The sequence below is a fragment of the Canis lupus genome, chromosome 3 (assembly GCF_011100685.1).
Source record: "Canis lupus familiaris isolate Mischka breed German Shepherd chromosome 3, alternate assembly UU_Cfam_GSD_1.0, whole genome shotgun sequence".
NCBI classification, from domain to species: Eukaryota; Metazoa; Chordata; class Mammalia; order Carnivora; family Canidae; genus Canis; species Canis lupus.
This window is the reverse complement of record NC_049224.1, coordinates 69209161-69353339: the sequence shown is the minus strand read 5'-3', so window position 1 is coordinate 69353339 and position 144179 is coordinate 69209161. Positions and strand designations below refer to the sequence as shown.

The 144179-nt window shown below is 38.9% G+C and overlaps 1 long non-coding RNA gene across 3 annotated transcripts; it reads right to left on the bottom strand.

The window, feature by feature from the left end:
- Positions 1-60938: 60938 nt before the first annotated feature.
- On the bottom strand, positions 60939-124359 carry LOC102151487. 3 transcript variants are annotated; one of them, XR_005357242.1, is made up of 7 exons: positions 124250-124330; positions 81655-82020; positions 73850-74067; positions 68860-68913; positions 62821-63047; positions 62357-62508; positions 60939-61850 (listed from the first exon to the last, which is right to left on the bottom strand). It is a non-coding gene; the product is annotated as an uncharacterized LOC102151487 (long non-coding RNA). The 3 variants fall into 3 exon arrangements; XR_005357243.1 differs by lacking the exon at positions 81655-82020 and having other exon boundaries at positions 60944-61850; positions 62357-62446; positions 124250-124359; XR_005357241.1 differs by lacking the exon at positions 81655-82020 and having other exon boundaries at positions 60946-61850; positions 124250-124359.
- Positions 124360-144179: the final 19820 nt, after the last annotated feature.

The window sequence follows — 144179 nt, the reverse complement described above, 5'->3', positions numbered from 1 at the left end:
GAGGCATATTTATACCATCTATTTTTTAATCTTTTAAAACATTTGATCCCAGGAATTTCCTTCTAACTACAACTTCATCCCACAAACTTTGACGTATTTTATTTATATTTTCATTCAGCTCAAAATACCTTCTAATTTTCAATGCAATTTCTTCACAGATCTATTGCTAATTTAGAAATGTTTTTGTTTACTTTTAAAATTCAGAAGAAATTTTAGTTATTTTTCTTCATTTCAAACAATTCTATATGATCAGGATAGACTTTGTATAATTTTAGTTCCATGGGAATTGTATTTTTTACTTGCCAGGTGTAGTGTTCTATATATGTCAAACTGGTCAGGATTTTTAAACAGCTTAACAATAACCCACAACCCTTGGACCAACTGGTCAGGATTTTTAAATTATATTTTTAATCTTCAATGTCCCTACCAAGTTTTTTCTCTGATTTTAACAATGCCTTGTTCTGCCAGTAACTAAGAAGGAATATTACAAAATTTCCACCATAACTGAACATTTGTCTTTTTAACTTTGTCATTACTTGCTCTATACCTTTTGGGGCTATATTATTAGAAGAGAAAAATTAATTAAATGCTTCATATAATTATAATGTATTGATACTTTTTAAATAATGAAATATCCCTCTTTCTTTCTTAAAACTTTCCCAATAAGTGTTATTTTGATATCTTAAAATAACATTTAAATTTTTTGATAGCTAAAATGAAAAAAATTATATTCTGATATTGATGATTGTCAGCCTTTCTTTGGTGTTATCATGGCATGTCTCTTTACATTAATTTAACTCCAAGTTCTCTGTATCCTTATTTTTATAGTCTCTTTTAAACTACATAGAGTTTTGTGGTTTGTTTGTTTTTAATTTTTTGATACAATATGACAGTTTCTGCTTTTCGAGTATTTCATCCATTTGTATATAATATAATCTTTGTTTTTTATTGATTTTTTTAAAGTTCTTATTTGAATTCCAGTTAAGTAACATACAGTGTAATATTAGTTTCAGGTACACAATATAATGATTCAACCCTTCTATACAACACCTGGAGCTCATCACAAGTGCACTCCCTTAATCCCCATCACCTATTTCACCCATCCTCCCACCCACCTCCTGTCTGGTAATCATCAGTTTGTTCTCCATAGTTAAGAATCTATTTCTTGGTTTGCCTCTCTCTTTTTTTTCCCTCTTTGCTCATTTGTTTTATTTCTTAAATTTCACATATGAATGAAATCATTTGGGATTTGCCTTTCTCTGTGACTTATTTTACTTAGCATGATATTCTCTAGTTCCATCTATGTTATTGCAAATGGCAAGACTTCATTTTATTTATTTATTTGTTAATTTACATTTACCACTAATTTTTTTATTTGATTAACTGACATATAATGTATTACTTGTTTCAGAGGTAGAGGCCAGTGATTCATATATATAGTTTTATATAATACCCAGTGCTCACTACATCTCATGCCCTCCTTAAGGTTCATCACCCAGTTACCCCATCTTCCTACACCCCTCCTCTCCAGTGACCCTCAGTTTGTTTCCTATGATTAATAGTTGTTTATGGTTTGTCTTCCTCTCTGATGTTGTGTTGTTTTATTTTTTCCTCTCTTATCCTATGATCCTCTGTTTTGTTTCTTAAATTCCACATATGAGTGGGATCATATGATAATTGTCTTTCTCTGATTGACTTATTTCATTTAGTATCATATCCTCTAGCTCCATCCACGTCATTGTAAATGGCAAGACCTTTCTTTCTTTCTTTTTTTTTTGAGGGAGGGAGGGCGGGGAGGGAGGTATGAGTTTTTGGAGGGAGGAGGGGGGCGGAGGAGGGAGAAGGGGAGGAGATGGGGGAGGGGGAGGTAGGGAGGTGCTGGTGCGGAGGGGGGAGAGGGAGGCTTGGGGCGTAGTTCGGAAGGAGCGAAGGGGATTCCTCCATTCCTTCGGACTTCCTTCCTTCCTTCTTCCTTCCTTCCTTCCTTTTCTTTCTTTCTTTCTTTCTTTCTTTCTTTCTTTCTTTCTTTCTTTCTTTCTTTCTTTCTTTCTTTTTTCTTTTTTTTGTCTGAGTAGTAGTCCATTGTGTGTGTATATATATATTTCTCTCTCTCTCTCTCTCTCTCTCTCTCTATATATATATATATATATATATATATATATATATAGTGAGAACACACATCTTCTTTACCCATTCATCTGTTGATGGACATCTGGGATCTTTCCATATTTTGACTATTGTGGGCATTGCTGCTACAAACATTGGGGTGCAGGTGTCCCTTTGAATCACTTTTGTGTCTTTGGGGTAAATACTCAGTAGTGCAGTTGCTGGGTATAGGTAGCACTATTTGCAACTGTTTGAGGAACCTCCATACTCCATACTGTGTTCCAGAGTGATTGAATCAGCTTGCATTCCTGCCAACATCATAAGAGGGTTCCCCTTTGGCTGCATCCTGGCCAACATCTGTCATTTCCTGATTTGTTGATTTTAGCCATTCTGATTGGTCTGATGTGGTATCTCATTGTGGTTTTGACTTGTATTTCCCTAATGTTGAGTGATGTGGACCATTTTTTCATGTGCCTGTTGGCTATTTGTATGTCTTCTTTGGAGAAATGTCTGTCCATGTCTTCTCATTTCTTAGCTGGATTATATGTTCTTTGGGTGTTGAGTTTGATAAACTCTTTGTAAATTTTAGATACCAGCCCTTTATCTAATGTGTCCTTTGTAAATACCTTCTTCCATTTTGCAGGTTGCCTTTTGGTTTTGTCAACTGTTTCCTTTGCTGTGCAAGAGCTTTTATCTTGATGAAGTCCCAATAGTTCATTTTGCCTTTGTTTCCCTTGCCTTTGGAGACACGTTTAGCATGAAGTTGCTGTGGCCAAAGTCAAGGAGGTTGCTGTCTGTGTTCTCCTCTAGGATTTTGATGGATTCCTGTCTCACATTTATGTCCTTCATCTATTTTGAGTCTATTTTTATATATAGTGTGAGGAAATGGTCTAGTTTCATTCTTCTGCATATGGTTGTCCAATTTTCCCAATAGCACTTGTTGAAGAGACTGTCTTTTTTACATTGGATATCATCTCCTGCTTTGTCAAAGATTAGTTGATCATGAATTGACCCATTTCTGAGTTCTTTATTCTGTTTCATTGATCTGTATATTTGTTTTTGTGCCGGTACCATACCGTCTTGATGATTATAGCTTTGTAATAGAGCTTGAAGTCTGGAATTGTGACTTCAAGTTTTGGTTTTCTTTTTTAACAATCCTTTGCCTATTTAGATTTTTTTTTCCTGGTTCCATACAAATTTTAGCATTATTTGTTCCAATTATTTGAAATAAGTTGATGGTATTTTTATAGGGACTGCACTGAATGTATAGATTGCTCTAGGTAGCATAGACATTTTAACAATATTTTTTCTTCCAATCCATGAGCATAGAACATTTTTACATTTCTTTGTGTCTTCCTCAATTTCTTTCATGAGTGTTCTATAGTTTTCTGAGTACAGATCTTTTGCCTCTTTGGTTAGGTCTATTCCTAGGTATCTTCTGGTTTGGGGTCTTTTTATGGCTGAGTAATATTCCATTATCTATATGTATGTGTGTGTATATATATATATATATATATATATATATATATGCCACATCCTCTTCATCCATTCACCAATCGATGGACATTTGGGCTGTTTCCATAATATGGCTATTGTAGATAATGCTGCTATGAACATCAGGATGCATACAACCTTTTGAATTATTGCATTTTTGGTAGGTACCTCATAGTGCAATTGCTGGATCATGGGGTAGTTCTATTTTTAACTTTTTGAGGAAACTCCATACTGTTTTCCAGAATGGTTGCATCAGTTTGTTTTCCTACCAACAGTACAAGAGGGTTCCCCTTTCTCCACATCCTGCCAATACCTGTTGTTTCCTGTTGGTTTTAGCCATTCTGACAGGTGTGAGATATTATCTCATTGTAGTTTTGATTTCAATTTCCTTGATGATAAGTGATATTGAGCTTCTTTTCATGTGTCTGTTGGCCATCTGTATGTCTTCTTTGGAGAAATGTCTGTTCATGTCTTCTGCCCATTTTTAAATTGGATTATTCATTTTCTAGGTGTTGAGTTTTATAAATTCTTTATATATTTTGGATACTAAGTCTTTATCAGGTATGTCATTTGAAGATATCTTCTCCCATTCAGTAGGTTGCTTTTTAGTTTTGTTGATTTTTTTCTTCACTGCGCAGAAGCTTTATACTTTAGTTTGGTTTTACTGATATTTTAGAGACAATAATAGATTGAGAATAATTGAGAAGATAGTATATAGAGTTCCTATACACAGGACATTCAGTTCCCCTATTATTACATCTTACATTAGTATGGTAATTTGCTATAATTAATAAATCAGTTTTGATACATTATTGTAAACTAAAATTTGTACTCAGGTTTCTTTAGCTTTTATCTACTGTGTTTTTCTATCCCAGTAGCTCATCCAGGATCCCATATTACATTTGCTTATTATGTCTTCTTAGCCTCCTCTTGGAGGTGAGGATTCAGTGTTTGTGAAATCTGGCCCCCTGTCCTAGGGTGTGACCATTTGGATTTCCAACTAAATGGCATTTTTTTTTTTAACTTGAAATATGTTCTAAGATGCTCCTCTCATAGCTCCACGAGGAGGCTGTAAGCTCTCCTCTGCTTATTAGCTGGTCAGCTATTCTTGAGAAACTGAATAATCCACTGAAGTGAAAAGTAATGTCAAATATTGTAGTCACCTGTGTGGGCTCTGGGCCAAGAATTTGTTGCTTTAATAGTGCTCTAATGTTTTCAAATACATTTTCTTTTTTAAGAAATATTTTTTCCAGCATCTACATTTTTGTTTTTTGTAGTGGGATTGTCCATCTGCACAAAACTAGTTCACCTGACCATAATGGGTAGAGGCATTTAGAAAGCTTCCTCTCTACTGCACACCAGCTTTCCCAAACATTATACCGATTTCATTCTTGCCAAATGTTTAACAGTAATTATTTCCCCAAACTATAATAACAATATCTTTAAATAGCAATTTTGAAGTTTAAAAAAAGAGAAAAGATCAGGATTCATTCATTTGTTCATTAAACAATTATTTATGAATTCTTACTGGACAGCAGGCATTCCATCTCTTTCCTCTTACTTTCAAGAGGTCTTTAGACTCTAGGGTAATTGTTTTCAATCCTTCTCTCTGACAGACTATAGGTTGTATGAAGGAGGTACTTTCTCAGGGGGATAAGAAAAGAAAAAAAAATCATGTTAGTTCTTTTCTATAAGAATGAGTGCCTACCTACCTCATATTCACAAAGATAAAGTTACCCTGGGGTCCTTCCTGAATGGACATAATTTACTGGAATTGACATTCTGTTTATTAAAAACAGAAATTTTACTGGTAACCTTTAAATGAAACTTTCTCTTACAAACACCAAAAACAACTTATGCAAGTATATTAGAGGAGGAGACTATTTGAAATTTCCTATATGGTTTGAATTTCTCCATTATGTATACATAAGTTGGTGATGCATATGATTTTGTAGGTGAGTCATAACAGACATCAATGTAATCACTTTTATTAAGCAAAGGTATATCAGGACACAGAATACATTACATTTACAGAATACATTACATTACAATATCTTAATATCCTCTTCTCCATCTTCAATCAATCAATCATTTATCAAGCATCATTTAGAGTAAGATAAGGCAATTTGAAGTTATTGATGAATTACTTTTATGTTCTACAGAATGTTCTTAGAAATTCCAACAATAGCAACAACAGGACATAATTAAAAACAATATTAGCAGCCGTTGTCTATTTCTCAAACATCATATGCTTGGCTCACCACAGGCACTTCACAATCATGGTCTCAATCCTCATATCAGCCATCTGAATTAAATGTCCCCAATTTCCATGGTTCCTACTGATCAGGCAACTGTTGATCACTTAGACAAACTCTGCCTATCAACTGAAGCACCAATAGCCTTCAAAGGATGATTGATATGGATGCAAATATCAAGTTATAGCAAATTTAATTAAACAATAAATAAAAGTATATGTTCATTACATGGTAAAATTTATGAGGCATTCTAGAATTAGAAACTTAGTTTTAATTAGGCAGAGCTAAATAAATGACTTGTTCCCAAAGATAGAGGGGGTTTGTTTTCTCCACATGCCATACTCAAGAAATTAAATCTTTTTTCCCTATTGTAAGTGGTTCTTTGTATATAGGCAAACCATGTTTGGCACTTAAGTATACCAATTGGCATATGATTATATCTACAATTTCTAGTCCATAGCTGGGGATACTTCCTTAAGATTCCTTTAATTATCATCCACTAAGAATGAAGTAAGAGTATAAACAGAAATACAGTGATTTTTTTATAAACCCTTCTTCACAAAATCAAAGCATTTCTTTAAAATGCTTTTTTAGTAAGAATATTATACAATCTGTGAATAGAGAAAAATTGAATCCCTTCTACAGATGAGAAAACTAAGGGTCAGTCCAGTTAGGTGAATTGCCAATTTACTAATTTTGAAGGCTTAAGATAATCTTATGTAAATTTTATGTAAAATAGTATTTGTTCTGGTTTATTTGATGTGTCATATGTGAACTTATGGGGAAGACCATTAAGGAAATGGAAGAAGAGCTCTACTTCATGTGACTTTCTTGGAATTGTCCCTTAGGGAATTCAAGCTTTTATTTCAAAGCTATTTAATAGCCCCCACTGACAAAAAGCACTTGAAATATGCCATCTTTTGGCCAATTTGAATTCCAGGCCATTATCACTTGGTGGTCATTTCTTTGAAAAGAGTTCAAAAGTGTGTTGTCAGTGTTTGATTCAATAGTTAAATTTCCTTTGACTATATAGCTTCTAAAAAATACAGAGATGCTTACAGAGACTGTTTATCATATTAGAATTAACCAAATAGGATTCGTAATAGCAACAATAACAATTATTTTTCGAATTGATTTTATTTGAATTACTTGTGTCCACATACATGAATGCAACAAATTTTACTTCCCCAAAGTATAGCTCTTCTCAGCTACCCACTACACCCTTCATCGAGTGCTAGGATGACCCATGTCCCTACATGTCCTATCCTGTTGGTGCCCCTCCCTGAACTCTTCAATGGCTGTCTTTACACCAGACAAGATTTAAACCCCTTGTCATAGTTTATCTCCTGCCTTCTCTCTCCAACTTCATATTCTGCTACTTTTTCTCTCAAAACCGTAATATAAAAAAGATGGGTAACCAGCGAATTCCAGAATATGCCTTGCTTTCTCATCTTTCTCATTACTGCTATTGTCTGTATAATGTTCCTTCCCAGCACTCCAGCATTCTCTTATTGGTCTGTTTCTGAAACTACATTAAAACACAAGTAACTATCAAATGTAATGGTCTGAACCTCCAGGTCCCCTTAGACGTTAAGTTCCCATTTATTCATTTTCTCAATAAGCATTAAGTAGTCACTGGGTGTCAGATACTGTATTCAGATCTAGAGAACCCTGGGGTTCTAGGGTTAAAATTATTAGAGACACAGTTCCTGCTCTAAAGGAACTCTCAGTCTGATGAGGAGAAGAATACTCAACATTGTATGATATACACATTCTGTGATATGTGTCCTTTAGATAATAATCTTCTGTTTCAAATTCATTAGTTCTTCACATTAAATTTTCTCTGTTCACTTACTGGTGGTGTTTCTCTCTTATGACTGGACCCTAACCATTACCACAGAGGAGCTCAGGGGCTTTAGAAGCACATATAGCATTTTTAACATAATACCTAGTGGAGAATTGGGTTACACAAAAGCTTCTTATTGGATAAGCCCTCCAACCAGTAGAATCCATAGTGCTTGGAATTGATTAATTGCTCATTGAATGAATGAATACATGCTTTTTAATATAATTTTTCTCCTACAAAATTTCCTTAAAGTAGATTGAAAATCAATCATCATTATTAATGTTTAAGTATGCAGAAGTCAAATTAGTCAGATCAGTTTTCCTATTGTCACTTAATAATCAGATGGCAATTTACCATTTGATCCAGCAATCCACTTCTCAGTACTATTCAAAGGAATTGAAATATGGTCTGAAAGAGGTATCTGCACCCTCATGCTCATTGAAGCATGATTCATAATAGCTGAGAGATGGCAACAATGCAAATGTCTACTGATAGATGAATAGATAAAGAAAATGTGATATATGTACATAATGAAATATTATTCAGCCTTAAAAATGCTGCCATTTGCAACAACACAGATGAAAGACAGACTTGGAGGACATTATGGTAATTGGAAGAAGCTACACATAGAGAGACAAATACTGCATGGTTTCACTTATACATGGAATCTAGTCTAATAAATGTAAAAATTATCATACTTGTTATAGAAGCAGAGAGTAGAATGGTGGTTTCCAGGGACTGCGGGGAGGGGAAAATGAGATGTTGGTCACATGATGCAAAGTTTTAGTTATGCAAGATAAATAAGTTCTGTCAATGTACTATACAACATGAGGCCTATGATTAGCAATACTGTATTGTATACTTAAGGGGTGTCTGAGTGGCTCAGTCAGTGGAGTAACTGACTCTTGATCTCAGTTCCAGTCTTGATCTCATGGTTTTAAGTTTGAGCCCCATGTTGGACCCTGTTTTGAGCTCTGCACCAGGCATGGAGCCTACTTAAAAAAAAAAAAAAAAAAAAAAAAAGATGGATCTTTTGTACAGTGCCCTTACTACAAAAGGAGAAACAAAACAAAACAACAACAAAAACAAAAACAAAGGGTATGCGAGAAAATCTTTGGAGGTGATAGATAGTTTATAGCACACATATCTCCAAACACATTAAGTTCTATCCATTAACTCTCTACAACTTTTTGTATGTAAAAAACCCATGGTTTCTCTTCTGAAACACAAAACACATATCTTCCAAGGATGGTACATAGCTAACACAATTTCAAGTGGAAGTGAATTTTCCTTTTGTCTTTAAAGAAGTATGGGAAAATATTTTGGCTCTTTTGAAAATCTAGTCCAAGACCTTCCTTCCGCTTGAAAACAATGAAGATATACCCAAGGACAAAGTGCCAAACCTGGTTTCTTCATCCTCTAATGCAAATTTAGTTTGTGCCTTGTGTGGGAGCAGGTCCTGTCCCATACAGGCTGCATTTACCTGGCTCCCAAGTGGCTTCCAGGTTGGTTCACCCAATGGGAGGTGCTAGTGGAGACATTCCTGGCAAGGGAGAAGACCTCCAACTCTTTCTATCTGCCTTTGGAAGCATCCCTCCGAGCAATTGCCTCTTCTCCATGACTCCAGATTCTGCTAGACAGTCTCACCAAGGTCCCAGTGTCTGCCAGGGAAACTTGTATTTCTGGTGACACTGTCTTCTTCATTTGGCTTTGCCACTCCAGGGCTCAATGGTGCCTGCTGTTGCTAACTCCAGGTTAATTCACCATCAATTTATTTCTTACCTATGCAATCTAAATTCTCTCCATAAAAAGAGCTGATGATTTCTTTCCTCCTGGTGGGACTTTGACTGATTCAACCAGGTTAGGGTTACCAAACACCCTTTAAAATTGGGTTAAATATTCAAATGTATTCTTAGGTTGGCAGGTGACAAATGAGTGAAGCTGGCCAAGTGTAGAAAAATATATTCCTAATATAAAAAGGACAATAGCACAAGTGTAATGATAAATGGCACCTGTTGTTTGGCATCTGGGTTGGAAGATGACAGGGAGAGGAAGAAAAGGTAGAGCTGCTGTGCTCTTGGGCAATTCAGACCTCTCTACTCAAAATGGGCTTACTATCCCCTGCATCCACAACTTGGGCCATTGTTAGGAATTACAGAATCTGAGATCCCATCCTATATCTACTGAAGGATAATCTGCATTTAGACAGGATGCCCAGGTGACTAACGTGCACCTAATATTTTGAGGAACTACTGGCCCACAGGATCTCTTGCTAAAGATATTCCTCAGCTTCAGCTGATTGTTGCTAAATAAAAATGTCTTCTCCATGTTATTTTTATAAGGATGTGCAAACTGGCTAGAATTCATCTCTAAGTCTCTTAGGACCAGCAGGGTTGGTTGGCTACATACACTTAGAGAAACAAAGGCTGTGGCTTGGAAAGCATGACCACAAAGCACATCTGCATCTCTTATCTTCTTGAAATTTAACTGTCTTACTTGGCTTTCTCCTTTCATATCTGGGAGAACACAGAGAAACTGGCGCCTACAATAGAAAGAGTGGCTGACAGGCAGATAGCTAGTAAGAGAACAAGTGAGGACTTCATCAAACTCCAAATGTCCCCTTTCTCTTGCTATAGATTTGCTTCTAAAGTTAATGGGTCAGAGCCCTGGTGACCTGGGATCTATCCAAGGTATTAAAATCCCCAGCTTTTCCCTACTGCAACTCCTGCAAACAGAGCAATGGTTAAATGCAGAGACTTCCTCACCATTCACAAAGTAGACATTTAATTACCAGAAGCTTCTGTGTTCCCACAGCAGGATGCATAAAAGGAAGTAAAGCATAATTGTGGCAGTGCGTCTGGTTCGGAAATTAAAACTCAGCAAGGAAGGGCGTGTGGGGAGCCAGATGGTGTGGAGCAGAAGGTGGCCTGCAATGAGCCATTTCCCACTCAGGCAGGTCTTATTGGGAGCTGATTTGTTTGAGGCTGGGCTGCCCCTGGGCCAGACCCCTGGCTCTCTGTTTGGGGATTGTCTGTGCCTATTTAAACAAACACTCCCTATCTGGCAGCTGTCTGCCAAAGAGGCTAAGACATTTTGTCAGTGGCTAGGGAGCAAAATCACCAAATCTTCAACAACTCTTGGAAATCTAATGGACAGAGAAATGCTGGGAAGCAATAACTAGGTTTCTTATCTACCTTAATGTGACATGTTTAAGATCCCACTTGGGGCCTGGAACAATGTTCAGAGTAAAGGACATACCCCACTTCAGTTTCTGTGTTTGTGGATTTGGACTCCTGAAGTGTCTGAACTTACTTGTTTTATACCAGATTCCTTTCCTTAACCCCATGAAAACTCACGAGGGTAGAGAGGAGGATATTGTGGCACATGAAAAAAGTGTCCACCTCACTGAGCCATTTCTAACTGCAACTTCACTCCAAGAACATTTTCCATGCTTCCTTGGCACAATAATTTTATGTATGATTCAGAGATGTTTCCGCTCCAAGGTTGACCTCATCTCCCGATTCCTTTTCTACCAATTCTCATTTATTCATATATTAATTATTTCTTTCAACAAGTATTTAATGAGCACCAATTATAAACCAGGCACTATTCTAAATGCTGGGAATAGATTCATGAGTAAAATGGATAATAAACATATACATACATCAGACAATTTTGGAAAACAGGGAATTTTGGGCATATACACACAAACACACGCACATCTCTCAGGATCCTGAGGTAGAGTGACATAGGTAGGAGTCACTACTTTAGTTAGCATGGTCTAGTGGAGCCCCTCTGGGAAGGGACATTTGAGTTGAGGTCTGAATGATGAGAAGGCCAGCCATAAAGACACAAAGGTGGAAAGGGTGGGAAGTGTTCCTAGAAGAGGGATGGTCAGCGATAAGTATACAGAGGTGGGAATGACCTTGTGTGTTCAGGAACAAAGGAGGTGTGCTGGTATATGGGGGAGAATCGACAAGAGATGAGATTGGAAAGGGTGTCAGGGATTGTCTCTTGTAGGACACTGAAAATCAAAGTAAGCCTCTTAGTCTAATTCCAGTGAAAATGCTTTCACAGATCTTAATTCCTAATCTTTTGTGCTTTTCAAAGACCACTCTGGCTATAGAGTGGAGGATGGACAGGAATGGGGTCAGGAAGAAGAGTTAGGAACTTGTACAGATTTCCTTATGTGGAATGATGGTGCCCTGAAGAGGATGAAAGCAGAAAGAACAAAAAAGCAGTAACAGATATTTTTGGAGGAAGCCCCAGTCCGGACAACCACACCTTGCCTATGCCAAACTTATTGAGTTTGTTCAAATTCCAGCAGGTGTGGAGTAGTAACATGAGTCCTTCCTATGCATAGCGTAGACTCTAATGATTGCAAAATGGCAAAGAGGAATATTTGGCACATTATGGACACTTACAATTTATGGCTGAATAAGTGCTTTGAAAATCTGAATTTATTTATAAGGCATTGTAGATCTAAAGAAGAGCAGAAGACCCAAAGAGTAGACTGGAGGTCGTACATCTGAAGTCCATGATCATCACGCTGGAGAAGAGCCTTCCAATGGAACAAGTGAGCTGATGTCAAATATTTGAAAGATTACCCTATGAGAAAAGAGGCAACCTGTTGACACTTCAGTGAAAAAACAGGACTTTATTAGTTTTCTGGGGCTGCTAACAGTAACACAACTAGTGTGGTGCTAGTTCTTGAGACTAGAAGTCTGAGATCAAGATGTTGGCAAGTTCATTCCTTCCAAGCACTGTAAGGCAGAGCTGTTCCACACTTTTCTTCTATCTTCTGGTGGTTTGTTGGCAATCTTTGGTGTTCTTGGCTTATAGAAACCACATACTGACCTTCATCTTCAGGTGACTATTTGTGGTATTGGTCTCCAGAATTTCCTTTTTTTTTAAAGGACATCAGCCATATTGGATTATGGCCCACCCTAATGACTTCATCTTAATGACTACAGTTGCAAAAGCTATTTCCAGAGAAGCTCACATTTTGAATACTGGGGCTTAGGCATTCAACATATCTTTTCTAAGGGGGACACAATTCAACCCATAACAAGGACTCATTGGTAGGAGTTGATAGGAGGCAGATTTTGTTTCAATATAAGGATCAATTTTTCAATGGTCAGAATCTTATAGCCACAGTGAAGGTCTGCTTTTTTCAATCTTGAGTTCCTTGTGTCTGGAGATTAAAAAAAAAAAAAAAAAAAAAAAAAAAAAAAAAAACCTGAGGGTTATCTGGCCAATGATGTAAGAGGTATCTACACTTCATGAAATGATCAATTAAAATGACATCTACAGGGTACCTGGGTAGCTCAGTGGTTGAGCATCTGCCTTTGGCTCAGGTCATGATCCCAGGGTCCTGGGATTGAGTCCTGCATTGGATTCCCCACAGAGAGCCTGCTTCTCCCCCTGCCTATGTCTCTGCCTCTCTTTCTCTTCTCTCACGAATAAATAAATAAAATCTTAAAAAAAAAGAAAAAACTTTAAAAAAATGACATCTATAATCTTCATAAGGTAGTTGTCCATAATTCTATAATGTTTATCTTATTAATAATAACTGGCATTTACTGATGCCTCACAGTGGACCAGGCTCTAGATTGAAGCATCATTTTTTTTTTTTAATCACAAAAATCTCATGAGGTTACAACATGGATGAACCTTGAAAACATTATACTAAGTGAAAGAAACCAGGCACAAAAGTCCGTATATTATATGATCCTATTTATATAAAATGTCAGGAATAGGCAAATCCATAGAGACTGAGGTAGATTAGTGGTTGCGAGAGGCTGGGGAGAGAGGGACAGAAAATGATTGCTAACAGGTACAGAGAAACTTTTGGGATTATAAAAATGTTCTGGAATGAAATAGTGATGATTGTACAATTTTATGACTATATGTAAAATCACTGAATTGTGAACTTTTAAAAGGCAAATATTATGTCTCAACAAAAAGAGAAAATCTTATGAGGTGAGCTTATTCTTTCCATTTTACAGAAAAAAGATTGGACTTGGAGAAGTCAGATTTTCACCATGCTCCAAGGGCAAATGACAGAGCTAGGATTCATATTTATCTTTATTCTTTTCTATTTACAAAAACAAGTTTCCTATGGACTGCCTGGCTGGCCTCTGATCACTCGATATGAAACAACTCCTGGTGATAAATGTCTCTCTCCTTGAGGACATTCTATAATCCAGCCTGTCCAGTTATTTAATCCATCCCCAGGCTGAAAATATGGGTATGACATTTTTCTTTTCTTCATGGTCAGAAGCAGGCAGAGATAATTTTCTTTCATCAAGTTTTCTGATTATCTATCAAAGAAGGAGGAAAAACTTGTGGTAAGAGATAGCTAGATATTAATTAAGACACAATTTCCTAAAAAACAGTGTCTGTGAATGTGCGTGGGTTAAAGCTGGATTAGCATTTGGGTTTTGTATTAGTTTCTTGTTTCTGCCTAACAGATTTCCACAGATTAGGAGTTTTGAACAAGGATTTGTTATCCCAAGATTGCCTGGGGCCAGGAGTCTGGGTCTGGAGAGCAGAATCCTCATCTCAGAGCCTCAGGCTCCATCAGGCTGAAATTAGGGTGTTGCCACTGTTGTGAATTTACCAAGTCTCTAGTTTTTCTTCTAAGGGCCAGGGCTGGCTCTCAACTGCTGGAAGCCAACCTCTGGTCCTGGTTATATGGCCCTTTCTCCTATACATGGCAGCTTTCTTCTTCATGACCAGTGGAAGATGCTCACCTCGTCAGTCTGTCAGGGAATCTTACATACTATGTAATATTATCAAGGGAATGATAATATTCCTCATAACATAGCCAAATCAACCCATGTAACTTACAACATCATAATCACAGTAATGGTTAAGTAGTTGGAAGAAAGGCAGGCAGGGGCAAAGGCCCAGTCCTAAGATGAAACTATCCCCATCCTATTAATTTATACCACCCTGAAAGGAGCCCTCCACCCTTTCCCATGTAAACAACTACCTGAGAAGTAGATAAGCAAGTGGACAAAACCTGATTGGGTGATGGGTATGTGGAGGTTTAATCAGATTAAAACACCCACCAACAATCTCATAACAACCCTCAGACGTAGAAACTCCCTCTTCGGGAGCTTTGTACTATCTCACTCAATAAACTTTGCTTTGCTGCCCAACACTCTTCATCTTCATTCTTTGAAGTGGCATGACCAAGAACCAGGGCTATGAAAGGAAAAGAAATCCTGACACAACAGTCCTATACAGTCTCCAGGGGATGAGATTATACAGGGCATATGCACCAGGGGCTGAGAGTTTGGGGGGGGGCCTTCTTAGGATTCTACTGACCACAGGCATTAAGTGGTGTTGATTGCAATTAGGTGAGCTTGATTTGATTCCACTGCTTTTAGAGTATACTATTTGGAACATTGGACAGAAAGACCTATGTGAAATGCCCATGGCGGGCAGGAGAAAGTGGTGTTTGTGACCTCTCCAGTGTCTGTCATGTTTTGCACTATGAATTCAAGAGCACTTCAATGTAACATCTGGACCTGACACCTTCATCTGAAGCTACCAAAAAGACTCAGTGAAGTGCCACTTGAGGAATAGATACCCCAAAATTATCACCTAATTTTTTAAAAAGATTTTATTTATTTATTCATGAGAGAGAGAGACAGGCAGAGGGACAAGCAGGCTCCATGCAGGGAGCCTGACGTGGGACTTGATCCCGAGACTCCAGGGTGACACCCTGGGCCGAAGGCAGGCACTAAACCGCTGAGCCATTCAGGGATCCCCACACCTAATTTTTTGAGTATTCTGATTGTACTTGTTTCTGTTGTGCCCAAGATTGCTAATCCAAGAAACCACCAAGGAGCCGACACCGATGCAAGCACACGAGGGTTTATTAACAAGCTCGAGCTTGGGTCCAAGTATACCCGACACAGCGGAGCAGTGACTTGGACCCCCAACTGGGTTACAGCTGGGTTTTTTATAGGCTGGTCTAGGGGATTTCCAGAAGGGATGGAAGAATTCTAAGAGGATTTTTCTACCCTGGGCGTGGGCTCTGTTGTCTTTCTGATATGGGATTACCTGCCGAGGACATTGAGTACATTCTGCAGTTTTTCCCATAAAGTTCAGCTCTTATTCACAGGGGCCTAAGATGGCTGTACTTGTGCTAATGCTAAACTTTAGATGGGATGGCCTTAATTTTTCTCTGCCTCCACAGTTTCCTAGGGTCACCATAACAAGCCAGCACAGACTAGGTGGCTTAAACAAGAGAAATGTATTTTCTCACAGTCCTGGTGGCTAGAAGTCACAGATCCAGGTGTGGGCAAGGTTTATTTCCTCTGAGGCCTCTCTCCTTGGTGCGCATATGCATCTTCCCTCTGTGTCTTCACATGCTTGTTCTTCTGACTGTGTCTGTCCTGACCTCCTCTTCTTGTAAGGACACTAGCCAGATTAGATCAGGGCCCACCCAGATGACATCATGGTAACTCAACTTTAAAGACCTCATCTTTAAATACAGTGATGCTTTGAGTTAAGACTTCAGGTGAATTTTGGAGAAGACACAATTCCACCCATAACACCAACCAAGCATGAGACACAGAGAAAATATGTTATATTATCTTCCTACTACCAGGGAGAAAGATAGAAATGGCTCAAATTCAAATAAATAAGGAGCCACAGAGGCATTTAAGCACAGGACTATAGAGTCACCTCTTTTGGGCCCTTTCAGGTGCCCTACACTCTCTGGTAGGTTAAACTTTACCCCTGAGATATTAAAAGCAAAGCTATTAAGTTGGGAAGCTGCCTACAAACACAGTGAAGAATACCTCAGAAAGCTTTATAAAATCTGTAGCTCTTTTTGGGACATGAAATTATCCTCGCTTTCCATGCTGCATGAATGCTATTCAAAGAATTTTCGTTTTACTTCATTCTCTTGTTTTATGATGAATTTGTGCGTGAAAAGACTCATTAAGGACATCATTATTCTACATTTATCAGTAATGAACTGTCTGTGGCACCTATTAGTGGCAAAATGGTCCGAGTCCCTTGCTGGATCTGTCTACATTCTTCTTCATTATTTACTGCTCAACTTCCATCCATTTCAAATGGCTTCGGCTGGATGCAATTTTCCCCCCAATTGTTCTTTTATTTGAGAGACAAATATTAATAGAATTCATAATCCTTGAGGAGTCCAATCTGAATGTTCCAATGTTAAAATGACTTTTTAATTTTTCATACTGAGAAGGGACAGGGAGGCTCACCTGAAGAACCTACCATCTAGCTGACCTTTTGCATTCTTCATTGTGTTTAATTGGCACAAGAACTCAGAGATGATATCATCACCCAATTTCACCAAAGGGAGTTGGAAAAACAGAGGCAGACTGCCTTGTTTGGTCACCTAACTCCTAGTTACTCCCACCATACAAGCGTTTGAGGCTACAGACCCTCAAGAATCCCACTGCCAAAGATTTTGTAGCAGAATAAGTTTTCTCTGACTTCCACATTCATGCTGATTCCAATGCATCCAGACACAGGCTCAAACCTGGAACTTATTAAAATGTGTGAGCCCCTCTGCTGACTGTGAGCCCCACAACACCTTTACTTGATCTAGTTCATTTCTGCTTGTGTTTTATGATGCAAATGACTCCTTCTGGTATAGTCTGTCACCTTTTATGCAAGACAAGAGATTCTTTTAAAACAATCTTTCTCACTTCTTTAGCTCCTTTACAGAGTTTTTCTCTTATCTGCCTCCCCAGTGATTAACATTCTTTTTGAGGACACTGGGAGACATCTTATCAGAGTCCCCACCTCATGCCTGAAAAGTAATAAGATTTTTACTTCCAAAGTCTTTAGCATCTCTTGCTGTAACCAGTTGAGAGACATGCTAAGTTCCAAATTTCTGTTATTCACTCAGTGATTAACAAACCTACTCTTAAATATGATTTTAAAATGTTGACAAACAGTTCATTATGTGTGTCTGTGACGCCTAACTTTCCAAGGTGAGAGTTTCCATGGTGACCTGATGCCACCATGATATTACCTGAGGGCCTGACTCCTACTGGGTTTTTATCCTCTTGAAATGTTCTGTTACATATGAATTTCCTTTTTCTGATCAGAAGACACAGAAATCTAATTCAAAGTGGCTTAAACAAAGGAGTCCTTCAAGTATCATGTCATTTTTCTTAAAAATTTATTTTAAATACTCTGTAGCACCTAATTATTTCTATGCACAATAGGGTCACAATACATATTTTTGATTGACCTATTACATGATATTGATGTTTTAATATTTATTTCTACAAATTGTGGTTTGATGATCTCCATAAAATTCTGCTGAGCATTTCTAGTCCTCCAGTCACTCAAGGGCCTTTGTAGCACAAATACAAAACTTATAAAATGGCATGTGGAGGAAGGTGAGTTCCAGACCCAGAACTGCTGAGCAAAACTCTGTTGCATTCTGACTGTGTGATTTTTAGGAATGTTGCATCTTTTAAGGCATGGGAATAGGAAAAATCTTCTTAAAGTAAGTGAAGTCAATTAATCAAATAAAGTAGTAACCTAAGGATTTAAGAATTGGATGTTACCTGCTTTCTCTGATTTCCCAAGCCATGTAATGTCTTTTGTTTTATATTCTATGGTTTTCTACTCTATTTCCTTTTCTTAACATATATCACAATTTAATAATTTGTAAATATGGAGGCCGAGAAAAATCAAGGCCATTCCACCTCAAGTTTAGCATTAGCACAAGTACAGCCATCTTAGGCCCCTGTGAATAAGAGCTGAACTTTATAGGAAAAACTGCAGAATGTCTTCAATGTCCTCGCAGGGAATCCCATATCAGAAAGACAACAGAGCCCACACCCGTGGTAGAAAGTCCCATATTAAAATGAGAACAGAGCTCAATGCCCTTGAAAGCCCCATATCAAAATGTAAACAGAACTTGAGAAATTCCTCCACCCCTTCTGAAAATCCCCTAGACCAGCCTATAAAAAACCCAGCTGTAACCCACTTCGGGGTCCAAGTCCCTGCTCTGCTGTGTCGGGTATACTTGGACCCAAGCTCGAGCTTGCTAATAAACCCTCGTGCGCTTGCATCGGTGTCGGCTCCTTGGTGGTTTCTCGGATTTGCAATCTTGGGCACAACAGTAAATACATATATTTCTTGTAAAATTATATTTTAAAAAGGCAGGGACTCTGTAAGTGCTGAAAGGATTGATGGATGAATGTACGGTAGATGGATAGATCGGAAGATGAATGAATGGATTGATAAATGAGTGGATCAATGAATATGTGGATGGACAGATGGATGGAAGGGTGAATGGATGGATGACAACAGCAAAGTACTGAAGGTGAGAACTTGGATCATCAAAAAGTTCTCTATATTTTATAGTTTTATGGATAGGAATTATTTTAAAATGTACAGTTACATTTATGACAATATATGGTCAGAAAAAAATCAGGTATCTCAATAAACACAACATGATATGCATTTAAGTTCTTTAATTAGTTTCCAGAATATAGTCATGGCAAATATAATATTTTGATATATAATTTAAGCACACATATAAACATATCTATAAAAGAAAACATCATATATGAATACACTTTATTTATCATACTAATAATATAGAAAATAGTTATGTGCCCCAAACCCAGGTTGAGTGACATTTCTAAGTATTCTCTGTTCCCCTTCTTAATTGCATCTTCCTCCATGTTTGCAAGAAGTAATCACTTTCCAGGATGTGTTCATCAATCTTTGCTTTTCATTGCAATTTTCCTAAACATGTAAACATCTCTAAAAACTATATTATTTAATTTACCTGTTTCCATACTTTGTTAAAGTGTACATTTCAAAAACTTAAAAAACATGGCCTTCTTTATGTAGTGAGCTCATGTTAATAACACATTTAACTCAGGGATGGAAAGTCATGTGCTGGTAAAAGTGATTCAAAGGAGGGTAAGAGAGACCAGAGTTTAAAGCTAATGAATTAAAACATGGTGAAATATGATTGCTAAGTTAGATAAAAATTCTAATGTCTTACAGTTCAATAAGTTCATAAACTTTGGGACTATCTTTTCTATTGGATATAAATTATTTGCAATTTATCAACCTTCAAAAATTAGCTTCTACCTTCCAGAGCTGGGACACTGATCAGTAGTAAATAGTAAGTTAAAAAGAAGTCGTATTATGTTTTGGTGGGGTTGGTAGATAAGGCTCTAGAACAATGTTGAAAGGGCTTATATTTGTCTTGTTTCCAAGTTTTTGATATTTTCATCTTAGCTTTATATATATAGAATCATAATATACATATTCTAATGCTATATGTACTCTTCTTATGTTTCTGAGTTAGTTCATGTTGATATAGATAGCTATAGCTCATACATTTTAAGTGGATGAAAACCCACAATTTATTTACTTTACATAAATATATATATTTTAAGTGAAACTACTTCTTCCAGTATTCTATGTTCTCTGCACATACCATACTTACAAAAATTGTTGTGTAGTGTGGTAATGAAATCTTTGTCAACTCTTGGTTAATAGCTCCGTCTCAGAAGCCAGCCTGGTTGGGTGTAAATCCTGGCTCCGCACCTATTAAAATCTTTCACTGCCTTTCTTTCCTCTTCCATAGAATAGAATAATACTAGTATCAACCTTGTAATGATATTGTGACTTTAAATGGTAGAACCCAAGCTTAGCTTATAACAAGCATTCACCAAATATTAGTGGTTATTGCTATTATTATTTTGCAGTTCAAATAGCTAAAGTTCATAAATATCAATCAATAATATGCCTGTCTGTAAGCCTATGGTTTAGATGAAGAATTTCTACTGTTCTAACAAATGTGAAGGAAGAATCTATGTCTTGGCTTGGAGTTCATTAGATATGAAATCACAGGGAAAGGGATTTAGAGAGGTGGAGGCTGACTAGCAAATTATATTTTGAGGACACATAAGAAATATGTGAGATGTATCCATATTCAATTCATTCAAGTATCTTTGTTCTGATTCTGTGTCTTCCAATCTATACCCTAATTATCATTTTACTTTGTCTATAAGTCGGCCCAAAGGTGATAATGGCTAGCTATATGGATTTAAGCATCTTGCTCCTTGTGATTCTTGCTTCTCATGATAGCCCATTTTCTTACCTCTCTGCTTTTATGTACAGCACTCATGAATTTGGTTAATGTGAGTCACCCACTGAAAGGAAAATTTTTATTCAAGATGCTAACATAAATCATATTTTTTGAATCTCCAGGGCTCAGAACTCGACTCTGAAACATGGCAATGTGAAGACCACTGGAACCCACTCTTCAAAGTGTGTTCTTAGACCAACAGCATCAACATAACTTGGGAGCTTATTAGAGTTGTAGAATTGTAGGCATCGCTCCAAACGGACTGAATCAAAATCTGTATTTTATTATGATCCTTAGGTGATTCATATACACATGAGCCTGGGAAAAGCACTCTACCAGAACATAAAGATGGCCTGCCATGTCCCAAACACAACCAAATATTTGTCTGGCTGAGCTTCTATAGTGGGATATAAAGAATAAAAAAAGATGTGCAGAGTAGAAGAATAGGATGTTGAGGTAGAAGAGTAGAATATTATATATACTGCTCTGTAGGGGAAATAGTTGTAAGTAGCAGTGGGTGGCTGATAAAGGAAATGTCACTGAATGTGAGGAAATAAAGAATCCTGGGTTAGGGTTTTTTTGTTTTTTGTTTTTTTCCTTTAAAGATTTATTTATTTATTTATTGATTGATTGATTGATTGATGATAGACAGAGAGAGAGAGAGAGAGGCAGAGGCACAGGCAGAGGGAGAAGCAGGCTCTATGCAGGGAGCCCGATGCGGGACTCAATCCCGGGACTCCAGGATCATGCCCTGGGCCAAAGGCAGGCGCCAAATCACTGAGCCACCCAGGGATCCCCCTGGGTTAGGGTTTGAATGAATTATTTGCTCAGACATTGATGGCCTTTAGGAAGTGTATAAGACTTGGGAAGAGCGCTGCTGTGTGAGACAAGATCAGTATTTCATGGAAGGGGCCAGGGTTTGGGTGATAAGAGTAGTAAAGAGCAAAGGGTTTTGTATATGCTTATTAGACTGTTTTTTCATTAGAAGGTGACAATCTCACTCATTCCTGTATCTTTTAGAGTGATAGAATAGCTTGTGCCCAAAGAGCTCTCAATTAATCCTAGTTGCATGGATGAATCATATTAATGGCATCTCTTGAGGAATATCTATGTTTTTTGTATTTTACCTATATTAACTAACCTAATCCTCACTATAATCCATCAAAGTTCCTTTCTTTGTCCTTTTCCTTCTCTTCCTCCTCTTCTTTAACATCATCATCATCTCAATTGGATGAATAAGAAACTAACATTATCATTACCATGTCATCATCATTCTCATTAGACAAATTGGGGAACTATTAATATACGAAGAGTAAATTGTCCAAAGCCACATAATAAGTAAGCCTCAGAGATGGGTTTCAAATTCAGATGGTCTGGCCTTGTGTTTCACTCTCAACAGAAAGAATGAACCAAATGATAGAATGTTTGCATAAACATAACAAATCCAGAGCAAGGACACGTCTTATTCTTTGGTGAAAAGCTGCAAGCATACAGTCATAGTTTTTCTTCATTGTAGTGTGCACCTGTATGCTGAACAAGCTTCTTCATGTCAAAGAAGCTTTGAAAACCTCCACGAAATCATTTGACTTTTCTCATGGAAGTAAATTCATTTGGTGGAAAGAAGTTCATAAACTGAAGATGAAACTGAGAATATTAGATGACACTTCCATCAAAATTAAGTATATATATATATATATATATATATATATTCCTTTTATAATGAATATGGAGAAAAGATCAGCTTTCCTCTTTTGTTACATTCTTCCCATTTCACAGATCCACAGAGAAACCTGGCATTCCTTCAAATGTGCATGATCCAGAAATTATGAAGATATTTTGAATCTATGTACATAAAAAAGAGAGAGAGAGGGAATTAATGGAGGAAGAAGGGAAATATGGGAGAAATATTTTATAGTATTATAACGTATCAATACCTACTTCTTTGAGTATAAAGTGACCTTTACAACTAATAACCTTCAGATCTCATTCATTGCACATCCTGTAGTGTCCCACATCTGCAATCACTCTACCCTGGCAGTTATGGCAGCGGATGGCATCATTTGTTTCCCATGACCATGTATGCTCTACATACATGAGTAGAGTACTTTGTCCTTTGTCCTCAGGACTTAAAATCCTCCATCTACTCTGATCTTCTTCAAGCTGTTTTGTGTATTATTTGTTTCTTTCTTTGCCCTCAACCCATATTTTTCTCATAATGAGTCAGAATACAGAGAAATATTGGACCTGGAATTGAATATCTCTCTTGGCCATAACTGTTCCTCTCTTTGATTTCAGTACTCTTAAATGGACACTAAAGCTTCTGTGAGATCTTTGATAGAGCCCAGACATAATGCTCTTTGGGGTTTTCACTTTTGGTTTCAGGTGTGTGTGTCTGTGTGTGTATATGTGTGTGTGTGAGAGAGAGACAGAGACAGCTAGAGACAGAGATAGAGAGTACCTCTCCTTCCTCTTAATTTCCTATGATGCTATATAAAGGTTATACACAACCGATGAGTTATTGGAAACTAATCTGAAACTAATGATGCAAAATACATTGGCTAATTTATATAAAGAAAAAGAAAAAATCAAATGAAATAAGATACATTTTTTAAAAAGAAGTGAAAATAAAGGGTCTAGGTGAGGGCAGCAATGAAACATCTCCCCTAAGGGACTGAACTTCCTTTATACTCTGTGTGGTCCCTCCAGCTGTAGATCTCTCCTTCATCTTGGACTTAGCTCTGACAACTTCCCTGGACGGTAAGACAGTGTTACTTTTCAAGAGCAAAATTTCCCCCTCAACTTCAGTGAAGTTTGATATATTGTTAATGCAGCACCAATGGGAAGTATTCTGCTCTGCTCTGCAGCTCTCAGCTCTGGGGAATGTTCCCATTTCCTCTCTTACCCACTCTTGCCTAGGTGACTTCATCTGTGTCCATAGCTTTAAATAACACCAATAAGCCAATGACTCCCCAGTTTATATGTTTTGTCTTCAAAACTCCCTTGAGCTGGAGAATTTTTTAAATGGCTTATTTGAGTGTTCCTCTTGTATATCTAAAGGAATTTCAAATTCAACAACATCAAAAAAGAAGTCCTTCTAGTTTGCATCCCCAGATCTGTCCCTTGCTAATCTCTGAGTATATAACACTACCCTACCTGATGGCTCAAGGGGGACATGTGAAGTTGTTCTTGATTACATTTCTCTCCAGCCTCTCAGCCACTGAGAGGTGGCAGGTGGCAGGTGTTCTTCCCTCCATGACTCACCCTGAATATACTTGTGTTTCTCCATCTCCACTGACCTAGACTACCGCACACCTCCACTATCTCTTGCTTGGAGTAATAAAATAGCTTCAATTTTTTCCCCCTACAATTTGTAGCTACAGTGGTGTTTTAAAACTATCAACCAGATTATATCAACCCTTTCCTACTCCAATTAAAGATCCTCCAAATTCTAATATAAAATCCAATATAAAATTTATATTTATAAAATGTGCTTATAAATATACATTTATATAAATAAATCTATTAATACATTTATTGATTTGTTAAATAGACTTTATCTTTCTACTATAAGATCCTCCCATGGTTTCCCTTTGCACCCAGAGTGAAATATGAACTATATAACATGGCCCTCGAAATGTAACCAAATCTAGCTCATGACTTTCTTTCTTCTTTCTTGTCCTCTCTCCTCCTCTCTCCCTTCTCTTTTTTCTTTTAAAGATTTATTTATTTATTCACAAGAGACACAGACTGAAAGAGAGAGAGAGGCAGAGACACAGGCAGAGGGAGAAGCAGGCTCCCCTCAGGGAGCCGGATGTGGGACTGGATCCCAAATCCCGGAATTATGACCTGAGCCGAAGGAGGCGACAAAAAGGGAGAAACTAAGGCCTTCTTTATTTCTTCTTTATTTATTTCGGTTCTGTTCTTGCTTGTTTGATTAGGGTTTCTGGGGTGTAGGAGGAGGAAGGAGGGAGAGGAGGAGGAGGAGGAGGCGGAGGAGGAGGAGGAGGATGAGGAGGGAGGGAGGGAGGGAGGAAGGGCGGAGGGAGGGAGGAGGGGGGAGGCGGGAGGTCTTGCTTTCGAGTCTCGTTCATTCTTTCTTTATTCTTTCGTCTTCTTTCTTTCCCGTCGGTGGCCTCCCCATTACTTTTTCTAAAAACCCATCTCAAACTCCCCTTGATTACCACCCAGCAGTTATCTCCTTTCATTAACTCTGTGTGCCCAATTCAGCTCATGTCCTAGGCTTTGGATTTGCTATTCCCTTTCCCTAGTACACCCTTCACCTGGCAGATTACATACTGGCTTCTTCTATTCATTCATCTCTCAGTGCTCATGGTGATGCCTGTTCTGAGAAGCTCATGGGAAGCAGTTTTTCTCTTCTAGCCACTTCTTATCATATTGCTCTTCTTTTTTTTAATAATAAATTTATTTTTTATTGGTGTTCAATTTGCCAACATACAGAATAACACCCTCATATTGCTCTTCTTAAATTTTCTTCACAGTACTTGACATTGTCAGAATACTTTAATTTTAGCTTGCTTTGTGTCTCTCTTCTTTTCACTGAAATATCACCGCATAAGTCCAGGTATTTTGTTATCTCTATATTTTAGTCTACTTCCAATATCTTAAACAGAGCTTGATGCAAGTAAGATGCTCACAAAACATTTATTGAGAATGACTTACTGACTGAATGAACCCTTACTTTAGTTTAATTTTTATGCTTATAGATGGGGACTTTGCTGCTATTGGGAGGATGCATTTTCTTCTTCAAGGAATGGATGCTGTATTTTGTCAAATGCTTTCTCTGCATCCAATGAGAGGATCATATGGTTCTTGGTTTTTCTCTTGCTGATATGATGCAGCCACTCTGGAAAACTGTGTGGAGGTTCCTCAAACAGTTAAAAATATACCTGCCCTACGACCCAGCAATTGCACTGTTGGGGATTTACCCCAAAGAGACAAATGCAATGAAACGCCGGGACACCTGCACCCCGATGTTTATAGCAGCAATGGCCACGATAGCCAAACTGTGGAAGGAGCCTCGGTGTCCAACGAAAGATGAATGGATAAAGAAGATGTGGTTTATGTATACAATGGAATATTACTCAGCTATTAGAAATGACAAATACCCACCATTTGCTTCAACGTGGATGGAACTGGAGGGTATTATGCTGAGTGAAGTAAGCCAGTCGGAGAAGGACAAACATTATATGTTCTCATTCATTTGGGGAATATAAATAATAATGAAAGGGAATATAAGGGAAGGGGGAAGAAATGTGAGGGAAATATCAGAAAGGGAGACAGAACATAAAGACTCCTAACTCTGGGAAACGAACTAGGGGTGGTAGAAGGGGAGGAGGGCGGGGGTGGGGGTGAATGGGTGACGGGCACTGGGGGTTATTCTGTATGTTAGTAAATTGAACACCAATAAAAAATAAATTAAAAAAAAAACCACAAAAAAAAATTTTATTAATCTCAGTACTCCCTTATACAATGAGAATTTATGACTGGCTCATCTGTAAACTATTTTACAAGATTCCTGGCATGAGAAATAAATCCTATTTGTTCAAGTTTCAAAGAGTCTATTATATATGGACTCAGGTGTTCATGGCTATGTTATCACAGAGAATGGCTTAGAGAACTCACATGACCTTTTAAATAAGGTATAAGTGTAAATATGATGAAAACACTAGCTTTCTGGTTTCATTGCTATGGATAGTGGTCTCATGCATCTAACTTGATCTTGCCTCCACACTGCCTTTACTTGGACTAATTTTTCATTATTTAGCTTTTATATCTTGGTACTACTTCCTAGCTCATTCCATGGGCTTGGATTTTCTGGCAAAGGTGTGTTAGCTTTCAGCTTCTACACATGGGCAATATTTCTATTTACTCTATCACACCATGTGCTTCCATCAGAAGACTTAATGGTTAAGACATTTGGTTTTGACCATCATCTCTACCACTTAAAAGCTGTATGACTTTGGGCAAATTACATATCCACTTTCAGCAATGGCTCCATTATCTATGAGAATAGTGGCAGTGCTTACTTGATACCTGTGAAGGTGACATGAGTGCTGGACATATGCAATAAGGTGGTAACCAGTATTATCAGTGTTAACTACTCAGGCTACCTTGTCCTTAGGCCACTTGCTCTCTTTCTTCTCAACAAAAGCAGCATCTAATCAGGATTAAGAAGTGTCATTGCTATTAAAAGCCATGATCGAATACCTAACATGATTCTTGGTCCATAAGGTACTTGAAATACCTGTTGGTTAAATGAATAGAAGCACAAATGTCTGCCTCTGGGTGGACTTCCTTAATGTAACTGTATTTTGTTTCTTAGGAACACAAACGGTTAAAATAAAATATTATCATTGCTTTTGAGATCACTGAAGGTATTTTTCTCAAAATGAATTTTACTCTTACTTCATGCAACAAAAAACATCAAAATATTGCAAAATTGAAAATGAAGTTCAATAAGTGGACATCTTCCTAGTATTAAGCCTTTGAGCCACAAAAATTGTGAGAATAATAGGAGTAGATAGATCTAGAGTTGTGCCTGGGATACATCAGAATATCTCTGTGAGCTTGAGCTATCTGTGTCAGTTTCTACCCTTATTTCCTCAGGATTAATGTGGGGGAAAACAACCCCCGATCATGGAGAGTTGTTAGAATATGTGTAAATCCAGCCCCTTTTACAACACATTGGATACATGACTTCCTGGTCTCTGGGCTTCACTTTCCTCATCTGCAAACCAGATAACATCAATAACAATGGGATCTGACAAGTAACTCAAGATGTGCTGCCATCTTATTGCGGTACTTGGTAAGTGGTAAAACTTCACTAAACATGAGTTCTTTTTCCTCCTTTTCTCATCCCTTTTCCTTTTGCCTTCCCTCTCTTCTTTTCTTCATCTTTTGCATATGCGATATACACTGATAGAATTTTTATACTAATAACCGCAATGACTATCTTTGGAAGTATTTATATGCACGTACAGGAGCTTTGCAAAGATGGTGTTTCCTTTATCTCAGTAAAGAATAAATTCACCTTTGTCTTATTGACAGGTTATGATGGAGATATTTGGATAGCCAGTTTTTGACAGTTCCCATGAAGACTCCAAGTGGATGTTTACTCTGGATATCTGAATCTTATGTCCAACAAAGAAGGCTTGCTCTCATATATTAAATTCCCATGACCTATTTGATTAGAAGAAATATTTCAAATGACAATAATTTTTTTTTAAAGTTGTGAAAATCATTATTACACTAAAGAAAAGTGCTCTAGGGATTGTTCCACTTGAGTCTGGTATGTTTCTCCTTTATTATCTCTATACTTTGGAGGAGATCCCAACTTCACAGATCCCCTGTCCCTTTCTCTATATAATGGAGGTGTTTAACCAGAAATCTTTTAAGGTGTCTTCCATCTTTAACAATTCTCTGCCTCTGAAATGTCTTTGCATTGATGCCGTCTGTCAAGATGACCTCTTACAACATAAACTTCTGTTCCTAAAATGCTAATTGTCCTCACAGCATCTAACAGAATGCTGGGCACATAGCAGTCACTCAATAACCAGCTGTTGGTAGTTTGTACAATTGAAGCTGGATTCAATTCAATGTCTGGAGTTTTTTTATTATAACTGTCTGATTCTGTAATGTGCCAAGATAATTTTATATCAGAGGCAAAGCTGATTCATGGAGGGTGAGGGAATTCACATTTATTGAATGCCTGCCAATGGCCGGCCCAGTGCCGAAGGTTTTGTATGCAGGAGAAATCATCATACTCTATCCAAACAGTTTGAAAACAGAGGCTAAGGCAGTTTGAGGAAATTTCCAGGTTACTAGTCTATGCAAGACAGGGATTGAAATCAAGTGGGTCTGGTGTCCCAGCCCGTGCTCAGCAAGCTACATTGGGCATCAGGATTAACTAAAGCTTCACCAAATGTTTTACCAAATAGAAATCTTTGCGTCTCAAAGCCAGATATTAGGATTTACAGATTATGGATGGGACTGCCTTGAATGATTTCAATCCAGATAACTGCTGAATTAAAGATCCTACGGCCTTCATCTTAGTAGTAGTGAGATGTTCATAGTTCATCTTTATAAAACTGTAAAATAGGTTTAATTATCCTCATTTTACAGAAAAGGGAACTGAGATCTACAGGACCTAGAGACACTGCTAGTTCATGAAGTTGTCTCTTTAAATTCAGATTCTTAAATTCACTATTTTTAAGTTTTACTTTCTAAAAACTTTTATCAGTTATGCATGCATTTAGTACAAAAAGTAAAGTCATTCCACAGTGTTGTTCTGGAAAAGACTATTCCTGACCACTCTCCAAATTAATTTCTTCTCACCATGGACAACCATTTCTAGTGCCATTTATCTCCATGTTTATAGAACAAATTAAATGTTCATTTATTTCCTCTACAGTTTTAAGATTTAAGTAATGAGGCCTGGAAAATGAGAATTTTTCTTTCTTTCACATTTCCTTCCTTTGTATCTACCACCAACTCATGTTCCAGTTTTCCTCCTACCTGTTACAAATACATCATAATTTTGCTTACAACATTCTTTAGAATTTAAACTTACCATGTAAGTCTATTGATGGCTGAGCCATTTAGTAAGATATCAATATTTTTATTCTCTTTGTGCAATATTTTATTTTATTATATAGGCAATCATTGCTAACCTATTCCCCACATTTCTCTCCACTGTAAAATACCATTTATACATTCCCCTAAATGGCTAAAATTTTAAAAATAGACAATACTAATATTGGTGAGATTGTGAAGTCACTTGAATTTTCTTGCATTTTTTTTTTCTTACTGGAGTTCAATTTGCCAACATAGAGAGTAACACCCAGTGCTCATCCCATCAAGTGCCCTCCTCAGGGCCCGTCACCCAGTCACCCCCACCCACCGCCACCTCCCTTTCTACCACTCCTTGTTCGTTTCCCAGAATTAGGAGTCTCTCATGTTCTGTCTCCGTCTCTGATATTTCACACTCATTTTTTCTCCTTTCCCCTTTATTCCCTTTCACTATTTTTTATATTCCCCAAATGAATGAGACCATATGATATTTGTCCTTCTCCGATTGACTTATTTCACTCAGCATAATACCCTCCAGTTCCATCCACGTTGAAGCAAATGGTGGGTATTTGTCGTTTCTAATGTCTGAGTAATATTCCATTGCATACATAGACCACAGCTTCTTTATCCATTCATCGTTTGATGGACACCGAGGCTCCTTCCACAGTTTGGCTATTGTGGACATTGCTGCTATAAACATCGGGGTGCAGGTATCCCGGCGTTTCACTGCATCTGTATCTTTGGGGTAAATCCCCAGCAGTGCAATTGCTGGGTCGTAGGGCAGATCTATTTTTCACTATTTGAGGAACCTGCACACAGTTTTCCAGAGTGGCTGCACCAGTTCACATTCCCACCAATAGTGCAAGAGAGTTCCCTTTTCTGCACATCCTCTCCAACATTTGTTGTTTCCTGCCTTGTTAATTTTCCCCATTCTCACTGGTGTGAGGTGGTATCTCATTGTGGTTTTGATTTGTATTTCCCTGATGGCCAGTGATGCGGAGCATTTTCTCATGTGCATGTTGGCCATGTCTATGTCTTCCTCTGTGAGATTTCTGTTCATGTCTTTTGCCCATTTCATGATTGGATTGTTTGTTTCTTTGCTGTTGAGTTTAATAAGTTTTTTATAGATCTTGGAAACTAGCCCTTTATCTGATACGTCATTGGCAAATATCTTCTCCCATTCTGTAGGTTGTCTTTTAGTTTTGTTGACTGTTTCTTTTGCTGTGAAGAAGCTTTTTATCTTGATGAAGTCCCAATAGTTCATTTTTGCTTTTGTTTCTCTTGCCTTCATGGATGTATCTTGCAGGAAGTTACTGTGGCCGAGTTCAAAAAGGGTGTTGCCTGTGTTCTCCTCTAGTATTTTGATGGAATCTTGTCTCACATTTAGATCTTTCATCCATTTTGAGTTTATCTTTGTGTATGGTGTAAGATAATGCTCCAGTTTCATTCTTTTGCATGTGGATGTCCAATTTTCCCAGCACCATTTACTGAAGAGACTGTCCTTTTTCCAGTGGATAGTCTTTCCTCCTTTGTCGAATATTAGTTGACCATAAAGTTGAGGGTCCACTTCTGGATTCTCTATCTGTTCCATTGATCTATGTGTCTGTTTTTGTGCCAGTACCACACTGTCTTGATGACCACAGCTTTGTAGTACAACCTGAAATCTGGCATTGTGATGCTCCCAGCTATGGTTTTCTTTTTTTAATATTCCCCTGGCTATTTGAGGTCTTTTCTGATTAAAAAAGTCATTAAGATGATTTGTTCCAACTCTCTGAAGAAAGTCCATGGTATTTTGAGAGGGATTGCATTAAATGTGTAAATTACCCTGGGTAGCATTGATATTTTCACAATATTAATTCTGCCAATCCATGAGCATGGAATATTTTTCCATCTCTTTGTGTCTTCCTCAATTTCTTTCAGAAGTGTTCTGTAGTTTTTAGGGTATAGATCCTTTACCTCTTTGGTTAGGTTTATTCCTAGTATCTTGTGCTTTTGGGTACAGTTGTAAATGGGATTGACTCCTTAATTCCTCTTTCTTCAGTCTCATCGTGAGTGTATAGAAATGCCACTGATTTCTGGGCATTTATTTTGTATCCTGCCACACTGCCAAACTGCTGTATGAATTTTCTTGCATTGTTAACGGGAACGTAAAATATAAGCACTTTTAGAAAAATGGTTTGGCAATGTTTTCTAATGTTAAATAAATATGTACCCTGTGATCCAGTAAATTCACTCCTAGATATTCACCCAAGAGTAATGGCTACATACGTGCATAGAAAGATTCATATATAAATGTTCATAGCAACTTTATTCTTAACAGCTCCAAACTGGAAAAACTCAAATGTCCATTATTAGATGGAAGAAGAAGAAGAAGAAGAAGAAGAAGAAGAAGAAGAAGAAGAAGAAGAAGAAGAAGAAGAGAAGAAGAAGAAGAAGAAGAAGAAGAAGAAGAAGAAGAAGAAGAAGAAGAAGAAGAAGAAGAAGAAGGAGGAGGAGGAGGAGGGGGAGAAAGAGGAGGAGAAAAAAAAGAAAAAAGATGGTATATTCTTACAATGGAATACTACTCAACCATAAAAAGGGATAGTTGATCTGTATAGTAACATAGGTTGATACATTAAAAAAAAAATTACATCGAGTAAAATAAGTCAGCCCTAGAGTAAGTAGTAATGTGTCTGTCCACATGAAGCCATAGAAATCGAAACTGTGTTTGCTGAACAAATGGCTGGGAAGGAGCAGAAAGCACATATCCAGGGCAATAGAATCAATCTGTGGTGTGGTGAGAGGTAATGATGATCTGGGAACCAACTTACTGAACTTAACAATTAAAATCTGTGTACTTTATTGTATGTCAGTTATAATTCAATTAAAATTATTAATAAATAAATGTGGGAGGGGTATGAGCCCTCACTGAGGCCACTTCCACCAGAAAGCAGAGCACATGGCCGGGGCCTGTGGTGTGAGATGAGAGCTAGTATAAAGATCATGTCCAGTTACATCGCTGTCCTTTTTTATGGGATGGGAGTTTTGACTCCTCATCAGGGTATGATTAGGATTAAATGACACAACACTGGTGAAAGTTTCCTCCTGTGTTTCAAATGTATTTTCATTCTTTGATTTATTTCACCTTCTTTCTTCTCTTCTATCCTGAATCTCAAGCTCACTATCTTAAGTGAATTAGTTTGAACAATTTGGAAAACACATTCAGCATTTCAGCCCTTCATTTGGCTGCCTTAAAGTCACCAGCACCTGTTTCCTGGGCCCTATCCTGTATTTTAAAATTCTTGAGTCAAAGACACTTCTGCAATGAAAGAAACCCTTACCCCACTCTACTCTAACTCTCCAGGAGCATCCAAGGAGAAGAACCAAGCATGAGAGACAGAGCATAGACCAGCACTAAGTGTCAGGGGCTGGCTGCTTCTGTGTCATGGGGCTCTCCTTGTCAGCACTGCTGACCCACCAGAGCAGAGCCAGCTGTCCCTGGCTGAGTTGCTCTGTCTCCTGAGAATGTCACATGAGGACCGGGAGCTAGTGGAGCTGAGTCATATTAATGACACCAGCCTCCTGGGAGAAAAGACCATCCAGCACTGTACTGAGGTCTAAAAAACCCTTCCCAAATCTTGGACCTAAAATTTGTCCCCTGATTCCTGCTAGTACCACCCCCCGACCCCCCGACATAAGAGTTCTGTAGCTTGCAACCTGAAAACCAGAACTATTGCAACAACCAAAGTCTCTTCTTCATTTCTCAGAATCTTTGTTCCTTCTAAATCTTACATATTCAAAATCCTCTTTCCTCCAGTCTGTTCCCACCCACTGTCTAATACCAGAGAAAGGAGGCAGAGAACACCTTTCAGACCTTCCTAGCCTGATGCAAAGTCTCTCAACCTTGTGATTCTCTGGAGGTTCTCCCCATCCCCACATTATACATTCACCTTCCCCCATCTTCCCGAGGCTATTGAATTAGAATGAAAACATGGGAGACTCTGGAGCCAAAACCCTATAAATATTTGAAGAATAGCTCTCTTTTCATGTCCTGTTTGAAGAATATTTTTCTTTTTATGTTCTTTCCTTCCTTCTAATTAGTTTATTTTTTGTAGAGTGCTGGAAAGCAAAGTCATTCTGTTAACATATATTAAAATGTGTTCCTGACGTTTGAAGAACTATTTTCAATAACATCTGTAATTTTCTGTCATTCTGGCTAGTGTGGTGGAAAAATATAAATAAGGAAAATTCAAGTTAATGTCTTTTGGAGTTTTTTTTTATAGACTTTTGATATAAATAAATTTAGATTCAATAAATATTTATTAGGCACTTTTGTGTGCAGACTATTGTGTTATGCTAATACTGGCATGACAATAATAATAACTGCTATCATTTAAATGTACTAGGCAGCATACTAATTCTATTATTTTATTTAATTCTTATTATAATGCCAAAGTAGGTATTATTATAATATCTATTTTTTAAATGGGAATTAGGTTTAGAGAAAAGAATTAGAGTAATTTAAGACTATATAGTACTTAGTAGAAACAGGGTTTTGAATCCAGTTTTTTCCAATTTTGTTGTAATTTAATTGACATAAAACATTGAGCTTAAGGTGTACAGTGCATTGATTTGGATTTTATATACATATATTACAATGTAATTACTGCCATAGAGGTAGCTAATAACTCCGTCATGTCACATAATTATCATTTCTTTTTTTTGTGGTAAGAACATTTAAGATCTATTCTCTGCTACTTTCGAGTATATAATATAGCGTTATTAATTATTCAGTACTGTGTATTAGATCCTCAGAATGTATTCATCTTCTAACTGGAAGCATGCATCCTTTGACCAGCATCTCCCCATTTCCCCCACTCCCCAGTTCCCTTGTAACCACCAGCTACTGTCCCTTTTTATGAGTTTAGCTTTTTTAGATTTCACATATAAATGATATCATACACTATTTGTCTTTCTTTGTTTGGCTTCTTTCATTTAGCATAATGCCCTCAAGATATATCCATGTGATCTATCTATCTGTCTCCCATCTTCTTTAGCCATTCATTCATTGACAGACAAGTTGTTTTCATTTCTTGGCTATTGTTATTAATAATCCTGTAGTAAACATATAAACATAGAAATGCAGATATCTCTTAGTATTCTGTTTTCATTTTCTTTAAGTATATACCTAGAAGTGGGTTTGCAGCATCATATGGTAATGCTATTTTTAATATCTTGAGGAACCTCTATACTGTTTTCCAGAGTGGCTGCATTATTTTACATCACTGCCAGCAGTGCAAAAGAGTTATCTTTTCTCTGTATCCTCCCCAACACTTTTTATCTTTTGATGGTAGTCATTCTAATAGATGTGAAGTGATATCTCATTGTGGCTTTGATTTGCATTTTCCTGATGATTAGTTCTGTACAGCACCTTTTAATGTACCCATTGGCCATTTTTTAAAGTAGCTCTCTACCCCCAACATGGTGTCTGAACTCATGACTCTGAGATGAAGAGTTGCATGATTTACTGACTGAGTCAACCAAGTGCCCCTACCTATTGGCCATTTGTAAAATAATCTCATTCACAAGAACACCAAAACCAATAAAATATTTACAAATATACTTAATCAAGGAGATGACATTTCTGTACACTGAAAACCATAAAATATTGATGAAAGGAATTGTAAAAGACACAAACACATGGAAAGATATTCCATGTTCATGGATTGGAAGAATTAATATTGTTAAAATGTTCATACTACACAAAGCCATCCAGTGCAATCCTCAACAAAATCCCAATGCTATTTTTCACAGAAATTAAAAAATCTTAAAATTTGTATGGAATCACAAAACACCCTAATTAACCAAAGCAATTCTGAGAAAGAAGAACAAAGCTGGAAGTGTCACACTTTCTGATTGCAAACTATACTTCAAAAAGTATTTGAAAAAGAGTGGTACTGGCATAAAAATAAAGACATAAATCAGTGGAATGCAGTGGACGACCCAGAAATAAACTCACACATATACAATAAACTAGTATCTGACAAGGGAGCCAAGAATGTGCAGTGGGGAAAGGATGGTTTCTTCAATAACTGGTATTGGCAATACTGGTAGTGGCAATCCAATATTGGATATCCACATATAGAAAAATGTGCTGGAACCCTATCTTATACAAAAATTAACTTGAATGAATTAAAGACTTCAACATAACATATGATAACATAACGTAACAACACATAACATAACAACATAACATAACATAACATAACATAACATAACAACATAACATAACAACTGAAACTGTAAAATTCCTGGAAGAAAACATATGGGAAAAGCTCCTTGACATTGGTTTTGGAAATTATTTTTTTTTGTATGACACCAATAACACAAATCACAAAAGCAAAAATTAATGAGACTATATCAAACTTCAGTTTCTGTGCAGCAAAAGGAACAATCAACAAAATGAAAAGTCAACTTGTAGAATGAGACAAAATATTTGTAAACCATAAATCTGATAAGAGGTTAATATCCAAAATATATAAAGAGCTCATATGACTCAATAATGATAAAACCAACCTGAATAAAAAATAGGCAGAGAACTAAATAGAAAATTTGCCTGAAATTCCAGTTTTAATTGACTCCAATGTTATGTTTTTGGCTCCTATGGTGGAGGCTATCAGTGCCCGTCCCACATCCCCTCACCCTGATGGATTTCTAACACCCACACCTGATTTCTCTTCTCACAGGCTTAAGTTCATTCTGCCCATGATGTGACCAACTAGAAATAGTGGGGAATCCATGCCTACTCCCCCAGCAATCTTCAAACAAGGATTACAAAAGTTTGTGTAGAAATACCCCAGCTCAGTAGTCCTTCAGGTGGGCTAACTCTGAGGATCATGTTCTGCATGTTCTAGAATTCTCTGATAGTGAACCCAAACTAAGATGATTGCTGTGCTACCCTCTATTGGAAGTCCAGTGTTCACTTTTAGAAAGGCCATGTTAAGTCCACAGAGAGAAGTAAGTGATTCTGTTTGGGGGAACTCTGAGGAGAACACAGTCATGTTTGCATGTGTATAACACAGTAGATGACTTTTTCACAGGCAAAACGCAATCTGCTTATGAACTGAGAGCTAAAATCCCAGCATTGAGGATACAGGGACAGAAAATGAAAGAGCAGTAGAAAGGTCAGGGATATATCCCATGAGGAGGAGGGATTTGAAGTATATTGTGAAGAAGAGAAAGAAGACATTACAGAATGAGGAGACCTTCTGGGCACAAGCAGAGAACAGAACAGAGATGCACATGATTATCATAGCTACTCACTATGAATGCATTTGCTAGAATACATTCGGTTCTTAGCTCTCAAATGCATCAAGCTTGTTGAATATACCTCTTATGTGTTTTCCTCAGAACTCTGAAAATGTCACATAAACCATGAGTCACAAGCCAGCAATATGGTGCATAGCATGTGAACTGTGACCTCCGATAAATTTTTTTTTATTTTAGTAACCTCTAAGGTAAATATTTATTATTCCATCCATCAGTGAGGAAAAGCAAAGATTGTAGAAACAGAGCCAGAGGTTACACAACCAGTCTGAGAAGCAAACTGGGTATGACATTGAACCACAGTGAAGAAAAGCTGTTATTTTGGGTTACAGGCCAAGTGTTGGGGTGAGCCATCTACAGTGTAAACTGTAATCCATTATATCCTCCCAACATTACATTACCATGGCATTATCATTGCCATTTTGCAGATGAGGAAACCAAAGCCCATGATGGGGAAGCTTCCAGAGTTGAGGTATGGTGCATGAGAACTTGTTCAGTTTAACTTCCTTGACTATTTCATTTTTATGGATCATGTGATTATGTGCATAATTTTGAAGCAAATTATTTCACCTCTTCTTCCGGGGTGAAGGTTCCTTCTCCTTGAACAAGTACTTTCTCCAGACTAACCCCATCCCAGGAAACCTGTGGACACTTCGCTGTATAGATTCTACCAAGGCAGGGCCTTTGGGGCAGGGCCTCTATCTAAAGTAGGAGTCTATTAGTCAAAGACCATTTATCCTGTTGTCACTTACATTGACTCCCCTGTTATCTCTCTGAGCATTTTGTTCTGCAGTCATAAAACTCCAGGTTCTGTCTAATGCAGGCAGGCAGTAGGCCAGGGAGAGACTCTGACTCTTACTGTCTGTGGGAGGCTCTGAACTCTACCAGCACTCTGTAAAGGCAAATATCTACAACATGCCTTGACACGATCAATCTACAAGGGACTATTAGTAGGTTGAATAATGCCCCCCACCAACATGTCCATGTTCTAATCCCTAGGATTTGTGATTACCTTATACAGTGAAAGGGGCTTTGTAAATGTAATCATGTTAAGGATTTTGAGATGGAAAGATTATCCAGGTTGACTCAATGTTGTCACAAGGTCCTTAGAAAGGGGATCAGGAGGGCCAAAGTCAGGAAAAAAGAGATATAATAGCAGCAAAATGATAGGATTTGAAAATGGAAGAAGACAAGCAAAGAGGTGAAAGTGGCTTCTAGAAGCTGGATTAGTCAATGTAACAGATTTTTCCTTTACAGCTCCAAAACGAGTACAGCCCTGCGGTCCCATTTTGGACTTGAACATAACAAGTGGGTGTTGGTGTCATCCACCTAGAGCATGGTAATCTGGATAGCAGCAATAGGAAATGCATGCACTAGTGACAAATGTCATCTGCCTGCAGTGTTAAGTCAGTTATATGTATTAGTACTGGGGCCAAAAGCAGAGTGCTAAGTGCCATGAATCAGGGCTTTAAGGGGGCATGTCTTGAATTTGAATCCTGGCAGGGCCATTCACTAGCATCACGGTCTCAGGCATATTAATTACATTCTATGCAACCTAGATTACCCATTTGTATCTCAGGGTTCTTAACAGATTTCACCTAGTGTGATTGTGATTGCATAATAGAGAATATTAAAGGTTCTGAAGGCACAGCGTTTGCCTTGATTATGTGTTTGCTTTATTCTCATTTCACCTTCTTTTCCTCTGTCATTCAGCAAGAAGTATGTTTTTCTGGATGATTCTCTCTAGGCACCAGAATTTTTGCTACATTCTCAATAGTATGACCCTTTTCTCAGCTATGCCTGAGGAAATTCTTAGTATAGGATTTCATTTCATAAAGGTGAAAAAAGTTGAGAAAAATCATACCTAGATGATGAATTCAACAAGTTTGTAATTTCTGCTGCAATTATGATGTAGCTAATGTATGCAACCACCCACTTCTCCTTTCTCAGGCCTCAAAGCTCTGCTTCTGTGTCATCCCGACCACACAGTCATCTTGGGAATACTGGCTACCTCATTCCTCATATCTTCACAGACCTGATGATTGTAGGATTCTCTACATGTTGCAGGTGCCCAAAATTCAGGCCTCGTAGCCTTTGTGTGGTGGTATTTGTATGTGGCTTGTGAAAATCCATACATGTGGAACTTGCAGAAGGGGCCTCATTTCCCCTGCACTGTCTTTCTTCTGTGATTACTTCCTTGATCGCTTTCTTTCTTCTGTGAGAGGAAATACTTTGCCTCCTCATTTATGGGAGAAGAAAATGGTACTTTTTGGGATAAGTCCTATCTTCAAAACTTTGTTTAGTTCTCAAAAGTACTTTTCCTGTTCCACTTTCCTGTTTCTGCCTGCAGAGGTGCTCTTCAAATCCTACCCTGGAGCTGAGTTACTTTGGTTTCTGCCTGGGGCTCCCCTAATAAACTTATTCAGGTTCCTTAGATATGGATCTCAAAATAGGTTGCTTTCTCATACCCTCAAGAAGATTCAACCCCTAATATTTAGCTTCAATGTGTCTGACAAATATGCATTGATATTTCCCAAATGTGGAGGAGTCCTGAGCTAAATAGAGGGCAGGTGTAGGGGCAGTAGCCATGGTTACCTCCTTCCAGGAAATCCCTCCCTTCACATTTGCAGGGCCCAGAGAGGGAGAATAAATGCAAGTTCACATATCTTATATTAAGTTTAAATGTTTAAAAGTTATAAATAAGAAAATACACTATTTAAATACACTATTTAAATATATCACATTTTCTGCTTATTTCTTGCATACTAGTACCACAAACTAGAATATGGACTCTTGTCATTACTGCAACACTTCTCTTATTATGCAATAATTTAATGCATTCATGCCATCTGAAAGAGAGGATGTGGTAAACTAATTAATCTGTCTTTTCTTACTACTTCCTCCGCTCAAATTCTCTTTGGATTCTAAAGCAGCATCCATGTTCAAAGTCAGCAGATGGTATAACCTACAAACCTTCAAGTCATTAGGATGCAGTCATCTCTTCTTCAAGGACATAGAGCACGAAATATGGGAAGCATTCCCTGGGGCCTGAGTAGTGTGAATCACAAGAGAGGATGTTTATCGTTAAGGCTTGTACTATATTAGCATGAAGTATCTGATTGCAAGTAAAAGAGGTATCCCTGCTTCCTTGAATATGGTATTTGTGTGTGTATGTGTGTGTGTGTATGTGTGTATTATTTAAGGGACCCACTAAAGCTTAGAGATTCAGGTGACACTACTCCCAAACCACTACCAAGGTTTGGGGACCATACCATACCAAGTTTTTATAATTCAGTTAAACAAATAATAACTAGAAGTATGGGGTCATAATGAAGTAACACAAAGCATCACATAACTTGGTTAACAAGCATAATAGCTTTTTTAAGAGTGTGGAGTTTCAGGCATGGGTCACTTAGGAAAGACCAAATTTTGTATATGGAAAAACAATTGGATTGAATTAGAGAAACAGAGCATAAAAATGACTGTGTATAAAATTCCAGTGAAAACATCATGCCATGTTTTCATGTGTTTGTGGTTCCATGAGATGAGCATCCACAGCAGGATTGCAACATTGCTGGCCATTACAGGGTTATTATTGCATGATTGTGAGGCCCTCAGCCACAGATGGGGAAGAGGAACCTGGTATGTAAATGGCATGATGCAGGGGCCCAAGAAAGAGATGATACTAGATGGATCAAGTCCAAAAAGTTGTGAACAAATCTAACATAGTATCAGGTTAGCACAGAGAGGTTAAGAAAGAATGAATTAAAAAAAACAAGCCACAGGTGAGCGAGCCTCCAATGCTCAGCACTGAGATCATAGGACCCTGGTACAGGGCAGAAACCTTCAGAAATCAACCACAAACAAGGTGAAAAAATGCAAAGTGGCTCAAAATGAAAGTAGGTATGAAAGCTGTTCTTGTATAAAAGAATTTCACTCTTACCCTTTGAGCAGATAGAGATTAATTCAAAGATAAAACTAACAAAGTTCATTGTAGCTGCTGGATTGTAGCTACCCTCCTGAGTTCCTATTACTGTGAACGGGACAAGAAGGAGAAAGACCCAGAGATGAAAGGATTTATTTTAATGCTGATTAAACTGAAATGGAAGAAAATGACACATATCTGTGGGCAGGCAGGCTTCCTGATATTCTTTCTCTTTGTTAGATGGATTGGTCCACCATGGAGCAGGCAGGGCCGGATGCTCCAGCCCTGCCTGCGGGGCACTGCCTGTGTGAGCACCTGACATGGAGGAGCATTCAGTTGGTCTCGATGGACTCCCCCACCCAGCCAAAGGGACTGGGCCACACATACCAGTTCTCCCATGGCTGCTGAAACAATCTGAGGGGCTTAAAACAACAGAAGTCTATTCTCACAATTTTGTAGGTCATAAATCCAAAATTAAGGTATAATGGATATCTCTAGGGGAGGGTCCTTCCAGCCTCAGGTGGCTGCTAATATTCTTTGACTTGTGGTCACATCACTCCAATCTCTGCTTCTGTCTTCACATGGGGCTTCCCACCACCTCTACTCTAGGTCTCCATCAAATATCTCTGTGTTTTTCTCTTAAATGACACCTGTTCTTGGTTTTGGGGACACACAACCCAGGATGATCTCATCTCAACAGTCTTGACTTGATTACACCGGTAAAAGCTCTTTTGCTAAATAAGATTACATCCATAGGTTTCTGGGATTAGGATTTGGATGTATCTTTTTGAAGTGCCCATGATACCACACATATCAATTTCTTCTTCCAAACTCCCACCAAGGAAGGCCCATCCTCTTCCTCTGAAAATAGTGGGGAGAGGGAGACAATGTGAAGGAGGCCATGTTTTAATCACAAATATGAATTCACTGCAAAGCCAACATCAGGAGCAGGGATAAGCTCCTTCCTGTCCTCACCGCAGCTTAATCATAAACTGTTTGCAGATGTTAACTCATTTAATCCTCCCAACCACCTAAGTGGAAAGGACTTTCATTATCCCATTTCAGAGATGCGGAGACTGAGGTGCAAGATCTTAAACAACTTGCTTGAGTTCAGGTACAAGCAAAGAGTTCAGTAGGGTTAAATGCAGATAGGCTGGTTGCAGAGCTCACTCTGAGCCCCTATGTCAGTGTTTTCTGAAATGTGAAGTGGGTTTCAGAAAAGCCAGGAAGATGGCTCAGTGTTTTGTGGGCCAATAGTCTAAGCTTAATTTTGCTCACAAAGATTTTATCTGTTCCTAGTGGGAACATTGGATGGGCCAGGGGCCCATCTCTCCAGCAACACCAGCTTACTGGGGAGAATTTAAGCCAACCTCCCTCGGAGGGATATGGTTCCTCATCCAGCCCTCAGATCACTCAAGACCATGCAGCAGCTTCCCTACCAATACTTGAGGCAGGGTCCAGGGCGACTTCCACTCCAAAGCACATTGCCAACATACTGATGAAGGACCTGAGCTCACTCCAGCTTACATAAAAAAGAGGTTGTGAAGAGGAATGCAAACCAGGACCTATTCAGAATTTAAAGGCCAAAGAACCTTCAGGAGCCAAGGCTGTGCAAAGGAACTTCATCGTTTCTTTCACCTTCTCAGGCTGACCCCCCATTTCACATCTGCTCCAATTTCCTTTTACTGCCAGCTGGCTGTTTGCATCCTTGATTCATTTCTGATTTCATAGACTACTCATCACTCTGGCTCACTAGAGACTCTGTGTGTTCTCTCACTCTGCTATGGCTGTGAGCAGCTGCTTCTGTTGCTGATGTTACTTTTGCTCAGATTTTCTGTTTGAACTGCAGAGAGTGGAAAGATTTGATTGGCTCAGCCTGAATTTTCACTTAAATGTAGGGCGACAGGGCACCGTCTGGGCCATTGGTTGGCTGGCTGGTCAGTTAGCCATATCTCTTGGCATTGCCCACTTCTGTGGGTCCTGTGGATGGGCAATTTCCTTTCAAAGGAGTTGTTGACCTGGAAGGCACTGCGATCAATATGCTTTTATATAGTATATGCAGGAAAAAAGATAGTTTTTCTTAAGAAATAGCATTTACAATGGTAGGTGCTTATAGTTAAATCCTTGGTCAGTCATCCAACATGTGGGTCTTTTGGCCAAAAGGAATGGAAAGGATAGCTTGTCATCAGTGGACCGTGTATTTCAAAACACAAGAACAGAATTGGATAAGTCAAGGAAAGAACCTAGTGGTCTTTCCTTTAGTTGATAGCATTAAGGGAAAGGCCAGGTTTTTGACATTGATACATCCCTTTTAACAACTAAACATTTATTTTCATATGTATATGAAATTCAGTTTTTACTCTGATAAATGATTTTGAAGTGTTGTGTTGGAGGAACCCCTAAAGAAAATCTACCTTGACCTTATATTAACTTGGTGAATCTCTCCACTGATTACCAAGTTATGGTTTCAGAAATTTCAGATAGAGTTAGTTTAATTGGGGACACCACACATGAAAATGAATTGCACAGCTGGGAACCTCAAAACTGCCTGGGCTAATTAACAGGAAGTAACTTTGAACTTTTGCTCTGTTGGGCTTCTTGGTAGTCACTAAATGATTGGATCAAGTCCAGGAGCAGCTAGAAGAACCCAAGAGTATGAGGACATATTTCCCAGGTGAGCATGTGCTCTGGAAAATGGGAGGGCAGAGGCTATTGCTATTCCAGGAAAGAAAGATTTTGATTTTTTTTCAATTATAGCTAATGTGTAAGGCCCTCTCATGATGGGTGGGCCCACTCAGTTCATCAAAGACAACGTGGATTATATATTTTTGACTTCAGCTAAAGTCAGTTAAGAATTTGAGAAAAGATGAACCATATTCTGAAGGCATGAAGTTTTTGGTTTTTATCTCATCCTCTTTTCTATCTATTGACTCCCTTTTTATTCTAGAGCTGAATTCTGAGTATGCCACTTACTAGCTGTCAATTAACATCTATAGCCTTCATATTTTGTTATCTATAAAATGGGTCCATTCATACTTACTTTTCTATTTTTTAATGGCTGTTGTATGTTCAAATGACTTTCTAAGTGTCTCAATATGCTATTTTTCTAGGTGCTCCATTTATCCACTGCTGTGTAACAAAATGTTCCAAAATTCAGTGGTTTAAAACAACAATTTATTATGATACTCCATGCTTCTGTAGACCACTGAGATCAGCTGAGTTATTTTGCTTGAATTCTCTTATGGGATCACAAACATTTGGCAAGTGGGGCTGGAGGTTGACATTTGGTCTGAAACACCTGACAGCTGGTCAGTTTCTCTCCTGTCACATGCCTTCTCCATGTGCCTACCTCAGGCTTCCTCACAGCATGGAAGTCTCATCATAGTCAGACTTCCAACATGGCAGCCAGATTCCAGAGTGAGTGTTTTAAGAGATGCAGGAAGATGTTGCAAATCTTCTTAAGTCATAGCCTCAGAAATCCCTAAATATCACTTCGGCTGTGGTACTTTGATTAAGTAAGTCATATTGTCCCATCCAGAATAGAGAGGATGGAAATTTTACTCTACCTTTACATCAGCTGCAGCTAATATGTATGTGTGCCTATTATTATCCCATCACTATCGTGGGGTTCTGGTGATATAATGCTAAAAAGACAGACTCTACTGTCCCTGGAACTCATGATAGATTAGTGGTGGAGAAAAAGACACTAACAATCAAATAAATGTGCTATTTCAAAGCATGATATACATAATTGATCAAAACATATATAGGCCTGGCAGATCTTACTTGGAATGATGATAGGTCACAAAAGTTCTCTTGGAGAGAGGGTCTTCAAGAATGAGAACAAGTTGGTCAGGAGAGGAGTAAGGGGAAAACCTTCCATGCAGGGGAAGCAGACTGAAACAAATCAACCTTTGCTCGGGTATTACTGTATGAACAAGGATTTTCCCCAACAACCATCTTAAAATATAATTAATATTACCTCTTCTTGGTTTCTCTACTCCCTTTTTTTGAATAATTTTTCACTCTGGTGCTTAAAATATCTAACATGCTATGTAATTTATTTATTTATGGGCTTATTAATTATCTGTCTCACCTATTAAATTGTAAGTTCCACAAAAGTAGAGATATTTTTTCTATTTCATTTCATTGCATCTAGAACAGTACCTAGCACATGAAAAACCATCAAAATATTTATTATGTGAATGTGAAATTTGTCTCCAATTTCTTTAATCATATTTTTATTGTATTTCATAGACTACAAACTACTTTCATACCAATATTCTGTTTGCTGTGCATCAAGAATACTGGACAGATGTTGAAACCTAAAGTTTATTCCCTGTCTTGTTTCTAACTTCCTGTTTGACTTCAGACAAATTGCTCAGAAGTCTTGTCTATCTCATTCCTGAAACAGAGGTGGTGACTTCTGTAGCCTCCTCTTATTCTAAGTATCCATAATTCTTTGATTTTTGTACAGTAAAATCAATACAGAAGGATCAAGAACTTAAATCAATTGACCTAATTCACAAAAGAGATGGCTGTGGTGGGAGAAGGAAGGAGAAAAAGAAGATTCTTGGAGGAAGCAGGGCTTACAGGGTATGTTTCATAGGGGAGGCCATATTTGCTTCTTTAAAGGAGAAAGAAGAAAAACATTTTTCCTCTGGGAGGTAAGTACAAGAGAGTAACACAAAAGATTCATCAAACACCTTTTAAGACTAACCAGTATATGGTCTGATCTAGGCTCATCTGGCTCAGCTAAATCTGAGTAGAGGATTTCTAGTATGGTGTTGCAAAAGGAAAGAATTAGGACATTTAGCCTGGCAGGTAGGAAGAACCATCCCAGTAGTTCACTTCTGTTTCCATATTTAAGGCAGTTAAATTGGATGGCATGCCATGAGCAGCATGGTGGAGGATCCACATCCATGGGTAATATAGGAATGAAGCATTTTACCTCTGCAGGTGTGCTCTGCAGGCAGGCATGGTAGTAGGACTAAGGCACAAAGAGCGTTTCTTGCACACATGAAAATTTCATACTCAGATGGTGAAGAGCATAAGGAGCCATTACACAGTTAGCTGCAAATCAAGAGACAGTAGTGAGTCATCTCCAAGGAATCCAAGGTTATTGTTACTTAGACCTAAACTGATGGCTAGGAATGAATTTTTCTTGTTCCAAGGCATAAACATGCACATGTATTCTGATGGCCAGGAAAGAACATAAACATTTGCAAGACTTTCTTTGGGATTGAGGCATCGAAGCCTTTTCTTAACATGTGACCATGTGATCTGGTTTCCCTTAGAAGTACACTGTGAGACAAGGACTCAAGTGCAAATTGTTATTTGGGGTTGATCCCTGGGAAGTAAGGCAGAAAGAATTCCAATGTGCCATCAAGGAGTGTATTACTAAATAAATGACCACTAGGGCAACTGGAGCTTAATCCCTCTGGAAAATTCTGGGAGTCAGAACAGAATGCATGTCTGAGAGTTGTCTTAGGAGGTGCTGTGTTCATACACCAATTCCCTTAAGTCATTTTGCTGAGTTTTGCTCCCAGAGGAAGACTGGTACATACATTTCTGGCACTTTAAGACCACTACATGCATGGGTAGAGTGGGTTCTGGAAGCCGAAGGGAGCTTCAGGTAAATGAATGGATATGCTGACAGTTGGAAGTGGTATAGAATTGACTGGAGTGGTAAGGATCAAGGGTATATGGGCAGCGCACTAGTCTCTGCTCCATCTGGCTTGGGGATCAAATGTCCTAAACCAGCACCAGTAACCAATAGCTTCTTTGGAATTAACTAACAAAATTTTAAAACAGATATTTTTACCTCTCAGGAATATGAGAAAATAATAGGTAGAATAGGTGAATATTGCTAAGGGGAAGAAAGTACTGTGGGGATATTTCCATGATCCCAGGGTAGAACAACAATTGGAATGCTCTGAAGGGAAGAGAGATGGGCTAACTCACTTTATGCTTCATGCCTCTAATAATAAATGTTGTAGATAAATGTTAACTCTCTGTGTTGCAAGGTTTAAGACTATTTAATATAGCTCACAAAAAGGGGATTCTTATGGAAACCCAAGGACAGAAGTGGTGGTAGGAAGGGCCTTTGAACCTAGAACCATAACATGGCTCTCTAGATCAGAGACTCATTATAGAGACCCCAGTAGTAGGATGTCTGGAGCCTTGCTCAGGTGCTCAGCAATGAATACAACTAGGTAAACCATTCCCTCTTCTATCTGATTATATCCATCTCTTCTAACTCCAATTTACAGTCTTGGTCCAGAGGGTAAGTATTAGAAGTGGTACAAATTCTCTAGAATCTCAGTGAGTCCCAAGAAAATCAATACAAATGAAACAATGCCAACATGTATCATTGTTAAATGGCTAAAAGCCAAGATAGAGAGAAATTCCTAAAATTAGCCATAGAAGGAAAAATGATACATCAAAGACAGAGAAACATCAATAATAATAATAATTTCCAAATTTTGGACAGAATGCAGAGCAATTGCAACTCTGACCCCGCTGCCAGGGGGAGTGTAAAATGGCACACTTTGGAAAACTATATAGCAATTTCCTATAATGCTTAATATACACCAACTTTGTAAACGTCAGTTTCTCCCCTATTCACTCCAAAAAATGAAAACATATAAGAGAGTCTATAAGAGAGATATGTATAAGAATATTGATTACAACTTTATTCATAACAACAAAACAAAAACAAAAGCCAAAGCAAACAAACTGGAAACAACCCAAATGTCCATCAACAGAAGAACGGACAAACCTAACATATGAATGCATACAAGGTGGATAAATGACAAGAAGGGCTAACACAAAAGAGTTACACTATATGGCTCATTTTACATGAAGTTTAAGAATAGGTAAACATTATCTGCAGTGATAAAAATCAAGAAAGTGATTGCTCTGGAGCTGGGCCAGGGATGTCCTGCTGAGTGGCTAGTGGGTTTGAATGGAAAGAGTCATGACTTTCTGGGACAGTGGAAATGTTGGAATATACAATTGTTGTGTATCTGGATTGTGATCATAGTTTATAGGAGTATATGCATTATCAAAATGCCTTAAATTTATGTTTATGTTAAATTTATGTTTAGAAAATTTCATTCCCTTTCCCCATCTGTGGAGAACCAATAGGTCATGATTATGGCTAACGTTCCAGAATGATTTATACAAGCTTCTCAATTAAATAAAGCAGAGGTGAATTTTCAACCAGAACACCTGACATATGCTATCTGGTAACCAGAACTATACAAAATGCCTCTCAGAAGATATTAGGGGTGTTTGGCTGGCCCACTTGGTAGAGCATGTGACTCTTGGGCTTGGGGTCATGAGTTTGAGCCCCATGTCGGGTGTAGAGTTTACTTAAAAAATTAAAAACAGGATAGATACTGGGAAAAGAAACAAAAGAACAAATTCCCAGTCATGTAGTGCAACAGTCACTGGAGTTTTGCCTTCCTGTTGCTTTTCCTATAAAAATCCACAATAAGAGGCACCTGGGAGGAGAAGGCAGAGACGATCAAAAGTTGAAATGCAGTATTCCTCATTACTTTTTCTATCTTGAGAGGCCTTAGTAAAAATGCAGAGACCCTTAGCTCAGCGGGGGGCTGAGTGGGAGAGGGAGTGGAATTATAAGGAAACAGCCTGAAGTCTTCACTTGTCATGAGCAAAAGTCTTTTGCTAGTTCTGGACTTGCTATTTAAGTGGGGGCAGATATGTATTCCTATATCCTCATCACTGCTGAACATGGGCCCCATATGCTCCAGGGGAGGCCATGGACAGCTCTGAAATGCTATCTTTTATATACTTGGTGCCTGTTGGGAGGCTGCATCTTTACTGGATTCCAGTTTTGCTGTGCTTCAGTTGCTCATTTTCCCAAGCCAACTCTTCTGCAGTCTTTTTGGTCTTGGTTTTGTCTGATAACATTGTCAGGAGCTCTTACCTTATCCTCTGTTTAGATCTCAGATCGCCTCCATGGGGCAAAGACTTGGATTTGAGTTTTATCTCTGGCTCCCATTCTATTTTCTCAGACATTTCTTCCACTGTGAAATGATGGATCATATTAAGGATCAATGGGTATGAGAATAGGCAAAGCTTTGGGAAGAAATGGATCCAAAATCTGGTTCCATTGCTGGATTGGAAAAGTTATTTAATCAATTGTTCAGCTCTCTTCATAACTGTCCATGAATGTTACCAACACCTGCTCCCTCAGTTGTCCAATAGGCATCCTAATGCTTACAGCATGAGGTTGTTGTACAATTTAATTATATTTAAATCTATATGTGGATATAAATAGCATATTGGCTGAAATGATGGTACTTGGCATATTGTTGTTTCATCCACCTTAGCACATATGTGCCTCCTGTTTTTCTTTTTTTCTGCAGAAAAATCCATTGGTGATATGCTGAATAACTGGAATGATTTACTTGATTTCAAGAATGCCTCCTCACCCCTCCAAATCACAAGTTCATGTATTCACTGATACATTGGAGCCCTTAATTAATTCATACCTCACATTCCCAGGCAGGCTACTGTATGGAAGTCAACAACAAAAAGCATCTTTCATTATGGAGACTGCTTAGGTACCCTCGTTCTCATTATTGCAATGTACAAGTGTTTCGTTTTAAAACTCTCAGGTTGCTTTCATAGGGTCACATATGAATTGAGTAATCGTATGTCTCTATGGAACAAATAAATCAGGACATTTCTGAGAGTAAAAGAGCATAATGTTTGAGGCGAAACAGCAATCCGAGATTGACCAGGACACCTGAGACTTAGGATCAGTCTGCAGATGGGCTGAGATCTATTTAGTTCAAGTATCAATTCTCCTTATCAGATGATGAAACTGAGGGTCAGGAAGGTGACATGTCTTCCTCAAGATCATCTGATTAGTAAGTGCAGAGTCAGAAGGTAAATGCAGATGTTCTGAAGCTGAAACCTGTGATTTCTCTAGGAGAATAAAATTTATTTTAAAAAGGGTTATGGGAATTCTGCGTTCTTTGTTTTGTTGGAATTTTGCTGTATTAAATATTGCATTGGCTAGAACTCAAACACTTTTTCATATATAGCTTTTTGGCTTAAGCTTCATGTAATTAGACTGAAGAAGCACCATAACTATCTTTGCCCACTGGGGTACTATTAAGAGCTGTACAGCATTATAGATATGCAAATTTCCACAGCTAGAAGTAATCTTTGCTACTGAGTTGAAGTAAAATTTCTTAGTCTGATACTTAAGGCCTGTTATTATTAGATCAGAACTCCTTGACTCCTCTCTCCAGGCTTTTAAAGAGAAGAGAACACCCAGAGGGATAGTGTGTGTGTGTGTGTGTGTGTGTGTGTGCGCGCGCGCATGCGTGCACGGGGAGGGGAGAGGCATTTCTGGCCTCTCTCTTTCCACTTTCTTCCTCACACCACTTGGAGAGAGTCACAGCCTGCCTTCCAGAAGCAGGTGTGTGTTCCTGAGCAGACTGCCTATCCTGACACTCTTATGGGCCCTACAGGCATGATAGTGAAGCCACATCCAGCCTCAAAAGCTTCATCCAGGCATTAAGGTGAAGAAATCTTTACTTTGGCCTTCATTGCAACATTCACCAGAGACCACTGAATTCATTTCAAGTTGCAGAGAACTTGCAAAAATGTATAGAATGGATACTTATTCCCCTCTTGCTACCTTTCTATGTACATTGGCTTTGTAAGTTAGAAACTTTGAGAGAAGGAATGATAAAGGGATTGATATCTTGAAGCTCAGATAGCTCCTCTAAGATATCCATCACTGTATTTTGTCATCCAGACCATAAAATAACTTGCCATTCTTAAGCACAATGTGGATTTTATGTTCCCATAACTTTGCTGCTCCCATTCCCAAAATGGCTACAGATGTCACTAAGGCAAATTGATTAGTTTCCTAGCTATGCCAAAACACAATACCACAAACTGGGTGTCTTAAAAAACAGAAATTGAAACTTATTCTTTCACAGGCTGGAGACCTCAAGACTGAGATCAAAATGGTGGCAGGGCTGTGTTCCCTCTGAAGGCTCTAAGGAGAATCCCCCTTTGCCTCTTGTTAGCTTCTGGTGGTTGCCAAGAGTCCATGGTTTTGGTTTTCCTTGGCTTATAGATGTATCATTCCAATATTTGCCTTCATTGACATGTGGCATTTCCCCCATGTGTCTCTATGTCTTCACACGAGCTTCTTAGAAGGCACCAGTCATTGGATTTTTAGTGTCCACAGTAATCTAGTAGGACCGTATCTTAACTTGATTTCATCTTGCATGGACCCTATTTCCAAGTTAGGTTATTCACAAGTACTGCGAGTTAGGACTTGAACATGTATTCTTGAGGGACACGATTCAACTCAATACAGCTGGTATCTCTATTTTATGTGAGATCAAATCCCCTCCCTCCTTTCCAAGAATACCACTGCAACTATTCTCCCCTTAATCCTACATCATCTATTCTCTCTCCTCTCACAGGATCTTCTTTACCAGAATTCAATGTGTTCTTATTTTTTACAGATTTTAATAAACAAACCAACACACAAATCTCTCTTGACATCTGCATTGATCAGGATTCTCCAGGGAAACAGAACCAATAGGATGTATATATCTCTATCTATCTATCTATCTATCTATCTATCTATCTATCTATCTACCATCTATATATCTCTATCATCTGTCTATCTATAGAGAGAGGAAGCATGGGATTTATTATAAGGAGCTGGCTCACATGATTATGGAGGCTGACAATTTCAAGATTTGCAGAATGTGTTGGCAAGCTGGAGACCCAGGAGAACCAACACTACAGATTCCATTCCAAAGACCAGCAGGTTCCAGGCCCAGGAAAAGACAAGGTTTCAGTTCAGGTTCCAAGGAAGGAGAAAGCCAATATCCAGCTCAAAGGCTTGCAGACAGGAAGAATTCTCTTACTCAGGGGATGATCAAGACTACACATACTGAATCCTGTGGTCAAATCTTTGTTGACTAGGAGATAAATTCCATTAAAACAAGGATGCTTATCTGTTTTGTTTGTTGTTCTATTTTCATCTCAGGACAGTGATTAGCATGCAGTAGGTCTTCAATTAGTATTTGTTGAATTAATAAATAACTCTTTCTTGATTCATCACTAGCATTTGACCCATTTGATTTGTCTCCTCTTGGCTTCCAAGTCTGTCTTGGCTTTCTGCCCAAACTGCTGGTACTCTTTCTCAATCTTCTTTGTTGATTCCTATCCATTTCCTGGCTTCTTAGTTTAGAGTGACCAAGGGCTCAGTCCTTGGTCTCTTCATCTTCTATCTCTCATTCCTAAGGAGATCTCATGCACTGCAGTGGTTTTAAATCCTATCCATATGTTGATGACTCCAAATTTGGTGACATCACTTCTTTCTTGAATTCAAGATCTCTTCACTTAGTATTTAATTGATCTCAAATTAAATGTACCTAAAAATGAGCTATCTTTTCCCAAAGATTCTTCTATTAATGTCCCACTGTGGGTCCATCAGCAAATCCTATCTACTCTAACTTCAGAATGTATCCAAGATCTGAACACTTCTCACCACTTCCATTGTTTACAACCTGACTCATCCTTCTTTTCTAGATTTTTAGTCAACTATTACATTTTCAGTGAGGCGTCTCTGCCACTGTATTTACAATCTCAATGTTTTACTCCCTGAAAACCAAGTGATGAAAATTCCTATCCCTTGCCTTACCATATTTTTCCCTATTCCACCCACCACTAACTAGTATATTATATGCATATTACATATAATATACACATGTCTCTCTGTGTGTGATCTGTGGTTTGAATGTTTGTGTGCTTTCAAGATTAATATACTGAAATATTAACCTCCCAGGTGGTGGCATTAGGATGTGGGGCCTTTGTGAGGTGATTGGGTCATGAGAGCAGAGCCCTCGTGATGGATATTGGTGTCCATATAAAAGACGCACAAGAGGACTAGCTCATCTCTTATGCTATATGAAGCTGAGGCTATAAGGCCTCCTTTAGGAAGCAGGCTCTCATGAGACACCAGATCTGCCAGTGTCTTGATCCTGTACTTTTCAGCCTCTAGAACTGTTACAGATAAATGTCTGTTCTTTATAATTTACCTAGTCTATGGTGTTTTGTTGTAGCAGCTCAAATGGACTAAGACAATGCATAAACTTGTTTATCTATATTTCTACCATTAGAACATAAGTTTCATTGGGGTTACATTTTTTCATTAATGACTATATCTGTTGGATGTAGAATACTGGAATATAGTAATCGCTCAATCAATATATCTTGAATAAATACAATAACTAAATAATAAAGTTCTTCCATATCCTTTAAGGTCACGCTTATATGATTACCTTTTTCCTAAAGACTTTCCAAGTTTCTTCAACTAGAATTAACCACTCCTTCCTCTGGCCTTCCAATAAACCTTGCTTTAAATTTTATTGAATGCCTTCCATGCATTAAACACACGTATGTTCTTTCATTTATAACTTATTCCAACCAGTAGTCCAATGCTTATGAACTTTCAATAAATTTTTTGCAAAGAATAAATACATTCTCACTAAAGCCTTGTAATATAAAAATAATCATTCCTAATGTAATGAAGAAAGTTTCAATATCATTAAGCATCTTGTAGAAGAGGCTTATAGCTAGTAAATGAGACTTAGAATGAAAATCAAGGTCTTTGACCCTAATTCTAGTGCCTTCTTCAATTCTGCACACTCCTTCAACCATATGGGTCATAGTGCCTCACCTAGATGTACATGAAAAAATTCTCTGCATGGACTGTTATACCACTGTGCTTTATTCTACAGGAGAAATATTGAGCTATATTATGACTTGGGAACAAAAGGATATGAATTTTGTGTTGCTAAATCAGAACCTTATATTGCTTACCAGTTTGGCATGGTAATCTTTTATACTTATGAGAAGACATAAAATTAGAAGCAGCGAGTGTGGTAAAGAAGGAAGATGGGTACTGCCAGATATCAAAGCACCAAGAAATGGAAATAAAACAAAACAAACAACAACAACAGCAGAAATAAAAATAATGAGGAGTAAAAGAAAGATCAACATTAAGGCAATAATAATATAAAGGGTGTTCAAGAAAAGAAACGAAGTCTTACATATTTATCGAATGTCAGAGGGCAGTTTTGCACTACAATACCACATAATAACTGGCTTAAAATATTCTGGCTAATGGGGCAGAGGTAAGTATAATACAATTTTTCAAAACAATCCCATCCTATTATCCTTTGACAGGTAACATGCTCTTCTATTGCTAACTCTCAGTTTGATCTGAACAGAAATCAAGTCTCTAGTTTGTGGCTAAAAATAACATAATTTAACAGCATCTCAAAATCACATTGGAGACACTTCTACATCTGATCTAGGTGGAGTACTAAAGACAGACCTACCTCTTCCCCAGAACAGCCAACAATTTTTAAAAATGACATAATGGTTTTCAAGACACTAAATATCAGGCAAAGTACTCACTGAGAGACAGGGAATGAATGAGGTTAAGTGGTACTAATCTCATTACCTTGCCTCGGCTTACTACAGGGAAGAAAGTTTTCCACTTAGTAATTCATGTTCCCAGTGTGTTCAACACTGGGTCCTGTATATTCATCCATTTTACAAACACACACTGAGCTTCTACTACATAAAGGACACTGCTCTAAATGTTTTTGGGGAAAAATGTGTACAAGCCAGAAAGGTAGTATGGCTGCATATGCTTTTGTGTGTCGGTCCTTGCATAAGAATGACCAGGCAAAGGTTCAAGTATGGGCAGAAATTTCATCAGCCCTCATACTCCAAAATGTGTTCTTGGCTGTGGGGGCTGCATCCATTCAGAGTGACCCCTACTTCTACTGCCAAAAGACTTGTAGTAGGATCTTACAGATATGGTTTCTATTCTTATTTAGCTTGCATGTTAGAGGCAGAGGCATATAATAAACGCATAAAGAGGACAGTTACATGCAAATAATTATAACAGGGCAGTGAGAAAGAAAGTCACTAAGGGCTACCTGATTTATTTGTTTACTAATTTCTTCATCTCATTACTTTTAATTCTTTGTGGTTGTTAAGATAGCACATATGTTACAGAAGTCAAAACGATATAGGAAAAGGCCATCTTTTATCCTCTTTTCCCATGAAAGCTCTTAACTCACCACTTCTCCCTTCTAGTGATAATTAGAGTTACCAATTTCTTATGCAATCTTCTATGGATAGCCCATGCATATAAAACCACACATGTGGATGTTTTAAAACTTTTCTACAATACAATACATGGTCTGCATCCAAATTTTCCCACTTAAAGTCCTATATTGTCAGTCATTTCAAATCAGCATCAGCATAGAGAGAACTTATTCTTATTCTTGTCTTATTCTTCTATTTTTAAAGTTCTTATTTTAATCCCAGTTAGTTAACATACAGTGTTACATTAGTTTCAGGTGTGCCATAACAGCTACCTCATTCTTTTCAATGTCTGCTTAATATCACACTGAAGAAAAGGTTCTGGGGTTGATTCTCTTTTATTTATTTATTTTCAAGATTTGATTGATTGATTGATTGATTATTTATTTAAGGGGGAGAGAGAGAGAGAGAGAGAGAGAGCAGGGGAAGGGACAGAGGGAGAGAAAGAATCTTAAGCTGACTCCCTGCTCAGCTCCAAGCCGACTCAGGACTCGATCTCATGACCCCTGAGATTCTGAGCCAAAATAAATTGTCGAACGCTCAACTGACTGTGCCACTTAGGCACCTCTTGATTTGCTTTTTAGTAATGGAGTTTGAGGTCATATCCAACTTTTTGCTGTTACAAAACAAAGCAGCATAAGATATTGTTGAACATAAGGCCATTTCATACTACATGAATGTTTATCTGTAGAATAGCTTCCTAAAACTGAAATCACTGACTCAAAATTTGTGTGGGGTCTCACTTAATAGGAATTGCCCTCTATTTTTCCTTGGAGTGCTGCCAACGTGAGCTTTTATCAACAATGTATGAAAGTTTGTCTCCACACACAGGTCTCATCAAACTTTTAGATCTTTGCTTCCAAATTAGGTTTAGAAATGATATTCTTTGTTTCAACTAAAGTGTATTTATTGTGGTGGTTTCATACTGTTAGGAGATTTTTGATCTTCCTTTCTTAAAAACTGCCTGTGCATATCCCTTATTCATTTTTCTACTAGGTTCCTGGTAATTTGTTATTTCTTACTGAGTTTTAGGAGATCATCTCCTACTTCAGACATAGCATTACATCTATAACACACTCTGCCGATGTTTTCCCCAATTTATCAATTTCCTCCTGACCTCTGTTTGTAGATTTTTTTTTCCAGGATGAATTGTAAATATATTTTTATGTAATCAGAACTTTATCTTGAGTAAGTCATGAATATAGGACAAGGGAAGATGCCAGGGGTCTATAGTGAAAAGTAGTTCATTAACGGATTAATGATCAGAGATACTGCAAGGATGAATTACTGGATGGGGAATCACAAGGTTGAATGAGCTGATAGATAGAGGTGGACAGAGAGCTGGATGATGTCCTACTCCAGCTGTCAGAGGGGTACTGGTGATGACAAGGTCAGAGCATGACCGTGGGAGTGGTAGCTGCTAGAACTAGATGATTGGAGATGCCCAGGGGGAAGAATGGAGAAAACTAAGTGTTAGGAAAGCTTCCCCTGGGGACACTGAAGGGACAGGTGGATGGGTGGAAAGGTTTGAGGGAATAGTCATGGAGGCATTGTTGAAAGCAACCTAAAGGTATTTAGTAAATGCTCAATTGCAAGGAAAAATTAATAAGAGGCAAGAGAATAGAATTTTATTTCATTTTCCCATTTTAATCCCATTATGGTGTAGTGGCACAGTGCTGTGGATCAAGGACTGGATGGCAAGTCAGAAATTGATCTCTGTGTAAGACCCTTCCTTTCCTTGAGCCTCTGTATTTTCATTTGTAAAATTATCTGCTGGACTAAGTGAATTATGCAGTCACGTCTGGCTCTAATAGCCTACGAGTCTCCAGTGCCCCAGGCAGCATCATCATAGACTGATGGTTTCCCTAGCAGACACATGATGGGGACAGGCCTGGAACCCCAGCACACTCACTGAACTACCACACTGGGTAGACAAGTTCTCCTGGTTGGCACTGGGCCATCTTCTTAAGTAAGGCTGTCTCCAAGGGAGCCTTTGAATTATTGACAGCCAAGTTGGATCAAGGCCCAGAATTGAAAAGAGATCAAAAGCATAGCCTTAAATAAAACCAGCTGGAAACACAGCTACTAAAAAAGAAGAGGGGGAAAAAAAAACGGAATTTTTTTTTTTCTGGTAGGCTGGGACCTTATTTTAACATGTAAAACACAAACACTGGAGGCCGAGAATCAGACCCTTTGCAGAGAGCATTTATGGAAGAGGTTGAGCTAGCATTTTGATTTGCGTAATGAGAACCGGCTGTTTAAACATGTTTAGTCTCATTAACCATAAGTAGGAAGAGAAGTCTTCTCTCTCCTGCTTGACAGGACTGAGGCAAGTTTCTTTTCTTCTTCTTCTTCTTCTTCTTCTTCTTCTTCTTCTTCTTCTTCTTCTTCTTCTTCTTCTTTCTTCTTTTTCTTTTCTTTTCTTTTCTTCTTCTTCGTCTTCTTTTCAAAAAGAACTTGGAAGTGAAAGTGATAAAGCTGCCTCCACATTATCTCATTTAATTTTCATAAGAAACTTTCAAAGATGGGGAAATAAAGCTCAGAGAGGTTGAGTATGTTTCTAAAGTAACCGAGGCTCTGAACATTAAAATAACTTGGTGAAGTAACTGGCCCAGCAGAAACCCCTAACATAACAAATCATGCAGCAAGAATGAGAAAGACACCCTGGAGCCATGTCAGTCCAGCATCTGGGAATGGGTGAGCTCCTTGGGCAAGGTGATGGATCTGGAGGGTAGGACACGCAGCCTCAGAACCAGTATCCTCCAAGCCAGATCATTCCTTGTCGTGGGGACTTTCCTCTGCATTGCAAGATATTTAGAAGCATTTATGACATGGTTGGCATAACTATATCTCAGTAGTGGCAACCAAAAATGTCTCTAAGATATTCCCAGCTGTCCTTGGTAGAGAAGCAAAATCACCTCCAGTTGGAAACCACAGAGCTGGACAGTAGAGATGCTCTCATGCACAGTGTCAAAAGGTTAAAGGGACAGAAACAGGCCATGATGGGGGACCACGTGGCTTTAAGGAGGGAGAAAATTGGCTGCAGGAAGGAGTCTTCATATGCAAGAATCTGTTGCACCAAGTCACTAGGTTCGCTTTGGAAATTGGCTCAGGGTTGATGTGGGCCTTTATCCTCTTGTCTGCTATGATGCATTTGTCTGTCTACCAGGATCTCACAACGTGTGTGGCACTGGTCAGGCCACATACCCTACGATTTTCCACTTCTTCATATGTAAAGTTGGAATAGGAATTTGCACTTTCACAGTGGTTGAAAGCTTTAAAAAATAGATGTATATAAGCATGCTGGCATCTGATAGGCTTATGTGTGTGTGTTTGCTTATTTATTCAATTATAGGATACGTTGTATAGGAATAAGGTCCGTATCATCCTTATAACTTGGTCTCCCCCACATCCTGTGCTTTGTACATATGTTAAGTGTTAAAAAATGTTAATAATAAATGTTTAAAAAAGATAATACCTGATAAAATTGTGAAAATGTTAAAATAAATAAACGCTAAACATTACAAAAGATGTGAAATGATGTTAAGTGTTAAGATAAATGTTAAAATGTTAAAAGAATAAGTGAATGTGAAATAATGTTTAAAAATGTTAAAAAAATAAATGCTGTAAAGTATAAATAAGAGCTTATTTCGTGCCAGCCTTAGAACAGTTAGTTTTCTAATTGATAATTAATATATTTTTAATTTTTTATTTTATTTTTATTTTTTATGAATTTATTTTTTTATTGGTGTTCAATTTGCCAACATATAGAATAACACCCAGTGCTCATCTTGTCAAGTGCCCACCTCAGTGCCCGTCACCCAGTCACCCCTATCCCCCACCCACCTCCCCTTCCACCACCCCTAGATCGTTTCCCAGAGTTAGGTGTCTTTCATGTTCTGTCTCCCTTTTTGATATTTCCCACTCATTTTTAATATATTTTTTAAAATCTTTCTTCTGAAATAGAAAAATGCCAGTATTATGCCAATTAAAAAAAAACAGGTTTTCATGTGTGTGTGTGTGTTTTTTTTTTTTTTTTTTTTTCATTTTTGACGGTTTTGCTGAAATATTGTCCTCTCATCAGGGCAGGCTTCACTTCACGAGGACATAAGGGTAGCTGTGACCATGCACAAATAAGCAGCTGGTGTGTACAGTGGGGTTCTGCAGTGGACAGAAGCAGGCTCTTCACTAAAGTCAGTGGGGTAGGAGAAAGCCAGAGGATGCTGAGGCCCTGATGAGGAGCTGACCTTCACTATCGTCATGGTGCCAGGTGAGGCAAGGGCTTCCCGGGGAAGCACCAAAGCTGTCAGAGCCCAAAGGGACAAGGTGACACATCAAAATTAGGCTAATTCAAGTGGTGCTTACTTATTAATTTAAGGTGGATTCGCGGCATAGGGACCCACAAAGAATAGTGCAAAGACTTAAGCTAGCATCATCAGGGATCCTGTTACCTTCCCGGGTCCAATAAGGCAAGGACACGGAGAGCTCACTGGATTTTGGAAGGCCAGAGAAATCCCGTGTATAGTGTAGGCTGACTCAAGGGGGCCTGGGAGAGGACATGGCTATCCTGAAGGGATGTCACTGGGAAAACAAGTCAGTGGAAGAAATGCTTCCCGTCCATCTCCTGCTGGGCCTCCATATTGGCTGAACTCAATCAGAGGCCAGAGTATACGGGAGGCAGTTGGTATTAACCCACAGGCCAGCCTCCTAGATGGAGAGGGTAGGGTCTGATGGGCAAATGGAAGTATCTACAGAGTCTCCAGGTCTGAAGATGTGCCTAGAAGAGGAGATTTTCCAGTAAGTAATGGAGTGAAATTGGGGTTATTTGGGGTTATTTGGAATTTATCTTATGTGCCAAGCAAGACTTACAGTGCTTGCTTTGCCAAATGCAAAATGTCAGGAGAGGACAGAAACCTGGTCCATTTTATTTCAACTGAGGTCTGTCCTCTAATTTATAAAAATAAATGCACCCATATAATGATGGAACTCCCAAATACTGGCTGATTAGGGCTGTATTTGTGGACAGATTCTGAAAATCCTCAAATAACCCTGGGCCATGTGTTTTTATGTGTGCCTTGACCATTTGCAGAAAGACATTGCCAATTCATTTAAAAGTAATTGTAAGCAAATTCTCAACAGATGCAATTTCCATAGTTACTGTTAATTGAGTCACTGCTAAGCTTTTATGGTGTTCTCAGACACACCAGTGGGATATTTTGCCCTCTTCTCTGCAAAACCTGTCCCTCTGCTGTGGGTGGGAATGCCTGTAAATCTGGATGGCATATAGCTCTGTGGCACACTGCTGTCAGACCTCTATCCTGTGTCCACGGCAGACATGACTAATCATTTCAGCATGCCCATACTACTCTTAAACCCAGGGCTTGCAAGCAAGATGAAAGTAATTTGTAATTTCTGCCTTAAATTGTGCTTAAATGGTAGCATACATTTAGCCTACTCTCTCTGACAGGGAGTGTATGTGCAGATGGTCCGTACTCAAGAAGATAAATTTAAAAACTCATTTATGTACTAAATGAACATTTAGTGAACACCTACTGTGTGTCTGGCTCTGTGGTGAGGGGTGTACAAGTGATGAGCTGTGTACAAGCAATGAAAGGTATACCAGTGATTCACACGCAAGCCAGTCATTTCCACAAGTTTAAGGCTACTTTAACAAAGGTTTGTATAAGGAAGAAGACTCAGTTCTACCTGGAAGCTACAGATGCCAAATATGCTATTTTCACCTCCAAGGATACTATTCTTGAAAATTATTAGCACGATCATACTCTCTTAGAGCTTTATCCTTTGACTTTAGGAAATTGAGTATGACTTAATCACATATAGGGAGGCCAAAAGACATTCCACTTGACCCCAAGAGATGAATTTTCTCTTATTCTAAAATCATAAGTGCTGACAATCTGGAAAGGCTTAAAAAGGATTATTTCTTTTTATTTATTTACACGGTCATTATCATCATTATTATTGCCACATTTAATATTTATTGAATGTCAAGCAACCTTGGGTTAAGTAAAAGAGACAGCTAGTGGTTTGACATATAAAATGAGTCTCCAAAATAGAAGCTATGAGATTCTCCTGTAATGCCTGTACTCATGTGCAAGGCTGAGAAGTGGCTTCAGAGCAAGAACAGACCACAGAATGGGCTTAGCTTCTACTGTGGACAGTGATGCTCTAGTTGGATTTCTTTCTGGGGCCAATTTTCATTTCTTCATAAAGTACTAGTGTCTTGTAAGCCAGTCTCTAACAAAATGGTTATTATACGTTTGCACTTTGTCTAGGAAGTCAGGCTAGTTTTATACAAGATAAAGCAAATATCTATTTCTCAGAGGGAAAGATAACAGTATTGTAATCAGACACAAAAGGTAGAGAATAAAGCAATGACTTTCACTGTGATTTCATTACTTAAGTTTCTAAGAAGTTAAAAAAAAAAAAAGAATGGAAAGAAAACAAGCAAACACAAAGGAAGTTCAGTTCTTCCTCACCAAACTGGTAAATGATATCCAGTATATCCCTACTGGCCATATTTCATCTCAGAGGTTGAGGCAAAACAGAATGAAACAGAGAAAACCATGTGAGGATTTTCAGAAGATATTTTTTAAAAATCAGGTTAATTCGCTTTTACAACGTGCAAAATCGATGTATGCACTCTTCATTAAACACTGAATGGGGTTATACTACATATAGTACCCATCTATTGGTTGCTCTGGAGTATCAATTTTCTCATTTTCCTTTGAAATATCTTGATTTCCATGAGGGGATCCATGTAGTTTGGGAAAAGCTGACTCTCCTCCTGTCTCCAGGAGTCTGGTATTATATTTGGCTGACATTTGATTCAGGGCTGGAGCTGTGACCTAGGCTAGTGTGATTAGTGTTAGTGTTGGAACTCTTGCTTAGGCTTCTGGAACTCAGGAGCCAGTTCTGCCTCTGAGGGTTGTAGGTTGTGAATATGCAACCTGAAATTGCCATAGCCAGTTTGAGTAGGAATCCAGCCTGAAGAGGAAACCATAAGAAAAGTCAGAAATTCAGAATAGCTAAAAGAAATGAAGCTGTAATCTTGATAACCTTATAAACCTCTGAATCAAACTGTGCCTGAAACCCTCCCAATTTTTAGGGTTCTAAGTACTGTAAATTAAAAATTATTTTTATTTCTGAGTCAATTATTTTTATTTCTGCAGTCTTTATTAGTTATAATTAAAGTGGTTCTAACTAATACATGTTTAGACACGGTAACTCAATTTATGCAGACTTTCCAATGTGTCCTGCCCTATGCAAATTAAAAGAACTTACAGGAAATAAATTCTCCTGATCCACTCTCCTGTGTTTCTTCCAAACATAAAAAAAAAAAAAAAAATTCTACTTAATCTTTATGGCTCTGTTAAATCCTCACTACTGTATGAAGCTAGCCCAGTCTTGCTCCTGAGCTTAATAAAATTGATAGTTTTCTGTTTGTATCCACATAGTTATAATTATAGTTACAATGCACATGAAACACTCACCCCATTGTCTTCTGGTTGGTTGGTTCCATGATTGTCTTCTTCACAAGATTATATGTCTCTGAATCTTGAGGGTGTAGGATAGAACCTTGCCTAGTTGTATGTTCCAATAAATATATGCATATTATTTTGTTTATCCCTCCATTCTTTCTAGACTGTAAGACATTGCACCAGAAATTTGGGATTCAAGGATGAATGACCTTGTCTTGACTTTTAAAAAGCCTACTGTCTATGGACACAACATGTTTTTTTGATTATACATTTTTAGTAGTTTCTGTATTATCTGTTTCTGCATATGATAGTAGTTAAAACACAACTGCAATACATAACCTCACTTATTAATTATATAGATGTACCTCAGTGTTAATATATTATTTACATTACAGAATTTAAAGTAAACATAAGATGGACTAGAATTAAGTGTAAATCAAAGACCTACTAATTTATCCTTGCATCTGGTGGATTACCTGTGTGTGCCCTGAATCCTTACTCCCACTTTGAAGACCTCTGCTCATTGTCTCTGAGATTCATGGGAGACAGAGAGGATGGGAGTTCCACATGAGGCTTGTTCAGTATGGAAGAGAAGAAAAGGAAAATGAACACCAATGCTCTGAGCCTGAGGCTCCAAGAATGGTGGGAAGAGCTTGCAATGAGTCATTCAGATGGCTTCCTTCTCAATCTTCATGCTCTGAGGCTGCAAAGAGGGACAAGGTGTGAGTCCCCTCCAGAAATGCATCCTGTTTCTCCTCCTCCCAGGACAATCCCTACAAAGCAGGCTTCTTGTGGGATGAAAGGAAAATAACCTCTGGTGAGAATTAATCTTATTCTTTCCGGGGCTTTCTCCTTGCTCGGTTCCTGGCAATACAGATGGCAAAATGAGTCTGCAGTTCTACACTGTTAAAACAAGGATCTTTTCCAACTTAGCCATTAGCTCTGTATCCATCCCACATGATAAACACAAAGGGCTTGACTTAAATCTTGAGGCCAAGAGATCTTTATTAGCTCCCTAACTCCTAATGTCCCCAACCAGGCAGAACTAAGGGGGTTCAGGATTTCATTTGCTATATGCTCACTGGATGTTTGTAGAAAGGCAGCAAAAATGAATTGAAACATACGATCTCATGTACTTTTCTTCCCTCACAAGAGTTTCATTTTGCAAATAAGACAGTTCAGGCCATGGCAATTTAATAACTTCTCCCATTAACATCCTGAAGAACCAGGATTCAAACCAGAGTTCTCTGGCTTTGGTTGTTTTAATTTTTCCCACCATACTGCCCTGCTCCATCATTACTGATAGTGCAGTTGATGGCCAGAAAAGTATGCAATTCTATTTTACTTCTAAGTGGGTAGCAGCTACATAGAGATCATGCAGCTTTAGAATTTCAAGGTACTATACTGATAGTGTATTCTCGTAGTTGGGTGTTATTCTTTTTTGCTTGTTAGGTGAGTGTTTATTTCACCCACAAGGTGAACTAAGTTACTTCGTGGTGGAGTTGGGATTATAATAAGTCCAGCCTTCATACCCAAATTTCCTTTCTACCACCCCTATGCCTTATCTGATTTTCTTGTCGAAGACAGGGTTAGGTGATTGTAACATGTTAATTTTATAGCATCTCTGCATTTAACCAGTACTTTCTTGTACATTATTTCTTTCAGAATTCCTCAGCACTCTGTGAAGTAACTACTATTTTTCTGCCCAGTGTGCAGGTAAGTCAAAAGATTCTGAGACCACAAATACATTCAGGATTTGATTGGGGAACCCAAACTCTAAAATCACAGGATTCTGCTGTCCCCAACTAAGTACATCTAACAGTAGTGTTCAGCTATATATTTTATGTTGATATTTATTATTCCATGCATTATTTCAGTTTCCTAAGCAGTATCAGTCATGCATGAGGAAGATAGGGACACAGAGTCAACCTGATCTTCCCCATATCAAATTGGGAGTTCCTAATGTGTCTGTCTTTTTATTTAATTGGGAGAGCAAAAGGATCCAAGTTATCTGTTGATGAGACATTTCATTTAATTTCCACATTTAAATGGCCATTTATGTTTAACAGATAGGAGATAAAAGCATGATAAAAAATCATGAAAGTGTTAAAGAAGCATAACAAGTAAAGACAAAGACAAGATAATCAGAAGAGCCATTGGCCTAACTCATAAGGTTGAACCAAGGCATTCGTGTTATAAAACTGATTATCTAAGCAATGACAGACAAGTTTGGAGGGTCTAAACATGTTTTATATATTATATCCTGGCATGCTCCTAAAATCCTATGAAGTAGGTTGATATTATGATAATCATTGCTCTAATTTCACAAAGACAACAGTGAAGCTGATCTGGGATTCCAAAGGGTCTGTTGGACAGTTGAGACTGGACTGGCTAAATAGGTCCAAGTGCTACAGAGCTTTCTGCATAGTTTCTCCCTTTGGTGGTGCGTTAGCTTACTGTAGAAAGAAAGGGGATTACAGAGCTATTCATGCCCTCATCTTCTTTAAAATATTTCTTTGGAAGTTGAAGATTCAAAGGGCAATAGATTTAAATGCCCTTTGGGGTCATATCTTCATCAAAGAATTGGTAAGATAATGGCAATGCCTTTTCTGTTATTTTTTTCCCAATCAAAATGGAAATGGAAATTGCTATTATTAAGTGCTAAGGCCAGGTACAGCCCTAGATATTTAACACAAGGCACTTAATGTGCTCTATAACTGTGGTGTAAAATGAAACCCAGAAACTTCATAGTGCCACACAAGAAAAATAAGGAAGCAGAGAAAAGGCCAGAGGTGTTTTCTTTTTTCTTTGTCTCTTTTTTAAGGGTTTATTTATTTATTTTAGGGAAGGAGAGACATAGGGAAAGGAAAGGGAAACCCAAGCAGACTCCACGCTGAGCATGGAGCCCAACCCCTGGGACTTGATTTCATGATCCTGAGATCACAACTTGAACTAAAACCAAAAATCAGATGCCCTACTGACTGCTCCATCCAGGAGCCCCAGAAAAGTTCAGAGTTTAAGCAAGATTTATATGAACCCAAAAGCTTTGCGGTCCTTCTGCGCAGCACTGCCAATACACAGTCCTCAAATACCTGGGCTACTATTAAATCAAAATGGAGATCTTTTGAAATAATTTAAATGTCCAGAAAGGTGCAATCATCAAAACTCTTATTCAAATATATAACTCCTCCTCTGCACTGAATCTGGACAATGCCAGGCCTGAAAGCCTAGGGTAGTGCATGGACAGTGAGTGTTTTTTTCTGTTTTCTCATCCTACTCTTCCACCTATCCCTATTCCACTCCTTACAGTCTAAATACTTGACCTCTCCACATGAGGCATAGGCATAGAGGGCATTAGGGAAGGAAGGACTAAGGTAACATGGCCACAATGATGGGCAGACATGTGATTGGGAGTTGGTTCCTGTTGCACACATATAGAGGTACTCCCTGTTCATCTCTCAAGGGACCCCCTTTTGAGGACATATTTCAGAGGTATCCATAGCTCCCTTAACACAGATGCTGCTACACCTCTAGCTGGCCACTTCCAACTATCCTGACCCCTAGAATTCCCACAATCCTCTCCACATAGACTCCAGGCTAGATTCCAACTCTAAGGTCACATCTGGTTCCCTGAAAAACACTGCTTGTCCATGTCCTTCCTATGCCTGGATATCTGAAATAGATAGCCCTGGCCACAACTCTCCCAGGTGAAGCTCACAAGTTTCCCATACACACAATCAAACCTGTCATTCCTCCAAAGCTCCTTTCACTTGGTTTGAGGTAGGAGCAAGTAGCTTCCTCTTCCTTGTGGGTTTTGGGAAGAGACCTATAGCCCACAGATATTCCCCTAAAAGGAAGCCTTTTTCACCTATTTTTCTACTCATATCCTTTACTTCTTTGAGATGGGTAATGGACATTCTTATTTGAACAATTTTGTAGCAGATAAGGCCAGCCTTTATTTTTGATCTGGCTCCTATTGCGGTTGTCTTGGAGAATTCTGCTGGTGAAGAGACAGAGGGAGTTCTGCTTATCAGACTCTTACGTTAAAACTTATTCTAGTCTTACTACATGCCAAGCACTGTGCTGATCTCTGCTTATTTCATTTAATCCCACAACAGTCAGGTAGGCATTGTTTTACTGATGAGGACATTTCAACATAATAATCTAAGTTAGTGTGGTACAAGCTTTGGAGCATAAAACAGCTAGAGGAAAGAAGGTAAGAGGAAATGAGTGGATAGATACCCTTAGAAACCAATAAATGGGGCAAGGTGTAGAAAATGGGTATGGACTTCATGTCCAACAGGCTTGGGCTTGACTCTGAGCTTATCTTTGCTAGAATGACCTTGGGCAAATTATTTTACCAATCTGAGTCTTGGTTTCAATTTTATAAAGTAAGGATAATGACATTTATCATAGGACTGATCAGAGAAATAAATGAGATGTTGTAAGTGCTCATAAAATAGGTGAAATGTTAATCTAGGGCTGTGATGGTGAGGAGGAGGAGGGGAAGTTGGAGGGGGAGGAGGAGGAGGATAGTTAATGACAATAGCTAACATTTATTAAATAGTTATTATATGCCAAGGAATGGTCTAAGCACTTTACATGTGCTTATTTAATCTTTACAAGGTATGATGAGACATTATTCCTATCTCCTTCCATGGGAGAATGAATTCAGAATCAGAATTACAGATGAGTAATTTTCCTAATGTTAACACAGCTAGTGAGTGGCAAGCTGGAACACGAGCAGACACAGCCTACAAGTGGTGCCCATGTTGACCATCACTGTCATAGCAATATCTGGCACACCTTAGGGAAGTTCATGATTTTCTTCATAATAAATAGTAATGGTATCACTATAATTATTTTTACACAATTCTTTAGGCAATAGGAAGCCAATCGAAGTACAAGAATTTTGGGTATAGCAATGTCATTGGAGTATAGTTGTGGAATAAATATTTGTTAAGTGAACTCATAATTAAGAGAAGGCCAGCTGAGTTGTCTATTATCTGATTTATTACATAACAATTGAAAATTATTTAGTGAATAGAAATAATTTATGTAATTTATGAAATTTTTAGTTTTTGGTACAAAAGAGGAAAACAATTCCAAATATTCTGTGATTTTGCAGAGATTTAGAGTTTGTTCTTGATCACTGCATTTGGAGTTTGTTTATCTGGAGAATGCCTTGGTTTAAGATCTGTATAGCATAAATGCTTTGGGAAGCAGAAATAGATTTCACTTTATTACTCCTTTCACCAACAGAACCTAATCTGCTTGCAATGATTTAATCAGCAGCAGTGAACTGTTTGCAGAAAACCTCGTACATAAATCAAAAACTTCCGATATGCATTTGCTCGTGACTTCTCTGGTGCCCTCTGACCAGATGGGTGAGCCATCTGCAATTCCCTGTGTGTGTATGCGTGTGTGTGTAACAATAAACTGAATAATCATAACATCAGAACAGGGTTTTTTAAGCCTAGTGATCACTGGCATTTTAGTTGATTCATATACACTCTGGTGTTTGGAAAATGCATTTTCTTTTAAATGCAGTGATCTGAATCTTTTTTTTAGATGACAGTTAAGAGTTCTATATACTTCCTTATTTTTTTTTCCTTTCCTCTATTTTGACCTTCCTTCCCACTTTCTGGCCTATTTCAGCTAAGTTTCTTTGATCTCAAGCAACATACAGTAACTCAGATTAATTTAAGTATAAAAAAAAACCGTAAGAACAGGTATGTGGGTGGATTTGGAGTCACTCTCTACATCAAAAGACAAATCAAAGACAAACTACATCTTTTTCCATCTTCCACCAACAGGCTGATCATCATTTTTCCAATCTCTGTTGACACCCAACCCCAAAGCCATTTCTAAGTACCAATATCAAGTCGTTATGCTTTATACTTTGAACATATACAATGTTATACATCAGTTATATCTTGGTAAAAATGGGGGGAAATTATCCATTGTTGTATAATAACCACTCCAAATCTTAGTTGCTTAAAGCAGTAGATATTTATTAGCTCCCACTTGCAGTTTGGCTGGAGAGGTCATCTGGTCCAGGACAGGTTTAGCTGTTGTGAGTAGACAGAGGTATTGTCTATGCATCTAGGGAGAAACAGGCAGACTCTGTCCCACTTAATCTCTCATCCAAAGGGTGATTACTGGGGTTTGATCAATGCAGGTGGTTGGGGTCCAAGGAAACAAACAGAAGGTGGACAGTCACTTACAACCTAGGCTCAGACCTGGTGGGACACCAGCTTCACCACATCTATTGACCAAAGTAAGTGCCTAAGTCAGCTCAAGTTCAAGGCAGGAAGTGGAGAGAAAGATGCCACCTTCAGCAAAGTCATATTGCAAGAGCCATGTTTGCAAACAATCTACAAAAGACAGGAACCACAACCCTCAAAGGATCTGGGTAACGAAGAATGGACACTTTACTTCTGGCATCACACTGAGGTGAAACAATTCCACTCATTTCTGTCTTTCTGTCATTCCACTGAAGAATCAACACTTACCATCCCTGGATTAGTGGCATCTTCAGAATTCATGTAAATTGGGAAAGGAGAGCCCTAAAGAAAAAAAAAAAAAAAACCCTGAGCTTTCATTGTGACCTAAGAATGAAAAAGGGTACACAGCAGAAAAATAATATCAACAAATGGCTCTCAGGGACCTGAGTCTTTGGGGGAGGTAGAGGTGTACAGCATTGAGCAATAGATGTTATCATGCTATGCTTGTTTAGGTCTTGATACACAAATTCAAAGAACGTCTACTTGGCGAACACTTTGTTGGTGATGACTGGGTGAAAATTTGATAAATAACAATTCTTTACTATAAAGATAAGAAAGTATTAGGAGTAATGTTGGTGAGGAACACTTCCTCCTCACTTCTGACATTTCCATCCTGTGAAAGTAGCTCAATTAGCATAACACGGGGTCCTTATTTTGCTTCTTTAGCTTAAGAGTTGGTAGAATGACCTAGTTGGCTGGGATATTCAAAAGGAATAAGTGGGGGTACTCAGCTCAGCTAGGCCATCTATGTTGCAGGAGTTCTAGGCAGGGGAGGCCTGCCCCAGTCCTGCAATGCCTGAATTTGACAGAGTAGGTCTTGTATAGCCAAAGTTTGATATTCTCAAGTCCACTTGACTAATCCACCTAAGGATGTGTCTTCCATCTTGGCCTCCATCTGTAACAAATATGTTTGGCTTCCATATTTTTTCTTTGCTTCATTTCTGTACATGTTCACAATCTAGCTGGGAAAGGGGGATTTTTTTATGGGCTCCCTTGGAAACCTTAATAGAAAAAACAGTGTAAGCAAATGATCATTAACATGAAACAATTTGGAACATTTTGAAAACTTTGTGGTTCATATATCTGGGCTAGGTAGAGGTGTGAGGTGGGTCCTAAAGAAAGAAAGACATGTGAGAATCAGACAAAAAAAGAGTTGCATGCCTTATAGAAAGAACACTGTGGGCTTTATACAGATGGCATTATGTGACAGCCTTTGTCTGTCATTGATGTTTAATGGAGAGGAAGGAAATGAAAATACCAGCGTTTTGAAAAATCCACTCAGGCACAATGGTTGAGAATGTTCTGCTAGGACTTCAAACACAATGCAATGGAGCCAAATCATATGCATCACCTTATAGATTAAAATATATGTGTTCCACAAGACATGCACACTTATACACACATGACAAATGAAACAAAACAAGCAAGAAAAAGAGAATAGTGAAAAGGAGACAGAGAGTTTTCAAAGAGTACAGATGATTTCACTATCTATTCTTACCAATTAATATATTGGGCTTAGTCTAGCTGCTAAGTTACAGAGACCAAAATATCAGTGTGCTCACAATGCCAAATTCAATATGAAGTCATTGATCTCTGGATCTAAAAGAGCTCAGAGATGATCCAATCCATTTCTCATACAGGTTCAGTGATTTGCCCAAAGTCCCACAGTTCACTTTTCAGTGTCTTTTTCAGCTCTCCAGCCAGCTTTGCTTCCCACATTCAATATTCCACATCTCTGTCTTATAAGCCTGACTTATAGATGTTATCCTCCACTCTATCTCCTTCTTCTTTCCTCTGATTAGATTAGTTACCTTGTTACTTGTTTATTCTGCCCTAAGAGAGTTGCCCTTGCACTTGTATTATAGTAAAGCATATTATCAATCATGTCACTTTTCTGCTCAAAAGTTGTCATTCAACAAGGATGTGAGGGTATTGAGATAGGAGAGTTCCAGAATGTCTTTTGCTCCAGTATTTCATGCTCCCTTTCAATGAGCATCCTTTATGACCTGGCTTGGACTGGGTGCTTGGAGGATCCCTGATGGGGTGTTAGGCTCAAATAAGCACCAGACTTGCTCCAAACTGCTCCCAATTCTTGCCTCTGTTTATGCTGTTCCTTCTGCTGCTGTTGTCATCTCACTCCCAAATCCTAAAGTTTTACTAAACCAGTAATCATTCTTTATAGTTACCCTTTCCATAATTGTCCATTCAGAACAGGAGTTGAAAAACTATGGTCCACACTGGCCTCCTGTGTTTACACTTATTATAGCATAGCCACACCTATTCATTTACACATGGTCTGTGTCTGCTTTCACTCTGCAACAACAGAAATGAGTCGTCATGGTGGACCCTACAGCCCACAGAGCTGAAAATGTTTACAGGAACATCTACAGGAAAAAGTCTGATGACAACTAATTTAGAAGGTTAGCCACATAGTACTTTACATCTCTTGATAATTAATAATTGCTATTAACAATAGTCACCACTGAATGAGGGATTGATTGAGAACTTAGGTAAAGTTTGAGTTCTTCATTTTACACTAGAGCAGTGTTCATGACCCATCTGAGGACTAAGTGTAATTCTTCACATAATAAAGGAGAGCAAACAAAGGCCTAGAGTAGTTTAGGAATTGGACCAAAAGAGTGTATGCAAAGCAACAGAATCAGGATTTGAACTCAGTTTTTTCCTGATGCTAAAATCTGAGATCTGTCCTACTTTACAGCTGGTTTCATGTCTCTTCTGTCTTGGGCTGAAATTTAATTTCCTTTTTGTACAGTACTAAATGGAGAATTTTGCATGTGGTATGCAGTAGCCTGTTCAGTTACTAGGTAAAAGCATCGCAGCATTCACATATGCAGAAGAAAAAGTAGCTGGAGAGCATGTAGCCATCTCTTTGTACTCTGCATGTGGCCAGGGGTAGTTCTTGGTGTTGTCTTCTTGGATTCTAAGATCCTTGAAGGCACAGATGCATGCCTTCATTGAAGCAATCAAGACATAGGTCACATCTGGGCTTGCGGAATGCCTATGACCTAGAATCCTGGAGACTAAGTCTACTAGTCCTGTTTCAGTTGCAAATTAAGAACTGTCTTAGGCAAGTCACATATCTTTCTAAGCTTATTTATTAATACATATATGATGAGAATTTGATTTGTTGACCTCCAAGGTTTTATTACAAAACCTATTCAAATCTAAGATTTTGTGACTATAACTATAATACTACTTTTGTTATATTTATCATAAAACCATAAAGTCTAAGACAGAGTGGGTGACAGGAAGAAAGTAACTTTTACAAGTTGTGCAGGTGCAGGTCTGGGTGTATTTCATGAATTGTCTCACTGAATACCCAGAGTAATCTTGGGAGGAGGGTGCAATAGTTATCATAATAATTTAAAAGGAGTTTCACGGGGATTAAAAAAGTTTCCTTAGATCAAGTATAAAGATCCTCAGCAGGAATTTGAATCTAGGTTAGATTTATGACAAATAATATACTGTTCCCACCACATCAAGACTTGTTACATCATGCCATCCCACACCAAACACTAATGTGCCATTCCATACCACATGCTAACATACCATTTCACACAGGACGCTAACATGCCATTGTACACCATCACACCATTCATTCCACACTGCACATTAACATACCATTTCACACCAAATGCCAACCAAAGGCTGTCCTTCATTCCTTTGCTTTTAGATCAAGTAGATTGATCTGAAAGTATAAGCAAAGTGAAAAATACAGCAAAACCATTAAGTAGTATTGGCAAGAGACTTCATATTTCTGATCTTCTGAATCACAAGCTGCCTGCTACTGAAGTCTGTTGTGTTAAGTGATAAATCTTATCAAGTCTCTTAAACACAATACATTTGTTTTTATCATCAACAGTAGCATCTGAGTGTAGGCTTTCCTAGTTCTAATCTGATAATTATGGTAGGCTGATAGAGCCTCTGCTTATTCCTTTAAAAAACAACTTTAAACTTTTCCAACACTTCTATTTATTTAATATAATATATAATATACAATATATAATAATATATAATATATAATAATATATGAATAAACTATTTATTTCTTTGTTTATTTTTTAAGTTTTTATTTATTTATTCATGAGAGACAGAGAGAGAGAGAGGCAGAAACACAGGCAGAGTGAGAAGCAGGCTTCCTGTAGGGAGCCTGATGTGGGACCTAATCCCTGGACCCTGGGATCACTACCTGAGCCAAAGGCAGATGCTCAGTCGCTGAGCCACCCAGGTGTCCCCAGTCTTTATATTTATTAAAGTTAATCATGTCACTCCCAAATTAGGCAAAAGCTAAATACTTAATATGTAAATGTCATCACTAATTTAGGCAAAAGCTAAATACTTAAGCTTTTGTTTCATGTTCCTGAAGATAATATATTTTTATAACATAAAGTTTTCTGCTGATACATAGAGGGTAGCATGTTCCTCTCAACTTTGGTATAAAAACAGACTGCAAGAAAAAGTAATAATAATAACAGCCATTTTGTAAATATTTCATAATCTCTGTTCTTATGTATCACTATGTTTAATCCTCCTTCAGTAGTCTGTGAAGTAGATGCACTGATTCATATTTTATAGACAAGGAATTAGAAGCTCAGAAATGTTAAGTCTTGCCAACACTAACCAACCTTTGCTGATGTTATTATGACCAGGCACTTTCCAGATAGTTTCCATGTATCAGTTCATTGTATTTCAGTGAGGGGTAGACTCAGACTAGAATCTAGGCTCCCCAAACCAAAGTCCATAATTTTCCTTCCATTTTCCCCATTGTGTTTAGTTTGTGGGTTATTTTGCCTTATAATCAAACACAAAATAGGGGCACATGGGTGGATCAGTTGGTTAAAGTCATGAGATGGAACACCACATTGGGCTCTGCACTCAGCAGGGAGTCTGCTTGAGATTTTCTTTCTCCCTCTCCCCCTACTCCTCTGCTCTCTCTTTCTCAATAAATAAATAAATAAATAAATAAATAAATAAATAAATAAATAAATAAAAATATTTTAAAAATAAAGAATATAGCATGATCAATAATTGCATGGTGTTTATAGTTTATAAATCAATTTTGGTAAAAACTTTTCATGTTTTCTTTTTCCTTGTAGTAACTCCAGGAGACAATTATCATTATACTCAAGATTTGCAGACCCAAACAGACAAACAAAAATGAAGGCTCAGAAAAGTTCCAGCACAATGGTTTACATACTCTCAGTGCTGGTCCCTATCTTTACTTTTCTTCTCGTTGCCATCTTCCTCTGCCCACATAACCAGTAATTCATCTCGACTCCATATTCTCACCAATGTTCAGAAGCTGATTAGGCAAAAGAGAAGACACCAGCCAGACGAAATAGGGTGAACATTTAACCTGTTACTTGTTTCTTGCCTCCACCTTGATGTTATATCAGGCAGCACAGGTTTCCAAGGCTGAAATTAGAGAGATTAGATTTTATGATGATGAAAATTTCTCCCTGGAGAGTTGCATTTCACCTCGTGTGCACTGGAAGCCTGTTTTGACAGTTCCAACTATAAGAAGCATTCCACCACTAACGGTTTGGCCATGACTCACCTCCAATAGTCTCCATCTGCAACATCTGTCCAATTTGTTTTTCTTTTTTAAATCGTGATTTTAATTTTATATTGAGCTTGCTTTAAAGCAAAACCCACATACTGCTGTCCTACCAGGGAACTATTTAAAACAAGCATGGAAGTTGAAATGCAGAAAATATGTCATCCTCCAAAGTTTTGCACAGATTCTGGTCTTGTGCATCATTAACAGTAGAGGAATAGAGCTAAAAGTTGGATTTTATGATTTGAGCAACTGTGAACATTTGGTAGACAATGTGCATGCATTCATAAACCATGGACCTAGCAGGATAATTCATCTCTTCTTTCAATATTTAGATATCTTCACTGAAGTTCCCAGAGGGGCTTTAATGTGTAGTCCCCCATCACATGTGAGAGCTAGTTTTCCAGTATAATATTCTTTTGCCTTATGTCCACCGTGATTTATGCATGGCCTCTACCATGGGGTAATTTCTCTGAGATTTTCTTAATAAAGTTTCCTGAAGCTGGTATGGATTATCTTCTTAAAAATTTAAGAAATACTATCATATTGTGTAGATCATTAAGAACTTTGGCTTTAGGTAAAACTAATCCTAAATAAACTTTTACTTCTAAACTCACTGATTTGAAGACTAACATTTATTGTGAGAGTGCAGTTACTTCCATCCTAAACCTTATTTTAGAGGCCATGTATCTGTAAGTGAGCTAAGTATGGGGACAATATCTTATTCAACTCAGAATCCACAGCACCTAAACTCAACCATACCCCCATGTAGTAATGGACTGACTAATTAGTTAGATTGCTTAAGAGCAGCTTCTGGACCAGCCTCTAACTAGTTAAGTGAACTTAGACCTGTTTCTTAACCTCTCACTCCTCCGTTTATTTATCTGGAAAAAAGGATTAGTGATGGCATTTAATATATGCATTTTGTTGATAGATTAAATAAAACTCATTGAGTTCATTTATGTTACATTTATGTTTCTAAATGAGCATAGCATAGTGTCTGACATATAACAATTGCATTAAAATGATAGTTATGCTATCAGAGAAGGGATTTATTTAAAATATGCTGAATTAATCTTGAATAAAGTTGGGAGATATGAAATCCTACAAGTCTTGAATTTTCTGCTAAAATTAAAATTTCAAAGAAGTCTCTGAGATGTAGTAGAAAGAATAAATGTATTTATGATCAGACATCCTGCCTTTGAGTCCCTGCTCAGTGACTTATTAGTGAGCAAGTTTTCTCATCACTCTGAGGTTTGCATACCTTTGTTAGTAACAACGGATAATATTAATAACTACTGTATGAGTCTGTCCTGAGGGTTGTATCTGTGGCAACATTCTCCAGGGCAAGGGTTTTCAAATTTTTAACCCCTAAAAGTTTTTTTTTTTTCCCAAAGGACTTTTCTTTACAAAGAACCCAAAGAATAAGCAAAGAAAATAAATAACAAAAGAACTGAGTTTATGGACTTGAGCCAGGGGTGAGTGAGAGTTTTATGCTTTGATTGTACTCATCTCCACTCCACATTCATTCCACACCTTTCCAGCCACCTCACAATTAGAAAATTATTTATCTAGGGTGAATAAATCCTATACCAATGAAAAGATTATCATGCCACAAGGAATGAGTGTGCTGCTAAAATTTTTCCTCTGTCTCTCCTTTTGTGGTTACAAATATTTCTGTGATGCATCATATTCTTCCTGGATTTGGGAAGAAGATCCCAGTGACCCTAACCAGGGGGGCTTTGTGGCAGGCCAAGACATTCATAGGGCACCAGAGTGACTAAACATTACACCAGTAATAACTGGGCTGCAGATGCTAATGAAAGAAATGTGGAAAATTAGTTTCTGGGCTCATCCCTGAATTGGGAACATCTCACAAAATTAGGATATGTGTGCTAGAGACCTGGTATCAGGGACTTTGTTTTTTTCTGTTTGTCACTCTATCTGATAGATGTTTTGCTCAATATCAATTCATCAATGGTTAATAAATTTGATAGAGGAGTGAATGATGGAATAAGAAGATTTGACATCGGGGATCCCTGGGTGGCGCAGCGGTTTGGCGCCTGCCTTTGGCCCAGGACGCGATCCTGGAGACCTGGGATCGAATCCCACATCAGGCTCCTGGTGCATGGAGCCTGCTTCTCCCTCTGCCTGTGTCTCTGCCTCTCTCTCTCTCTCTGTGACTATCATAAATAAATAAAAATTAAAAAAAAAAGAAGATTTGACATCGGAATGGTTTCTTTTTGTTGTTGTTGATTTTCTTTTCTTTTTTTTTTAATATTTTTTATTGGAGTTCAATTTGCCAACAGATAGCATAACACCCAGTGCTCATCCCGCCAAGCACTCCCCTCAGTGCCGGTCACCCAGTCACCCCATCCCCTGCCCACCTCCCCTACCGCTACCCCTTGTTCATTTCCTAGAGTTAGGAGTCTGTCACCCTCTCTGATATTTCACACTCATTTTCTCTCTCCCTTTATTCCCTTTCACTATTTTTTATACTCCCCAAATGAATGAGACCATATAATGTTTGTCCTTCTCTGATTGACTTATTTCACTCAGCATAATACCCTCCAGTTCCATCCACATCGAAGCAAATGGTGGGTTTTTGTCATTTCTAATGGCTGAGTAATATTCCATTGTGTGCATATATATATATATCACATCTTCTTTATCCATTCATCTTTCGATGGGCACTGAGGCTCCTTCTATAGTTTGGCTATTGTGGACATTGCTGCTATAAACATCGGGGTGCAGGTGTTCCAGCATTTCACTGAATCTGTATCTTTGGGGTAAATCCCCAACAGTGCAATTGCTGGGTCATAGGGCAGGTATATTTTTAACTGTTTGAGGAACCTCCACACAGTTTTCCAGAGTGGCTGCACCAGTTCACATTCCCACCAACAGTGTAAGAGGGTTCCCTTTTCTCCGCATCCTCTCCAACATTTGTTGTTTCCTGCCTTGTTAATTTTCCCCATTCTCACTGGTGTGAGGTGGTATCTCATTGTGATTTTGATTTGTATTTAACTGATGGCAGGGGGCGCAGAGCATTTTCTCATGTGCTTGTTGGCCATGTCTATGTCTTCCTCTGTGAGATTTCTGTTCATGTCTTTTGCCCATTTCATGATTAGATTGTTTGTTTCTTTGCTGTTGAGTTTAATAAGTTCTTTATGGATCTTGGGTACTAGCCCTTTATCTGATATGTCATTTACAAATATCTTCTCCCATTCTGTAGCTTGTCTTTTAGTTTTGTTGACTGTTTCTTTTGCTGTGCAGAAGCTTTTTATCTGGATGAAGTCCCAATAATTCATTTTTGTTTTTGTTTCCCTTGCCTTCATAGATGTATCTTGCAAGAAGTTGCTGTGGCCAACTTCAGTAAGGGTGTTTCCTGTGTTTTCCTCTAGGATTCTGATGGAATCTTGTCTCACATTTAGATCTTTCATCCATTTTGAGTTTATCTTTGTGTAAGGTGTAAGAGAATGGTCTAGTTTCATTCTTCTGCACGTGGCTGTCCAATTTTCCCAGCACCATTTATTGAAGAGACTGTCCTTTTTCCAGTGGATAGTCTTTCCTGCTTTGTCGAATATTAGTTGACCATAGAGTTGAGGGCACATTTCTGGATTCTCTATTCTGTTCCATCAATCTATGACTCTGTTTTTGTGCCAGCACCACAACTGTCTTGATGACCACAGCTTTGTAGTACCACCTGAAATCTGGCATTGTGATGCCCCCAGCTCTGGTTTTCTTTTTTAATATTCCCCTGGCTATTTGGGGTCTTTTCTGATTCCACAAAAATCTTAAGATGATTTGTTCCAACTCTCTGAAGAAAGTCCATGGTATTTTGAGAGGGATTGCATTAAATGTGTAAATTGCCCTGGGTAACATTGACATTTTCACAATGTTAATTCTTCCGATCCATAAGCAAGGAATGTTTTTCCATCTCTTTGCGTCTTCCGCAATTTCTTTCAGAAGTGTTCTGTAGTTTTTAGGATATAGATCCTTTACCTCTTTGGTTAGGTTTATTCCTAGTATCTTGTGCTTTTGGGTGCAATTGTAAATGGGATTGACTCCTTAATTTCTCTTTCTTCAGTCTCATTGTGAGTGTATAGAAATGCCACTGATTTCTGGGCATTGATTTTGTATCCTGCCACACTGCCGAATTGGATTCTGGGTCACATTTGAAGGTAAGCCACTCTTATGGTTATGTGACAACTCAGCTAAGCTTTTATACTCAGTTACTTAAACATTGATCAGGTGCTGCATTAAAGGCATGGTATAGATGTGGTTAACATCTGCACCTAGCTCCCTTAAAGCCAACAAGACTACTGTTGATAATGGGATGGGCCTCATTCAATCAGTTGGAGGGTTTAAGAGCAAACACTGAGGTTCCTCTGAGTAAGAAGAAATTCACCTCAAGGTTGCAACATCAACTCCTGCCTAAGTTTCCAATTTGTCAGCATGACCTAAAGATTCCAGGCTTGCACAGCCAATCCTGCAAACATATAAGTCAATTACAGTTGTGTCAACCAATTCCTTCAAAGAAATCTCTTTGGATATGTGATGATAGATAGATGATAGATAGATAGATAGATAGATAGATAGATAGATAGATAGATAGATAGATCCTATTGATTCTGATTCTCTGGAGAGTCCTGCCTAGTGCAGCCACTGAGAACAGTTGATGTGTTACCTGAAGGGCTGTGGAGAGTTTAGAATGGGGAGTGGAGGTGGGAGTTATGAGGATCAGGTGTAGCCCAAGACCAATCACAATATCAGGGGCTTGGTCTTGCCATGCTCTTGCTGTGCTCTTCTGGCATCCCTTAGTCAGTGATTGAGTGTAATGGATGTACTAGAGCCTAGTCATTTCTATACAACCCAGGACTTCTCTAAGGGGTAATCTTGACTCCAGATTCTCTATTGAGTTGGCTGAAACTTTTAGATCTGTATCACTCTGAGACTCTTCTTACTCATTCCCCCCTTCACTGTCATAGTGATTGGTCATCCTCAGTCTGAAAGTTTTCCTTGCTCAGTTTTTCTCCCAGTCCTTTTTCCTTTCACAGACCTTATCCCCTAATAAATCACTGTATTCCTAAATCTGTCCCAGCATCTGCCTCCTGGAGCATCCAGGAGACACCTATCCTTCCATCCTTATCATACACTACCCATTTTTGTGTAAGTCAGCTCAAGTTACTGTCTACTATTTGCAAGGCAAAGAGGTTTGACTTGGGTGTATATTATATTTCTGTGCCCTCATTACATTTCTGAGATCCTGTAACATTCATTTGCCCTTCACTCGTCTTAAATCTGACATGACCTATATCCAATCTTGCAGTCAGTGACTGATTGTCTTATATATGCTGTTAATCATTTATGCTTGCTTCTCTTGCTTTTCTAACTAGGCTGTAAGCAGTGTGTGTGTGTGTGTGTGTGTGTGTGTGTGTATCTAAATTGGAGGGATAAGACTAAATAGAGGAGGTAAGGTCATCCTCATGATACCAGAAAACAGTCTGCACACAGATTTGCAGATGGGCAATTCTGGATTTTTTTAAAGAAAAATTTGAGTAATATCTTCCTTTTAAGAGAGGATTCCCAAGACCTGTTATATAGACAAACTTTATAGACTAAATATTGACATTAGCTACCTAAGAGTAATGTATTTTTAAGTGCAAGAGTTCATGCAAACACACCATATTATCAGAGCCTTATATTTTGGTTTTAGCTTTCAGAGGGAGGACTGCCCACATATTAGGTCATTCAGGCCTGATTTGGGTTTAGGAACTAGTTATATGCATTCCATTCCAGGTTTTATCTCTGTAAACAAAGTTCAGAGCATTAGTGATGTTTCTAGAACAATGCCAGTAGGTCACATGGAGTTTCCACTCAGGAATCACTTCGTCAACATAACATATATTGGTCACCTCCTATGCACTAGGCATTTTTCTGGGTATTGGCTATGAACATGTTATCGAATAGACAGCATCCCTTACCTTCGGGAGATGGGGAGCATATTAAGCCAGTTTTAAAATTAAGTGCATGGTTTCCTTTAGTTAACAAAGGTGTTCAGATTTAGAGTTAATAACTGATTCTGTTACTTACTGTGCTGCATTCTTAGAAAGTAAATTAATTTGTTTGAGCTTCCTTATTCATCTTTAAAATGTGGATTGAAATACCTATTTTCAAGAATGTGGTGAACACAAGATGAGGCAACACTACATAAGGTGCATGATAAAATATCTGGAATGTACAAAACATGCTTTTTCCTAAATTCTTATTTTAGCTTCCATCCTTCACCATCTAATTTGCCAATTAGATCTATGTAAATTATATATTGTATAATTATATGTTATATAAATATATATATACAATAGTATAAATATATATAAAATTGCAGATGGGTCAATTATATGTAATTGGAAATACATAATTTTATATGTGTGTGTATACATAGATATATAGATAGATGATAGATGGATAAATTAATATCTGTATGTATATATGTATATAACTGAATTTGAAGGGATTATATATTATATATAATATATATAACTGCAGATGGATTTACATACACACACACACACACATATATATATACACACACATATATACATATACAACTAGCATTTTCTCTAGAAATCCAGTTTGATGTAATTGTCACAAAAAAGAATTTTCTAGCTGAGAAAATACTTCTTCACATCAAAAAGGAAGCATCTAGATTGTAATTACAGATAAATTAAGAGCATATTCTCTCCTAATTCTGTCAATGTGCTATGGTTGGAAAGGTCTGGAAGAAAGGAAGCAAGATTTGACAACATCTAAACAGGATGATGCTGGATGATAATATGATGCTCCTAGAAGAAATAAATACATTGTTTGTCAGTGTCCCAAACTAAATGAACATTCTGTGGTCATCTGCTTTTTTTTTTTTTTTTTGAAGCAAGCTCTGTACCCAACATGGGGCCTGAACTCAACAACCCTGAGATCAAGAGTCATACGTTCTATCCAATTGAACCAGCCAGCCATCCCATCTGTCTTTAATTTGGGCAAAAATCTAAGTGACCAGGAAGATCTCTCTTACAAGCATAATGGTTTGAGTTTCTGGAGAATTAGCATTGCTACTTGCATTTTCTGAGAACTTGAATAAGTGGACTGGCCTCTCTGAACTGCATGCTCTTTAGTAAGACATGGATCAGATGCCTTCCTTGCATGGGTGTTATGAAGATCCAGTGAGCACTAGAATGGGGTGACCTGAGGGCAAAGACAGGTGCCATCCAGTGCACAGCACTCAGAAGATGTTACTTTCCTTTTTCCCTCCTACTTTCTGTTCCTTTATAGTTCCTTCATGGTTTTGTTCTTCACCTGTTGTATAACCCAATCACCAAAGCCCCATCAGCATAGGATAGCTCAATAAAGTTACGTTTCCATTAACTATGCAAATTAGAGTGGCTTACCCTTCTGTTTGCCCAAGCAACAGAAATTCAACCTTTCATTTCTTCAATTTCCCAGCATGCCTCTTAAAATTGTTTTGGAATTGGTTAGGGTTTTGTGTCCTTCCTGAAAGCTGCTGTTAAGAACATGAATTAACTTGTACCATCTAATATTCATATTTTCAGCCATTAGCCCTGTGGACAATTGCTCCTTTTGCCTTTTGGTGCCAGGGCCTCCATCTTGCAGCTGGTTTTGACAACCTGATACTCCGGATGCCTTCCTTTATGCTCCTGTCTCTTCCAGACCGTGACAGGTCCTTGAGTTATGAGGGAAACACCTCTTCTCTCTGGGTCCAGTTTAATCATTCTGCTTAGGTGCCCTAGGTACACCTGTAATAAGATAAAATTTTAGATTTACACAATTTACCTGTTTCCTCCAAAGATATGTACTCTCAATGCCAGAGTTCTGATCTGGACAGGTTTTGGTACCAGAGGCCCATTGGACAGAGAGCCAGCTCTCACAGCTGACCCAACCCCATAGTCTGCCCTCTGCCTCTTCTCACTGATGATGGTGGTAGGGCTCCTCGTAGGGCCTCCTTGTTCTTTCTGTGCCCTGTTTCAGGGACACTCTAGTCTATCACACCTTTTATTACTTTGAACTTCAAAAGGAAGTGGACAGACTTCTGATAATTTTCCTCCTACCAGGCTCCTCCATCTCTGTAAATATGCTGAATGCACGAGATATGTGCTTTGGATTCTTGTATATTCTTCAGAGAGAGGCTCTAAGACCCACATATTAGTGAATACATTAGATGTTGGGTGAGCACAGCTCTCTTTTGCCTGCTCTGGAGTAGCAAAGTTTTCTTGATCTCAATTCTTCTTAACTTTTAAGACTGTTGTTTGAATGAATGGAAGCCACTAAGCAAATATAGGCTGGAATGATTGTGGACAGATGATGGAAGGTATAGGGATGGAAACTCACAGTGTACTTGGAAGGCAGCGACTATTTCATTGTGTGCAGAAAGTAAGGTGATTAGGGGGTTATTAGCAGATAAGGCTGAAAAAGTACTGAATTCTATAGAACCCAGAAAGACTGGGAATGGTGTGTTAGGGAACTGAGAGTTTATCCTGTGGCTAGAGGGGCCACCACTGGAGATTACTTATAGATTAATTTTAATTATCTATAGCACACAGCAATGAAGCCCACTGAGAGCATCACACAGGCATTCTTAGCACATAAGAAGTTGGAGTCAAAGCCTGTTCTACTGATCACCAGTTCTGTTTGCTGATGTCCTATTCTGCTGACCACTGTGACCTCTGTCTACCACTAGATATTCTGCTACATGTTCACAGAGGTGGATCTATGAAGCAGATCCTGTGCAGACATCTATGCCAGCCTCCTTCATAGCCCAGTCCAGCATCTGGACATCCTAGCTATGAGATTCCCCAGCAAGCTCAGACTCACTCACTCATGCCAAGGCTGGTTAGTGTAGATCATTTGTCTAAAGTCTAATTCTTATAAAACTATGATTCCAGAATGCTCATAGAAGTTCTGCTTCTCTCATTGAACCTAGATATGCACGTATATCATCTTGTATTTATAATACACCTTATGTATTATACTGAATTTTACTATTCATAAAAGATCATTTCCACAGCCTTATGGACTGATATGTTTAGCTACATTTCAAAGACAGAAAGCTTAAGACTCAAAAAGGTGAAGGTGAAGTAAGCAAGTGTCTCGGGTAATCGCAGGTAAACACTTGGTCTCAGAACTCCTGACTACTGATTTTTTTCCAAACACAACCCACTGGAGGAAGGAATTGTCGCTATAGCTATATGAGCTACAGCTATAGGTTCTTCCCCATTTTCCACTAGGCCTCTCTTGTTCTCATAGGCCCTGGGGGATTTGATTTAAGTCATTTCATAAGGAAAAAGTTGATCCTGAAAGTTGACCCTCTGATTCAGATCAGGAAAACCACAGCTGAGCACTTCTTGTAAGCTCTAAGGCATGTGTTCATTGTGGTCAACCACAATTATGTTCTCATAGCTTGGTCACTGAGGAAAGGTCAGGGAGATGGTGGTGGGTGGGCATTGACTGTGGGAGTGGGTTTGCATTAACTGTGTCAGACATAGAAGGGCTGGTCTTTGAGTCAGAATTAGGCTATGCAAGCAGCAAATGCTGTGCACACACACACACACACACACACAGACATCAGTAAGAGTTCAATCAGGAAGGCAGAACCTCAATGAGTATTATGAATCAGAGTTTTATAAAAACTAGACTTTAGACAATGATCTACACTGGCCAGACCTGACATGAATGAGCCAGTGAAAGCTTGCAAGGTCATCTTAGAAGTTAGAAAATCTAGTCACTGGATTGAGACTACAGAGGAAGCTACAACAGAAATCTGTGAAAGGTGATGGCTAAGCATGGTCCTTCTCTGAATTTGCAACAAAGCAACACACACTTATACATTCTCAAGGGTACTATGAAGAGCTCATGCTTTTACTATTGGTTTACCTCCTCTGTTTTGAATATTTGACATTAGATTTTTCTGGACTTAAGAGATAATTTTCCCAGAAACAAGAATAATGAAATTATCACAACAGATGTTTCTTATATTTTAATGGTACTCTAATCTTTCTGAAGCACTTTTACAGTCAGTCCTAACCACAGTGGGGGAGGGAAGTGGGGCTGCAGTACTGGCCTGAATGCTTTTCCTCCTTAGAAGAGGATGAACCAAATTGATAAAATGACTTAGCAAAATTGGGGCTTGGAGGTAGATTCTGCTAAAGGTCTGTCAAGTGAGTAGTTGCTTTCCTGTATCTCTCTTTTTCTTTTTAAAAATGAAACCAAACCAAAGCTAACTCCAAACCAAAACAACTGTGTGTGAACGTATATATGCACATATAAACTATATATATCATGGATACATTATTTGAATTATAAAGCAATGCAACTAGTGTTTATCCTGAATAAGGTAAACCTTGAAAAGTGATTTCAATAAATCAATACTAAGATTTTTAAACTTGGTGTTCATCCATATTAGCTTCTGGAAGATTTTGAATCCCTTAAATTATATGCAAGATATTTTGTACTATGTACAAATATTGGTAATATGTGTACTCAAGAAAGACTTCTGCATAATAGCTAGTTTCTGTTGAATTGCTGGACATTGTTCTCTAATACATGCTGGGTATTAACCCATGTGGCCTTCTGAGGTGGGACAGAGTAAGTCTGAGCACATGATGGCTCTCCTTGCTTTAGACAGTACCTAGTGCTGGAGAGGGGACAGTCCTAGGTCCCCAAAGAATTTAGTCCCTCTGTTACATTTGTGTTTAGCTCCCCTGCTCTGGAATGGGGAGAATGTAATGGAAGATAAGCCCCTCCTCCCCACAGGAACTCCAACTGCCAGACCACTCCTGCTCATCAGAGAAAAAGAAACAACTCCTACTTCTCAGCTGTGAATGCTGGTGAGCTAGAAGAGATACAAGCAGCCCGCCTGCCAAGGGCTCTGAACACAGCCTACATCCCTCCAAGAACTTCTGGCTGAAGAAGAAGTCCTAGAAAAACTTGTGAAGGAATGTTGTACAGGTTTTATGTAGACTATTGCAGTGAAATTGGATATTATGTCATTTGCTTGCCTCACATATATTTCTAGATTTCTTTTTCATGTGATATATCATTTAGTCTTTGCACCAACTTGGTGCAGATGGCAGTTTCTGTCCATTTACAGGTGAGCAAAATGAGACTCAGAGAAGGTAGTTACTTTCCCTGGACCCAGTGGAGAGACGAGGAAAGTGTCCCCTTGGTTTAACAATTGTTTGCAGTAAAGGCTCCACCATTTCCGACAGGCAATGATTTGATTCTGATCTCTTGTTCTCATAATCTTTTATAAGGAAACAATCCCAATTAAAGAGCAGGCATTATCATCTGAGATAATAATGACTTTAGGGAAAAGTAGGAAATGACTTTAATATTGTTTATTAAGTAGATTTACTCCATACTCTGCATAAACATTTATAAACCATTTAGTGTAATACAGGAAAATTCTTCATTTATAAGCAAAAACAGCAGCTATAGAATTTTCTCTATTAAACTCACCTATGTCAAAAAATAATTAAACTTTCCTAAGCTAGCAAAAATAATAGGAGGGGTGCCTGGGTGGCTAAGTTGGTTAAGTGTCTGACTCTTGGTTTTGGCTCAGGTCAAGATCTCAGGGTCATGAGATTGAGTGCTGTGTTGGGTTCCATGCTTATTGTGGAGTCCACTTGAGATTCTCTGTCTCTGTCTCTCTTTCTCTGTATGTCTCTCCCCTCCTCAAATAAATAAATAAATAAATAAATCTTTAAATAAAAAAGAAAAAGTAACAACATATTTAAAGCATTTAACAACACATTTAAAGTATTATTCTATTTAAAGATCTATTTATTTACTTGAGAGAAAGAGAGAGAGAGAGCATGAGCAAGGGGTAGGGTTAGTGGTGGAGGGAGAGGGAAAGGAAAAATCACAAAATCTCAAGCAGACCCCCACCCTGCATGGACCCCCAACTTGGGGTTTGATCTCATGACTCTGAGATCACCAGGTGAACTGAATCAAGAGCCAGATGCTTAACCAACTAAGCCATCTAAATGCCTGTATTTAAAGTATTTATATGTTAGTTTTTATTATCTTCCAACACCTTGAAAATATAATGGAAAAAATGGAATGCATGGGGGTTTGATGGCACCAGTACTGGGTATCTAGTATGTGCCAGTGTTATGGGTTCAGTGTGTGTCCCCAAATTCATATACTGAGGCCCTAACCCTCTATGTGGAGGCCTTTAAGAAATAATTGGGTTGAGATGAGGTCTTGAGAGTGAAGTTCCCACAATGGGATTAGTGCTTTCCTTAGAAGAGGAAGACAGGGAGATGTCTGTCTCCATGTGGTGCACACAGGGGACAGCCATGGGAGTACCCAGTGGCAAGACATGTTTGCAAGCCAGTAAGCAGGCCCTTACCAGAAATGGAATCTTCTGGCACTTTGATCTTGGACTGCTCATCTCCCAGAATTGTGAGAAATAAATGCCTGTTGCTTAAGCTTGTCAGGCTTTCGTGTTTTGTTAGAGCAGCCTGAGCAGACCAAGACAGCGAGGTATCCATCTAAGTACTTCATACGCATCAATTGACAAAGATTCTCTCCTTGTCCGGCTTTAGTTGGGCTTCTCTGAGCCTTCTTCTTGATGAGGTCCCGACCCTAGCCCCTGTCCTTGTGAGGCCCGCACAGCCCAGTCTTAGCAAGATTCCTGCTAAGTCAGCTTGGTGAGAATTCCTTCCAATGATTACTATATGATCACCCTTGATGTCTGATAAAATTTCCCATCCCCTACACCTGGTATCTGATCATGTTGGCTTGCCTTCAGCAGGAGCTCTGTTAAGTTGGTGTAGCCAGAATCCTCCTACCTTCTCTATCTCTTTTTTACTAAAAATAGCCTATACACTAACCCCCTCACTCCTCTCAGGGATTATAAACCTCCACTGTCTTTGCTGTGTTCAGAGTTGAGCCCCATCTCGCTCCTCTACTCTAGTAGTCGTGACATCCATTGAAACAGTCCTAAATAAAATCTTCTTTAACATTTCAGCAGTGTCAAAATATTTTTTTCTTTAAAACAATTTATTTAAATATCTAGCAACATTATGGGGTAGGCATTATTATCCCATTTTATAGAAGAGGAAAATAAGAACAGAAACATCACATAATATTTCAACATTTATTTGGCATATAAGTGATAGTGCCAGGATTTGAATCTAGTTAGTCCAGCCAGCACAAGATTTTATGCCATGCTAGTTATTTTAGCTGGGACTTTTCTCTGACCATACTGTTTATTTTCCTGTCAATTCTTTCTTGCAGCTCATTTTTAGCTTGTTGATATTCATAAGCTTGATCTTTGAATATACTGTTTCTCTCCCTGGACCTTGAGCTGGCTCTTTCCCATTACCTGTATATACCTAGCATTAAGTATGATTCCTGACACATTGGAAATCTTCAACAAGTGTTTGCTCATTTTAATAAAAATGCATCTGGTATCTAAAAATGCATATTATCACTGCACTTGGGACGTATTAAATAACCAAAATAGATCTGTTGAATTGTTAAATTTTATTTTTTATTTTTAGCAGTTTCCAGTTTATCAAAAAACTGAGCAAAGGACATAGACAGCTCCCATATAACCCCCTTCTCACCTCCACTAGTCTCATACTGTTTTTGCACAAAAAGGAAATGGGATAGGAATGGGGAAGAGTCAGGAATACATCTCGATTTGCTCCTGACTCACTAATGTGTGGTAGAGAATATCCTAGAACATTTCTGAGGTCAAGACTGCTATAGAGGAGTTTGTTCATTCCTTTGGCTCACATAAGTAGATGTTTAAGAAACATTTGTTGGATGAATGAACTAGGTGTGAAGAGCAACAGGAAGAAGGGAGACAGAGCCAGCTCCCTGGGAAGGAGGAAAGTTCTGTTAGTTGAGCTCACTTTATTACTTCCCTCCCACGTCCTCCTGCTTTTTAGTGAGACTGCGTGGGGTGTTAGTGCAGGGAGAACTTGAGGTCATGTCATTACAAGACAATTTTCTTCATCAATCAGCAAGAAGGAGCCTCAGACTTAGAGCCAACCTTAGTGAACATGTCAAAAGAAACTCTTAACTGTCCATGAAGACTTGTATTTTTGCAAATGCCCTGCTCTCTGGGGATCTAAATAAGTAAGCAAAAGAGCTGACATAAAAAAATAACTTATTAAATCAGGGTGAAATATAGTAGGTGCCAAGTGAAGTATGCAGAAATTGAGGGGACATAGGATTTCAGAGCAGGGAGGTATCCAGCAGGACTGACAGGGAGGAAGATAGGAGGTAATCCAAATCTTGAGATACAGCATCACTTGGTCAGGACTGCAAATTGCCCTTACAATAGCTGCCTACATCTCAAATCCCTCCAGCTAGATGCTCCTTGAACTTCATAGACACCACATACGTGAGTGGTTCTCAACTGTGGTTATGCATTAGGAGCCTTCATGGGGTTTTAGAAGACCAAAGGATTCTCACGTGAGACCAGCAGAAAGAATAGCTGAGATAGGAGGAAAGTAGTGGGGGGGAGTTTGTGAGAACTGGTGTCAGCAGGTGCAGAGAGGTGAAGAATACCAGTGTGTATGGAGGAAAGAACACTTGTAGGGCAGCAGTAGGAGATGAGACTGGAAAGGGAGCTTAGGGTCAAGTTTTATGCAGTCCTTAATGCAGGCAAACATGTTCCCTTCCTCATGTCATACAAAGGACCCCATTTTTTTAAAACACCAGCTAAATCCCAGGCACAGACCTTTCACTTTAGATTGTTTATTCTCTCAAAGTATTCATTTGTCCAAGCAATCAATATATATTTAGTGCCTATTATGTTCCAGAATTAGCTCTGGAGAACCAAACAGACATGCTCCCTCCTTCAATTTTAGAGAGGAAGATAAAACTAAAATCAAATAAGCAAAAATTCATTAACTCATTAATTTAAAAATTGAATAAGCAAATAAGCATATGTTTTCCACTAGTGGGAAGTGCTATGAATGAATAAGTAGTGTGATGATGGAGAGGTTTTCAGTACCTAAAGCAAACTTTATGCTGTTTCTTAATATACTCTTCTTAAGGCCAAAATCCGAGTTCCCATGACCCTCACAGAGCAAAGCACAGCAGTTACTCTAAAAGAGACTACTCCAAGGATTAAAGAGCGTGCACTCTGGGCTCTAGTTTGACCTGACTTGAACTCATCAGCTGAGAGACGATTTGAGAAGACTCTGTTTCCTTATGGAAAAAGTGGAGAGATCTATCTTGTTTCATAAATTCAATTGTCTGAATATAAAGGCAGGATACAGTTCCTGGTACATAGAGGGTGCTTAAAAATAGCTTCCTTTCTTTTATCTCCTCCACATACCCATCTAAAATCAAGTCCCCCCCTCACCCCCCACCACCCCGCAACGTGTGCATACAACTGAGATCAGGTCTAATATCTTTTAGAAGACAGCTGCAAATATTAGGAACATACAGGAAAGCCCACTAATTTCTGTTTGGCTGCTCCAAAAAGTAACTAACTGCATGTGAGATCATTTGCCTAGTTATATATACCACAGTGGCATCCCCAGGCAATTCATTCTGCAAACTAGCAATTGTATGAATGTGTGACATCTGCTGCCCTGGGTCTGGAGAGGCCATCGATCCCACCAGGAGAGTGGCAATGAAGACAGTGACTCACAGCCTCACTCACCTTAAGGGTGATCCCCAAAGATTCATTTATCATGGAGTGTAATGAACAGTGTTCTCTAAAGTTACACAGGCATGCTTCTGAGTGTAGGGCTCCTGGCAGTGAACTGGTGGAGAACTGATAGGATCTCAAGGAAACCCGACCAGTCAGCCTACACTCATGCTGGCCTGTGTGTTTCTGAGAGGTGAGGATTGACTCCTTTGGAAAATGAGGGATGCGCCCATAATGAAATAGGTATGCATTAGGATGCCGCTATCGAAGCATCCTTAAGATTGTGTTTTTCTTCCTACAAAGGAAGTAAAGATAGATGAGAGTGAATGAATTTGACAAGAATGCTACCTTTTCTTTTCTTTTCTTTTTTTTTTAATTTTTATTTATTTATGATAGTCACAGAGAGAGAGAGAGAGAGGCAGAGACACAGGCAGAGGGAGAAGCAGGCTCCATGCACCGGGAGCCCGACGTGGGATTCGATCCCGGGTCTCCAGGATTGCGCCCTGGGCCAAAGGCAGGTGCTAAACCGCTGCGCCACCCAGGGATCCCAGAACGCTACCTTTTCTTAATTAACCACTATTGTTTTATGAATTTTTAGAAATACATTTTTTCAAAAGCCAACTCAGTGACAATATCCATTGTCGATATCCTGATGTGAAACTTGAAACTGTTCTGTAATGCTACAAGATGCCACCATTATGGATGACTGGCTGAAGGGTTCCCAGGATCTCTGTGATAATCTCACCACTGCATGTGATGCAGTGATTATCTCAAGATAAGAAATTTAGTTTTAAAAAAAAGTAACTTAGGAGGACATATTAACCAGATACAATGTGAGGACTTTGGATCTTGATTCAAACACAAACTGTAGAAGGATATATTTGAATCAACGAGGAAAACAGAGACTGGGACATCTGCTATCAGGAATATTGTTTATTTTGTGAGAGCTAATAATGACATAGTGGTAATGTTTTCTTAAAAGCCCTTATCTGGTAGATATGCATATCAAATTATTTATAGATTAAAAAGACATTATATCTGGAATTTGACTTAAAGGACTTAACGAAGAAGTGTAGGGGCAGAGAGATGAAATGAGCTTGATAAAGTGTTGATAATTGAAATAGCTGGGTGATATGGGTACACGGCAATTCATTGTATTTTCCTCTTTGCTTTTGTATATGTTTTAAAGTTCTATGATTTAAAAAGTTAAGAAAAACTAACAAAAAAGCTGTCAGTTCAGGGCCAAATACAGTGCATGGCTAAAGTCAGCTAAAAAGGCTGAGAGCAAGTTTGGCTGGCTGGGCACTCTGGGTGAAGCCAAGAGGTGATTGGCCATCCAGAGTCTACATAGGAGCTGTTTCCAGAATGTGACAAATGGGAGTCAAGTTGAGTGACAGCAAATGGCAGCCATTCTAATGTTGACACCCAAAGATCTTGGGTAGGACAGGTAGGACCCTAATATCTATTAGGGTAGACTCCTCATCCAATTTGGTTATTTCTGATCACAAGGACTAGTACCACGCCTGGTCCAAAGCTAGTACTCAAAAGCTTTCTATTGAATGAATACATGGAAAGGGACCATTTTTAAGTATGCAGAAGGGAATAAAAGCTGGAAAGGAAAGCCATGGATGTCTTTGGGTGGTTCAGAACATTTCCAGCAACAAACTCTAAGTAGGAGAAAACAGGTTATCAGGAAGTGAGTTCCCTCCTTTCCTATCCATAAGGTGGAAGCTATAGCACTCAGCCCACAGTTTTCTTGTGAGCACTAAATGGGTACTAATAGCTTCTCCAGGGATCTTATTAAGTGTCTTTAACCCCATCTCTCTTATTTTTGACCCTGGACAAGTTCTTTACTTTCTCTCTTCACACTTTACTGTCCTCATGTGTAGAAAGTGCCTGCCCCAGAAGGTGCTTTAAGGTTAGGTATTTCATGCCAAGCACTTGACATTGCACTTGACACTTATTAAGTTCTCTGCAAGAATGGATGAAATCATCATCATATCATCATCATCATCATCATAATCATAATCATAATCATCATCAATCATGGTCATGGTCATCATCAATAGTACAATGGCTAACACTAGAGGAGTCCACAAAGACCAATTCCCTTTTATGTCTCACTCAGAGTAATATAGTGAGGTTTCTGTTTCCCAGAATAAAACACTGGGTTTCAGAAGAACTGAGGAAATCCTCATCACATGCTTAGCCCTTCATTAGGTACATAGTATTTTTGAAAGCAAACAAATAATCAAACCCAACCTTGCTAGCAGCGATCGATGCTTCCAATCTCAAATCCAATGCTCTACCCCTTATGGTGTATCCTGGATTTTCTGAAATTATTCCAACTTCAAATGTATTTGTCAGATGTGTTCTTTGCTAAAATCTGGCTAGAGTATTCACAATTTTCAGGATTCCAGTGGCTAAGTCACTTCAGGTTTAAACTGCAGTGGACCTTGGAGGAAAGGAAGGAAATGGATTTGCTTTTTTTTTTCTTTTTTGAAAATAGGTTTTATTCCTGTCTAACCCATCAAAGGGAAAGCGCGTATACATATGCACACATGTGAATAACACACATAAATTCATATGCTCTCACATACACACATATTACACATGTACACATACGGTAGAAGAACAATAGTGGAAGGGCTGGCCCCCTTGTCAATTTGGCAAACAGACTCAGAGGATGAGATGAGAAGAAAGTAGGCAGAAAGCACATGAGCTTGTAGGAAGTCTCTCCTCAACCATTTCATTTCTTGGCTAATAATAGGAATGCTGGCTTACAGGCAATTTTTGCCCCCCTGGGATGGCAAAGACCACTCTCTGTAGTTGTTCTGAAACATACTGGTTATATTGGCTGAAGGGATCTTGTTACACTTTCTGAAAGTACTGGCCCAAATGTCTGCAAACTCAGGGTAGCTAAGAAAGGGGCTCAGATCAGGAGGTGCCAAGAGTCCACATAGATCATACTATATATGGAGTCTGCATCTGGAGGAGGGCAGGGCTGATGGAATTGGTATCGGGAGACTTGGGGGTCTGTCTTTAACTAGCTCTGTGGGTTTGAGCAAATTACTGCCAGCCTCCATTCTAAAAAGAAATTTTCTTATTTAGTAATTCTTGAAAAGAGCTTAGTATATTTCTGGGCACATAGCAAAAAATTCAATAAATGTTGGCTCTTGTGATTGTGTACACAGTACTGTTCTAAGTTATTGAGGGCTCACAGTCTTCAAGGAAAAAGGGTCATTGAATATATAAACAAGAACAAATATGGCCAGAGATATACATACAAGGCACAAAGGAAGCAATGTAAGGAAAGATTTGATCTTTCTTTGGGGAAGTGGGAGAGATGTAAGGGAGGGTTTCTCAGGGGTATACGCTTAACTACAGAAAAATCAATAAGGGCTTAGCAGTGAAGGCTTGGGCACTCCAGAGAGAAGAAAGGGCCCATTCAAAGACTAGAAGTTTGAAATGATCTGGTCCCTTTGGGGACATCAATGGTATCATGCCAGAGGGAAATGGGCAGGATATAATGCCAGCAAGAATCAGAGCCTAGTTATGATCTCCAACATTCCAACCTTTACAATCCATGTGGCTCTAAAACTCCCCACTTGCACTTCTATTGGTTACATTGTTAACTGGTCAGCCCCTGCCCCCTGCCCAATGGAGCTCCTTCATTCAGAAAGACCCTCCTCCCCTTCTATGTCTATAGCCAGTGTCCCTCAAATAGCTTTCATGCTAGCTCTCTAAACCCTTGCTTTCAAGATGCCTGGGTGGCTCAGTGGTTGAGAGTGTGCCTTTGGCTCAGATTGTGATCCTGGGATCCTTGGATTGAGTCCTGCATCAAGCTCTCTGCAGGGAGCCTGCTTCTTCTTCTGCTTATGTTTCTGCCTCTCTCTGTGTGTCTCACATGAATAAATAAGTAAAATCTTAAAAAAATCAATAGGCCAAAGTGAATTGTATTCCATATACAGAGTTTGAAGATGTAAACCTAAAACCTAAATTTTAAAATAGTCAAACACATACGCACACACACACACACACACACACACACACACACCATAAAACACCTAGGAAAAAGTCCAATGAACTTTATGCAAGCCCATTATGATGAAAATTACAAAAATATTTCAGGAGATATTGAAGACCCAACACAATGGAAGAGAAACTCAATATTATAAAGATGTCGAACATCTCCCCAAATTGAATTACTGATGTAATGCAATTCCAATGAAAATGTCAATAGGGTATTTCATAGGACTTGACAGGTCAAAACCTAAAATATAATTGGAAGTGCTAAAGTCAATAATAGTCAAGAAGAAGAAGAAAAACGGGTTGCATGGTCTTTCCTTTGCAGAAATCATGAATTATTGTCAAGTCCAAGTAATTAAATCACAGCTCTACTAGGCATAGGCAAGTTGACAATGATGAGATTAGAGTGCCCACAAATATGGCACCTGATTTATGGGAAAACTCATGTTGCAAATCAGTGGGGAAAGGAGACTTTTCAAAAAATGGTGCTGGGAGTCTGGGTTATCAATGGGTAGTGGTGGGGGTGAGGATTAAATTGAACTCCTAAATCACTTATATACCAAAATCAATTCCAAATGGATTAAAGACTTGACTATGAAAGACAAAACTATAAAACTTTTATCATAGGAGCAAATCTTCAAGCTTCTCAGGCAGGGAAGGACTTCCCAAACAAGGCACCAAATGTGCAAACATAAAGGCAATGACAGTGACAGAGGGCCACCTGGGGACTCCATGGACTACATCACTCCCCAGGCAAGTCTGTGGTGCCCAGGAGACAGTCTGAGGAAAATGGTCTTTGGGAGGCATATAAGTGGAATCCCATACAGGGTGATCATGAAAGCTATTAAGTTTGTGTTATAAAGCAATTAATCAACACTTATAAATGATTACATGCAGAAATCGTTTAATGGTTTGCACAGACATTAAAAGAGTGTGTTTCAGTTATGTAAGATTAGAAAGAACATTATGTCTGAGCCTACAAATAATAACAAAATTAACTCTGATTTTTTTATAAACTACTGCAGTAGCCCTCACACCACTGACCCATCTCGGATATATGTTAAATTTGCCAATTATTCCATCAACAGTGATCTTTCCATATTTATGTTCAGTACCCACAACAGCCAGATTTGTTGATCTTTGCTCATTACTTGACATTACATTTTCTATTAATCTTAATTTTGAAAACTTTCTTGCACAGACAATAATAGACATACACAAAAAAGTCTTAAAGGTGAGGTTAAATTTGGAAGAAATTTGTTAAGTAATAAATTCTCAAAATTGCAATACTATCTCTCTAGGGATTGCCTGTAACGACTTTCAAATGTTTCTGCAGTCAAAATTTTCCTCTGAAATAATGTCACCTGACAATTTATTATAAATTTTGGTACATTTAGTAAAGACTTTCAAAGATGTTCTTCTGAAAATATCAGAGAAATGACTGAATGTTACAAGACATTGCGATAACTTCATCCACTGCTTATTAAGAATGTCAGGTCTTAATGAAAATGATGCAGGCACTCAAACACTGTTTAGATTTCTTTTGGTAATATAAGACCAGCATCTTGTTATTTCTCTTCACATTTTTCTTTGAAATTCAACTCTTTTTTCTATGTGAATGTCCATAACTTACGATTGTTTTCTACTCTGATTAACTTCATCTAAAACTTCACACCTATAGGACAAAATAACTCAGAAAAGAAAAATCTTATATAGCTGTGATTTGACTATTGCAAATCTACTGTTAAAATACAGGAATGTTTATTAAGCCACAGGATTTAGAGGAACAAGTCTGACCCAACACAAGCTTAAAGCATTTCAGAACATTAAGAACTTATTCTCTAAACAAATGCATATAGCTGAGTTTGTGTTTTGAGTGGCTCACTGTGCTAATGGGAGTTCTCCATAACCCCCATATAAATTTATTTTAAATTTATCAAAGTATCACTAATAAAAATATCCTAATTTGAAATTTACATATACATTGTTAAAAACCAGCAGTAAACAAAGTATTTATTTAGAATTGAGAAAAACAGAAGATTTTTTCAAGGAGGAGTATTTCATCATAGAACTTGTAGAGTTGCTGGCATTTGGTGATACAAAGAAGCATATGGACCTTCAGTTGCTTTTATTAGTATAAGTTCCGTATACACAATACATTGCTTTATTTTTTGTCCCTTGATGGACCAGTCCTACTGCCCACTCTTGGTTCACCAGTCTATATAAAATAAAACAAAATAACTTTGAGAGATATAGTTAACTATATACTGAATTTTTAGCTGGTATTTATATGCTGAATTCAAGGTAGGTCATGAATCTTTCAATTGAAGTTCTGTTTTGTGCAATTCTTCACTTCTAGTGAGGCTGAACTAAAAGCAGAATGTCAACTTTGCCACCTCAAAATTCCAAAAGGAAGAAAAAGTCCAAAATCAAATATAACATCCATGATAAACCATTTTATCATTCAGAATATGAGTAGCAAGGAAAGAAGAAAGTGGTTTGTTTTTTGTTTTTTGTTTTTGGTTTTTGGTTTTGCGTTGTGTTGTTTTGTTTTGTTGTTGTTTTAAAGACATAACCACAAGGACCTTGCACCTCCACAGGCTTCAATGGAAGGCTTTCATGTCCTCAGTGCAGCCCTGGGGCTCCGGGGATTCCCACAGGGAAAGGTTGCTTTTGTACTCTTCACCCTCAGATTTTTTGCTTTTACTCTATGCTTCTGACCTCTGCAAATTCTTTACTTTCTAGCCAACTGAGAGAGTGATTAAAATGATCTTCAAAATATTTTCTGTCTTAGTTGGCTTTTAAACTGTTTGCATTTGAAGAATTGTTCAGGGTATCTACTCAGCCAGCCCCCTGAACATTGATGCCTTCCAAAGAATGTGGTTTTGTTTAATTTTATTTTGTTTTGTTTCTTCCCTTTGTCCAGCATGACTCTCTGAAGCCCCTGACTGGGTCTTGCCACCTTGGTTTATGCTCTCATAGTTCTGTGTACTCTCCCTTTCATAACTGGGTTTCCTAATACTTGTCTCTGTCCTCAACAAAGGGTAAGCTTCCTGAAGATCCTCTGTGCTATTCCTTGTTATAGCCTCGAAAGCTTTTCCCAAGGTAGGTGCTCCTTCCTTTCTTTTCCTATCCCTCTTTCCATTCTAATCCTTCTTTTTTTTATCCATTTCTCCAACTCAGACTTATTAGAGGCTCATCATGTGCTTGATCTCTTTGAATATCTATTTAAAATACAATTTCCTAAGTGTTATGATAGGAGAATTAGAGGGTGATAAGGGTGGGGGGGTCATACATAACCAAGACTTGAGAAATTGAGAGAAGGCCCCCACCAAAAAAAATGTAAAAGTGACCCACAGCAATTTTTCACACGTACACACTCCTTTTGCTACCTACCTCCCTTCTCTATCTCATTGTCTCCCTCACACTTCCTGGAATCATCTCCCGAAGAATCAACCTGTACCAACCCCTTGCCTCTGACTCTGCTTTCAAAGGAAGCCAAACAGGGACATCATACCAGTCTTCCTCCATCTTTCTCCATACTTCAATTTTTAGTTTCATAGCCTACTGATAACTACATCATTTTCATCAAGTTTTTCAAATTAAATTCCTCAGGAAGAATCTTATTTTCCCTGATTCTCTTTCCTAGACCAGACCTCTTTCAATAACTGGAAGCCTACAAATTGGCTGCTTGGGGTGAGGTACATGTGCCCATCTCAGTACAATACACTGTGGCTGGCTGTGTAGGGCACAGAAGGTCACCCTTGGTGGGCTCTACTGGCAAAGCAATGGCTTCAGAGTCTGGAAGACGCTCGGAAAATGCATGAATTGAATTGTCTCAATGGTGCTGCATAGGAGGTGCTATCGTTCCCACTATCAGATGGGAAAACTGAGATTTAGAGACATTAAGTGACCAGGTAAGATTTCACCCACATTAAGGTGATGTATGGGCTTATATCCAGAACTTTCTAATGCTAGCATTCTTTTCATTACACTATAATGCATTTTCAACATGAACAGTAGGGAGTCAGTAGGTTACGTATAGAACCAATATGCCCTTTTTATTTATTTATTTATTATTTATTATTTATTTATTTATTTATTTATTTATTTATTTATTTATTTTTTGCCCTTTTTATTTAATAACAATATATAAAATAGAAAACTATTTCCTGAAATGGGCTTATGCCTATCTTTTACCTTTTTCATTTTGTGGGCATATCCATAAGAGAAAAGTCAAAAGAGGCAAGCAATAAATTATACCTTTGCAGTGGAACTAGCAAGCTTGGGTTTTAAGTGGTGGGACAGGGATGGTTTAGCTTAAGGTCAAAATCTCACAGGTAATCAGTAGCATAATTGGGACCTTAACAGCAGACATTATAGTTGAAAGAGCCTGTAAATCTAAGGCCTCTCTTACTCAGAAGGGACATCTCACCATCTCACTACATCAGTAAGGAAGCTCATAAGAAAAATTATGCCTATGAAGCTCACTGTTGACCAAATATACTTTTTTTTTTGCTATGTGAAGCAATGACACTTCAAAAATGCACACAGTACCTGGCAGTATATTCTTGTTTCAAGTGGAAAAGGATTGCATGGCCTCGGTGTAATAACAGACCCCAGGGTGGGTAGATGAAACTTCAGAGCTCTCTAGAGTCAGAATCAAAAAGCATCATCAAGACTCAGTTCTTCTATCCCTTCTCTCTGCCTTTGATTGGTAAAATTTTAGTCTCTGCCAGAGTGAAATAGACATTTCAGACTGTACCCACCCACTTTTCATATCCACAGGATCAGAACAAAAGTCTATTTCCTGGGATACTCAGCACAAATCTCAGGGGATCCCATTCACTCTGACGTGATGACTTGATCATCTTTGAACCAATCACTATGGCTAAAGAAACGGGGTTTCCTGATTGGCTGAGCTTGATTCCTGGTTTGTGTATAATGTTCGCTTTACCTGAAGCACTGCAATGGAGCCTGATAGGGGATTGGAACCCCTAACAAAATCAAGGTCCTTTTATCACAAGAGAAAGTTAACTCTGGGTGACCTGAATACACGTGCATGTGCACACACACACACACACACACACAGGACAAACACCCCTACACACCCTACATTATCCTGATGAAGAAAACAACTGATGCTAATGTTCTAGGATACAAATATGTTCAGAAATTTGTTGGACTTTAGCTATCTTCAGATATTAAAAATAATTAACGGGCTGACCGATTTCACAGATGGAATTTAAAAAGCCAAGAGTTCAAACAAACAAGGCAAATCTAGATTGTTTTTTATGCTGATCTGACAAACTCTTACTCCTTCTCAACCCCAGCTTATTTGTTCCCTCCTCTGTGAAGTGTCTCCTCACTCTCCAGTCAAGGTCCTTTCCTTTCATAATTATAGTGGTCATTTATTGCACCATAAAGAGGGTCATTACCTAACAATAAAAGTGTCAACAGGAAGATATAACAATTGTAAATATATACACACCCAACATTAGAGCACCTAAATATAGAAAGCGAATATTGACAGATTTGAAGAAAGAAATTGATAGCAATACAATAATAATAGGAGACTTCAAATACTCCGCTTTCAATAATGGATGGAACACCTGTACAGAAAATTAATAAAGAAAGGGTGACCTTGAACAACACTGTAGATAGATGGACCTAATAGGCATATACAGAATGTTCTAACCCACAGCAGAACACACATTGTTCCCAAGGGCACATGGAACATTCTTTAGGATAGATCACGTGTTAGGCCACAAAACAAGTCTTAACAAATTTAAGAAGATCAAAATCATACCAAGTACCTTTTTCAATCACAGTGTAATAAAATTGAAAATCACTAACAGTAAGAATATGGTAAAATTCACATTCTTGAACAGCCAGTGGGTCAAAGAGGACAATATTTAAAAAGGAATTTTAAAAATATCTCAAAACAAATAAAAAGCACAACATACCAAAACTTATAGGATTCAGGGAAAATAGTATTAAGAGGGAAGTTTATGGTAATAAACATGTATATTTAAAAATGAGAAATCTTACATAAACAACCCAACTTTACACATCAGTGAACCAGAAAAAAAGGACCAAGATGAACAGAAGAAAGGAAATAACAAATGTCAGAGCATAAATAAATGAAATAAAGAATAGAAAAACAATAGAAAAAAATCAGCAAAACTAAGATTTGGATTCCTGAAAAGATAAACAAACTCAACAAACTCTTAGCCAATATTCCATACATACACCATCCCTGCTCTTCATCTACTGATTCCCAAATCATCACACTCGCCTAGGGCTGGACCTGAATGAAGTCTGCACGCTCACGTTTACACGCTCATGTTTAATGAGTGAACTGAATGAAGCATGATACCCACCAGAGTACTGACATGTCTTAAGTGTTCAATGTGCCAAATATCTTGAGCACAGATTTCCCTGGACCAAAAAGTCCTCACCATTTACTGGTGCCAATCTAATTATATTTTTTTTATTTGGCATGCAATAATGCAATCAATGTATCCACAGCCAAACTTTGGACATCTTGTTTACTTACCTAGAACTGTCTCTATCTCCTTAGGCAAAGAGTACAGTTCTGGGAGATTCTCCTTATTGAAGTGCATGGGCTATAGCACATACTTTATTATGATTTATTTTGGCTTCAAAGACCCATTTGTGGCTTATTTCTCACTTCACTGAGGTTGCTGATGAATGCGTACAGGATAACACTAAGCCCAGGATTTCCAATCTGAGGTCACACATATAGCGAAATGCTGAAAAAACACAGCCATTGTCACCACACAGATCCAGGGGTGAGTCCTGACATTTCTATACATGAGTAAATGCACACAGCTTTTGCGCCCCTGGGATTGTTACTTGTCATCCCTGAGCTCCAATTTATTTATGTGTAAAGAAAGGAAAATAATCATACCTAAGTCGTAGTGAAAATTAGAAAACAACATTCCTAAAACTCCTACCCGATGTTTCATGAAAGTCACCTTTTATTTCAATTTTTTCAGCATTTATTGGTACTTTGTCATATGCCAAACACCCTGCCAAGTGTTGTAAGGAAACAAGGGTGAACAAGATACTGCATTCTCTTAAAGAACTTTCAGCTTTGTGGAGAATAAAATGTATGTGAAGGGAGGGAGGAGGGATAGAGGAAGGAAAGAAGGAAGGAGGGAAAGGAGAGGAAGAAGGGAATGAAGTGAGGAAGGAAGGAGGAAGGAAGAAGGGAGAGAACAAAGGTGGGAGGAAGAGAAGGGAGGAAAGAGGGAGAGAGGGGAGGAAGGAGGGAGGAAGGAAAGAAGGAAGGAAGGAAAGAAGGAAGGAAGGAAGGAAGGAAGGAAGGAAGGAAGGAAGGAAGGAAGGAAGGAAGGAAGGAAGGGAGAAAAGAGGGACATACAACACAAACAACATAAAATAAACTTGAGGAAGAGTAGCATGGAACTTTTCTTAGGCTAAACTGAGAACTTGATTTATACTCCTTTTGCAAGCTTTTTACTTCCCTTCCTCATGTTTAAACTACAAATCCAGGTGCCTGGGTGGTTCAGTTGGTAAGTGTCTGCCTTTGGCTCAGGTCATGATGCTGGTGTCCTGGGATCGAGCTCAGCATTGGGCTCCCTGCTCAGCGGGGAATCTGCTTCTCCCTCTCCCTGCTGCTCTGCCCACTTATGCGTTCTCTCTCTCCTCTCTCTCTCTCTCTCTCTGTCAAATGAATAAATAAAATCTTTAAAAAATAAAATACAAATCAAGCTTTTGATCTTGGCCTGTGTATCTGCCCCCCTTCCCCCTGCTAGCCTTCTTGCCAGTCTCTTACAATATCCTAAGCCCTCCTTTCCACAGTTGACACTGTTGCATCCTGACTTTGTTCACACCATTCCAATTCCTGGGAACTCCTTCCCATTCCTCTTCGCCAGGTGAGAAGTTCACCCTGTGTGCCAAGATTCTCAGCTCAGACGCCATCTCCTCTACCCATTCCAAAATGAATCCTGGGGTCCTGCTCTGCTCCCAGGGCACCTTAGATAGAATCCAGAGCCAGCACTTGATTTTGTCGATATACATTACCATGTTTATCTATGCGACTGGATTATTGAAGACCTTCCAGAGCAGTGTCTGTGGCGTGTTCACTTTCGGGAGCCTGGAGTCCAGCATACGGCCCGGCGTGGGATTGGTCCCAATGGAATCTCTATGGTGCCGAGCTTTTCTACTGGAAGTTTCTCTGGTTGTCTGATTTCAATCAAGTCCCAGATTTTGCCCAGACTCTGGTGACGGTGCAGAGCTTGCTACTCACTTTCAAGGGTGGACGTTGGCTTCTGTTATCTTCACAAGAGAGACCAAGCTCTGGGAATTGGGTCACACTCAAACAGCAGAGGAGGAAACCAACATATTAAAGTATTCATTTGTTTGGAGAAAGCGTGTGGCCAATATTTTCAGCAGCCAGGTTGGAGAGTCTCCTTGGGACAGTGAACTAAGAGCCGTGGCAGCTTGCTTGGAAGACAGTAAAGGAAAATGTCATTAATTAATGACATCCTTTTTCCACCAGCGGAAGTGTGGCATTTGGAGTCAGACAGATGGGAATTTAATTTTTATCTCAAACTCCACCTGTGTGACCTTGAAAAAGTTACTTAAATTTTCTAAACCTCAGTATTATCATCATCTATAAAAAATGAATAATTGTACCTTCCCAAGAGAGCTGTTGTGCTGAGTAGTAGACAGGAAAGAGGACAGCATGCACAGTGTCTATCGTAGGCAGTATTTGGAATGTGGTCTCTAACACACACAGGCTCCTTTGCCCAAAGGCAGCAGGTGTTACTGAGACAGACTTTCTCATGACACTGAATGACTTGAGTTAGTCTCGGCATCTGCGCTGGAATCACAGATTCTGTGAAATCTAGCTTCCTTCTTTTCAAAACTCCATCACTTTCCAAACAAAACTTCACTGCCCCCCTTGGTACTTCTCAAAATAGTCGACTGCGTGATTTGCATCGGGGCTTCTAGAGGTTGGCAGGACCCCGACGTAGTCTGAGTCATAATTTCAAGGAGTTTATTTCTGGAAAGTTCTTAGCAAATGGCTCACCCCAGGCTGCAGTGAGAGTTCTAAAAATATCTACTTTGATGATGATGCTTGATTTTCTATCCTTGCCATTAATATTAACGGTTTCTATAATGTCTCCAAACTTCTTCCTTTACATGGCCTTTAAAGCTCTCCACAGTCCCATCCTAGGCCTTTGAATCACTTCTCTCTCTGCCTGGAGCTCTAGAACTCACTCAGTGTAACCTCTCTGAAAGAGACCACAAGTTTGAGACCCCTCCACAGACCCTCCCCAGGATTGCACAGGTCACGGGGCCAGGGTGCTTGTTCTACACATCACACATCCACTTTCTATCACTTCGCAGTTGTAAATCCCAAAATATACAGTTACTTTTTTGTGATTTCTGGATTGAAAGGAGGTAATCCAAGTTTATACAGAGAAGGCCTGTGCCTGTTTCCTGGCCCATGATTTCTGGCAGGCATGAACCGAATACCTCTAATCTGGGTCACCAAAGGCAAGTTACTTCTCATAGTTTTCTCATCTATAAAATGGGACCAAAAATCCCTCCCTCACAGGATTGCTGTCAGAATAAATGAAATAAGAAGCAAACAAAAAATAAACCCAAACACCCCCACACAGAGTAGGTGTTTTGCCCATGATAGTGAGTCACTTCAAAGTTCCAACCTAATTGCACCTTCTAAATGCCCTGCCATACTGACCGACATGAAAACCAGCGTGTGTCTACACGTGTGTGTATGAGCACCTACCAGCAGAGAGGCTGGAATATACAGGTAATTGAATGTGGTGCAAAGGAGTTAGGAGACTTCAAATATAAATCTGGACTGTTCCAATGTTACTCCTCTCAGCTCAGCCTCACTGCTAACAGGTCCTTTGTGGGCCAGGTCTTCCTTCCCCAGGTTTGATCAGAGCCACTCCAGACATTGTCACCAACATGGGGTAAAATTAATAATAATAAAAAGAATTCCAACTTAGTTGACTTAATCATGTTGATACCTACAGAAAACAGAGATACTTGTTTTTCTCTGAATTTCTTTAGACCTCCATTACCTCAGATAAAAAATGGGATGGTAACGTCTACCTGAGATGAATTCATTGGTTCTTTTTGACAATTAAAGTAGATTACCTAAAAGAGAGAGGATTTCTGCTTTCTCTTCTGTTTCTATTATTTTCCACTGGGTGGGTTGCCTGATACCTCCAAGCCTCTTGATTCTTCCATAAAACGGAGAGGAGACCTGCTTCCCTGTTTCACCAGTTTGGACACGGATCCAGTGAGAACAAATGGTCTTAGAATATGATGTGCAGAATGTTAATATAAGTGTGAGTGGTGCCTGCAGCCCACACACCTTTTCACAGAGAAAGGAGAACCCCAAACAGAGTCCTGACAGCTGATCCTCTACACGAAGTTCTGATTATCAAGCAAGATGGGGGAAGTGTGACATGGGTATTTTAAATAATAATTTTAGATTTGTGAAGATGTGGGGGGCAATGTTCCAAGAAGTAGATTTGGTCTCCAAACTCAGGTCTGAGTGTGCTGTGATGTGCAGGCAAGGAAGTCTCAGAGACTGTTCTCCCCAGCCCAGCTTTTTGCCTCATTTTTTGCAGCTATTTTATTTGGAGCTTAAATCTTCAGACTTTAGGTGAAGAGGAAGCACTTTTCTTTTTCTTTTTCTTTTTTTTTTTGTTCTTTCCTCAAAGTCATGAATGCTCTTCAAGCAAAAATTATTAGTTTTACACTATTTTCTTGGCACCAAATTGCAGTTTAATGACAGATCTAGGGTAGGGCTTTGCTGATTCCACAGCAGAGATTTGGGCTGTATTTTCTAAGAGAATATAGCAAAGGTGGCATGTGCTATTCATCGGGCTGCAGACAGGCTTTTGCACGTCGGCTCACTTACCTGCTCATTTTCAGCTGAAAGTAATACTAGGTATTAATTTCAATCTACTCAACGCCTGCAACTATTGAGTCCTTGACCTTTGGACCTTTTCTGTCCCTCAGTGCCTGATATTATGGGGGGAAAATGACTGTAGTGAAATATATCTAAGTCCCCTTACACATTGGCTCAGGGGCCCTTAGGCACCAGCCCTGCACTTCTGCTTCCTAATCTGCATGAATGAGCCTGATGACTGCTGCCCCTTCCTGAAGCACTCCTACTTGTCCACCTGCTCCTGGGCGCCCTCTGAGGAGGCTGTAATGGACCTGCCCATGAACAGCTGGAGTACTTATCTCTTAACTCCTGACTCTTATTGGATGAGGTGCCTCTGAAGATTCTATGGTCCTCCTAGGGTACCCCTGTGGGCAGATGAGCAGAGAGATGCTGGTGCTGAGTGAGGATGCTGTCAGCCTCCAAGACAGCCTGTCCGTCTGGACTGCAGGTGTCTGAGCTTGGGCCAGAGAACAGATGGGGCATTGACAGCATTGTCTACTGCAGTGCACACCCCAGGTTGGGCAGGATCAGGTATGAATAAGCAGAAACAATGAGCCCAGAGCAGAGGGCACTAGCATGAAGGTAGGAGGTGAGAGGGTAGCAGACAAAGGTAAAATGTGACGTAGATAGAGCAGCCCATGTGGTAAGCACAGATCTGTGAATTTCCCTGCCAAGGGGCCTGCAATCCCCATTAACCTGCACACATGCTCTGTCTGCATGGACAGTGAGGCCAAAATAACTTGTGTTCGTGATGTCTGTGAGGTTCCATCTTTTCTTCCAACTTACATTCATCCTAAACTATCCATCCTCTTCCTCCCTAAACTAGTGTGAGTCTCTGTTCCTTGCCCCAGGTGAAGCCCCAGCTAAAACATTCAGTAAGCCCACAGTAACCCAACCCCAGCTAAACTAGAGTCCTGGGCTTCATCATTAATGCTGGCCAGAGTCTGTGTCTATGCAGTAAGGGATGCTATTCTTAGAGGTGCTAAGAATTCAGATCCAGAATCTGATCCCTAGGTTTGGTTCGTAACTCACCTGCTTTTTGCTGTGTGATCTTGGCAGGTTACTTAACCCTGCTGTGCTTCCATTTTCTTATCTCTTAAATGGGAATAATGAAACCTACCTTATGGTAGGTATGAAAAGCTAATGAGCTAATACAAGATGTGCTCAGAACACAAATTGGCAGGGTCAGCTGGTGATGGAGCCCTGCACCAGCAGAACCCGGCTTGCAGGGCCAACATTAATCCCTGCTCCATACCCAATGTCAAGAATACAGTGATTTTGTTTTCAAATCCTTGCTGAAAAAAAGGGGCTGAGATTGTTACTCTAATTTTTATCATACCTCAATAGATTGGAGGAAGAAGTTGAAGACTAATGGGCTGGTCTTGAAAGCCAGGGTTCTTCCAAGATTTGACATCTGAAATACAATCTAGGGATGAATCAAGGAAGTAACAGTTCCACCTTGGCAGGGGCATGATTTTGGTACTCTTAGAGTCTTCTAACAGACTTGTATTATTTCCAGAGCCTCAGGGTTTCTAAGCACATAAACTTGGACCAGTCAGCCTGGAATATACCCATTCTCTGCTTCAGGATATCTTGCTTATGCCCAGCTGGGAGCTTAATTAAGCCTCTTTGTGGGACAGGAGTAGTGGTAGCTCTAAGAGTCTGCTTAGTGAGGACCCCTAACAGCAGCTCCATAAAGCAGAGATAGTGTTGGGGCTGACAACTCTAACAAGTGGGAATGGGCTGGTATTGTGTCACCATGTCCAGGGACAGCATCCTATTAGGTATTAGGTACTAGAATTTATTTATTTATTTATTTATTTATTTATTTATTTATTTATTTATGAGATGCAGAGAGAGAGAGAGAGAGAGGCAGAGACACAGGCAGAGAGAGAAGCAGGCTCCCTGCAGGGAGTCCAATCCAGGACTTGATTCCGGGATCCTGGAATTACACCCTGAGCTGAAAGTAGACGCCCAATCACTGAGCCACCCAGGCTACTAGAATTTAGTCTCTGTTCCTGCATTGCCCCCTTAAGATTGATAAGGACAGAAAGAATATCTCTGAGTCTGGAACCTTGCCTGGTTCTGTGGTCTGTAGTAGACTGTGATGCTTTTCAGGGCTGAGACAGATCCTGGTCCCTCTGTTTGCCCCACTAATTTATGACCTCTGAAGACTGAGACAGAACTGCATTGGGAAAGTATTTGGTGTTCAAAAAGCATTTGTTGCATATACACACCAACAAATGGATATGAAGAAAACAAACAACCCTTACCCAGAGGAATTCCATATGCTGTTCCTCAGCCCCAAAAGTGGAACAGTTTTTCAACACTTGGTTGCCTATTAAAATTATTAACTCTTTAAATTCCAGAAACTATGTACCATCTCAGAAGAGCAGGCCCAGGCTGTCCAACTAGCCAAGTTCTCTCATTATACTTTGATGTTGACCTCTGTACCACATTATAACGGTTATTCATTAGTCAATTGTGTGATTATATTTTCTATAACTAGCTTCTTTCCCCACTATAAGCTTCATTAGGTCTAGAAATGCATCATTTTTGCTCATCATAGCATTTTAAGTGTCCAGAAGAGTGTCTGGAACATAGAAGATCTCAAAAAATATTTGCTAAGTGCATGAATAAATGAGCAAATATAAAAGACTGTGCATAACAACTGCGTTTACAGTGATCCTCTGTCATAAAAAGATTGAAAAGCCAATAGTTGGCTTTTATGGAGTCCAAGGTTGGCCAAAAAAAACAGCTGAAGGAGAAATGGCTTAGGAAATACACAAGAACTCTCTAATTATCTTTCTTATGGGTATCCATTTAGCCAGACGATTATGTTTCTTTGTTCTTCTTTCGGTAAACAGGTTTCAAAAAGGAGGTGCATTTTCAAAAATATTTACCAATTTTATAGACTTTTTTTACCCAAAGGTAATGCATGAATACTTACAGGAAAAAAAAAAAGTAATTCAACTGTAGGGAGTTTATCCCACTGAAGCACTTGTTTGCTGCAGTATTTTTTTTTTGTTGTTGTTAATTGCTCTGAGATAGAGACCTTTATCTAATAATTGGAGTGATGTACCCATCAGTGCCCTATGGATACCAATGACTGTAAATGTACCAGCAAACTTTTTGAGCAAAGTCATCCCTGTTTTCTTTATTACTACTTTTTTTTTTTTACATAACATGAACCAAGGTTCCCGCTCCCCACATGCACATGTTGTTCTGAAGCATCATCCTTGCTAATTACAAACTCAAGATAATAAATGCAATGATCGAGCCATGCATTGATGGGGGAAGGGTCACAAATTGATCTGTCAAGTTCAAATATCAAAAAAATCTTCATTAGGATATAGAAAGGATTTTCAAGCACACATTTGGTATGACATAGAAATGACTTAACCTAAGCATATACCATAATCCAATATCTGAGATTTTTCTTTTTTCATCTTATTTATGTTACTTGGAGAAACTCACATTTGCAGACTTTTACTAATTTATGCCAATGTTTTCCAACTGGTGCTTTATCAAAAGTATTGTCCTATGTCCTCTTTTGACAAGTTAAATGGCAAAGCAGGAAAGTTGGTGAAAAGTGCTCATTCATTCTTTGTTCACCTGTTCATTTACTCACTTGTTTGTTTAAATATGACATGTTGTCAACAAAACTGTGTTTAAAATCGACAACCTGTTAGGAATCGTGTCAGGCTCTCCAAGGACCCTGAGGGATGACTGGTAGCATTGATGTCACTAGAATAACCTGGTTGGAACCCTTTGTAAGAAAATCTACAAACACCATGGTCTTTGTTGGACTGTCCACTGCACTGGTGGGTCTGTCCTCTTTCCACCAAAGTCTTGCATCAAATAAGCAGAGATGAATAAACTAGAGAATCTGACTTTAGGTAGAAAAGACAGGTACGTGGACAATGTGGCATTTGTTAGGAGCAAGCTAAGTATAAGTGTGTGTGTATGGCTACAGATGAAGAGAGGGTCCCCCAAGCTGACCACTGATAGGTAAGTGTGAGTGATAATGGTGACAGGACAGAGAAAAGGGGGGACCTATTCTATCTCAAGAGAAGGTCCTTGAGGGAAGGGACAGGTGTGCCTGAATTCTTGCAAGATTTTTGACATAGCAGTTTATGAGAGAGAGATAAAAAAAAAGATGGTAAATATTTCTAGAATTGAGAATAAGCCTATTTTTCAGGAGTCAGACAGGTACGTAGGCCCAGGAGAAACTACATGCTCTTCCCTTTCTTTCCCTTTTATTTCTCCACATTCTGCTCTCATCTCTCATCTCCCACATGGCCTCTTCTGCTGAGCTTCTTGTCTGAGCAGGAGCTCATTCACTGGGGATGACGTTCCTTTCCATGACTGAGACTTCTCGGCCCGCACGCTCCCAGGCTGGATCCCCTGCCGGCCACCCACTGAAGTTGGCCAGCTGTGCAGGCAGCCCAGGCGGAAGGTTGGTGGTGAGTCTTCTGCACACAGGAAGTACCTGGCTCATTCTGCTGATTGTGCAAAATGAGAAAGGCAGATAGGAGGTTACTGTTTTTCCAAGTGACAGCCGGAAATAAAAAGGCAACGAGGCCAAATGTTCACTGGGACAGAGCATCTTGATGGGGAGGTTGAAATTCAATCAACTTAATGAGGAGAGGCGGTGGCATTAGGTGCACTGCCCGGATTGGAGCGCCATGCATAAGCAGATAAAACTAAAAAAGGTTGACTTAAAAGATATTTAGGAAGGAGATAAGGCCTCTAGGAAGGCTCCTACTTACTATCTACATATAACATCACTTTATCTGCACCAACTTTCTTGCAAGCCAAAATCTGAAATTCAGGAGTAGAAACTGCCTTTTCAGGCAACTTAATACCATAGGACCCAATTAACTAGGGACAGATAGAAAAGGGGAGATAAAATAGTGTATAATGAGATCATCAGGGGTATGCAAATGAAATCCCACATTCTTGTAATACTTTGATAGAAAAGATATTTATACAAATCATTATATTTATATGAGGAGCAGCCAGGATCTGCCCCTGTCTGGTGCCGGCGTGAATCACCCTCAGGGCCACCGAGAATTCCAGGGGCCCCTAGAGGCCAGGTCAGAGTTGATGCATCCAGGCAGACCTGGAGTGAAGGCATCACACTTTCTGGGCTTGAAGCTGCACCCCCTGTTCCTGGGAAAACAGTGAAGATTCTCAGCAATGTGTTCTCCACTGCCCGCAACTTTTATTACTCATGATACTGAAAAAAAAAAAAAAAAAAGTCACAGGGAAGAGAAAATCAGTGATTTTCAGGAACCCAGAACTTACTAGATAAGTCTTTCCACATACTGTCTTTAATCATCTTCACATTCTTGCAGGAAAGAGTCCATTGTTCTTATTTTATAGATTAAAACCCAAGACTGGGGGTGTCCCTAAATGGCTTGCTTAAAGCTGCAGGTGAGAGAGTAGGGCCAGGGTGCCTATCTCAGAAATGCTAGAAGCAGACTGCTTGACTCTGCTACATGGGTGGAATCACAGGCGTCTTCCAGGTACTACTCAGAAGCAGGTGTTTCCTTTTCCAGATGGTCCTAGAGATTCTGCAACATTCTCTGTGAAGTCTCTGGTGGTTCTTTGATCTCTGGCAGACTTTTTTTTTTCTTTTTCTTCTCATGCCCTTCTAGGGCTTACACATAGTGGCCACCTTTTCCTAGACCTCACCCTCCAGACACCTGCTCTCAGGTGCGTTTAAAATGGGAGGAACCACATAGAGGCCCTGTGTCTTCGAATGGCATTCAGGTACATTTTGGGACTTCTTCATGATATCACCCCAACCAGCCAGGATGAACTCAAGCTCCTTCACTCTCTGTACTTTTAATATTATCCATTTGAAAAGAATTAGTTGATAATTCCAACTTCTGTCTTTAAAATTATTATTAAAATTTTTGCCATTTGTTCTAAGAACTGAAACTATACCTTTATATTCTCCTGTATTTTCCTGTTTTGGTTAGTCTGGCTTGGTGTCCCAGATCTAGGCCAACACTATGGATCAATCTGCCTTATCTCCTATCTCTGACTAGGTACCTGGATGGATCTTTTGTATTTATTTGCTTATTTATTGATTTGAGAGACAGCATGAGAAGCAGGAGGGGTGAAAGGAGAGGGATGGGGGAAAGAGAATCTCAAGCAGGCTCAATGCCCAGTATAGAGTCTGATGCTGGACTTGATCTCATTACCCTAAGCTCATGACCTGAGCCAAAATCAAGAGCAAGGCACTTAACCACTGAGCCACCCAGGCAGCCCTGAGTGCAGCTTTTAAAGTTAATATCCTAGTGAACCCAGTCTTCTTGTCTTTATGACCCTAGGCTTCCCAGCAAACAAAAAGTAAAAAAAAAAAAAAAAAATTAAAAAAAGTTTTCTTCTCTTTGATGTGATCAAAAAGCCAGATTGGCTCAGAAATAGACAAGGGCCAATGAATACTGGAGGACACGTCTCCAACTTTAATTACTTTCTGTGATACGTTGGTTGCTTGCTTGGAGTGTAAGAATCTCCTGTGTGCGATCTCCATCATACAACTGCAGTCATGAGCAGTTATAAGAGCTGTCAAGGTCCAGCACAAATGCTGCTTCTTGTTTAGTTTCCATTTTGTATATATCTGGCTCCAAACCTTTAGATTAGCACAGATCACTCTCAACTCATTGGTCACTGGTTATTGGTTACCAGGGCTTCAGGGCCATTCACAGCAATGGTCAGATCCCTTGGTTTGTATTGCTTGTCCTTGTGTTCCCATATTTGTGGATTATTTGTTTCATTCACCCCTAATGTCCAATACTGGGCTCCTGACTTTTATTTTATATGAAACTCAAGGTACTTGCTTCTAGGCTGGATTCTCTTCAGCAAGTAAGACCCAAACTCAGCCTGGTTACTTCAACCTTCATGAAGTAGTGTAGTAGTTTCAAGAGTGCCTATCAATGTCATGGTGTTGTTTTACACATGTTTTTGTTCACATATCTGTCTCCTGTAGTATACTGGAGACTGTATCCCAGCTGGGAATTGGACCTCGTTTACCTTCTTTCTTGAATTTTTTTTCTTTCATTTGTGTACCCAGTTCTCAAGTACTCAATAAATGTTTACCATATCAATGAACAAATACATGAATGATAAATGAATAAATATGCTTTTCAAGTCACGAGAACTAAAAATGGCTATGTGATCTTCTCCGTCTCTTGGCAGGTTCACCACATTTAAATCTGTTCATGGAGGCCTGGATCCATGGTGAGTCACTACAGCACCCAGGGCATATGGCAGGGCACCCTCCAGGGATCTCAAAGAATATCAAGGTTGGAAAAGACCCAAAGGAAAACCAGCTCTTGTAATGGCTCATGTTTGTGGGAATGGCAACACATAGTATCTCTCCACACACCTTTCCATCTACAATGAACAATGCATCTCTTGAAAACCAAACCCCTAAAGGGGTCTATGGGCCAGAAATAGATCCAGCAGATGTTTAAATGACTAACAAGGGCAGTATTTCAATTGAGAGATATCTAGAGTCATCAGTTTTCCACATACTTTCCTATACAGTGTTTTATCTTAATTTCATAATAATCTCAAGGTATGAGCAGAGAGGAAGTTATTAACTTCCATAATTAGGATGAAGAAATAAGCTCAACAAGGCAAAATGAGTGACTTGACAAAGGACACAGTGTCAGTGAATAGACAGAACTCAAACCTGGATACTCTTTCCGTATCACGATGCCATTGTTTAAATGAAAAAAAAAGTTAGAAGAAAGAAAACATCATCCATTTACTTATATCCTTCTTTGCATGTGATTTAAACCCACTTATTTGGTCAGTTTTCAAAAACTATAAATGGTGTGTTATCATAGAACAAGCACATGGAAGTCACAATAGGCCTATGTTTAAATCCCAGGAGCACTATCCATAATGTGATAACCTCAGAGAAATGGACTAACCTCTCAAGGTCAGTTTTTTCAACATAAAATTTGAAAAATAATGCATAATGCAAACATTTCTGAAGATTAATTGATATTGTGCATCATTCCTGGCACACAGTAGGTCTTCCAAACACAGTACTGATTTTTGTTACTCTAACTCCCCCATGTGAAGCCGACCTTAGATATAATAAATGCTTATTTTATCAGTTTTTGATTTATTGATATTTGGGGGAGGGGCTTTGTAAAGATGAAAAAATATACCTCACTGAGTTATAAGTTTAGTAAATGCTTTTACTTGAAGAAAATAAAATAATAGGAAATACTTCATTTAATACTTATGGTACAGCATCTGAATGGTAGAACTGAAGGTATTGGGAGATGATTATTCCAATTTCAGACAGCACAGTTTGATTTGGCATAGACAAGATCTCTACTGTTGTGGAGCCCTATCTCCCATGGCCCCTCTTAGTGCAAAGTCAGTTTGCATACATGCATGGATTCATGCATGGGGCATGGGCTGCACATGCTCCATAGCCCTCACCAGCCCTCCTCCTGATAGACTCAACACTCCTAAGGTTTCAGCTGAACTCCCATTCCTAATGCTCAACCTCACTCCCAGAAAAGGCAGTAGCTCTCCAACCAGCCAGAGTATGCTCTTTGTAGGCAACCTGAGCCAGGTTGAGGGCCTCACACAAATAAGAGGCTAGAAAATATTTGGTTGTTGAATCCCTCTTCCATATGATGACCCTCCAAAAAGCAAATCTATAAATCTATACATGTATTTTTTTTAATGCAGTGATGTGATTTGTTTCATCCCTTAGCAGAATTTAATGCTCCTAATCATTTCTCTGATGTTCAGGTCCCCTTTGCCATTCTGAACCTTCAAATTTGGCTACCTCTCCAGACTTGCTCTCCACCAGGCTGCTTGAACCCTGTCTCCAGTATAAGGAATGGAGAAATGAGCCTGTGAACACACTTGGCTTCTGAGAGCTCTAAAATTCCTTCCTTTTGTAAGATCTATTATGTGAATTTGGAGCTAAGCCTCAATACATCTACCTGAGTAGCATCTTCCAGATTCAAAGAGAGACTCTTTAACCAATAGAACTCTTTGATTTCAGTGCATCCAAGGAAGGAGCACAACTACAGATAAAAGCAGAAATTGGCAACTTCTACATCGGTTGTAAATTATAAACATCAAAGCTGCACTTTTTGTCACTTCCAGGTGTTTTTTGTTGTTGTTGTTGTTTTTTTTTTTTTTTTTTAACTTGTGTTTGTTTCAGTCTAAACAGGCTGGAAAAAAAAAACAATAAGAATGCATTCTCTTTAAGCTGAGAATGTAGTTCTTGCATTAAGTGTTAATAATTTCAGCCTGTGAAATACCCAGATCCTTTGATCCTTTATTGGGACTGTAAGTAAAGGTCTTTGCAGGGGATGCAGGTACCAGTTATAAAAATCTGTGCAGTGACTTGAAAACATCTTCTCTAATTTTTTGATAGTCATCTCACTGGCAAGTGAGATCCATGTCCCCTCCTCCAGAGTCTTGGCTGGCCTTTGCGGCTCACTCTTCACTCTTGATCAAGAAGCAGCAGCAGGGATGACTTCTGGGGCTAGATTGTTGAATGCAAGGAAGCATGCACTGTTGTTAGCTGGGACATTTGCTCTTGGAACCTGAAGCTGATGTGTGAGCAGTCATTCTACTTTGGAGTCACCATGCTATAAGGAAACCCAAACTATCAGCAAATATACCAGATAGTGGTATAATGGCATATGACTACCATTATCTATGTGGAGAAAGGATACAGAGAGACCTGCAGATTACATGGGGAGATAAAGATGACCATTCAGCTGCTAGGTCCAGTCCCCCCATTCTACTTCCACCTGCTATCTGACTGCACAAACGCATGAGCATCCCTGAGCCAAATATTGCCCAGCTGAGCCCTTCTTATTTCCAACTCAGAGAAGCAGTGACAGATGATAAAATGATTGTTGTTATTTTGATACTTTGGGAACTAATTATTCTAAAAAATAGTACCTAGAATATTCTCTTTGTAAAATTTGCTTGCAACATAATTCAAAAACAATTCCTACGATAGACATCACCTGGGCTACAGAATCAAAGTTGAATAAGACAAAGTTCCCGGCCTTAGAGAGTTCACATTCTGGAGGTAGAATCCAGTCTCCAGAAACCTAGGAACTACATTTTTACAGAGCCCACTGCCACCCTACTGCTAGGACTAATCTGAGAGTTTATCAAGCAGAGAGCATAGAGATGAGTGTTCTTTAGGAAGACAGATCATGTACAAGCTCAGAGAGATATGAGTGCCATGTGTCATCCAAGGCAGGGATGCTTTGCATTGTGGTTGAAGCCCAGGGTGAGCTGTCAGGATGAATTAATCTAGAAAAAAATAGATTTAAATGGGACCTTGAAGCAGTTTTGTAAAAGAGTTGGATATCACACTAAAGTGTTTAAAATGTATTCTGTTAAGTGATAGTGAATCAGGCTATAGAGAAGTATTGATCAGATGCATGCTTTAAAAAAATATTTTATTTATTTGAGAGAGAGAGAGCAGAAGTAGGGAGAGGGAGAAGCAGACTTCCCACTGATCAGGGAGCCTGATGTGGGACTCGATCTCAGGACCCCAGGATCATGACCTGAGCCGAGGGCAGATGCTTAATGGACTGAGCTACCAGGCACCCCAAGATGCAAGCTTAATAACTAGACACATGCACATAAACATACACTCTATATATATACATTCATATACGCACATTGATATGTATAGATGAGTAAATAAATGAAAAGAGATTTTTATAATTAGAAATACAATTATTGTATTATCAGTGCAGAAATGCATAAGAAGTATATGAAGAAGTTTTAAAATAATCTAAATCCCAATAACCAGAGATAAACATCGTTAACATTTCAGAGACTACATACAGAAATCTCTTCATGTGTATTCATTCATTTTAAAATATTTATTGATCATTTAACAGTGTCAGGCAGTGATGAATGAGAAATTTTATGGTCGTTGGTTTCATTGTGTTTCCAGTATAGTGACTGAGGTGGATAATAAACAGGAAAACAGCTCAACGCATAAACAATTGAAGGCTGTAACAAATGCCATGAGAAGAGGAAACAGTGTGTGCTGATATGGACTGGGGAGGTTTCCAGAGAGCAGGAAAAGGAGGCTTCGATAAAGAATATTTCAACTGAGACATGAAGGCTGCATAGAGGAAGAAGCAGACATAGACATTGAGTGAGACAGAACTTGGGGGATCCAGAGGCACCAGTGTGTCTGGGCAAAATGAGGAAGGGACCATGCTATGATTTAAGATTGTAGAGGAAAAGAAAAACCAGATTAGATCAGGGCAGCAGATAAGTAGGTCATGGGACACTATCAGAGTTTGAATAGTGTCCTAGTGAAAAGGCATTACATTGGTTTTAAATAGGTGACAGTTTTGGAAACGTATGCAAGTATATGCTATGGTCTGAATATTTTTGTCCTCTGTCCCCTAAATTCATATGTTGGAACCCATCCCTCAAGGTGATGATATTAAGATGTGATTAGTGCCCTTATCAAGGTAGTCTTAAAAAGGGCTCTTACCCCTTCCACAATGGGAAGTTATAGGAAAAGTTGGCCAGCTAGGTAGAGGGTTCTCGGCAGATGCCAAATCTGCCAGCACCATAATTTTGGGCTTTCCAGCCTCCAGAACTGTAAGAAATAATGTTGGTAGTTTAATAAGCCACTTGGTTTATGGTTTTCTATTCTACAGCCCAAACAGATTAAGACAGTATATAAATATAAAAATAACTTTAAAGAAATGGGATTATAATACACATGCTACTTTATTGCCATGTAAAATGTTCTGAATGTTTTTATATGTGCATAAATATAGCTCTTTGCTATTATTTAAGTGGCTATAGAGTATTCCGTTACACACATGTACTATCATTCATTTAACCAATCCCTTATGGATGGACATTAGCTTTTTGCTGTTATAAAAAATGCTGTGTTGAATATCCATAGAGCATGTGTTATTGTATACTTTCATTAATTTTTATTATTTTTTTAGAGAGAAAGAGAGTACAAGGAGAGGTAGAAGAGGAGAGGGAGAGGGAAAGAGAAAATCTTAAGTAGGCTCCACACTCAGCACAGAGCCCGACTCAGGTCTTGATCTCATGACCCTGAGATCATGACCTGAGCTGAAATCAAAAGCTGGATGCTCAATGGATTGAGCCACCCAGCATCCCTCTAGACTTTCCTGAGAACATGTAGGGAAAAATTAACTGCAAAGGCAATCTGAGTTAAAGAGATATAGGATATAAATTTTGAGTCTTATTGTTAAATTCTTTTCCAAATTTGCTATACCAGTTTCTATTTCCTATAGCATTGAATGAAAGTGCCTCTTTCCCTTAACACCATAGTCACTGATGCTGATACTTCTAATCTTCATCAACATTATAAGCTGCAAAATATCTCATTTTATTGCTGAATTTTTCCTTTAATTAGGGCTTAATTTTTTTTATAGGTTTCCTATTTGTCATTCATGTTTGGGGAATTAGATATTTATATATTCTTATATATTTATATATTAATAATAATAAATTAACAAATTTATAACTAATTTATAATGTATAAATATAATTTATAAATTTATAATCTATAAGTTATAATAAAATAAATAATTATAAATTAATATTTATATATTTTTTGCTTATTTCTCTATTGACATAGCTGTCTTTTTTGTTGTGTTAGCTCTTAGTATAAAGCTGATGAAATTATTTATTAAATTTCAGATTTTAACTTTTGTTTTTATGTGATCACCCTCTCTGATCTTTTATGTTTTCTGTTTTTTGAGGTCAAACTTTGACAGAAGTAGAAAACAATAATGTCATGAAGATGATATGATGGCATTTCTGGAAAACCTTACAAGACCTCTTGAGTCACCAGTGCATACAATAAGTTCAGTAATCTTGACAGATATAAATAAAAATACAAAACTAAATAGTTTTCTCTTAAGAAAAACAAAATGAAAATAGAATAAAAAAATTCCATTCATAACTGCAATAGCATCAAACAAATATAAGTACACTTAATAAAAATACATAGTATTTTTTTCTGATGATACCCAAAAGAACCTACTTAGTGGAAAATGAGAGGATGAGTAAGTGAAGAAGCTTACCTGAGTTGCAATGAGGGGCACTCAGTATCATAAAGTTTAGCCCATCCTCAATCTAAAAATCCCAGTGATTTTTTTGAATTGACATAATTATTCTAAAGTTTATCTTATAAATATTCAATAGGAAAGATAACTCTGAAATGGGGAGTAATAAAAAATAGCTTTAATGTCATAAATATATATCATAAATCTTCTCTAAAACAGGAATCAATATAGAAAATGGCAAAATGATGAATGAAAGAGAATCCAAATTAGAGCCAAAAACACTAGAAAGTTAATCTTTGGCCAAGACAGCACTGAAATCAGTATTGAAATATGGATTATTCAATAAATTGTATTGGGACAATTGGCAAGACATTAGAGGGGAAAAATTAATTGGGATCACATCTTTATTTCTTACTCAAAATAAATTTCAAATAAGCAAAGATTTAAATGCAAAAGCAGGTTAAACAAAAATGCAGCCTTACAGATACTTGAATAAAATAAAGTTATTGTCACCTTTTAAATAACAAATGAGGGTGTGCAATATGGCCATGCAGTAGGGATTTGAAAGAAGAGAATGGCCAGGTGATAGTGAAGAGGTGGTGTTGACAGGCTTGGTGATTGATTTTGTGCAGAGCAGGAGGACCAAGGAAGGAAGGAGGAAATGTAATCAGTTTCTCTCTGGGAAGATATGAAAGCCTATGACGTTATTATCACCTGTAGAGATCCCCCTGCCTAAAGCCTGATCTAGACCCTGGTTTCTTGACAGGAAATTCATAGATTGAGCTACAGACTATACCACCACCTAGTTACCTAGTTACCAGTGTCCTCAGAGTCCTAGTCCTAGTGCCCCAGTAGTGCTTATGACCCTGCGTGAGTTAGCTTCAGTAAGCTGATCATCTAGTCAGGAGGGCTGGACTGTGTGTCCCCTAAATTCCTTTGTCAAAGTCTAACCTCCAGTACTTTAGATTGTAACCTTATTTGGAGAGAGGGTCTTTATGGGGTAATCAGGGTGAAGTGAGGTCATTAGAGTAGGCTTTAATCCAATATGGCTGGTATCTTAAATAAAAGGGCAAATCTGACACAGATAGGCACACAGGGAGAATGTCATGTGATGAAGAAAGCAGAAGTCAGAGTAATGCTTCTACAAGCCAAGAAATAACAAGGATTGCCAGAAAAGTGCTAGAAATGATGAGGGGCTTCGAAAAATTCTCTCTCACAACCCTCAAAAGGAATCAAGCTCTCCAAGACTTTGATCTGGGACATCTAGATTCCAGAACTCTGAGGTAATAAGTTTCTGTTTTTAAGCCACTCAGTTTGTGCTACTTTGTTGTGGCAGTCTTAACAAATGACTATAAGCACCGACACATTTTTCCTTTTTCCTATGTTTTTCATTTAAGTGTAAGAGGAATGAAAGGAAGGCATTAATACACAGAAGTATCACCACTTTGCTACAAATCAAACTTTGGGAGATGAATTACATAGTAGAAATAAACAAAATTGATCATGAAAGAAGTGTCTGATAATTTCAATTTTATTGGTCAGAATTCCTATTTTAAACACTATAATCTCTTCATTACTCATACAGAGAAGAAATGTATTAAGAGATATGAGGTAATACCATGTACCCCAAGGATGGTCAGAGAGTGGGCCTTGGTGCTGTAGGACCAGACACAGAGTATATAATCACACCATGAGGGCTTCTCTAAGACAAACCTGACTCTTACCCAGGGCACTTGCGGAGTAGATGCCAAAGGTCCCACTGTCACCCTGTCTGAGGGAATAACTGGCTCTGTCTCCAGATATCACCTCCTCATGTTGTTTATTTCCAAACGCAAGTCTAACCCAAAGAAACCAGGTCACATGCTCCAATCCTAGCTGCAAGAAGGTCAGGTGGGAACTTCCTGTCTTCTACTTTAGGTATGGCCAGACTTCTGAGGTCAGAAATTTGCCAGAACCAATGGTGAATGCTCAAAAATATCTATCAAGTGCTTCAGTCCCAATTCCATCATCAACATGCAGTGAAACCTGGGTAAGAACTCACCTGCTTTCTGGGCCCTTGTGTCATCACTAGTAAAATAGATAACTAGAGAGAATGCTATTAAAAGCCACTCTCTGATTTATAATTTCATGAAAGTTACAGTTTTGGTTTTCTGAAACTTTGTGGGCTTTTTTTTACCCCCCCCCTTTTTTTTTTCTTGAGAGTACTTTGGAGTTTCTGAGAAACTATATCAAGAAATATATAATAATTTTGTTGTTTGTGCATTTTTTTAAAATTGTATTTATTTATTCATGAGAGACCTACAGAGAGAGAGAGAGGCAGAGACAGAGACAGAGGCAGAGACATAGCAGGCTTTACACAGGGAGCCCGATGTGGGCCTCAATCTCAGAACCCTGGGATCACACCCTGAGGTGAAGGCAGATGCTTAACCGCTGAGCCACCCAGGCGTCCCATGTTTGTTTATTTAAAAACTAAACTAATTGGAACAATATGGTATCCTAGATGGGATCCTGGGATAGAAAAAGGACATTTGATAAAAACTAAGAAAGTATAAATTTTAGTTAATAATATAATGATACAGGTTCATTGCTTTTGACAAATGTACTAATGTAAGATGGTAACCATAGGGGAAATCAGGTGTGGAGTATATGGGAACTCTCTACAATCTTCACAATTTTTTTTATAAATCTAAAATAAAATTCAAAAGAAAGTCGATTATAAATTAATGAGTCACATTTGCTCTTTGAGAAGGGAAACAAGTTGGACATAGTTTATATAAGAAGGAAAACAAATCTTCAGTTACAGAACCAGAGATGTAGGGAGAAGACAAACCTGTCCTCTGAACCCTCTAAAGTGAGGTGCAGTTGCAGCACTGTGGATGAACCTTGATGACATCATGTTATGTGAAAACAGCTGGTTTCAGAAAGACAAATAATGTACGATTACACTCATATGAAGTATCTACCGTAGTCAAATGTATAGCATCAAAGAGTGGAATGGTGTCCCTGGGGGCTAGGGGGAGGGAAATTGGAGATTATTAATCAATGGGCATGACATTTCTGTGAGGCAAGATCTGGAGGTCTACTTGTCCAACCTTGTCCCTATATTATATCTTACACTTGGAAACCCTTTGAGAAGAAAGATCTTATGCTAAGTTTTCTTACCACAATAAACTGAAATTAAAACACACAAAATAAGTTAAGACACAGAACTGAGGATATTTGGCTCTAACAAAGCATGTGAGTAAGTCATTGGATGGTTGACATATGCAGCAAGATAGTTCTGAATAAATCCAGGGAATCTAGATGGAACAGTCTTGGGAGGACAGATGGGGCTTAGCCACACGGTGGTGTGGTTGAGAGAGCTCTACAATGAGGAATGTTTTATAGTAAGCAGAAAAGCCTCTACATTCCAAGCTCATTCAATGACTACATACTATTTACATCAATGAGATGGAATTGGAGGATATTATGCTAAGCAAAATAAGTCAATCAGAGAAAGATAATTATCATATTGTTTCACTCATACGTGAAATATAAAGAACAGGGCAGAGGACCATAGGGAAGGGAGAGAAAACTGAATGAGAAGTCATCAGAGAGGGCAAAAAACCATGAGAGACTCCTAACTCTAGGAAATTGAGGGTTGCTGGAAGGGAGGGAGGCAAGGGGTTGGGTTTATTGGGTGATGAGGCATTAAGGAGGGCATGGAATGTGATGAGCATTGAGTGTTAAACACAACTTTTAAATTATTTAAATTTTAAATTATTTAAACTACATCTGAAACTAATGAGGTACTATAAATTGGCTCATTGAATTTAAATTAAAAAAAAAGAATGCTATGTCACAAATGCTGGGTATGATTTTTGTTTCTACAATTTGAAGCAAAGGGGATAATTTCCCTAACTTATAATTGCAGAGCATATAAAAAAAGAATTATGATTAGTTATTTGCAAAAGGAAAGCAAAAGTCTTCAGACTAAGAACAAAAATACATATGGAACTGTAAGAGTGGATGTTCTGTAGAACTCTTGGTGCAAGCATTGGAAGTAGTTGTGGTTTGAATATGTCTCCCTAGATTATGTATGTTGAAATTTTAACTCCCAGTGTGATAGTATTAGGAGATGGGATGTTTGGGAAACATTTAGATCATGAGGGCGGAGCTGTTATGAATGGGATAATGCTCTTTCAAAAGACTCCCCAGAGAATCTCCTAGTCCCTTCTGCCATGCGAGGATACGAGGAGAAGTCTAAAAGCTAGAAGAGGGCCCTCACCTGACCATGCCAGCATCCTGACCTCAGACTTACAGCTTCCAGAACTGTGATAAATAAATTTCTGTTGTTTATAAGCTACCCAGTGGGTATTTTGTTATAGAGTATCCTGAATAAACTAAGACAGAAGTCTCACAAAATCTGGCACTTCCACAACTTATGGATATGGTGGCCTTTCATCAGAATTATGGAAAACCATACCAAATGCTTGTCGCTGTAGCTGGCCAACAGCTTTGTTGTCAGAAAGGGAATATTTAAACTCGGCTCAGTGAAGCGGCCTCTCATTTCTTGTCCTCAGGAAAGGAGTGACCATCAACTTATGTCCTCTGCAAACTGATCAAAGCTACAAATGGTTTTTGTATTGTTTCAAGGTACCATTTTGTGCCAAATCAAGGAAGTGCCTTCTGATGCTTGTGCTTTCCATTGCCCTGGTTTCTAGAAGTAAGGACCCCCAAATAGTGTTACTGAAAATAGTTTTCTGAGAATAAAACTCTCATTTACTTTAGTATTTTAAATATATTCATCCCTAAATTATTGTTTTCATAATGAAGCCATCTTCCTAATGAGTGGAACAGCTGGAGTGCTCTACAATCACCAGCAAGCCCAAGATGACTTTCCTAATGTAAACACTTTCACAAGAGAAAAGCCCATAAAATATGACCTCTACGCAGTCAATACAAACCAATTGTCTCTGACTTTTAATGGACAGTTCTACAGACAAGCACAGGGGTATGATACTATTAGCAATCTATTAAAAGTGTTCCTTTATCTATATCTATTATTATCTGATTAAATTCTCAAACTATTCTGGTAGGGTAGACAGAGTTGGGGCAATTTTTCTTCTATTTGCAAACATTACACTGAAGCTCAGCATTTATTGAACTATTCAGGACTAACAGAGCCAAAAAATGAACGCCAGCATTTCTAAGGAGAGGAGTTAATTCCCTTTGGATGAGAGGTGCAGTTTGAATCACTTTTTAAATTGACATACAATTGGTATTTCCTTGAAAGAACTTGTTTATGTGAATAGAGAGATACTTATATTGACTTCTTGTAAAATTTTTGTTATTAAAATGATTTTACAAAGTCAAGGTTAGACTCTGGTCTAAAATTTTGTTTAGCTGCCTCCAGGGAAATGTAGTTCTAGTTTTCAAAAGCTGAGGGAAGATTTGGAAGCTTCTACAAAAGAAGAAAAATGAGAAAATCTGCACTAGAAAGACAATTGTACTTATTAGTTCTCTTAAATTGAAATGTTAAACTTTATTGGAAAAACAGTTCATATTAATTAATTTGTGCTTTTTCTTCTCGAGAAAGATTATATCCAAGTTAAAACAAAGGTTAGAGTAGTACATACTCTTGAATGTGAGTACAAATTAATTTTGTTTGTCCTTAATTAACTGTTATCAGCAATTGTCATCCAAGCATTCATTTTTATTTATAACTAGAGAAAAGCTATTATTTTTGTTTTTCTTCTGCATCTGAGGTTTCTCAAAGCCATATTATTGTTAGAAGTTATTTGGAGGGAAGAAAACACAGCAAACATTAGTTTTCCTTTTAAACTCTAATTCTTAATCTGTGACCATTAATTATGTTCCATTTCTCTCCTGTAAAGCATTTTTTTTGTCAAGATCTTTTTCTTTTCTCTTCATAGAAAGAGATCCCCACCTGTTCTTTCCAAACAGAAGCATGTATGAGATCTCAGTTCATATTTCATTTGAAAGCTCTAATTCTTTCTGTAAGCTCAGTCCATATTCTAACATTTATTTCCTAAAGAGTCCAAACTTCATAATTATTTATTTTTACTTGCAACATTCAATGCAAGCATCTATGAAAGAGTATAATTGTTTAGAGTGGTTCAAGTTTTTGAATTCAGACATTTCCAAAACTCAAAAGGAAATCTGTAAAAAGAATAGGGTGACAATTTTCCTGCAGAAAATAAAGTAATAACATGATATTAGATGGGCATTACCTCACTTCAGAGGGACTGCCTGTTGTTAAGGAAACAGTAGTGGTGTTGGAGCCAGTCAGGTCCTGGTTTGAAATCTGCCTCTGTCACTTGCTTGTTGTGTGACCTGTAAGGATTTTCCTGATGTCATAGAGCCTTGTGTTCTCATCTGTATTAGAAGGTGGTCATAATTGCTTCAGAGTCACCTTTGCTCTAGCTTTCTTGTATTTTCCTTCTAGAGTAGCTTATTCCCATCGGAATACAAGATCCTTAAAAAAAGATCCAGGCTTGACCTCAATTTTCCTCTTCCGATGACCTCTTCACTATCGCTTTCTTCCATGTACACCCATCCAGCATCTTCCAGCTGGCCTCTGCCCCATCACTAGACTGAAGGCACTTTCGTCGGAGTCACTCTACAACCTTTGCATTGCCATGCTTTACAGACCCTTTCCTTATCTTGTTCCCCTCTCAGTGGTAACTGATGCAGCATACTACTCTGCCCTTCTAGAAGCTCTTTCCTGTCTTTGCTCCTGTAATATGAGCAAGAGAATTGGCTTTCTTCCCATAACACCGACTGCTCCTTATGGCTCTCCTATGCAGGCTCCTTTTATTTCCTACCTCTTAAAGTCTGTAGTGCCTCCAGGCATGAGCTTGGGCCTCTTTTCTTCTCAATCTTCCATCCCCAGGTAATCTCAAAATTCTGAGGCTTCACAAGCTATCTCTATTTGCTGAATGCAAGTTTACATCTCCACTCACTACTTCTCTCATCCCTAGACTCGTATGTCCTATTGTCTATATGATATCTCTATTTAGACATCTGAAAGTCATTTCAAACCACACTTCCTCAAAAAAAAAGAACACCTGCTTCTACCTTACTCTTACTTTTCCAGTAACTGCATAGTTTGCAAACCAGTTATTAAATACTGGATTCAGGTCTACTCCTCCTTATTCCTCACTGGTCACATCAATGCACTGGTATCTCCTCATCAACTCCACCATCTCCTCTATTCCGGGTTAACATGGGTCTCCCCAAAATTCATATGTTGAAGCCCTAACTTCCAGTACCTCAAATGTACTTTATTTGGAGATAGAGTCTTTCAAAGGTGATTAAGCTAAAATGAGTCATTAGGGTGGGCCTTAATCCAATAGGACTTTGTCTTTAAAAAAAAAAAAAGAGGACATTTAGAGACAGACAAACATATGGGAGGTAGAAAGCAGGTGATACATCTACAAGCCGAGGCATGCAACAGGTTGCTAGTGACCATCAAAAGCTAGGGAAGAGACATGGGATAGATTCTCTCTCACAGAGGTGACCAATCTTGCTGACACTTTGATCTCAGATTTCTAGCCTCCAAAACCATGAAACAACACATTTTTGTTGTTTAAACTACTGGGTTGGTGATACTTTATTATAGCAGCCATCAGAAACCAATACACTATCTTTCTTCCATTTTTGCAACAGCCTCTCCCCGGTTCCATATTTGTCTGTTGCCCCTCTACTGTCTTGCATAGCAGCAAAAGTAATAGTTTAAAAAAAGTTATTCCAATTACACCCCTCTCTGTGTAGATAACTTCTCATTTGATATAGAATAAAGTCCAAATGCCATATGGATATGATTTCATCCCCACTTTATTTTTTAAATACCATCTCCCACAATTCTATCCTTCATTCACTATAGTTAGTCATATTAATCTTTTATCACTTTTAAGGATATTACAAAATTGGGGCACCTGGGTGGCTCAGTCAGTGGGTCATGAGATTGAGCTTGTGTTGGGCTTCCACTAAGTGTGGAGTCTGCTTAAGATTCTCTCTCTCTCCCTCTATCCCTCCCTCCTTCTCTCTCCCTCTCACTCTAAAAAATAAAATAAAATAAAGAATATTATAAAATTTCTTCCTACTCCAGGGCTTTGTGCATGTTGTTCCTCCATGACAGACTGATGGCCACTCTTCACATGACTGCTTATTTCCCATGATTCAGTTTTCTGCTTGCTTACTGAATACATTATCAGAAGGGCCTCCATTCCCTATCTCAATATTATACAGGATGTTCACTTATTTAATAATTTATTAGTTCATTTAAATGTGCATAATGCCTAGTGCTCTGAGAAATACACAGGCTCAGAGTGTAGGATCTTTGCCATCACCTTTACAATTTCGTCCCAATGTCAGACACATAGCAGCTCCCAGATACTTTGTTGAATGAATGAAGAATGGTCATAGAGGATATTTTTCAAAATGAATCTACATAGTATATACTTCATTTACTCAACATTTATTGACCAAGTTCCTTTAAGGTGCCTCACACTGTTTTAGGCAGTAGGATCTCAGAGTGGACAAGACATACATCTCAGGCTGGGGAAAGAGTAAAATTAAGGCCCTGAGAATGTGTGTATGAAGAATGGCATGAAGTCCACTGAGGCAGGAGAAGATTAAGGGTAAGATTTTGAAATATGAGAAACTGGAAGAGAGGAGAGACAAAAACAGATTTTTAAACTATGAGTGAGCAAAGGTCAAAGAAGAGAGAACAGTTAGGGCTATTTTTACAGAGTGAGAGAGGCAAGATAATGACTCGCACTGATGGTAGTCATGCAGGACAAGAGAAATGATGGGGCTACAGGTAATTTTCGAAGTAAAGTCCAAAGGAATAGCTGATAAATTGGATGTGGGTAATATTAATCGGAAGAGAACAGTTATGGATAATTCCCAGGTTCTTGACCTGAGGAACTTAATGAATGGAGTTGTCATTTATTGAGATGGGGTCACTCATGGGAGGAGCAGATTTCAAGGAAAAGATTGGAATCTTAGTTTTGGAAATATTAAATTAAAAATGTCTATTAGATAATCAGATGGAAATTCCAAATAAGCAGTAGGCTATCTAAGTTTAAAGTTCGCTGGAGGTTCAGCTCAAAGTAATAAGTGAATTTCTAGCCACAGGATTTTATACCTGGACACTGAATTAAGTCAGTGCCTGGAATAGTTTGCAACCAGTAAACCATCATTGTCTGTGGGTATATTGCTAATTCTTCCTTCTGCATTAAGTGTGAAGTCATGTTCAAGAATGATTTTGATTTAAATAATTGTATTGACATCTTATGCAATAGTGGCCATTTATTTGATTGATTAAAATGGAACAGAAAATGATACTAAATTTCTATAATAGCTCATGTGCTATGCAGGATGAGGGCATTCTTTTCTAAATGTTTATTGGATACTCTTTTAGCCAACAGACATTTATAGAAATCCCATTATGTGTCAACCACTGACTGTATCCAGATTACATAATGAAAAATACCAGGCAGTCCCCAGACTTAAGGAATTTAAAATCTGAAGAAGGAACAGGAAACTGTTTTAGCTAATAGTCCATTCTACAGCTACGTTAGCAAGTTCTGAAGTTCAAAAGAGAACACTGATGTAAACTGTTGAAATATGTCCCCTCACATCAATTAGTGTGCTTTTTATAAAAGAAGAATTTAAGACTCAAAATGTGAAGCAGCTTTCCCAAAGCAAGACTGGGTCTCAGATCCAAATTTCCTATCTCTAGATGGTGATAGGAACATCCAATTAGCTCATCTTGACCCCCTTATAAGACTGCCATTTAGTTTTGTTTTGTTTTTTTAAATATTTTATTTATTTATGATAGACATAGAGAGAGGCAGACACAGGCAGAGGGAGAGGCAGGCTCCATGCCGGGAGCCTGACATGGGACTCGATCCCGAGGCTCCAGGATTGCGCCCTGAGCCAAAGGCAGGTGCTAAACCACTGAGCCACCCAGGGATCCCAAGACTGCCATTTTGGAATGATGATGTCATGAGCCTTCAGTTCTTTATTTGAAAAACTGAGGGGAAAAAAAAAAAAGCAAATGCTTCCTAGTTGTTTATATGCATTTTTAATGAACATTGGATAAGTTAACATGTGTGAATATGTGAAATTTGAGATCACATTGTTCTGGCTCCTTCTGAGTGGGCTCAGACAAGTTACTTAACATCCCTGAACACCGTTTTCTCATCTATAAACTGGGAAGAATAATAGTAATCATTTTGTGAATTTGGTTTGAGGATGGAAAAAACAAAGCACGATGAGCAGGGTGCAGAGCACACCCCAACTCAATGCATTGTTATCGCTGTGAATGGTATATAATCGAGGTGGTGGGACTTCAGTACACTCACTGAAATTCTGTTGTCTGTAGTTTCCAATTAGCTAGCCCACTGATCTGACAAATGGAAGAATAAACCTATAGGGATGAGAAAAAAGAGACCTCTTTTAGGAAGGCTTATTTTTATCATTTGTGAAGCACAACTTTTCATGTCATGATCTCCTCCATTTACTGTCTTCCTTCCAAAGAAGGACTTATTGATAAGAATTTAAAAAGTGCTAAAAAATAAAGCACAGGTAGTCTCCCTTGAAATTTTGTACTATGCCATTTCCTTTTTAGGAGAGACCTACATTTAATACCTGTTTCCTTAACCAAAAGAAATCAGGAGAAAATTTTTGCTCCTATGAAAAGCGGCAAAAAGCAAAAATAGTGCTCAGCACTGATTTTGCCTCAAGATGAGCCAGTTTAGAGGCAGTGCCCACCAGAGCAGCCAGTGGCACCCCCCGCACCTTGCCCAGGTACCACACTGAGCATCTTGGCATCAAGCCCTCAGAGCTCTGAACTGTCTTTGAGCATCTTTGCTTTATCTTGATTTATTTTGTGCCCCTGCTAGCAAGATGTGTACTAAGGTATCAGAAAAGCCTACTAGTCAATTTATTAAAAATTAGAAGTGGTCAAATAGTGGCCTAAGAGCTGGGGCTTATGAGTACCTGGGGGTTATGGGGGAAAGATTGGGAGAAAGAATATTCATTAAGTATTTACTCTATGTCCTATGCTGCTGTCTCTCTGTCACACGTTTACACCCAACCTATTTTGACAGATAAGAAAACTGAGGGTCAGAGTGGCCATGCTATGGGCCTAGGTCACATGGATAGTAAGTTAAATAATTAAAAACCAGGGCATCTTCCTCCAAGTCCTCTTCTCCTTCTATATGATACTGCTTAGTGGTCAGCATTTATCACGTGATAACTGATGTTTCTTTAGCAGCTTAGCATCCACTACGCTGTGGCTTTGTGTTGGGTACTGAGAGGACACACATCAGAAAAGATGAGCTTAAATATTGCATTTGACATGTTAAAGCCCAGTATTGCTGGTTTTCCTGAAGGATTCAACCTGAGGACTGCTGATGTTCTGGGTCACATCATTCTTTACCGTGGGGGTGCTGCTCCTGTGTACCGTAGGATAGTCAGCAACATGCTTGACCTCTATCCACAAGCCTTACTTGTGACAAATGACAATGTTTCTAGATATTGCCACATGTCTCCCAGGGACAAAAATCTCCCCTGGTGGAGAAGTATTTTGCTATATTGTAGCCCTGTGGGGTCAGGGAACCACCTCTGGATAGTTAGCTTGAAATCCTTAGAAAGTATTTAAATACATACCTGGTGACTACCTAATTCCTTTAGTGATGACTTCTAGGGATTCATTCCTTTCTTAGCACACTCTTTATGCCTCTAGAAGTTTGAGACACATCAGAACAGCAGGAGAGGATTTAGTGCCCACTAAAAGCCACTCCCCTCCAAGTATACTTGCCTGACCTTTAAAAAGTTAACTTGGATGTTTCCCCATAGTTCTTCAGGCTGCTGTTCTTCCACATTCTGCTCGCACAGAAGTAAATTTCGGTGTGCCCCAGGCTCAGGGTGTCCCCAAATTCCGAGTCTTTGGGTAAATTAAGACACTCTCCTTCTGTGTAAGGAATTATTTTTGACTGAGCTCCAAAGCTCCTATCTTTTTCACACAAGTCCTGCTTCCTTTCTGCATCACAAGGATCAGGCTCTGAGGTTTTCATTTGTTACGTGCTCCCTGTCTGCCTTTCTCAGCCCTCTCTCACTCCCACCCACATGCCATGCTGAATGGTGTCCAACTCTGGTCTGCCTGGCTCACCTGGGTAGCCCCAGAGCCTTGAACATGGCCTGGGGGTGGTATATGCATGCTGAGTTAATTGGTGCTGCCTTCATGTATTGTGTAACTAGTGTTTGCTAAGCATTTTGACAGCAGATGCCATTGCTGTCCTAATCATGTGCCCTAGGCATGCACAGGTCCCTTTGCTCTGAAAATTTTGTATTGCTCTGGCCTGAGCAATCTCTCTGGCTTGGTTTCTCCTGTGGCCTATTTGTCTTGTAGAAGGCCGTCTTCTTCATGTGCCTACCCTCAGTCTGCTGGGCCTGATCTTTGTTTCTTCTAAGGATACCAGTCATACTGTATTAGAGCTCATCCTAATGACCTCATATTAACACAATCAACTCTGTGTAGATCCTGTCTCCACATAAGGTCACATTTGAGGTCCTGGGAGTTAAGACTCCAAAAAATTAGGGGTGGGACACAAGTCAACCCCACAGCACCCTCTTACCCTCTTGTTTCCTGCTTCATTTTCCAAATTAACTTATTGCCCTCAAATCCCTGTTGATAGTTTCTGAAATAATCCTAAACTAAGACAATTTTGATATAGAATTATTTTATATATATAAATAATGATTTTCCTGTAAATGCCTAATCTCTCCAACACTATGTTAAGGTATAATTTTCTACATTCAACACATAGAGAAATTGAGACTCAGAGAGACTGCACATGTTCCCAAGAATCCATAGAAAAGTTAGAGAACTAGGAGGGAACACAGATGCCTGTGGGTCCCATCTTCATGTCCTTTCCTCTTGCCTGAGCTGTGGATCTCAGTGAGCTCCAGAGGTCTCCAGAGAATTCATGATCTGGCAGATAAAAGTCCTAACTGCTCTAATTTTCTTCTCTTTCAGAAAGGTATTAGTACTGATACTTGGCCAGAATTTTATCCATATTTCTCAGATCAACCTAACCAGCTTTCCTGAGCATAGACTCTCGGGGTGCATCAGTGTGGTTTGATGGAAATACGAGATGAATAAGATCTTGTCCCTAAAAAGTCCCCTGTGAAAATGTGTAGATTTTAGTACTAAGAACAGCTTTGTTCGCAATGCGGAAAGACATGTTTCCTTTTTAGAGATTCAGAACTAAATAACAGCTAGTATTTCCTGTTCAAGCAGGGCTGCCAGAAAGCATTAGGTTTACTCATATCATTGGTGTATTTGAAATTTATTCCCATTCTCTTTGATGGATTTTTAAAATTTACATTCTGATACTTCAGACTACTGACAACCATACAACAGTGACACCACTAACCACCACAACTATTATTACCAATACTAATTAAACACAATATGTTTTAGGCTCTATGATTTATATGTATTTTATTATTTTATATAACACCCAAAGAGATGGTTGAGAAAACAAACAACCATCAACGAGATGTTTTACAGATGAAGACTGAAGTTTAGAGAAATGAGTTTATTTTCTCAAGATCATACAGCTAATAGATGACATGCTGGAGATTCGAACCCATGTCTGTATGTCTCCAAAGCCCAGACTTAACCTTGGTACTATGTTCCATATGTCATATTTTAGGCCACTAGAAACCTTTATTAAAAACAGTGATAGATAGATGATAGATAGATAGATAGATAGATAGATAGATAGATAGATAGATACCATGGGGGACATAGAGGTGCCCTGCTCAGAATCTCTTTCAAGGAATCTGCCGAAGGAAGCAAAGGTGACTGACCTTTATCCTAAGGGTTGCATCTTTAGATCCACCCCAGGTAAGGCCATTCTTCCACGGAGTTGCTCATGGCCAATGACAGAGCATGGCAGGATTCCTGCTCGATGATGCATGGCTCTTTCAATGGGTGACTTTGGCTCAGAGATGCCTCACTGTCCTGGCTGAGACTTTCACAAAACTGCTATGTAGTTTGAGGCTTTTTCTATCCATGTCTGTCTCCTTTCTAGGTGTTAGACCAATCTGCATCGTGATAGGCTCTTCCTATGTACTCCTGATCTCTCTCTCTCTGTCTTTCTCAGGCATTTCACCTAGTAAGTTTCTTGCACTTCTAACTCCATCTTTGCATCAGAGAGAAGGAGAGAGAGAATAAAAGAAGTTTATTATTTTTCTACTTATTTAATGAAATCCTAGAACCAATTTAATGCCTTGGACATGCTCAAGGCTCAATACATATTTGTTGGATAAATGCTTCCAATATTTAAGTTGTCCACTGTAATTCAATAGTAAGACCTATATGCTAATGGATAACTAGGACAGGAGGGATGGTGTAAAGAGGGTTTGTGATAAGAGAAGAATAAGTCAGGTGGTCTGGTTGTAGAAGATTCTTACAGTTGTAGGAACCAGCAGAAATCTTCATGAAGGGAACAGCATTTCACATGATTTTAGAGGGTATTTAAGATTTCCAGGAGTGAAGAAGGTTAGAAAAGTTAGTCAAGCTACAGCAAGTGTGAGTGAAGTAGGGAGGTATGTTCAGTGATATGGCTCATATCAGGAAATAAATGGTGCCATAGGACTGAGGTAGCTTTTACATAGCACAGATAGGGAGTGGAATGGAGACCAAATTGGGGCAAGACTTTGTGTATTAGCTGTATGAAGTCATACTCTTTCAAAGACCAAAGAATGAGAGTAAAGACAATTGCTCTACAGTATTATCCAAAAGAAGTACAATGCAAGCTACAAATTTGAGCCACATATGTGATCTAAAATTTTCTAGTAGCTGCATAAAATGTATAAAGAAATAGGTGAAAATAATTTAATAATGGTTTATCAGATATATACAAAATATTATCATTATAGCATGTAATAAATATAAAAATTATGAATGAGATATTTTATATTATTTTTCCTACTAAATCTTCAAAATTGGATGTATATTTTACACCTAAGAGCACACCTCAATTCAAACTAGCTACATTTAAGTTCTCAATCCGTGTGTCCAGAGATTCTTTACTGGCCAGCACAATTCCATAATATATCATCTGGAATGGTCTAATAAAATATTTTAGGGAATTTATATTTATGAGAGGAAGCACTTCTTAAAGACACGTTGAACAACTCCATGGTCATGTGGACCGTCCCAGACCCTCCACTTGGGAGCTGCAGTGGGGTGCACAACCTTTGAGAAGATTGACTTTAAAGACCTGCAAGAGTTGACTTAGAATCTAGCTCTTAGCATAGCTGAGTGTGTGATTGTGAGCACATCTGAGTCTTGAGTTCTTCACCTGTATGAAGGTGATAAAACCATGCAGCTCTTCAACTGCCTGTTTTTCTTTTCCCATTGAACTATTAACTTGCTATAACTTCTCTTCAGTGTGCCTTGAAACACTGACATAATTCACCTGACAACTCTATGAGGTAGGTTTCATGATTATCCCCTTGTACTTTTTGAAACAGGAATGCTGTGATGTAGACAGAGGTGAAGTGACTCCACCAGGGTCAACCAGTAAGTAGGTGCTTAAAAGATTCAAACCTGGGCCATCCAGTACCAGAGTCCAAGTTCTTATTCCATCATGTTGTCTGTCTAACAGGGCTTTAAAGTCCCAATAAATAAGAGCAGCAAGAATCAAGTGCCCATGCTCAGAAAACAAGTATTCCTTTTTTTAAAAGATTTATTTATTTATTTATTTGAGAGAGAGAGAGAGAGAGAGAGTCCATGGGGTGATGGGTTGGAGGGGCAGAAGGAAAGAATCTCAAGCAGACTCCTTGCTGAGTGTGGAACCTGATATGGGGCTTAATCTCACAACCAATGACATCATGACTTTAGTTGAAACCAAGAGTCAGACACTTAACTGGATGAGCCAACCAGGCACCCCAGGAGGCAAGTGTTTCTAGGCACTACCAGGCACTACCAGAGATGACTCCTTAGGCAGCAGAGCTGAAACCTATGTTTCATACAAAACAAACTCTACTATCCTCAATCTTTAATATGAACCAATTGTTCGATGGGGTTGGAATTAATTTCTATTTGGAGTTATTAAAAATGATATTCTTTAACATTTTCTATCATTGAACAAACACTTCCATATGCATTACTCTTTCCATCACTAGAAGGGAGGTGTTAATATTTTTCTAGGAAGTGAGAGGAAGTTTCAGAGTAGCAAAAAGACTTGTCCACAGTCATAGAGTAAGTGGTCTTGAAGCAAATCTCTGATCTTCTTTCGCATTTTTAGTCCTCTGTATAAAATACATTATCATTTGGATGAACATATGGTATAGATTGCTGTTCCAAAGAGATATATGTCTGGAAACAGGGGCTTTGCACTTGTCTCAGGACCTTTGCACTTGGCATCTCCTCTATTTCAACACTAAGTATTACCCATTGTTATGGTTAAATTATCTTCTCTCAGGGGATGTTAAAGTTGTAACCCCCAGTACCTGTGAATGAAGCACCTTATTTGGAAATAGGATCTTTGTAGATGATCAGGTTAAGATGAGCTCATTAGGATGGGTACAACATGACTGGTATCATTACAAAAAAGGGAAATTTGGACAATGGAGACAGACAAGTAGAGAAGGAAGACAATGTGAAGACACAGGGAAAAGATGACCATCTGCAAATCAAGGAGCTCTTGGGGCTCCTAGAAGCCAAGAGAAAGGCATGAAACAGATTGTCTCTCACAGCTTGCAGAAGGAACCAACCCTGCTATCTTAGTCAGTTTGGGATGCTGTAATAAAGGACTAGGGACTGAGTGGTTTATGAAAAATAGAGGTTTATTTCTCACAGTTCTGAAAGTATGTGATAGGGTACCAGCATGGCTGGGTACTGGTATGACCCTTGTTCAGGCTGTAGACTGCTTACTGGTCTCTGCAACATGGCAGAAAAAAAGCTAAAGAGCTTTCTGAAAGAAGAAGAAAGGTCTCTACAAGGGCACTAATCCCATTCATGGAGGCTCCCCTTGCATGATCTAATTACTTCTCGAAAGACTCACCTCCTAATGCCAACACACTGAGGGTTAGGTTGCAACCTATGGATCTAAGGGGACACAAGCATTCAGACCATAACCGCTGCCAACACCTTGATTCAGCCTTCTAGCCTCAAGAACTATGAGGCTCTAAGTGTCTATGGCTTAAACCACCTCATTTGTGGTACTTCATAACAGCAATCCAAGGAAACCAACACACCCACGATCTTCCCACAAGTGACTCTGTGAGTTTAAGTGTGGCCCCTCAGAGAAGCTCTCCTGAACATCCCCACAGCTGCCCCTGACTCACTGCTATTAATTCATTTGATTATTTTCTTATCAGAATCTGAGAAACATCTTGTTTAACATATTGTTTATATAAAGTCCACCTTCCCCCATGAGGTACCCCAACTCCCCCATTCATCAAGAGTGCAGGGCATGAAGAGCAAATAATTATTTACTGACCAGGTGGGAAGAGGGAGGAGCCCAAAGGGGGAGCTGGGTCTGGCTTCTTCTGTGAAGGTGCTTTACATATTACAAAGAAGGATGCAAGTATCATTACTAATATTATCATCATAATTGTTGTATTTTTCTTTGTGCTTGAGCCCATTTGTACCTTATTATATCCAGATTTTAGACACTAGTTGAAGAAATGCTGCTGTCTCCCTGGATGCATTTGTCCATGGTTCTATTCCATAATCAACCGTGGATCCTTTTGACCTTGAGGTGTATCAAGTCCAGGATCTTCTAAAAATAAATATTTGCCTTATTAACATGCTTGCTCATTTACTAATTGCTTTTTTTAATACCAGAGCCTCTCTTACAGCTGGGGTTTGTGTAACCTTTATCGATCTTACTTTACTTCTAATTACATGTGTTCTTCATTTGCAGCTAAAAGTAACTCTTGTCACCATTCCTGTCAGATTTGATCCATGACACTTTAATTGTTGTAATTTCTTTTCCCCTCAACAGTAGCAAAAGGGTGCACATATATTTTCGTCAGGCCAATTCCTCATCAAAGAAATGACAATTTGGATTTTAAAGGAGCGAATCCCTAGCAGTGGTCCTTATCCACGCTCTTTCAATAGCTGAGGGCCCTCATTCCTTTCTACAGGGGGCTGGTACATTGAGAATGCGGTCACTGTGCAGTAAAAGGAGGAGCAGAACTAATCACTGAAAGCTCAGTTCAATCTTGAGGTTCAGAGTGTGATCCTGTTATGGAACCTTAAGCAAGATGTTCTGGTTTTCTGACCTGGGGCTTCCTCATCTTGAAGATGGACACAGAGACATCACACATCTGACTGTAGTCCAACCAGGGTCTCTAGATGCACGTCAATATTCTGCGTGGACTGCAGCATTCCCCAAGATGACAGCTGCTGACTTTGCATTGTTTCCTTCTTTTCCTAAATCTCCTTCTGTCTTCTTGATTCCACCTGGTGAGAGGGTTGTGAGAAAAGCAGAGAGAGAGAAAGGGCACATCCCTCTGTTACCCTCCAAGGAAGCTGGGCCTTTGGGTTCTCCTCCCAGCCTGGCCTCTCCCCAGTTTCACAGAGTTGGCGGGTATATCCAAATCTATTTACTAGTTAGTCTTGGTTCAGAGGCTGATCTAGGGATATTAATATATGGGGTTCACCCAGTAAGAACACATGATTAGGCCTCAGAATTGGGGAGCATGGACTTCTAGATTCCAGACTTGGACACCTCACCTGGTGGGAAGGCTTTGACAACATCAAGAAAATCTAGTGAGGTAAGTAAGGTTTCCCTGCTGGAAAATGGAGAGAGAAAGAGAGAGAGAGAGAAAGAGAGAAAGACAGAGAGATAGAGGCTCTGCATACATGGCCCACCTCTCTGCTCCTTACCCTAAAGCAAGAAGAGGCCAATAACCCTCCATTCTGCTCTCCTGCTCTGCTGTCAGGTGGATGTGGCTTTGATAGGAAGCAGGAAGGGACTGTAATTCCTCCACAGATGGAGGTCCCTGTGCATGTGAACATGCAAGCACACATGCCTCCAAGTACACATGTGCATGAATGTGCATATATTTGTGAGGGCTCAGCTCTAGATGTGTACATGGAGGTAATGAAGTAAAGAATGCATTTTTAAGCACTCCCTGTATACCAGGAACTGCACTAGATACTGCTCTGTTACTAGGTGGAAGTGACCTTTTGGACAGCTGGAGGTCACTGTGTGTAAGCATCCACGTGGGCGTGTGTGAGTAATAGAGGGTATATATGGATGTGTGTGTGGGTGTGTGTGTGTGTGTTGGGTTGGGCATGTACAGAGTAAACCAAAGTCCTTACATTAGGACACGAGGACCCTGGCTCTGTCACTAACTACCTCAGAAACTTAAGAAGGGATGATTTAACTTCTTACCTCCTCTACTTCCTTATTTGAAAAAACTATGAGGTGAAAAGATATTTACGTATCAAATGTTTGAAGGATGTGTGCCTAATGCATTCCAGTTGAAAGCAAGTTATCTATATGCTAGGAATTTTGTTGAGTCCTTCTGGCTACAGGTGTTGGGAACATTTGGGGATTCTGTGGCTTTGTAAGAGTTCTCTTCCTTGCTCTCATCAGGGTTGAAGTTTTCAATTGCTTGGGAAGCACTTTGGTGCTGGGTGCAGTTGGGACCATCTGGGGCCCATGGAAGCCTCTGTGCATTGGCCATAATAATGCTTCACCTGAAGTATTTCATGAACCATGGGGAAGCTCCTTGCCTCCTGGAGTCCTCTAATAACATGTGCCAGCCAGCAGGTACTTGGTACCAGTGCCACGAAGGACAATACTTTTGTTCACCTGCCTGCCTCCTGGCCTTTCCATAAGGGAGAGTGTAGCAGGAGTATAAAAAAAAATTAAAAAAACAAAAATAAAAAAAAATTAAAACTAACCGAGCTGCCTCAGAAGGCCTTCAAAATCCTCCAGTCTAACTTTATTTTCTGTTTTAAGAAGATAGCATTTATGCTGTGATGCATTTCTCCTATTCCCCCCTCTCTCTCTGCTTCATGTTTGTCCATCTGCCCAGGGCCCTGAGGCCACCCTGCACATAGAGCCCTCTTGGCAGCTCAGTCAGCATGAAGCGTCGTGTGAGTCTGCATGGAGTGAGGCCTAGCTTCAGTATCTTTCACTTGGCTTCCCCACCTTGTGCTGCCTTGATCAGAAACTCCTATTTTTGTCAGACAGTAGCTCCACCCTGTTGCCCTTCCCTCGAAATCCTGAGATCCGCTTGTTCTCTGGTCCTTCAAGCATAAGAGTGGTGGCAATTTCTCCCCCCTCTATTGTCCATGACCTTGTCCTTTTCTTAAAACCTGCCTACCTCTTTATACAGTGTTTCTTTTCTAACTGCTCTGTGCATTACCCATTCTGAATGGGCCATCCGTTGTTTCCTGTGAAGGCCTCAGCTGATGCAGATATCTATTGGCTACCAAATATCTGTTCTCCTTTATACAATGCAGACTTGTTGCTGGAAAGAGGACTCTCAAGGACTTTCTTTCCAGCCTCCTTGACTCAAGGAGAATGAACCAGTTTGGGTCAATGCTTCCAATGCTTCCTTGAGGAATGCTCCATGGTACATTCCCATGCTCTGATCCACTTCTGGGGCCATCTTGGAGGCCACTGCCTGAAGGTAGAGCTGTCACAAGACGTGGATAAAAGCCTGAATTCCAGAGTTACTGCTTGCAGGAGAGCCTCTCCTCCTCGAAAATGAGTGAGAAATAAACTTTTAATGTGTTAATCCACTGAACCTCAGCATTGTTCCATCAGTTAGCCTACCCTGAGTTATACAGAAAGAAGTCTACTCAAATATATTATTTCTAATCTTCATGAGTATCTCATTGCCATTTTACAGATGAAGAAATGAAGACTCAGGAAGTTAATCCTCCAAGGTCACGTAGTCCGCTATCTGTTATGGACTGAATTGCGTCTCCTGAAAAATTCATATACTGAAGTACCCCAGAATGTGACTGTATTTGGAGATGGGGACTTTCAAGAGGTACTTAAGGTAAAATGAGGTCATTCAGGCGGGCCCTGATTCCATCTGACTCCTGTCCTCATAAGAGAAGGGGGTTAAGACGCAGAAATGCACAGAGGGATGATCACGTGAGGACACAGGGAGATGGCAATCTAGTGCCAATGAGAGAGACCTCAGAAGGAACCAACCCTGCTCACACCCTGATCTCAGATTCCCAGCCTCCAGAACTGTGAGGAAACACATTTCTGCTGTTTAAACCATCTGGTCTGAGGGGCTTTGTTATGGCAGCTAAGAAGACTAATACAGTATTGTTACTGAGCTGGAGCTTTGCACTTTCCTGCCACTGGGAGCTCTGTGCAGTTGCTGGAAACATGCATGGTCTCAGCCCTGGATCCTTAACTTACCCAAACAGCTGGGCATGAAGAGGAGTTGCTGGGTCACATTATTAAGTGAGTTGAACATATCTGTGAGAGTCCCCATCTCCCTCCTCTTTCTCTACAGAAATCTTACCTTGGGGGGAACTTTCAGGATCATCTGGGAGGCAAAGCCACTTTCCCCAGGTATCAGTGTAATGTCCTGGATCTCCACTGTCCTGTGGAGGAAACCGGAGCTCACAGAGGTTAAGTGATGGCCATGGACACGAGACAAGAGGTCTTTTGACCTTGCCATAATCTCTCTGCCTTCCAGAGTAGGCAGAGGCAAAGTGTTCTGCAAAGGATGACATCTCCTTCCAATTGTTATGAATTATACAATATTTTCATATTAAAAATGATTCTGTGCTGTTTAGAAAGAGAACAGAATTGATACTGAGTGATGAATAAATGCCTGCCAGATTCCAGTGATGTCAATAAGCTAGGTTTTAATATACTGGGTACCGCAAGGAGAGGGCTGACAGTCTGTCCACAATGGGAAGGACCGGTGTGGGGCAGGAGGCTGATGGCCTTTGTTTACAAAGAGGCTAGGCTTTTGAGTAACATGTGGATGACTCTGGCAGCTTTCTTTGTTTCCATTTTGATTCATCATTTTGATGACATCCACTGTCATAAAAAGTCACTTACAATTAGAGTCTGATAGTCTGGGATTATTCTAGTTCTGTGACCTTGGACAAATCCTTGAATCTCACCAAGACTCAGTTCTCTCTTCCACAAAATGGGCATAGTAAAAACAACTATAGAGTCGGTTTGTCAGGAGAATTAAACATTTTGGATGTCTGGAGCAGCACTGGAAATATCAGACTGGATCTATCCATTTGAATTCCACCTGCCGTACACATCAATTTTTCTCTTTTCACAATGTACATGACACTTTGATTGGCTAACTCTTGAGGCAGGTGTCAGGGTTAAATTAGGTGACATGTTTGCAGGCAACTAGATTTTAAGTCGTTTTTGCATGTGGGGTTATGGTAGTGATTCTTCCAGCTATTATGCCCCAGAACTTTGCATATGAAAGCAAATGCTTATTGGATTGAAATACATTAATCAAACTCTCTTGTTTAAATTTTATGTTTTTATCAATCAAAGAAAAAGTATTTTCCTGAATCAAAATGGTAAAGTTGTTAGCATTTGTGTATCAAAGACAGGAAGAAAAACAACCTATTGACTTACAGTTGTGAGGCCAACTGTAGACAATGGATGTACACTATTGTCTGTAGAAAGACATCCTACAGATTACAGATCCACCTTTTCCCAACATGGAAATCATTGTGCTACCATGATTCCCAGGAAGGCACAATAAATAATCCTTGACACTGTCCACTTGGAGAAGGAGAAGGAAAACCCATTTATACACTGGTGACATGCCTCTCATTGAAGATTAGCTATATAGCCTCATACCCAGGCTGCATAGGCAGGACACCCAAGACCATAGAGAAGTCTGGGCTAGACCAAAATGCCCAGCTCTAGGCCCAATAGAGATGCTGTCCATCTGCACCATGTGAAAGCTGGTTTGTCTTGCTGTATGACTGGTCGCTGAGGCCGTGGTGGAAACAAGAGGGGATCAGAAATGGTGCTTGAGAGCTACCTGGTGCAAAGCCCCCTCTGCCCCCCTGCCCTCACCATGGCATTCGACTGTTACCCAAACCTGTTCAGATTCAGTTATTGCAGGGGTAAGCCTGGAACAAAAGTACTGACTTTGTGGGGTTGTTGGGTGGATTGATCAGGTAATGCTTAACTTAGCATGATTTCTAGCACACAAAATAGGGCTGGAAAAAAATGTGAGCTTGCCTTCCTGTCCTTCCCCTTTTAAACCCACAGAGCTCTGGATCTCTTTGTGAAGTTTGGCCTCCTCCAGATCCCCATGGGGACCCTCTGTAAGAATCTCTCCTCTCACCTATTGAGAAGAGAAAATGATGGTGGAGATTTGTCAAGAGATGAAAGAGAGGGCCACACTCCGAAGCCAACAACAACACAAAAAAGTCACCATGTTTGTTCTTTGGAGCAGAGGGGGAGGCTTCATCTTCAAATACAGTTTATCAATCAGAAAAACAACATAGGATAAAAGCTGGTATATTTTTTAACATAAAGGGCTAGATCAAGCCTCAAACATATGTACTCAAAGGAGGAAAAAATGAAAGAAGAAAGAATAAAACATGCACTATGAGGGCTTCTGGCACATAGATATACACATTAATTTTAGTTTCTATACATCTTAGATTGGAGTTACAATAAGATTCTAGAAAGCCCTACACCAGGTGGCTGTCCATGTTTCCTGGGTTTAGAAGTAAAGTCATGCTCTGAGCGAGAATTCTCATGTGAAAATCCACTCTAATGGAGAAGGACGTTAACTAACCATGGATATCCTCCAAAGATTTACTGAGAAAAGGAGAAAAATGGGCAAGTCCACAGGGAGAGTAGGAGATGATCTTAGGAAGGCAGAATTTAGATATAACTCCTTCATCAAGCCAACTCACTGATTCCACCATTTTCAGCCACTTGCTAGGGGTTAGGGACACAGAGGTGAGCAGGATCCTATCTGTTGCCTTCCTAAATGGCTACTATTGTACATAATTTTATTATTTAAGTGTGTATGCTAGACTCTAGCCATAATGAACTCCTCATGGCTCTTTCTTGCTTGTTTCTAGGCATGTGCGTGCATCACATTACATTGTGTATTTCTATTTACTTGTCTGTGCCCCTCATGAACCTACAAACTTTTTGGGTTCAAAGAGTACATCCTGTTAAGCATTGTATATCCACTTCCTGTTAGAATCCATAGCACATCTAGGCATTAATAAATATGTAGACAAAAACACTATTTTTACTAAGGTCTTATGTATTTGGTTAGAAATAGCCTATCTTCTTGAATTTGATCACCTGGGGAAACCTAGTTTCCAAACTTAAAATGTTGAGAATTAGACACTAAAACTTTATGATCTCTCTAAGGCACAAGTGCTCAGTGGAAATGTTCCTCATTGGCTCTCAGCCTCCTCTTGCTCATTTCTCTCTCTCTTCCTTTCCTTAACATCAATACTTGTTACAACCAGAAAACCAACCAGGAAAAGATCTATATAGCTCAACAGGATGGCCTAAATGATGCTTTTCCCCTTTAACTGAAAAAGTGAAAACAAAATGTTCAATTTTGTACCCTCCATCAGCCCATCTGTTTCTTACAGGCCATCATGGTGACAGCTACAAAAAAGGTTGGCCATGAACAACACCTCCTGCTGCTTGAGAAAGACACATCTGTATGTGTCTGTGTTCATAAACAGGAATTTAAGAAGAGTACATTTTTCAAAATGTGGCCCAGCAAACAGATTGAATGCCTGTAAACAGGTTTGTCACATGCTTGTGTTTATTTTGAAGGATGGAAAAAGATTCACTGCTTCATTAATTGGTGGCCTGGTGGATGTATAGAAGGGATATATAAGGAAGGTCAAATTTAAACTCAGTGGAGAGAAGCAAATTAATAATTAATAATAATTATTATAAAAAGGTATGTTGCTATGGGCTCGAACTGATGGAATTTGTGGTGGCAAGATAGTTTGGAGATCACCGGGCTCCACATTCCCATGGTGCACATGTGGACATGGAAACCCAGACATGAGGAAAGAGTCATCTAAGGTTGTGTGGCTTAGAACCCAGGTGACACCCAATCAATTTTGATTTGGAGGCAATTCTCCTCTAACAGCCTCATTGCACAGGAAGAGTAGTTAACTCTCTCAAGGTCACTTCACTGGGACAGTTCAGCTCTGGGAATTAAACTCCACCTCTTCTTAGTCTCTGAGCAATTTTCTTTCCCTATTATCTTACTTCCTGGGAATCTACGTGCTCTTCTGGATCACAGAAGAAGTACAGTCAAGCCTGCATGCTCGATTCCAGAAAAGACATAGAAAGGGCATGGATTTGAATGTCAGACAAGTTGGTACTGAATTTCAGTCTGCAGGACCTGGGGCAAGTTTAATCTCCCACATTCTTAATTTCTTTTTCTGTGCCATAGTGGTAATAACCTTTACAAGGAAGGGCAGTTGTAGGGTCTGAATAAAATTGTGTTTCTTAAGAACCTGGCACAGAACTTGGCACACGTGTATGCCATCATTCCTTCTAGCAAATGAGGACAATGGAATTTAGGATAATTCAATATTTTGAAATATACCTTTGGACACTACTTTTACATCATCAAGTGATAGGAAGTTGTAATTTAAAATGGATTTAAATCTATACCAACAATAAACAACACATAAAAAAATCCATAGGAAGCACTTAAATATTTTTTTTTCAATTTTTTATTTATTTATGATAGTCACAGAGAGAGAGAGAGAGAGGCAGAGACACAGGCCGAGGGAGAAGCAGGCTCCATGCACCGGGAGCCCGACGTGGGACTCGATCCCGGGTCTCCAGGATCGCGCCCTGGGTCAAAGGCAGGCGCCAAACTGCTGCGCCACCCAGGGATCCCTTTTTTTTTTTAATATTTTTTTTTTCAATTTTTTATTTCATAGGAAGCACTTAAAGGTGAATCTGGCCAATGGGTTAGTATGTGCAGAACACCAGGGTGAAATCTCAGCAGGAGATCATGGTGAAACGGAGTATTATTTCCTGATATAGTTACAGGACTTTATCGGTTGGAAAAGCTCAAAGTCACTTGTACATTTTATGTTTACATACATATATACATACATATGTACACACATAC